Source organism: Cryptomeria japonica, chromosome 5 (assembly GCF_030272615.1).
Source record: "Cryptomeria japonica chromosome 5, Sugi_1.0, whole genome shotgun sequence".
NCBI classification, from domain to species: domain Eukaryota; kingdom Viridiplantae; phylum Streptophyta; class Pinopsida; order Cupressales; family Cupressaceae; genus Cryptomeria; species Cryptomeria japonica.
Window position 1 is genome coordinate 372,581,188 of NC_081409.1, and position 144,179 is coordinate 372,725,366.

The 144,179-nt window shown below is 36.9% G+C and overlaps 1 protein-coding gene across 2 annotated transcripts; it reads left to right on the forward strand.

Annotated features, from left to right (window-relative positions):
* Window positions 1-26,877: 26,877 nt before the first annotated feature.
* Window positions 26,878-106,208, forward strand: LOC131034917 (adenylyl-sulfate kinase 3). 2 transcript variants are annotated; one of them, XM_057966530.2, is made up of 7 exons: window positions 26,878-27,491; window positions 101,837-101,974; window positions 102,118-102,267; window positions 102,464-102,582; window positions 102,787-102,871; window positions 105,135-105,181; window positions 105,563-106,208. In XM_057966530.2, the coding sequence occupies exons 1-7, from the start codon at window positions 27,203-27,205 to the stop codon at window positions 105,659-105,661; spliced, it is 927 nt and encodes a 308-aa protein (XP_057822513.2). In that variant the 5' UTR covers window positions 26,878-27,202; the 3' UTR covers window positions 105,662-106,208. The 2 variants fall into 2 exon arrangements, with proteins under 2 accessions (XP_057822513.2, XP_057822521.2); XM_057966538.2 differs by having other exon boundaries at window positions 102,787-102,859.
* Window positions 106,209-144,179: the final 37,971 nt, after the last annotated feature.

Sequence of the window (144,179 nt, forward strand, 5' to 3'; positions counted from 1 at the left end):
TGGAGATGTCCTTGTAAACTTCTCATTTGACTGATATTATTTGGAGGTGGCATTTCCATTATAGCTTGGACCTTCTCAGGATCAACCTCAATTCCTTTCTTTGAAATAATGTAACCAAGTAATTTCCCTTATGTCACTCTGAATGCACACTTTTTTGGATTTAGCCGAAGCTTGAATTTTTCCATTCTATCTAGTATGAGGCCTAGCTCTTGAATATGTGTGGATCTCTTCATAGTTTTTACTAAGGTGTCATCAACATAATCTTCCATGATTTTATGCATCATATCATGAAAGATAGTAGTTACTGCTCTTTGGTAAGTTGCTCTTGCATTCTTTAGCCCAAATGGCATGACATTCCAGCAGAAGGTTCCCCATGCACAAGTAAAAGTTGTCTTTTCTTGATCCCCAGGAGCTATTTTGATCTGATTATAACTAGAGAATCCATCCATTAGTGAGTATATCTCATATCTAGCAGTCATATCCACTATCATATCAATATTTGGCAATGGAAAATTGTCTTTCGGACATGCTTTGTTGACATCCCTGAAGTCTGTGCAAACCCTAATAGATTTGTTTGCCTTTGATACAGTACTATGTTTGAAATCCATTATGCATAGTCTATAGCTCTGATAAATCTAGCTTTTAGCAATTTTTCTAGCTCAGCCTTGACTAGTAGTGCCACATGAGGGTGCATCTTACGGATTTTTTGCTTGACTGGTTTAACTCCTAGTGTGATAGAAAGATGGTGCATGATAAGATCAGGATCTAGGCTTGGCATATCAGAGTATGTCCATGAAAAGTTGATCTTCTTTTCTAAAAAGAGATTGCTAAAATCTTTTAACTCTTATGTCGGTAATGATTGAGCTAAGTGAATGATATGTGGTGTCTCTTGACTCCCAATATTTACTGGCTGAGTTGGTTCAATCAATATAGAAGACCTTTCCTGGAAGTGACTTGGTAGTATATCAAGTATCTCACCTTCAGGTGCCTTAGAGAAGTTTTCACCCTTAGGTACGTCCTTTATTTTTTCTATTTTTGATTCTGACACTGCCACAATGTGGTTTTTGCCATCAGATCTTTTATTTTATTTTATTTTATTTTTGCGACTAAGATACTTGATATCTATTTCAGTCATTTTCTCACTTTGTTCACTAGTGGAAGAGTCCATTGGTTCAACTGCATTAAGGTAGTAGGCTAATGTTAGGCATTGGCAAAGATAGGTACATTCATAGGTTGGTTTTGGAGACTAACATCAATTAGCTCAAGATGTACCAAAGATAAATTTTGAACAGGTTCAAGGGAGTTCACAGTATTATCATCATAACTTCGGACTGACAAGTCGAGTTCTAGAAGACTACCTTGTGTAAATGTCTCAAGACCAGGAATAGTTACAACATGATCATTGAAGTGCACGTTAATATTTAGTTGACCAAATTGAATAGACATACTTCTACTATCATTCTCTATTCTAGACTGGACTACATATCATGGTTCAACAGTAACAAGATCAATAGATAGATACCTGACATTCATGACAGAGGAGTCACAGTTGGATGTTGAATAGGTATTGTCATCAATAGTACTATTGTCAGAGCCATCGAAGTCATAGGATAAAGTTTCTGACTCTTCTTCAAGTGATTGAGTAAAAGTATGTATAGTGTCAACACCTACATCTTTGATGCTACAATTTCCTTCATGATTTGGTTCATTTATCACTTGTATCTGACATACCTATTGACATAACCTTGATGGTTTTGTGAATCTCTGTCTTCTACTCCATTCAGCTTCTTCTGGACTAATGACTGGTTCTATTTCTGTAGGTTCTAATTATTCTTGTGTAGTTCCATACCTGATTTGTTTTGTCCTATTAGAGGGAGGCATAGGAGGTGAAGAATTTTCTTGTTTTCTTCCTTCTTTCAGCTTTTGTTCATAGTCTGCTTGTCTTTCTAGTCTGATTTCTTCTATCTCTATTTGTAGTTTTAAGCGTATCAGCTCTTGTGTGTCATATGTAATATCATTGGAATCTTCTAGAGTTTCTGTACTAGATGTATCTGAGAGATGATCTGGACCCCATTCATACTCGTTCGAGTCAGTCTCTGAATCATCTACTTGTTGCCTACCAGTGTATGTAACTGGAATTTTTAGTGGTGTAAACAATTCTCTGATTCTTTCTACCTCTTCTCTCATACCCTCTAGGACTTCTACTCCTTGTAGTGTTGTAGCTGGTACCATTGGAACTTGAGTACCGGTTGTTTCCTCTCTCTTGATTGCTAGTTCTTCTTGTTCATTTTCGTACTCTTCTTGAGTCTATTGAGTGTTTACTTCCTATGATGTTGAAGGTAGTATCTTTTTCCTCCACTTAGACTGATGTTGGGAAGTATTTTTCTAGTCTGATGTCTTTTTTGGATTGTATCCCAGTCCAGCTTTATCATTTGTAGACTTACTTTGTAGATGAATATGTTCAATAATACCTTCTTGATTTTTGCCCAGAGGACTAGTACTTGAATATCCCATGCATTGAATCATTTTATATCCTAGACCATATTGTATCGGAGAAATCTCACAATGTCTCACTTCTTTGTTTTCACTATCTTCTTTGAAAAGCCATTTGAGAACACAATCCTCTTCTATTTCATCTGCAAGGGAAGTAGAGGATTCTACAAAGAGACCATCCTATATGACATTTGGAGTTGAAGTTTGTGGCTTCATAGCCTCTGATGGTTTTCCTGACTATCTTGGTGATGGAGGAAGAGAGATTAGTGAAAGTACTGGTTCTAGCTTGTATCCATCCATGTCAGTATCTGTGATTTTCAATTTCTTCTCTAATTCCTTCATCAAGGTTTCTGAACTTTCAGCTGTAGAGGCTTCTCTATTATGAGGCATGAAAGTATCAACACTCTTTGTCAATGCATTACAGAGGGAGTTTGTATCAGCAGGACTATTGACTTCAACTCCATTATACAAAAATTTTAAGCACTGATGATATGTAGATGGAACTGCCTTCATTTCATGAATCCATGGCCTTCCCAATAAGATGTTGTATGACAGAGGAAGATTGAGCACCTAGAAAATAACATCTCTTTCTACAGGTCCTACCCTGATTAGTAATAGTACTAGACCTTTAGAGGTTCTTTCTTCTTCATCATAAGCTTTGATTGTTATTTTCTTGGTTGGATCAATGACATTTTCAGAAAAGCCCAGTTGTGTAAGAAGATTATAGGTACAAATATTCAACCCAGCGCCTCCATCTATCAAAACACGTTTAACTCGGTGTTTATGGATCATAGCTTCAATATGCAATGGCTGGTTATGTGGGTGATTCAGTGAGTTGTCATCTTCTTCAAAGAAAGTAAGATAATGAGGTGAAGTCAGGTGACCTACCATAGATTGAAACCAATCGATATCTAAATCTTTTGGGACATTAGTAGTGAGAAAGACTTTGTCCAGGATCTCTTTATGAGCAGAAGAGATTTTGAGCAATTCAAAGATGGAGATTTGAGCGTTCGTTCTTTTGAATTGTTCGACAATGCTATAACCAGAAGAGAATGATGAAGCCATTTGTTTGGATGTAGCCATGGTTGTATCTATTTGTCTATTCAAAGAACTTGGTAAGTTTGATGTTGTTTGAGCAGGAGTTGAAGAACTAGCTCCTTGGAGAGTGAGTTTCTTTTGAGTGTGGGTCACAACATTTGCATTTTGTGATTTGTTTTATTTATCTTTGATTATGATCACATTGCAATATTCAGGTTGGGAAATCTCAATCATGTTGATCACATTGTCATTGCTGGTATAGGTGTAATTAACTTTGGCACCTCCTTTTGACTTTGAGGAATCACCTTGTTCATAAATAGGTAAGGGATCTTTAAAGCCTTTGTGATCAGCATTAGTCGTGTGATTTCCAACAACAATTTTGCCAACGTCGATGAGATCTTGAATCTCATGCTTGAGCTTCATGCAATTGTTGATGTTATGACCTTTGTTTTGATGGTATTCACAGTATTCATTCTCTCCACCATTTTGGTTTGACTTCGGGATCATATGGCCTAGAATTGTCTAGTGAGGTTATCAGATCATTTGCCAATAAAGTTTTGAAATCGGATTCGTATGATTCTTCCAGAGGAGTGAATTTGCGTTTAGGTTTCGAAAGCCAAGGTTTCTCTTTAAACCACTCTTTTACTTTCTTCTGAGGATTTTCTGCTGTAGTTTCAACTGTTTTGAGTGCTTGTGTGCCACTAGCCAGGTTAAATATCATGGATTTTGATTTTTCTTTAACAATGTCTACCACTCCATCATTAACAATGTTTCTGTTGTTATCTTTTCCATATTTACAATATTTGTTCTTTTCTTTGGAACTAGAGCCTTGCTATGTTTCTTTCCAACGTGAGATATCTCCTTTCTTTATAAGCACATCTTCCATTCTGAGGGCACTGTCTACCATTTTTTTGAATGAAGGGTATATTTGCATTTGGATATTGTATTTCAATTCAGGGATCAAGTTGTTGACGAAGATATCCATCTTCTCAGAATCTGGAATAGGTCGTGAATATCTAGAGAACATCTTTCTCCATCGTTGGAGGAAAGTGAGAAAGGGCTCTCTTATTTTCTGTTTGGTATTGCAAAGCTCTATCATAGTGATTGGATGATGAATTTTATAGGAGTATTGTTATAGAAACAATTAGATTAATTCTTCAAAAAAAATTATTCTCATAGGTAGGCTTGAGAACCATTCCATAGGTTGCCCTCCTAAACTTCTCGGAAAAAGGTGCATGAGATATGTTTGTTCGTGCATGAACTCCATACATAAAGCACAAAATTCTCTGATATGGTCTTGAGGATCTGAGTTGCCATCGTATTTATCAAATTTCAGAATCTCCACTCGTGAAGGAAATGAAGGCATGTAAAGGTTTTTATCAAATGGAAATGGGCATATCGTGTCTAGAGAATATTGTTTTGATGATTTATCCTTGTTTTTCAATTCGATGATCTCAATTCGGAAGGCTTATAATTGTTTGTTTACCATTACTAAGGGTGACTCTTCCTCTTTAGTGATGAGGGTCTCAACATTCTAACCAATAGGAAGTTTAGCGCCTTGCTTTGCTAGTTCTAGAAAATAGTCTTCTTTTTCTCTAGCCATGATAACCTTCATCATTTTTCGGAAATCTTTATCCTTTTGACATTTATGAATATCAATTTCTAGGGGTTCAGAGGCTTTAGATTCACTTGATGAGGAATCATTGTTGGTAGCATGGATACTGAGGTCGTCATTGTGTTTAGCAACTCGTCTTTCTTGTTCTTTTCCAGATATGGTGGGAGACAAAGGTTGATCATAAATTGGTATATTTGATGATGAAGGTTTATCAGTGAGCGGGTCCTTTATGTAAAATGGGTTATCTTGATATAAAAAGGATTGTCCTTTGCCTTTGTCAAATTTCTTACGAGAACTTCTAGTTTGAGTAGGCATTTTTGTTGACTAATGTGACCTAAAGTAGTTTGTAATGCAGAAGTCAAGATCAAATTTGGAGCTAGTTATTTGTTTAACGTATCGATTGAGAGAAGCAACTAAGATTTAGTCTGGTTTCAGGAAAGATCTATCCTATGTAAGACGTGATCTTAGTTACCTAGTTTGATTTAAGAGAAGTGACTAAGACTCAGTCTAGTTTCAGGAACGATCTATCCTGTGTAAGACGTTATCTAAGTAGCTTAAGTTTGATAAATGGTTGATTGAATTAGTTGAAAGATGATCGACAAAATCATGCAACACAATGATAGAAGTGCACTGTTTAGATTTGTTTATGCTCAGGATGATGATAACCAGTTTTATGCTCATTGTAGATTGTTTTTGGCAAGTTTGACTATTCTAGACTGACAAAATCAGAGATTCGTACGATAGGTTTTACAGGACCAGACGATAGTTTAATAGCTTCAGGACAATAAAAATAGAATTTTGTACGAGTTATTGCCTATATTCGCATGACAAATGGGAATACCTCAAACGAAAAATTGATGAATGTGATATTTTTTTCGTATGGCACAGGACTAGAGATCAGATGATAATTCAATAAGCAGGATGATAGTTTATCAGATTTCGTACAACATAGAATAAGGACCCAGACGACAAACTGTAAGACCTGATGAAATTTTGTACGACACAGTTATGTAGCAGGATGATAAATCCAAAGACTTGTACGACAGTTTACTGGATATAGACAAATTTCTATCAGACAATGACTGACAACAACCAGTTTTGAGATGGACTGAGTTTTTTACAGCTGATGTAGACTAGTTTGTGACACAAACAGAGTTTTGACTAAGATAGACTAGTTTTTGACACTAATAGAGTTTTGACTAAGATAGACTAGTTTTTGACACGGACAGTTTTGACTAAGATAGACTAGTTTTTGACACAGACAGAGTTTTGACCAGGATAGACTAGTTCTTGACACAGACATAATTTTGACTAGGATAGACTAGTTTTTGACACAGACAAAGTTTTGACCACTGAGTTGTTTATTATTTTCTCTAGGTTTTGGTATTTCAGTTGCAGTTTTAGGGATGAAAACACAGTAAACATGCAATATGTATAATGAATTCAATCACAACACACTAACCCTATGGAAATTAGTGGGAGAAGAAAACCTTTGCTTGCAGACTCAGGTACACACCCAATAGCTAATCAGAATACAGACGCTAAGTCTCACGTAATGGATTCTCAACACCGTATTAGCCGACTCCAAACACTAATGGGGGCACAAAATGGCAAGTATCTTGGGAGAGTTACTATCTCTCTTGCACAAAGATTATCCCCCCTTTTGGAGGTGAACCGGGTAGCTTCTAATCTTAATTGGAACTAGTAAGGGATCTGTTCGGTGCGTCGGGGTATAAACTCAATTAAGAGGTCTCCCAGCCTTGAAAACCAAGGTTTGATATACCCAAAGGTACGGAGGAGAGCTATTCTTGAGCATTATCGTTGACTTGATTTTCATCAAATCATGTTTATTTTATAGTGGGTTGGAGTACTTGGCGTCTAGCCATTCCCACTTGGGTCATTCCCCTCTCACCGACCTTAATGGCTTTGGCCTTATAGGCTCCTAGGGAGGGCAGACTCACTAAAGATACAAAAATCTCAAACTTAAAAAAAAAAAAAAGCCTCAAGGGTCTGGATTTCTGATTGTCTATGCAGACAAGAGCATACTCTCCTACCTCTCATAATTTTCTTAAAACATGAAAGACATATTTGTTCATTAACTAGATAGAAATTTAGGTGCCTAAAAATGAATTTAAAGAATATGCAATGTTTACTCAAATCTCCTCAAGGAACCTGCAAAGATAACGAATCAGTAATCATATTGTCTTTGTTTGACAAGCATATTCTTCAACAAGCGTTCTGCAAAAAAAACTGATTAGGCTGTAAAAATCCTCAGACAGACAAACAACAAACCAAAGTCAGCATTAGTATGATAAAAATTGAATAAGAAAACCTGGAAAAAGAAATCTTCTTTTAACCCAAAAACATAGAATACCGTACAACTATTCTCACCGAGTCATATGATAATTCGTATGAGGCCGTACGATACTTGCAGTTTGTCGTTCGACACTGTGGGAAAACTTGTATGATATTTCGTAGTAACTGTATGGACAAAAAATCTGAAAAATAAGAAAAAGTTAGTATTCGAGGCCGAAAAGATGTAGTCTTCTACCCCACATTGGACGCCAGAAATGTGTGCGTGAAAAGTGGAATAAGTATCTGCAAGTTGTAGGACACAACACTTCAATTAAGTCATTACATGTATGGTTAGACAGATATAAGTATGAATGATAAAATCATAACAAATCGACCAATTGCCTTATAAAAGATGCGAGTATAGACTTTCTCTCAGAATTGTATAAGCAATACCAGTGACTAGACTACACTAAGACGAAGGATTTAATCTATATGAGCATGATATTAAGCTAAATGGATGCAATATTATGCTAGATGGATGAATAATAATCTGTATGAATTCAAGCAATCATAATTAAACTAAATATGCAAAAAGATAAACTAAGATGCAATATCTCAAAATGCAAGCACAATATCTTCAATGACTCCAGAGCAAAAATTGCATAATAACAATAAATCTCCAGGGTGTTTTGAATGAGAGATGAAGGCGGAATTTATAGAGAAGCACAAGAGAGACCAACGGTCAAGATCAATTAGCAATGAGCGGTTGAGTTTTTTCAAGAAAAAGCACAATTTAGGATAATTGAAATAATTGAGAAATTGGATTCAGTTAACCTTGAAACAGATTACAATTATAGTTTGATTGAAATGCATTCAAATTATAAGTTCGAGTTTGCATTGGAGATAAAATTCAATTAATTCCATGCTCTTGAGATAAAAATAGGTGATTCCATGCGATTTCTTTGATTTATTCAAAAAAAAAGTCTTTTCAATGCAACTGAACTTCTTTTCTCAAAAGCTTTGAGTTCCAATTTTAGAGAATGATTAATAATTCATTTAATTACTTTTCTGATTTCAAGTTATCTCAATTTAGAAAAAGAAATAATATATCAAGTTTGATTTCTGTCTCAATTGAATTATTTTATTTTATTTTCAACTTAACTCTTGCTTTGCATATTGATTCCTCTTTTGTAATAAATTAATTCCTTTTTATGATTAAATGGTAAATTTATTAATTAATTAAATATGTTAGGATATTTAATAAATTAAATAGGATAATTGATCAAAATGATTTACTTGGGAATGATTTAATTAATTAAATAAATATTTAATTAATATAGAATAATTCACTTGCCATGTGACATTTAATGATTTAAGAATTAATTAATTGTGTGCTCAAAGTTGATTTCATTGCCTTTGGTTAGGACCTTGGTGATGTTTGTCGAGATTAGGGGCCCATGGTTTAGGTGACCATTTTTAGGGTATTACACACATAGATCATACCTTTTATCTTCCTTAAGAATTTGAGAAGCTACAAATATGGCAGTACCAGATACTAAATTATGCCTGATGGATTGATACACCTTGTATCATGTTACCATTCAAGCAAATATCACTTCATGCTCTATGATATCACTAATTTTCATTGACCGGTTGTCATATTGGGATCTAGTAACAGTTGTCACTGTGGTGTTCTGAACTTTTCTCTGACCGGGGATCTCATCAGTTGCATTCAAATAGGTTAACTCTTGAATGGATTGCTTCATGACCTTACGAGGTCATTCCATCCATATGAACTCATCGTGGATTCGACTCAGGATATATCAGACCCATTGAAGTTCATCGAACACCAAAAATTGACTAAATTGATTAAAATCCTTATCCCGCAATGACTTGAATTCGGGCTTCAGACTTCCCATTCCATCCATCATATTCTTAGTGTAAAGTGGTAAAATATCCACATTTCCAAGCTCCTCAATGTTGTAGTGAATGTATGCCCTAATATCTTTGTTATGTAGCACACCATACGGGACAGAGGAAAAAACTCCTTCTGGATCATCTTCAACAAATCTGAATGGATGCCTTTTGAACACGGGCCTTCCTCTCTCAGTAATCTCAACCACCAATAGATTTGCAACACCGGATGCAGATGCCATTTTGAAATTAGGGTATGAAAAGATATCTCACAAATGGATAAATACCTTTTCAATCTCAAATGGATGCAAGGAATCTCTGACTGATCATTTCAAGCTCGGTTGTCCCTACTCAATCTCATTTGCCTTTCTCTTTTGCTCTTACTCTTCATTCACAATGTGAGGAATGAAGGAGTGAAATGCCTTTTTATCTTCTGAAAACCTAACTTTAAGTTGTAATAAATACACAACCCTAAAGGCTTTCTAGATATCCTACATTCCTCAATAATTCATCGCCAGATACTCAGATAGGCATGAAATCTTTCAGATATCAATTGCACAGCTAATGTCCATCATCTGCAACCATTCTCGACTGGTTACAGATCTCTGAAAAGGGGGTTCTAAAGATTTGCATGAAAAAATTCCCCCTGAGGCCAAGGTGCCTTAGTTAGTGGATGAGGTTCTAGCACCAGAATCAGGTGTGGAGCCATTCTTCACATTTGAATCTTCCATCTCAACCCACATTTTCTTATGTTGATCTCTTATCTCTTCCACTTTTTCTTTTCCCTTTTCATCTAATTTATTCTTGTTTACCAAACCATTATTTTTCATGTTCTTGCTTTTGCAGTATTTTGCAATTTGACCAGATTTGTTGCATGCATGACAAATAACATTTCTTTGCATAGGCCTGTAGTTCATTTGATTTAGTCTCATCCTGTATTGGTTAGAAATGTGTCCAAACATTCCACAAGTATAACATCTCTTAATCTGAAAATTATTTTACTTATGACCAAAGTTGTTGCATATGAAACATTGACCGATAAAGGTAAGACCATTATTCATCATGTTATTCATCATCCCATTATTCATATTACTTTTGCATTGACTTGCCATATGACTGAATTTTCCACAAACAAAACATTTACCATTGAATTTATAGGCATTAGGTTGTCTTACCAGAGGTTTCTTGTTTTTCTGATGATTTCTTTGTCGAGAATGAGAGGATTCTGCTTACTCAAATCCAAGTCCTCACATATCTTTCCCATGTCTCTGACTTTCTAGCATCTCATCTAATGGGGCTCAGTTGGCTTTGAATTTTTCTTTGTACTCATTAGCAGTACAAATATCATCTCTCAGAATTATGATTTGCCTTTCAAGTTCTTGTCCATCATTCTTGCATTGCACCAATTCAAGCTTCAATTGATCATTCTCATAGTTCAATATGCAACATTCATTAGAGCTATCCTTTAATGATTGAGTCAGGATTTATTCATTCTTCTTATGTTCTTCAATATCCTTGGTCAACTTCATCACAATGGATTGCATCTCATTATTCAAGACTGCATCCTCTCTAGCAAGCTTCTCACATTCATCTATCTTGTCTTGTAGAGCTTGATTATCAACACTTTGTTTTTCTTTCTCCTTCAGTTTTTCCATTAGTTCCTTTCTCTTCTCTCTAGAAGTGCTCACTTGTTCTTTCAATGTCTCAATGAAATTTTCAGCTTCTTCCAGACTTCTCCTTAGGCTACTCTTCTCCTTCATAGCTGCATCAAGATCTTCAAATGCCATAGTAAGCTTATTTTGCAACTCGGAGTCCATAGATTCAATCTTCTGGATCTTCCTCAAGTTGTTAGACTTCTTCTGAGGAACTAAGATATGATACCAATTGTTAGAATCAATGAACACTAAGTGGGGGGGGGGGGGGGGTGAATCAGTGTTTTATAATTTACAAACTTATTAACCTGATTCTTAAACCACTGGATGCATAAGATTGAAAGTGAAATGCAGAAACATAAAGCAATTAACCACACAACCATAACACCAAGATTTTTACGTGGAAACCTAGAAAGGGAAAAACCACTGTGGGATTTGAACCCATAATATTATTATACTATGGCCAAAAGTATGATGATATTACATGAGGAGAATGCATATGCATTCAGACACACTTCCTAGGGCTCACTACTCAATTACAAAAGGGCTACAACCCGGAGGAAGGCTCACTGCCTTACAAGCTATTACAATTGATTAAAATAGTGAATGAATTGAAGTATAACATCTACATATACCAAAATATAGTTCTGGTTAGGCTCTTATTATCTTCTGCAACTAATCTAACTTTCTGCTCTATTTTCCTCCATTGACATACACTAGAGCACCAAAACCTTCAATCACATTCACCAAACTATGCAAATTATCTCTTACAGACTTTCCTCACTCATCACACATCAAAATGATCAACCAAATTGATCTTATATATCTGCACCAACAAAAAGAATCATTAACCAAGTTGGCTTCCAAAAACCGCATAACATGCAACATGAAACATGTATCATCAAGTCGACTCAATTCAACCTCAAATCCATATGCAGACCAAAACACAAAGATAATAAGCTTCCCATAAGTCAGTCCAATCACCTTGAGCACGAAACTGATCACCAAAATCATCCCAACAAATCCACAACACACATTACACCAAAATAGCTTTATTCTAACTTAATTATAGGATATCGGACCTTTGGTCTTGCTCATGATTCAACACCGGATATTGGAATCATGAAATAATCTGCCTTGAACTTTGAATCATCTGCCTTAATCACCATAACCAAAATTACATCACCAATATCAAGATATGCACAATGATCTCATGCTCTACCGGTTATTGTGTTCCACCTTCCAGACTTATGCCTTATGACTTCTAGTTAGTCAAATCTATATACACTGGATAGGATTTATTGACAGATTTTCCATCAATAACAACCCCTAATCAATCTCCATGCATGAATCTTCACCGGTATAGTGTCTCTTGCCAACAGTTTCTATGGGGTGGCATATTAACTATCACATCTCTTTTCTTTGTATCCACCTCAATATCGCAATGCGAGACTATGAACCCTAATATTTTTCCACTATCCACACCAAAAACACATTTTTGGGGGTTCAAGCACATGTTGTATTTATGAATTCTTTCAAAGACTTGGCAAAGGATCTTAACATGGTCTTGATGAAGTATAGACCTAGCTAAGATCTCATCAATGTAATCTTCTAAGGTTGTATTTATATAATAATGAAAGATGAGAGTCATAGCATGTTGATAGGTAGCACCTATGTTCTTCAACCCAAAAGGCATCATAACCCAACAAAATGTTCCCCAAGGAGCAGTGAAAGCAGTTTTGAATTGATCTTGAGGATTAATGAAATTTTGATTGTATCCCAAGAAATCATCCATAAAGGATAACAAAACATGACCAACAGTAGAATCCACTGTCATATCAATGTTTGGAAGCTAAAAAACATCTTTCAAAGAAGCCTTATTGAGATCTTGAAAGCCAGTGCACATCTTGATTTTATTATAAAGTTTGACAATAGTGACAATGTTTGACATCCAAGGGGAATAATCAATTGGGCAAATAAATCTTGCATCTAAGAGCTTTTCAATTTTAGCTTTGATAAGCAAGGCTATTTTGGGATTCATCTTCCTAATTTTCTGCTTCACAGGTTTAGCATCAGGAGTTAGAATAATGTTATGAGTGAAAATTTTAGGATTAATGCTAGGCATGTCAAAATAGATCCAAGCAAAGATCTCAGGAAATTCATGTAGTAATTTGGAGTATTCTTTTTGTTCTTCATTAGTTAAACATTTACCAATCTTTATGATCTTCTCTTCATTACAAGGATCCATTGTAACATCAATGATATCGCTTATAAGAAGGTTACTTTATTGGGGAACATCCATTGGTTGAGGGAGTTCCTTAATTGTCTCACCGTTATCTTTAGTTAATTCAACATCTTTCCCAAAGTATGCTTCCACATTCAAACAATAGGGAAATCCACGATTATGGTGATATCGAGGAAGACTATCATAGACTCCTAAGAACTCGGCCAATGAATCATCAGTAGAGAAGACATCCAAGGAAGGTGACTGACAATTAGAATCAATGTATTCGAGATGTTTTAATGAAAGATAATTAGGAGAAGAGAAAATGACATTGACACTAAGGAACGGTCTCTTAGAGTCTTTGATGGGCTTTAAGGGATTATATCCAAGTCCAAAAGATTCTTCACAGACATTGTTTTCTAAAGGAACCTTTATCCCTTGTTCTTGAGCACCACAACCATTGCCATTATATCCACTCTTAGCTAGGATGTGGAAACCAGGACCATAAAGGGTAGTCATTTTTGTAAGGGAAGGCGAAGCCTCACATGTCTGAATGTCATAATCAGCTGAAGTAGAAGAAAATGGAGGTGTAGTTTTTGAAGCAACCATGAAGTTGTTACTTAATTGTTTAGAAAAAGTGGGTTGCTTTTTAGATTCATCCATATATTTCTCCTTTTCAATATTAAGTTCTCTTGAAAGGGACCTTGTATTCTCCTACAAAAGTGGGGGTAAAGTCTAAAGACCCCCAATCATTACCTAAGAGTACCTCTTTAGGAGAAAAGGTCTCTTTGGGAGAAAATTTAGATTGAGAAGAATCCTTTTAAGGAGTATTGGAATCACTAGAAGAAATAGGAGTACTTGAGGAAGAAGGTATGTTTGAAGAAGCATCAGAGGTAGTTGAGGAAGAATCAGTTGAAGAAGATTTGGAAGAGGATGTTTGCAAACGATCTTGTAAATTTGTATCGTCAAACAAAGTATACATATTATTGTTGTAAATAAACTTAACTTGCCTATGCAAAGTAGAAGGAACAACTTGCATGTACAATTAATCCATGGTTGCCCTAATAATATATTATAAGTCAAAATTATCGAGCATGACATGAATAGGTGTGGGTAAAATAATAGGTCCTACCTTAACATGTAAGGTTATAATACCCAGCAAAGACCTAGCCACATTATCAAAGCCATAGATAGTAATAGAATCTGGTTTAATGAGTGAAGTATCTAGGTGCTTAATCTTACATGATAGGTTAATGATACAAACATTAAGGCCAAAGCCATTATCCACAAGGGTTCATCTTATAGCATTACCATTAATAAGGAAAACAATCATAAGAGACTCATATTAGTGTTGAACCTCATGCGAGGGTAGTTCATCTTGTGTGAATGTAATTTGAGCTTTAGGTGTCATCATGGAGTCAATCAAAGAAGCCATATTATTAAGTGTCACTATGGGTAATACATCTAAGGTCTTTAAAGCATATTGTAACATTCCATGATGCATGGATGAACTTGGAATTAGATCCCAAAGAGATATCTTGGTGGGAGTAGCTTTAAGTTGCTCAATGGGATCATAATCCTTACCAAGAGTTTATGAGATACGAGGTTCTGGTGGAAGAATAGGTTGAGAATTAGGAAGTGAAGAGGGAACAAGTGGAGGAGGATTAGGTTGCCTATTGTTTCTTGTCCTCTATGTATGAGAAACCGAATTATAACTCTCTCTGGTAATTTGTTTAGCATACTCATAAGGACTCTTAGTGGGATATTTTCCTTGCGCTATAATAATAGGTTTGTTGGGAGTACAAAATGCATCATTACTATAACCACCTTGAACCACAAAGAGAGGCTTTTGAAAGTTATGTTCATTCACATTTATCATGTTAATTAACCTCTTAGGTGTGTGATAATTGTTTGAAGAAGTTGTGATAATTATGAAATCATTAAGAGCATCATCCAATATAGCATGGTCATGTTTACTAAATGGTTTGTGTTTAGATTCAAAAGGACACAATTAATCATAAAGAGGATTGTTATAAACAACCATGTTACTAGATTTGGAGGATGACTTGGTAGGAATGACTTCATGGGAAGAATCATGCATAGTAACAAGGTTTATTAGTTTTTGGTAAAATGATGATTTAGAAGATTTTGGGTAAAGAAACTCATCGAGAGCCTCATCAAGTTCTTCCTGAATAGACACATAATCATCATAAGCAAATGCATCATCATAAGAATGAAAATCTTACAAATAAATATCCGACATATTTGAAATGAAAAAATGCATACAAAACCTAGAACACACAATGCATACAACAATATTTTGGGATTTTTATGTTTTTGAATGAAAAGAAACATGAAATAACTAGTTTTAATCAAGAAATCCATATCTATGAAAGTTGGATTTACATCAAGTTCACCAAAATATCTAGGATGAAAATGGAATTAAGTGAACTAAACCTAATCCCACTCTCATTCACACGTTGGAATATGAAAGCTCCTAAGGAGATAATTCACTTTGACTTCCTCTTATGAAAGAGAGCAAAGTAATATTTTTAGGGTTTATATTCCTTTGCTGCTATGAAGAGGAGATGTGCAAAATGTGATAGTGAGACAAACTAAGCTAAAGAGGACTAAAAATATAAATATATATTGAAATACAGGAAAATGCAGATCTGAAAATGAGGCACAAAGTACATAACTGGAAATGAAACTCAGATGTGCACCTATCACCATAAATTGAGCTTAATTGAGCCAGACCGGGGCATTGATCGCTTTGGTCTCTATCACTACACTGAGCTAACCTTCTGGAATCTGCACACTAAAGTCCTGAGATAATGAATTGCCACATAAATCACCAAAATGCAGAGGACTAGGGTGTTGGGCGGTCTGGTCCTAGGAATCTGGGACCTCCTTTTGGATCCAAACTCATGTCTACAAAATTTGGCTTTCTTAAAGATCGTGCATCTGTCGGATTCTTGTACCTACACCTAAAACTTGAAAAATGATGTTTGGGTGGCTATATAGGGTTTTGCCTTAGTCAAACCCCTTGTTTTGGTGATTTCCATCTCCACAAATAGCCAATAATGTATTGAAATGTGTGTGTTCTAGAACCTTATGTGTGTATAAGATCCTAAGTATGCTAAAAATGCAATAATTAGAGTTCTACCCTATGCTTTTGAATATAAACCCTTGAAAATAAGAATGCTTCAAATCACAAATGCAATAATGGATCTAAAACAATAATGTAGATCTGAAAAAATAAGTGTTGTGAAACTCATATGAAGACATGAAAATAACATGAAACCATACCAAACCCTAAGGGAGAGGTACAAGCCAATCAATAGTTGGTGATCTCCTATTATTCTTCAATATCTTCAAAGCTTCAATTGACGATGAAAATGGTTGATGTAGACTTGATGAATGCTTGATTTGTTGATTGAAGACTTCACATAACTTGTACTTTCACTTCATAAGAGGCTCCTTCAATTGCTAGAGAATGGATCCTTCAAATGAGGAAAGGAAAGGCTTTATATATGAAACCCTAACTTTGTTTTTTATCTAAGGCTGACCTAGAATTGATACATTTTCGCAAAAATCTAGATTTAAACATTATAATACCGCCAAAACATGATCTCAAAATTTGGGGAGAAAAAGTTAGGACCAATGTGATTCAAACCGGTCCTATCAACATTTTTCTAAATTTCTAAGGATGCAAGGTATCATGATTATAAGGTGATCCTACAGTGGGTGGGATGATTTAAGATGTTTAGATTTGTGAAATCGGGCCTTGAAGATCGAAATAGGACCTAATTAGGGCTTTAATGAATTAATTGATTAAAAGGATAAGTAAAAAGGGGCACACTTAGAGTTAAGGGCCCAATTTTATGATAAGTGGAGTGATAAAAGAGGACTTTAGATTTAATTAAATTAATTAATGAAATGCTTAAAGGTAATTTTTAAAATGAAAAATGCAATACATTAAAGCGAGTGCTAACCTAAGTGTAGAATTGTACCACCCAATTAAGAGTGTATGATTTACAACACTACAATATGGACACACACACACACACACATGTATATACGATTTAAGATGTTTAGATGTGTGAAATCGGGCCTTGAAGATCGAAATAGGACCTAACTAGGGCTTTAATGAATTAATTGATTAAAAGGATAAGTAAAAAGGGGCACACTTAGAGTTAAGGGACCAATTTTATGATAAGTGAAGTGATAAAAGAGGACTTTAGATTTAATTAAATTAATTAATTAAATACTTAAAGGGAATTTTTTAAAATGTAAAATGCAATACATTAAGGCGGGTGCTAACCTAAGTGTAGAATTGTACCACCCAATTAAGAGTGTATAATTTACAACACTACAATATGGACACACACACACACACACATACATAAATAAATATATACATACATACATATATACATACACACATATATATACATATACATATATGTATATATATATACACACACACACATGTGTATATACGATTTAAGATGTTTATATGTGTGAAATCGGGCCTTGAAGATCGAAATAGGACCTAATTAGGGCTTTAATGAATTAATTGATTAAAATGATAAGTAAAAAGGGGCACACTTAGAGTTAAGGGACCAATTTTATGATAAGTGAAGTGATAAAAGAGGACTTTAGATTTAATTCAATTAATTAATTAAATGCTTAAAGAGAATTTTTAAAATGCAAAATGCAATACATTAAGGCGGGTGCTAACCTAAGTGTAGAATTGTACCACCCAATTAAGAGTGTACAATTTACAACACTACAATATGAACACACACACACACATGCACATACAAATATACATAAATAAATATATACATACATACATATATACATAAACACATATATATACATATACACATATGTATATATATACATACATACATACACATATATACATATATACATACATATATATATGTAATATTTATATATACATATGTATATGTACATATATATATATATATATGTACATATACATATGTTTATATGTACATATATGTATATACATATGTATATATGTACATATATATATGTGTACATACATATACATATAGGTATATATGTATATATGTACATACACACACACATAATGTACATATGTATGTATATATGTACATATATATATATATATGTGTGTGTGTGTGTGTATATGTACATAAATATATGTGTATATATATGTGTGTGTGTGTATATATGTACATATATACATATGTATATATGTACATATATATGTGCACACACACACACACACACACACACACACACACACACACACATATATATATGTACATATATACATGTATATATATGTACATATATATACATGTATATATGTACATATATATATATGTGTGTGTGTGTGTGTGTGTACACACACGCACCATGTATATATGTACATATATATGTGTGTATATATGTACATATATATGTGTGTATATATGTACATATATATGTGTGTATATATGTACACACACACATATATGTACATATACACACACACAAATATATATGCATATGTATGTAAGTATGTATGTATGTCTCTTTGTGTGTGTGTGTGTGTACATACATATATGTATGTATGTATATATACATATACATATTTGTATACATACATGTATACATATGTATGCATACAAATGCATACATACACACACACATATATTATGTATATGTATGCATTATGTATCTATGCTTATGCAATACATATACATATGCATGTATGTTTCTATAACTTTTTTGTACCTGACAATTATGAGAAACATAGTACTTAGAGCTACAAATATGACTAGGCAAATGTATATGTATATATGTATATATATATGTATATATGTATATATATATGTATATATGTATATATATATGTATATATGTATATATATATGTATATATGTATATATATATGTATATATGTATATATATATATATGTATGTATGTATGTATGTATGTATGTATGTATATGTATATGTATACACATACACATACACACACATACATGTTTCTATAACATTTATGGATCTAACAATTAAGAAAAATGTAGTGCTCAAAGCTATAAATATGGTTAGGCAAAGTCAAGAAATATTGCACTCTTAAGAATCATCAACATACCCATAATCAAGAAAATATTTATTTAGACCAATGATACACAAAACAAGCATTTGAAGTTGAGAATACAATCTACTTGAGGATACAACTTTACAAACAAACTTCATTCAAAATGAAAGGAACAAAAAAGATGAAGCTAAGATTCCATGATCGTTATAAGATCATAATGAAGGTGGGAGAAGCAACTTATGAGCTAGAACTACCAGAAAATAGAGAATTTCACAATATATTCCACATGTTTCTTACCTAAAAAAGGAATTGGGATAACAATTTTGTAATGCCCGCCAAAATACCCTAGAGGAAATAAGCAACTAACACGCTAATGGAGATAAAAATAATAATTTAAATAACATTTAATGCAACACATAACATCATTAGTGATGTACATTCACTAGCATTTAATCTCTATGAACATAAATACATATCACATACATTCAGAAACTAATTATGCAAGCGGAAGTAAACATAGCATTACTAACATCTCCCTAGGGTATCTCAACGTCACTACTTACTACCAATCATAAGCTACACAACTACTCATAATCATTACACACACAAGATTTTCATTACCAACGCGAAAAACACTTTTACCTAACTTCCATGATATGCATCTCACTAACTTTTGTGCCAAAATGATATGCTATTCTTTCATTGCAACCCAACCAATGCTCTAGTCCATTTACCAGCCAAATCCAAAAGTTCCTAAACCCCATAACCAAATTTCCTAAACTACATAATCTCATTCCATCTTTCATGATTAACTACTTATAAGATATAAACTATAACTCATTTTCTAACCAACATAAGAAGCATATTTCCTTATTTCCTTACTTAAGCATGAATATGTACAACATCGCAATAATTCCTTCAATCATTGATTCATTTATTAATTTACAAAACATCTAACAACATAGATCCATTTCTTTCAATATAAGTACATGTCATACATCATATACAAGTCATTTGCTACCTGTCTAGCATGATATACATTCCATACTATGCAAATCAAACCATTTCCTATTAGCTTCACTCTAAAGCCTCAATACCTATTATTTCTAATTTTCTTTTACATTCAAATTCTCACATGGACATATATGTTTCCTCTATCATGGTTTACCTATTAGCAACATGATCTATTCACATTTATAATTCCTTCTTAACATCATAGCTTACACATAGAACCAAAAGAAAATCTATGAATCCAATAACAATAGTTTCCTTTTCTAATTCAACTACATGACACAATAAGATACATCCACAATTATTCACTTACGAGAGTCAAAGACTTATTCCATATCAACTAATGTGAGTTAGATTATTTTCTTAATGTTAATTATCCATTCTATCAATTACCTAGCCTACGCATGCATCCATTTTCCTAACATGATCATTTTATTTAACATTAACCCCAAATGCATAATGCAATAATCCTAATGTTTTCTTCTTAAGAACCCCTTTACATGATATGCATACTTTTCCCAATTTCCAATGTGTACACATTAATACATCATTATCTAAACCTTATCTATATTGTCCAACGTCCTCAATTCTTACATTAAGGTTAGTCCATTTCCTAAGGTTCTTGCACATATTAGATCACATCCTAATGGATAACCATAAAATTCCTTTTCAAACAATACAAATAAACCATACTATAAATCACATCTATTTCAATTACAACTCCATTACCAAGTTTAGGTACATGAAATCATTTCATTCACTTAACAAGAATATAACCATACATCTCATTGTTATATTTAGCATTCATGTCATATCCTAACTACCATCTATGAACTACTTACAATTACGATTACATAATAATACATCATGAGCATAGCTCCTTCCAATACATGATTTCATCTACTACATACAAGATACTACATACATGCATCCAAGATAATACGTAAATCTACTACATGGTACATCCATAATCCATCAAGAAGGAGAATCCACATCCACGCAAGAAGAAATCCAAGAGAACATCCCAATGGCTGAAAAGCACCAACCACCTGACCATGTGGAACCAAAGGAACCACCCCCCATGCTAGGAGATGACACAAGGTCCCAACACACACTCTAAACCTAAACTGACACCTATAAACAAAGAGACTAACCACACAAGGACCCTCATCCAAGAACCAATCCAACACAACAAGAATAAACTCCCAGAGGCGTACAACTCAATAAGATTAAATGCAATTAATGAGGCATAAATGCAAATCAAACAAGGAGACATGTAGGAGTGGAGTGTCATCACATGCTATCCTCCTCATAACATTGCCAACACAACTCTTCAAGGCATAACATAACCTCGATAGGCATGTAGAGCCATTTCTACCCATGAGAAAATCAAGGGAGATTTGACTTACCACCGCAGTGGTCTTCCCAAGGCTTATCCTAAAACATCCTCCCTAGGATCAAGACATGGGGCCCAATTATTAATTATCTTGATTAAATGAATCCTAATTACCCAACCAAACTAATTCATTATTAATGTTATCCCTTGATTACAACAAGGTGCCCTAGCAATCTAGACAAGAGGCTTATCAACTCATCGTCCATCTCTCATTATCCCAGTCACCACATGAAAGCCAACTCCCCCCTAACATGTTCCAAAAAAAACAAAAAAACAAGGAGGCTCAACAACATCCAAAGAAGTTCATAAGCAACATACATACAACCAAAGCCATCAATATAATAATCAAGAGCCTCAATACCAAAAGTGAATCAAAATCATCTCAAGGGAAATCAAAATCTATCATAAGCACAAAGTAAACTTCTACAAAAAGGCTCATCAACTTGCTGGGGCATCATAAGCATAAGTCCATGATCACAACATGTCAACAAGGTGAAAAAGCACAAAATTGCTACGACAAGGCTTATCAACTCGTCGAAGCACAAAACCATAATGAAACATCAAATCCAAGAGTACATCAAACTAGAAAATGTTTGAGATCCTCAACACAAGCCTCTGGTACAAAAACACATTCGAAAAGTTCATCACAAACTGATAAAAATGAGCAAAGCATAATAAACGGGCAGTTCATCACATTTAATACACAGTGCAATGCATACATCATTTTTTGTAGCACATTCACTGAACCTAACAATGCATATACAAATTAATACATCACTTTTACACCTCTATTCAATGCATACACATATTTTGGCAGTGCTCTTACTATTAAACAACACTTTTGTATGACAGTGCAACGCTTCCACCAAAAAAGACAACACATATGTAATAATAGATAACACATATACAATGGGGATTAGCACATTCATTCTTTTAGCGCTTCTACCCAAAACCAGACACAGAAAACAACAAATTTGTGGCTAAGTTTAAAAATCTAAGACTGAAAGAAAAGACCCAGATAAGGGCTCAAAAGAGACGCCCAGACAAGGCAAATAATTTGATATAAACATTAAGCAAAAACTCCAATCATAAAGAAAGATATCATGAAATGCACATTCATTGCACTACCACAAAAAAAACTTCAGAAAGCTCAACAAACTCAAAGTAAATGAAATTAACCAACTCCAACACTCTCACATTCCAAAGGAGACTCTCAAACACCACCCAAACATAATAACTTCACAAAGAGGGGAAAATTGCAGAGCTGTGAACGACATTTACAGACAAAAAGGCTTAAAATATTTAACCAAAAACTATAATAAAATCTATATAAGGTATAGTTTTCTCCGCAATATATTTTTTGAAACTATAAAAGCTATAGAATATAAATTTAATTCAAACCCGTCTCCATGAAGACAATGTACAGACATAGAGAAAACAAAATGCAGGAAACCCAAAATATAAAAGAATAGAACTCCAATCTCCAACCTGTGTTATGGACGAAAGCTGAAGAAGAGCTCCCTAAATCCATTCCAAAAGCCAATCAACCAAGCTCCAACAAAATCCAAATGCAAAGCCAAAACCAAGAGCTAGAAACTTGCAGAGAGAAAATTTCACAAAAAAGCTAACCCGAAAATCCTCACGAGAATGAAAATAAAAGTCAAACAATAACTAAAACCCTAGCCTCCATATCGACCAATCAAATTATTCGGTTATAGAATATATTTGACCAACCCCTCCATATAATATAATTTTACCTCCCATTTCAAATTCAACCAATGAGAGTAAAGGGTAGGTAAGCCAAATATAAAATATATTTATACAACCAGGTGGGAATGTATCATTATTTTATTTTTAAAGTATTTATACACCCCACTTAAGAATAAAAGTCAAACTAATAAATAAAACATGAGCCAAATATAAATAAGCCAAATGGGGAATTACAACCAAAAGCTCATAAATAAATTAAAGGGCTAAATAAATATTAATTATCAAATAAACAATTAAACCTTAGGAAATTAAATATATAATTAAATATTCAAATATCATTTTAGATTAAATCGCAAACACCAAATAAATATTAAACAACAACAAAGATTAAACAGTAAATATCAAATATAACATAAAATCAATAAGCATTAAATATTAAATAATTAAATACTCAAAGCCAATAAATTAAATATATTAAAATAAACATTATTAACTCTAAAATCACACAACAAGGATCAAATATTTAATCCAAGCATAAGTAATCACATAATTGAATAAATCAATGATTACCATGTACAATATTGAGAAAACCAAACTTACTAACTAATATGGCATATTATGCCAAGATGTTGATGACTCACAGTGAACAACTTAGACCTAGAGTATGTGAAGGGAACTCATGTCATCTCTAAACCACATAAGCCATTGGAATTAAAGACACACTCTGACTTGTGAAGCTAGGTGGAGTCGATGTCTGGTACCTGCAAAATCCCGCAACCACAAAACAATGATACAACATATACATACATATCATAACAGGCAAGTGATAGAGAGTCGCGACGACACATCCCACTCGCAATGAGTGATGTAGAATCATCTCTATCACGAAGATAGTCATACACTAGTCAAACACATCGTAATATCAACTCATCATATGAAATCATGAAATAGGGTTAGTGTAACTATAATCAACCTCATAATCATGATCAATCAAATCTATCAATAATCCATCACATAGTAAGCATATAGAATCCATCAAATCACATGATCAATAATCATAGAGTCATCATCATATAAATCGTCCAAATAGCATATGTCCAATAATGTCAAGCATCATAATAAGTATCTGATTCACAGGGCAAATCATAATCCATAACATCTTATATAGTCTAAGCAAGGTTTTTCATGAAATAAAAGTCAACTCTAGTCAAACAAGTCAAGTCAAGGGTGGACACTACAAATTTCACCTTCCAAAGACATCTCATTTTTTAATGACAAAGGAAAACTCATTTTGATACTAGAAGCTACCATGGATTCTCAAGAAAGAAAGTTGAAGGATTGAACCATTATTGAGTATTTGGGGTGATGGAAAGACTTGTCAACTAAAGGTGCTACATAAGAATGATTAAATATTTTTAAGTATCCAAACTTGAATTGTTTGAGAGAAAGCAATTTTAGGGAGGGTGAACTAGCATGGACCCCCTTTTCCAATAAGTTTCCATAATGTTTCAATGGTCCATTTCCCATTTCTCATGGGATTTAAGAAATAATAACAGAGAAATAATTTTATAACCTTTAAGTGAGTTATACTTTTTATATCATCATAAAGTTACTACTTAAAAGTGTTTTTAGAAAGTAGACTCCTAGATGAGAGTTTTTTGTAATAATATATTATGATAAAATGAATGCTTAGAGTAGGGATCTTTGTATTTAGAACACATATTTTATTTAATCCTCCTAAGTGGTATTGGAAAAGGAATTTTGAGAATTTGAATATAATTCTTTTTGTAGGGAAAATTCGGGTGCCAAAGGTCTAAATACGTAAGAGAAATGATCAAAATATGCATTCTTCGTATTAATCAAATTTGTTTCAAATAGATTAAGCACTTGTTCATCTATGGCTTTGGGGATAAAAAACCTATATGATAGATATTGGAGGACGGGGAACCTTTGATTTCTATAACTATATCGGTAGATGGAAACCCACTTAGAAATCACATTCAAGCTTCAAAGGCTTTAAATTTGGAATATAGTTCATTCAAGGCAAAAATTAATGTTTGTGAAATTCACATGGTGTCAATTTTTTAAGGTTTTGGGTGGCTTTCATGGCACCATATTTCTAGGTTTGAGGTAGCTTCCATGTTACAAACTTTACAAATTTTTGTTGACTATTACAACACTATATGTGCTAATTTTGAACGGCTAACTTAGCTCCATTCTTGTAGATTTTGGGTAGTTATTTTAATGCCATTTTGGGATTATTGGTAGCTAGGACAATGCCATTTATCACTACTATTTACTCTAAAGTTTTTTAATAAAGATTTGCAATTCTAGATTAGTTTCTCTTGACGATAATTTGTTAAATAAGAAATAAAATATATAAATCGTGTGTGGGTTGTGCAATTTGTTCATACTTCATGAGGGTTTATATTTTATTGCTACAATGCCTATGATCTTGAGACAAAAATCTATCTCAATAATTTTGATTTGTAACAAATGTTAATTATTGTACATGCTCTCACCTTGCCCTTTTCGAAACATAGTGATCAAAAGGTGTTGAGAATTTGTGAAGTGGGTTGAATTGTTAGCTATCATGTAATATTTCATTATAGGTTATTACAAAGGTCTAGAATCTTTATCAAATACATACATTCTTTGGTCAATGAGCTAAGTGCCCCCATCCATTGCATTTAATTTTTGTAGCTTAGAATTCAATTTTAGAATACATTACCCACAATTGTCACACATTTAATCTAGGCTAATTATTGTTCATGCGAGGACATTCACTCGACTAGCCAAAAACAACCTTAAGGACTTTACAAACATAAATTATTCTCAATTTTTTTCATATATTAATCCATTAAATATTGTCAATATCCAAGTCAATCATTTAGACAAGATGTTTAATAAATGAAAAATTCCATCCATCTTATATAAATACACTTTTATAAGATAATAATTAATTCAAACTAAAAAATTAACATATTAATTTTTATTTTTTTTAAAATGCACCCATTATATTGGATAGATGTTACCACAAATCTAAAAAATTATGATACTCTATAAAAATAATGAATTACTCACATGTCTAACAAATAGAAATCTATCAATCTAAGAAAATAACAATTAAAATAAAAAAACATATTAATAAATATAAAATATTAATTTTTTTAATATAAAAAGTACATCCATTACACTAGATAGATGTTGCCACCAGCAATTAAAAATTAGCCATATTGGAATCTAACTCTAAAAATAATAATAAAAACAGTATGGGGTTTATTTTTTATTTATATACCTATCAATAATGAATTAAATAAATAACAATATATCCATATCCATTAAGTACAAATAAATTCTTAAATAATTAATTAAAAGTAAACGAACACATTAAATGAATTTAACATGCTAGCTATTTTTAAAAAAATTACGTGTATCGTCCTGGATAGACGTTGCCTCGAATGGGGGTGCGGAACGGGAGCTCTAAAAGGAATTTGGTCCCACGATCTAGAATTTAATTTAGAGATCCACTGCCATGCTCCTTAGGATACGAATTTCTAATTGGCTGGGTTGATTGTATTTCGGAACATGGAATCTCGCACTTGCTATTTGGCGCAGTGAATCGCACTTTCATTGCTATGATGAGATGCACAGGCCTAGGTAACAGAATTGGACTCTCCAATACTTGATCGTATAGAATCAAATCTTCACTATTGGAGCCGTGGAGGCTCCAAATTGATTTGATATAGGATACAATACAATCAAGATGCTTGCATGTCACTCGCAATTAGCGGTGGTTCGGTCAACTACATTTGGATGCGGAGTCATCCCATGTTCTTCTTCCTCTAACCGCAAAAATTGTATAAAATTAAAGGTTGGGCGCAGAAAAAACGGAGTTAGTTTCAACAGATTTTCGAAACTCAATATCCATTATAGAATGACAGTTGAGGGATCTTCTGAACTGCGTGGAGATGGTCATGATGGAAGAGAAGAAAAGACCCTGACCCTAAATCCAAATGCTGTTGATGTAAATACAGCTCAGTCTTCCATACCAGGTACCCCCAATTTTTCATTTTTCAAGATGGTTTGGTGATTAAGAGCATTGAATTTCCATAATCCAATTTAGGAAATTTTGAAGAGAAAGCTGTATACTAATTTTTACATCAATATTTGTGATCACATTGCCTGACTCCAAATGGTTTGCATGCCTCCAAGGCCTTGTAAGAACATATTAATATGCAATGTACATACCCAAAATCCTCTTACCTGTACGAGACTCAAATGGGTTTTGACGTCGATTCTTGTGGATCTAATTAACTCATCGTTAAATTTACCTTCCTTCCAATAACCATGTAATGTTGTTAGTGCAGTGACTACCTACAAATAGATAGATTCAAATTCTTCCAATCTAATCTTGATTGGCATACTCGTACCTCTGTCACTAAGCTATGCCAGATGAATTTTGATAGGGTAGTTCAATGCCTCTCAATATATGTAGGGAACTTGGGAGATATGCCTTATGCTAGCTTGCAAACCAGTTCCTCTAAAATCAAATTTCTTCTGTCTGTTTGAGTTCTATGCTGCTGGCTTTTTATAAAGATTCTTATTGAATATTCATGCAAAGAAGAGTTTTCACTGTATGTTCATTTGAAAAGGTTCGATTTTATTTTTTTTAAACCCCCTGCATGCAGTGTCCTGCTTGAGAGCAAGTGGTTTCCATTCAAAACGATGAGTGGCACGGTACTTATGCTAGAAACAAACCATTAAACGGACCTAAGCAGAAGCAGAAATAGTTTTTCAACACCCCTGCATGCAGTATTCTACTTGAGGGCAAGTGGTTACCCTTCGATACTATTAGTGGCAAGGTACTCATATTCAAAACAAATCATAAAAGGCCCCTTAGCAAAAGCAGAAAGGAAATTTTTTCTTCAAGGAGGGGCAATATAGTTTGGCAGGGATCTCTCCTTGGCTAAGAAAAAAATACTCTTTGAAATAAGATATAGGATATAATCATTAACCTAATGCTAATCCCTCTGTTCTTGCATGGGCACATGCATAATTGGCTTATATATGCATATGGCTGGGGGTTGATCCCTACCCTTAAAAGGAAAAAAAAGCAAAAAATGCAGGCTACTCATATGTGGGGGCACATTGAGTTTATATTGTCTAGCAAGGGTTTCCCATGGATGCTTTGAATGTTTTTCCTAGATCAATTATGATGCCAAAGAATTCTTCTTATGTGAAATTCTTTTGAGGTATTGCATAGTCTGGCCTGTATTACTATCAAGGTTGAAGAAAATGTATTGAATATAATGAAATGATTTGCCAACACTTATGTTAGATGGCATTATAATATATGTTTAAAGGGCCATGCCACTTCCAGTCATGAAGAAATTGATGTGAAATGAAGAATAATTGCAATTGACTTGAAATTGTTCGCCCTCAATGTTCCTCAGTCAAGGCTGGAGATATACGTAACTTTCTCATATGGGTATTTTTTGTGGGGTCAAACCTCTGTACTCAAAAATATTACATAATCTGTCACTAGGGAGAGTTTATTTGATTTCTGAGCATTGTGGTGAGTTGCCATGTTTTTTGTTGATTGGATAAATTGTAAAACTGTTTTGAAATATTTGTGTGAAGGGTAGTTGATTGAAGGCTAACTCATTGAGATTAGGGTGTAGCAGGTCTGTGTCCTCTTACCTCAAGAATGTATGGCAATGCCTAATGCCAGATAGGCTCCATTGATGAGTATTGCCCAGGAATAACATGTCAAGCCTTATAAATTTCCACTAGCTGCCAAATAAATTATTGCGATTTTCTAGTCACAACTGATTACAGGAATGTGCATAATAGATTGTGACACCATGAATATGCAGTTGTTGCTCCAAACATAAAAGCAACTTGTCCAGAATATGCATCTTCCGTTTCAAAAATGAAAAGGATGCCACCAAGAAAAGAACAACAAAAAGCAGGAAAAAGAAAACTTGCAAAAGAAAATCAGGAGTGGGAATGCCTAGGTATGCTCTTGCTTCAACTTAATTCTATCAGCTGATGACATCACTCTAATGACCATGCAAGAGGGTAGGGTTACCTCTAACTGTGAGACTACTAACCACAGCTTTCACAAACAGGTGAGGATGGACCTCCATTTACTAGTCCAAGGAAAAGTGAGGATCGTTTCATCCATCCAAACACACCAAGACACAATTGGACATCCAAAACAATATGGAAATGACATTCTAACCACGAGGAATGTCAAACTCGGAAGGTCAAACAGCACAGTGAGTCACTATCTCTACCTAATCTCTCAAGAGACTGCCCGATTCCTCGAGGCAGGACTTACACCTCAAATTGAAGCATAGCTGACAAAGGACATAAAATACCATCAAATCAAGTTGGTAGGCCTTTGAGGCAAACACTAGGGAACAATTTTCATTTATGAAACTTCTTTGAAAAAGGTTGGGAAGCACTTCTCTCATGATCACACCTATTGAATAGGATTGCCCCTTTAGTCTAGAATTGTCTAGGCAATTCTAGGATTGCCCAAGCTATCTTAAGATTGCCCCTTTCATTAGTCAGACTCACCCCTGTGCAATATAGGCAATTCTAAAATATGCATAAAGCCTCTAATGTACAATGGGGTTCTTGGAGACTCCAAAAAAGACATCAAAGACATCGAAAGGCTCCTCTAGAAGCCTACTAACAAATTTTACTCTTTAACACAAATATTCAACCTCCCAAACAAGGACAAGGCTCACAAGGTAGAAGGTTAGTGCATGACAAGCTAATGCAAGCCAAAAGGGTTGAACACCAAACATGTTTTAGCGTTCACATTCAAAGTGCTGATTTAAAATAAATTGAATCAATGATTTTAACATTACTAAGCCTCAATGTAACATGTTTGAAATGCACAGACACCATAAATTCATATTTAACCAAATTATTACTTAAACATAAGCAAAATGTTCTTTATACTTCAAATGCAACAGAAGCTTACAAGAGCAATCTCAAGTCCAAATTCCATAGGGTTAAACCTACAACATCATACTAAATATTCTAGCTTAATCATCGCATCAAAAACAAATTATGACATTAGCAACAAGTATCATTTCAACTTCCAATACAAACTAAGTGTACACATCTTAGAATTAGGACTTGTTACATCATAATAAATACTGACAAGATGAGATACAAAATCAGCTCCAATAACAACATACACGTATTACAATGTAATGGTTCTCATCCCACATGTAGATCCTTTAAATGAACATTAAGATAATTATTTGAAAGTTGCAACACATTATAACATTTAACTTTAACTATTTTAGAAAGAGACAAATTGGTTATGGGTACATTACATAATATTAATTAATTTAATGTGAAATAATATTCAACATATAATATCAGCAAAGTTTCAATATTTAGTATTTATTATTTATAATTCGTATTATATTACACTTTGTTAATTTTTAATTTTAGTAGATTAATAATTATATATATATATATTAAAAAAGTATTTGGCATATGCAAGTACCTGTCTCCTACCTTTTCTAAAAAATAACGTATTGGTGTTGGTGCTTGTCTCTTGTACTTGTACCGGTTTCAATCTCTTGGCAACTATGTCACGAACCAACATTAAGCATATAATCCCAAACATGGCATGCTCAAACATTAGACACAAGCTGTCCTTGAAACGCTTGTCAACCGATTCAAAAATGTGCTTTGACCCAAGCAATACTATAGGATGAGGACAAGGTAAAAGAAAATGTTGATGGGGCCTTACATATTCTATTTCTTATATTGTGCTAGGGTAATTTAAAGAAGATTTCTAGAATTTTGAAAATCCAATGATTTTTTTTCAATATTAAATGATTAAATTATTTTCAATCTAAAAATATTCTTCTTTTTTTGTAAGATTTTATATTTTAGAAAAAAAAATGTGCAAATTATCAAAGAAAAAATAGTGTTTTATAGAAATTAAGGTGAATTGTTATTTTTAAGTGATTTCAAATTGCAATCTTTTTTGGGGGGAAATTTGATAAAATTAACTAGTTGGTGAAAAATAGCCACTAAAATCGTCCCTATGTCCTGTTGTGACCTAATCACACATCACCCCATTCCAAATGAGGACCCCCTACATTTTTGCCCACTTGGTCTTTTGGGTAGTCTGGCAGCAATTTCTTCAATCTCCTCAAGTCTGCAAGTGTTTTGGTGAAATTTGGCTGTTTGGAAGCATGCATTGCCTATTTTGGGGTTTTTATCCTTCACGACTTAGAAATGAGGTTAGTAGTGTTGACTTAGTGTCAGTACCTCCTTCGGGGTTCGCGACATGGCTTAATGACCTCCCGTGGTTTTGGGTAAGTCTGACGTTTGTAGTGGGCGTTGATAGCTCGAGCTTTTGGTGCAACAACAAACATACCAACAATTGGTTTCAGAGCCTTGGGTTCGAATCCCGGTAGGTCTCCTTCATTCCGTCGGTGCGGAACCCTCAGTTGGTGCTAAGGGGGAGATTGTTGACTTGGTGGTCAGCACCTCCTTTGGGGTTCGCGACATGGCTTAACCGCCTCCCGTGGATCTAGGTAAGCCTGACGTTTGTAGCGGGCGTTGATAGCTCGAGCTTTTGGTGCAATGGCAAACATATTAACAAGTAGCCTAGGGCATTGTGAAATTTGAGCGAAGCATTGAAAAGAGAACCCTTAAAGGAAGCTACCAATGAAATTTGAGCGAATTTTGAGGACTTACTATTTTTAGTTAGTTTCATTTCAGCCTGTATTGGCCTAATTTTGCATTTAAATAAACTTACTATTTTCAGCAGTGTCTATTTTTAGTAAGTTTCATTGTGTCTCGGTTTGCCCTAATTTGGTGTTCGGAAGAAATTACTATTTGTAGTAAGTCTTTTCTTTGGAAAGTCTATCTCTGGCAACTGGCAAAGCATTGATTGCAAAATGTTCTTGAATATCCAGTTTTAAATTTGGAAAAGTAGATAAGCAAGCAAGTGATCAAATTTTGTCTAAGTTTGGAAATCCTTCTTGAAATGAACAAGACAGGAAGAAATCCAACTTGGGCGAATTTCCCAAGGACAGGAGGATTTCTTCCAAATTTCCAAAATCCTTCACCAAGCCTCCAGAGCACTCAATCAACCTCCTTGGGTGCATTTCCCAAGGAGAGGAGGATTCTTCAAAATTTCAAAATTCCTCCCTCACACTCAAAGTGTGCCCAGATAGCCTCCTGGGGTGCAAATCCCAAGGAGAGAAGGATTTTTCCATTTTTTGAAACATCCTTCACCTCATTCCAAATGCGCCCAGGCAGGCTCTTGGGGTGCAAATTCCAAGAGTAGGAGGATCATTCCTCACAAGCAAATTTCCTCCTCCAGGGTTAGAATGTGCCCATATATGTAGACAGTCTTGGAAATCGTGAAAAATGGCTAAGTGTTTTAAATTTTTCTTCGTTGGAACCCAAACAAGGCAAAATTCTTGGAAAGTGGAAAAATGGTTAAGTATTAAGGAATTCTTCCTTCAAGTCTCATATGCGCCCAAGCACTCTCAAGGCATGAAATGATGGAATTTCACGAAGAAAGGAATTTTCCTTCCCCAATCTCAAAATGTGCCCACCTCGAAGAAAGAGAAAAAAGATCATAGAATATTTCTAAGTCAAGAAAATCCTCCAAGATTGGTATACGCTCATGGATTCCTCAGAAATAGAAATTCAAGAATTTTATTAAGGCAAGAGAAAATCCTTCATGATATATCATATGTGCCCGGGATAGAAAGAATTCTGTGAAAGGCAAGTCGATAACATGCAAAATGGAATATTCTGCATTAATGAAGCATAACTCAAGACTTTATGGAAGTTCCTATTTTTGAAGTCAAGTATGACAAGAGGGGTTTGCCAGAATGACAAGTTGTCTCCCTCTCGTTAAGGAAACATGAAGTGTGATTAATGCAGTTGCTAAATTTATCCTGATGCCAACTTACCAACTTGGTGGATGAATTCCTATTTAAACAAGGCTTAAGATTTCATTCTTCACAACACGTTTTGAGAATTGAAGCAAGAGCAGGGCGTGAAGAACAGCTAGGGCATGGTTTTTCATCATCTAGAAGTTACTTTTGCTTCAGAGGTTTTTATTTATTCAAAGTTAGGAATATGCTACATGGAATTCCTCCATTAAAGGGTTTTTTCTAATAATCCTTTATTCTGTTTTGCAAGAATGGTAGAGTCAAGCAAGGTGGCGAACACTTCTAGACAAACATAGATCAAGAATGAACAGAGAGGATTCCTCCCCGAAACAAAGATTATTTCAAAATGGAGAGAAGTTAGTGACACCAACTTGGGAACATTCAAGTTGGAAGAATTTAGAAAGAGAATATTTGGTTAGGATGGACATCCTCCATCAGCTATCGCCAAGAAGATAGTTAGAAGTGGAATTGTGGCAGCTATTGGCTTCCCTCTTCCCATCCAATGCCTGGAGCTGATCATGGAATGTGCAAAACATTATGACACTGAGAGAAGAGCAATTATGGCTCCTGATGGCAGACTCTTGGCAAATCTCACCGCTAAAGCAATTGGTGAAGCTTTTGGAATCCCCGCATTCCAATCCATGATGTTCAAGACCAAGGAAAAAGTGACTTTGATTTATGGTTTTGGCATAGAAAGATGAGCTGGAATTGTCAATAGAAAGTGGATGTAAAAGCCAAAGTCTCACCATTCAAAGATGCCCAAGTAGCTCACCAGCATGGACTTCAAACAAGAATATGGTGATCTTGTGCTAATGATGAGCTAGATTATGGGATGTCCACAAGCATACATCTTCGAGTCTTGGATGTTTTAGTTCATTGAAGAAGTGATGGATGCCATAAAGATGGTGGATTGAGTGAGAATAATTAGCAACAACTTGGATGAACAACTGAGGAATTTGAAGCAGTCCCAATCCTTCTACTTGAGCTCATATATTGTCTTCATATTGGCTATAATGGGCAAGTTAAATGGATTATCAGGCAAAGGACCCATGGGATGCGATCTAGGACACTTGAAAGTCTACAAGTGCAATCCGTAGTTGCACTTGTACAACACTACTTTCAAGAAAGCAAGTGACACCTTCACCATGCACATTGCCAGATCTTTACAAGGAGGTGTTCACACAAGGCTGTCACAAGAAGCGAGGAAGTTGGTAAAGAAGTATGGGGCCTGGTACATTCAGTTTCCAAGATTTACTTACATTTGGGTCCAAGGATTCTTTGCCTAGCCCTATAGGCTCCCAAGATATCCAATAGATAAAATGGTGTTGTTGGAAGTAACAAGATAGCTGACTGCCTATTACAGGAGATTTTGAAGAAGAAAAAGAAGGGTGGGCTCGAATTTCTAATTGTCATGGGAGATTATGATGAATTGTGCCCATCATTGGCAGCAACAGAGAAGTTAGTGGATGAACTACTATTCTACCACCTCACATCTCACACTGCAAGATTGGATTTCGTTCCGTATGATAAGATAAGAATGGTGGCTGGCATGAGGCACAAGCATAGGATGTAGCTGGAGGATTATTGGGCTAATGTCAAGGACAATTATGAGATCTAGAAAAAGAATGTTTTTCAAATTTCCTCTTAAGTTGATAAGAATATGTGAAATCATCCAAGTGCCTGATTAGATAGAAGAAGATGGGAACACAGTTCACCCAGATGATGAAAAAGAAAAAGATAAGCCAATCCAAGCTCCTAACTGGTCAGAACCAGAAATTGATGATCTGGATATCTTAAGCCGATCAATTATGAAATTTAGGAGGCACTAGGTTGAATGTCATATCAATAAATTGAAGGCAAAGAACACCTGCCTGACTTACAGTTTGATGGGAGACTTGGAATCCTAAGATGAGGCCACTGAAGGGTCATTAGGAGCTCAGGCCAGAGAGGAAGCAATGCCACAAGAAAGGACAAAATGTGGAAAAGAGAAAAGTGTTCCCAGGGATTTGCAAACAAGGAAAAGGCAAGAGGTTCCAAGGGAGGAACTGCAGCAAAAGAGGTGTAGGTTGGAAGAAGCACAATCCCTTCACAACTCAAGTGTACATGAAGTTGATATCTTCGCAGGGGAAGCTGCAGAAGTCAGCTCCAAGAAGAAGCCCAAGACATTTTGCAGGCATAGGATATACTTAGTGCCAATGCTTTTCGAAGCTATGTTCAACAAAGAAATGAAGAACAAGAACTTCCTTTGCATATTGAACAACATGCTCAAGATTGTTTCAGAGAAACAAAAATGGGAGATTTAGGACACTTTGAGGAAGTAACACAGGAACATGAATAGCTTGAGATACATGATCAACAGGTAGCCCCTCCAGATTGGCTGAAAGAAAGAATGAGGAAAGAGCCAAAGGAAGATATGGATCCTACACTTGAGATTGAAGAATTTCTGAACTGGATAAACAAGCCAGCAGAGAAGAAGGTGAAGAAATTTTCTAAGGTTACTATATGCAGGAAAAGGTGGCGATCAAAATGAATAAATCGAGATCAAATAACCTACATACCAATGAGACTCTTGGTGCAAGTATATAAACTAATTTGAACTAGTTTAACTTCCCAAGGGGTGTCCCATTGTTCTCTATCTCACAAGATCCCTAAAGCCAATGTTTTGCTCTCAGATCATTGAGCAAATGACTTAGGAATGACAACTCCAAGAACGAGTGATATTGTGATCTATATGCATGAATGCACTCTAAGATCTATATGATGTGTTAAAAGCTATAATGATTAAGCTAGTATGAAGATAGTGATATGATAAAGAGATTAACAAATTATCCTAACATGATATACTATGATATGAAATGAAATGCTTCTAAATGTTTATGATAATATTTTAACAAAGAGAGGCTAAAATGCTTAGTAAATTAGACTATAATGTAGATGCATGAAACTTGGATATTATGGATAATGAAAAATGAGAGCTCTATTTATAGAGAAAATAGGGCAATGGATGGTTAAGATTGAATAATCTTAACAAGGGCTAGGATTGAAAGTTACTCAATCCATGTTTACAATTTTTACCAATGAATTGGTGACAATTGTCAATGAGAGGTTGCTTGAGAGGAGATGCAAGAGGCATTAAATGCTTGAGAAGACATGAAGGTTACCTTAGGAGGTAAGGGTTAAGATTATGTTAGGGTTATCCATTGGATAAATCTTTTACCCAAGGGGTAAACTCTTGTGCAAGGGTTAAATGGATAACTATGGTCAAAGCCATAAGTGCTTGATGAGACCCTTGAGTCAAAAGGATGGTGAAGTTAGAGGAAAGTCTCTAACCAAAGGTCAAAGGTGAGTTAACCATAAATGGTTATGTAAGCTTTGATGGTTTGGAAGACTTTAGAGGTTAACCATTTGAAGACATAAAGCCTTTAATGGTTATTGAAGACTTTGGAGGTTTTTGAGAAGTGACTTCCTTTTACTTAGGAATGTGACAATGATTAGGATAGGATTAAGCTAAATTGGAAGTGATTAGAAGAATCTAGAAGGGGTTTAGGAAGCAAGTGGGAGATGTAGGAAAATGCAAATGGAGGAGGAAAATAATGTTAATTAAAAAAAATGTTCTATTTCAACTAAAATAGATGCAACTTGCATAAATACAAGGGGGGGGATTTAATTAAAAGGAAGAAAGGGGAAGTAATTAAATAAAGTGATTTATTTAATTAAAGGCTAGAAAAGGTTTAGGTGAATTTAATTATTTAATCAAATAGATGAAAATGAAGAAATTAATTAAATAAGATTTAATTAATAGGAGGATAGGGTTAAAATAAATATTAAATATTTATTTAAGAAAGTGGTCAGATTTATACATCTACATTTTGCCCCTCTTTGAAGTGACGTGTGTGCACATGCTGATTCAAAGAAAATCGCTGGATATACGCCAAAATTTTATCGATATAATGTTGTGTGCCAAAATGTTCAATATGATGCCCCGGATGTAGATTTGATGAACGATATTGATGATGCCCCCTCGGGAGATGAATCAAGGGTCTTGTGAAAATTTGCCAATTTTATGATCGTTTTTGAATTGATTGCGATATGAGAGGATTGACTGCGTTGGATACACATTATTGATTCATCTCTTGAAAAAAAGATGATGTGATAAGGTTAATAATGAAAAAGTGGGAGTAAACTACATGCCCCACTTATTAACCCTCTGATTTTACCCTATTAAAAGGTAAAAAGTGATTTTGAAAAATCATTTGCACACTTGTCTTCTTGTGGTTGTGACATTTGGAGCTCTGACCATGATGTCGATTCCATAATCTTCGCACCGATTTGAGCGCGTCGGGCGATACCGGAGACCCGTCGCATATGGCCCACCAGTAAGTGGCCGAAATCCCTCCCGTTTTTGATTAATTTCATTGATTTTTTGTCACGTTTTTCAATTTTTGGGTCGGAATTTGTCGTTTTAGTGCGTAGAGTACGATACGAAGTTTAGCGCATAGCAAACCCTAGGTAGGTTTAGCATCTAAGTGTCAAATTTTAGCGCGGTCAGGGGGTAGGTTAGCACGTAGGGTGTTCTTAGTGCATAGGGTACATAGAGCAACACTTCAGGCAAGATAGTTAGCGCATAGGATAACTTTAGCGCGTAGGGTAAATAGGGTAACATGACCGGTATGACAGTTAGCGCATAGGGTAAAACAGCGCGTCGGGTAAACAGGCTAGCGCATTGAAGTCGTGTTGTAGCGTGTGATAGAAAAATAGCGCATAAGGTATGTTTTATTGCGCATACGTGGAAAAGATTAGCGCCTAAGTGAGAACTTAGCGCTTTGGAGCTCTGATTTAGCGCGTAGGGCAAAAAGTTGAAAAAAAAGTGTTTTGAAAAATGCGTCGTGAGTCAAATGGATTGGATAGGTTGCGTAGATGTCGATATGGGTTCGTCGATTGTCTAATATGGAGCGTGATTCAGTGTGAGTCCTGTTTTGTTATGATGTGCGATTCTGATAGGCTGTTGGATTGCGATATGAGTCTATGGTTGATATGGATCTTGCTTGGATATGAGTTGCTTTTCAATATGAGTCAAGTTGTCGATATGAATCTGATTTTCGATATGGGTCAAGTTGTCGATATGGGTCCTGATTTCATTATGGGTCAAGGTGTGGATATGGGTCCTGATTTTCGATATGGGTCAAGTTGTCGATATGGGTCATTTTGTCGATATGGGTCAAGTTGTCGATATGGGTCTTGATTTCGATATGGGTCTTGATTTCGATATGAGTCTTGATATGATGCATTGATATGATTCACTGATTGATGCTGATATGTTTCTGATGTGGTTCTGATATGATTCGCATTTTAAGTTGATTTGTTTTTATTTTTGATAGATTTGATTGAATCAAGAACTGATGATGGATATGTGTTGATTTGCAGGCAGAGCTTGGTGTACTACAGTCTTGGGAGCGATTCCCGAAGTCGTGGACACTTATCTCGTGCTAGTCACAGGCTAATAGAGATGTGATTGAGAGATGTGGTTTATCATCCTTACAAGACATGCCCCGGTATATCATTAACCAAGGGTTATTGACAACATTGGCAGAGAGGTGGCACAGTGATACAAACACCTTTCATTTGGCGACCGGTGAGATGATAGTTACACCAGAGGACTGTTATCGGATCCTACGGATTCCTATGGTTGGGGATTTGCTACCCTATGAGCAGACTGAGGAGGGTGGCACAGAGGCTCTCCGCCGTGTTTTCTAGGATGATCACATTAGTGGCTACGAGATCCCGTGGCAGGAGTTTTTGGATTTGGGTTACGCTTTGCTGCCGTCAGTATTAGTAGGTTTTATTGGTGGTTTCCTGTGTCCCAACCGTAGGTCGAAGGGACTAGTCATTGGATGGGGATTGGTTCTGGAGGAGATGGTGACGCAGGGATGCAGGTTTGCATGGGGATCTTGTATGTTGGCCCACCTATACAGAGAGTTTCACCAGGTAGTGTATTTGGGATACACGAGTCTATCAGCTGGGGTGACGTTATTACAGGTGTGGGCCTGGGAGCATATACCAATGTCGAGATCGTTTGCAGATAGAGATAGACCAATTGGTCGTGCATATGCATATGGTTATACAGGTGTAGTTGTCCAGCGTAAGCTGGGCAAACTAGAGAACTGGCGCAAGGCTTTGGATGACATCAATACAATCGTCTGGAGACCATATATGGATTGTGAGGTGTGGATGAAGGATGGGCTAGAGATGCCTTATGTATATATGTCGAGGTACCTGATTGGGCGGACGCCTTTTATCATTGAGCGATTTTTGCACAGCCTCGTTCATCGGCAGTATGGTAGACAACAGGGGATATCACAGGGAGCCTGTTTGTATGCTCATCGGTGACAGGATGTGCTGGAGTGGGGGCCTACCCTAGATAGTGGAGTAGGCGTGGATGACCCTGGCAGGACAGATCTGGGATTATGGGGCCGGGGTAGTGGATGCTGGGATGACAGAGTAGTTCTCAGCTTACTTCGTGGCACATGCAGTGGCGCGCATATCCGATCCAACAGAGCTGTTGCCAGCTTTTGATGATGCTGAGGAGCAGCCACAGAGGTGAGGGGGTCCTAGACGGAGAGAGGAGGATGAGGGAGAGGAGGTAGGAGATGGAGATGGAGGGGGTGGTGGAGGTGGGGATGGTGGAGGTGGTCTCGTGCTTGGTGCAGGTGGGGGTGTGAGGATAGGTGTGGTGTTAGCTGCTATGAGAGGGATGGAGGATGATAGGCGACCTTCCCAGAGGAGGAGATACGACGTTCTACCTCTACTAGCACCTCAGACAGGGACAGGTGCAGCTAGGACCGCGACACAGGTACCTGTTCAGATCAGGGTGCTGGCCTACCAGCAGGATGCTCAAATTAGGGCACTACAGGTCTCGGTGTAGGAGCTGTAGGCACAGGTGCTAGCACAGCACCGACAGATTACGCAGCTATAGGTAGAGAGGGATACAACAATAGAGCGTCAGGGCCGAGCAGAGGCCCTTGCTGACAGGTTAGAGAGAGCTACCGCAGGTGCTCCGGTTTGGGACACACTGAGGGAGATACAGAACTCGGCCAAGGAGACCAAGTATTATAGGTGTTCGTACGAGGATATGGTCCCTCAAGATCATAGAGATCCTAGCTATGCTGTAGTGGTGTCCACTCGATCCGGACATAGTCATACGAGGAAAGAGAGCAGAGGTGTTACGGGGCCGGCACGACGTGATCCATCTGGTGGAGATCTAGGAGTTGGGACATCTGTTGCTAGACCTTCTGCCTCAGGAGATAGTCACACTTGAGAGTCCTGTCTTGTTGTATTGATCACTTTGTACCGATAGACATGATACTCATTGTACATTTTGACAGTTGTGCGAGATATATGATATATGGCATTGATTTTCTCTGATCCACATGTGATGTGTTATTCATGATGATTGATTTATGATGTGCATTATTTGATATGATGATACTATGAGGATGATTAGATGCTTAGATAATAATGATGTTCTTGATCTCTTAATGTTGATTATTATATGATGATGCGAATGCATGGTTCGTGATGAATAGGTGTTTGTGATATGCATTGCTATGTTTACTTTGATACAAGATGTGATGTTATCTGAATGTTATGATTGCGAGATGTATCTTGAAAATTAGATGTAAATGATAATGATAATGATATGAAATGTATCTTGAAAATGAGATGTAAATGATAATGATAATGATATGAGATTTATCTTGAAAATGAGATATAAATGATAATGATAATGATATGATACTAATGCAAGATTTAAGATGATATGCAACTACATGATCACTTTAATTCTGTTGTTGTCATTCCTGTTAGTCACTTGTTTGTGCTCTTTTTGTCATCATTGAGCTTTTGATATGTTGAAAGTTAATACAAGCATCAGGGTATAATTAAACCATAATGACCTGAGTGTAATTTTCATGGATTTTGATATTGCAAGATGACACAAGCGTCGAGGTATAATTGAACCAAGACGACCTGAGTGTTGCTTGCGTAAAACAAACAAGAGTTAACCATTTGTATGTGCAAAATGGAAAATGTCTTCAATGATATGTTTCTAATCATGTCTCGAGACAAATTTGCACCATATGAATGATCGCCTCACAAACAAATAACCAAAGAAAATATCAGATTCCTTCGTTGCTTCTCCAGCTCAGGGCATCCTTGAGTAGCTCAGGAGATCTAATGATTCAAAAATCAAGATACAAATAGTCAAAACTTCATGCCAAATGTAAACAAATCATAATTTAGAATAAATCATCCATCGTGTGTGTTGAAGTTGTAGTTGGACAATGATTTTGTTTTCTATTCCGATAAGCAGTTTTGACATTGGTTTCCTTAGTATGCTGTGATCTTTATTTGTTGTCTAAATGTTTAAAGTGAGATGAATGCTGCCCCCAGTTATGGACACTTGTCGATGTGGATATATACGCTGATCACCAAGCCATGGTGGGATATGATATGGATAACTGTTAGATAAACAAGGACAGTGACTACGCTAATTATGTCCTGGATAATGCTGCGTGTATAAGTGTTCTGCGATGGCTATGGGTTGAGATCAGATGGAGTAAAGATATGATGTGAGTGCCAATAGATAGAGGAGTCATTCTCTCACAAATAGTGCCTGTTACCAGGTTTTCACCACTTGTTTTTATTGCACTTTTTTATTTGTTTTTCATTTTTTTGTATTTTTTTGATTTTTTGATTTTTTTGTGTCACAAGGTGCTTGTTTGCCAGGTTTTCACCATAGTGACGATTTTTGATACTTTTTTTTTTTTGCTTGATCCATGCATTGGACGACTCAAGTTTAGAACTTCTTCAGATGGATGTTGTTGGTTGGTTCGTCGAGCACGTCCCCTTCTGAATTTGACAACTGATATGCTCCTGATCCGTAGGCCGATATGATGACGAAGGGGCCCAACCAGTTAGGTTCAAATTTCCCCTTCTTTTCTCGATCTTGCTAATTTCTGGGATTTTCCTTTAGAACTAGATCACCAACTTTGAAAGCCCTTGGGATGAGTTTGTGATTATAGCTTCTGCACATTCGTTGTTGATATGCCTTGAGATGGTCATAGGTACGTTGTCGTTTTTCATCAAGAAGCTCTATTTCCTGCAACCTGTTCACTCGATATTCCTCATCTAGAATGAGACCCTTCAAAGATACTCGAAGAGATGGGATTTCTTCCTCAAGAGGCAGAATTGCTTCTTAACCATACACCAATGAATATGGTGTAGCCCCTGTGGTTGTGCGGATACTCGTTCTGTAGGCCCAAAGTGCCGGATTGAGTTGTACATGCCAATCTTTGCCAACATCATTCACTGTTTTCTTGAGGATTTTCAGGATTGTTTTGTTTGATGTTTCTACATGGCCATTCCCTTGTGGGTAGTATGGTGTGGAAAAGCGATGTTGGATTTTGAATCATTCGCATAGCTCTTGCACATTTTGATTCTTGAAAAGACGTCCGTTATCTATGATGATGGAATTGGGAATGCCATATCTGCAAATGAGATAGTTGAGGATGAATGATGAGATCTGCTTTCCAGTCACAGTGGTCATTGGGACTGCTTCAATCCACTTGGTGAAGTACTCTGTGGCGGTGATAATGAACTTATGTCCGTTTGAAGTGGAGGGATGAATCTTTCCCATTAGATCAACTCCCCATTGACAAAAAGGCCAAGATGCGGTGAATGGTTGCAGCTCCTATGCTGGCGCATGTATGAGGTTACCATGAATTTGGCATTTAGGACACTTCCTAGCAAACTGATAGGACTCTTTCCATTGTCGGCCACTAATATCCCATTCTTAGAAGTTTCTTGGTGAGAGTAGGACCACTTGAATGTGTACCACAAATACCTTCATGAAGCTCATGTAAGGCGGAGTCAGATTCGTTACGATCGAGGCATCAAAGAAGAGTACCATCTAGACTTCGGCGGTAAAGTGTATCAGCAGTTAAGGTATAGCGGGCAGCTTGTCAGATGAAGCTTCGGTTTTGGTTGCGAGATAGGTTGGGTGGGAGGGTATTGTTTTTGAGATAGTCATATATCTTCCCGTATAGAGGGGAATCAGAACCGGCCAGGGCACAGATGACTTGGGATGCGAAATTGTCATAGGTTGGGGAAAACAATTGCTCCACCAGGAATTCGTAACGATTCTGTTTATCTGGAATTTGTAGAAGCGAGGCGATAGTGGCCATTGCATCAACAACTCTGTTGTCCAATCTTGGAATCTCCTCAAAAGTGATGTGCACAAAGTACTTTTTGAAGTCATCCACCATTCTCTTGTAAAGCATTAGCTTATCATCTTTCGTCTGATAGTCATCATTGATCTGATTGATAATTAATTGAGAATCCCCATAGACTATTAATTTTGTGATTCTCCATTCTACAACTACTTTGATTCCTGTCACCAGGGCTTCGTATTCAACAATGTTGTTGGTGCATGGAAACATTAGTCTATAAGATCTCGGAATTGTGTGCCCCTCTGGAGTGACGAACAGGATGCCGAAACCCGATCCATGTTGTGTATAGGATCCATCAAAGTATAGGGTCCATGCTTGGGTGTGAAAGTGAGCACATCCATATATGGAAATTCCACCTGTAGTGGGTGTTGGTCTGGTAGTGGTGCTTCTGCCAGTTGATCTGCAATTGCTTGTCCTTTGATAGCTCGTCGTTCTGTGTACTGAATATCAAACTCACTTAGGACTATGACCCATTTAGCTAATCTTCCTGTGAGAGCGACCTTGCTAAGATACCTGAGAGGATCAATCTTTGCTACCAGTTTGATTGTGTGGGCTAGCATATAGTGGCGGAACTTTTGAGAAGCAAACACCACTGCTAAGCAAGCCTTTTCGATGAATGTATAATTGAGTTCATATCCGTTCAAAGTCCTGTTGATGTAATAGATAGCCCTTTCTTTGCCTGCTAGATCTTCTTATGCTAGCAGTGCCCCCAATGATACTTATGTTGTTGATATATAGAGGATGAGTGGTTTGCTTGCTATTGGTGGTACCAAAACTGGTGGATTCATCAGATATTGTTTGAGCTGGTGGAACGATTCTGCACATTTGTTTTCCCATCTGAAAGGTATATTTTTATGAAGTAGATGATTGAATGGAAGACATTTATCTGCTAACTGAGCAATGAATCATCTAATGGATTGTAGCCTTCCCTGCAGAGATCGTAGTTAGTTGATGTTTTTAGGAGGTGGCATCTCCATGATAGCCTGAACCTTTGCTGGATCTACTTCGATGCCTTTTTCTGATACAATGTAGCCCAACAATTTGCCGGATTTGACCTCGAAGGCACACTTCTTAGGGTTTAATCTGACATTGAACTGCTCCAATCGTTGAAAGATTTTATCTAGGATGTCGAGGTGTTCAGCTCTTGTGAATGATTTAGCTAGCAAATCATCCACATAATCCTCCATGAAAGAATGCATCATGTCGTGGAAGATTGTTGTCATGGCTCTCTGATAAGTTGCACCAACATTTTTCAAGCCAAAAGGCATGACGTTCCAGCAATATGTTCCCCATGGACATGTGAATGCAGTTTTATCTTGATCCTCTGAAGCTATCTTGATTTGGTTATAGCCTGAAAAACCGTCCATGAGAGATAGCATTGCATGTCCTGTTGTTAGATCAACAATGGTGTCGATGCTTGGCAAAGGAAAGTCATCCTTCGGACATGCCTTATTAAGGTCTCTGAAGTCGGTACAAATCCTTATGCTTTTATCCGGTTTGGAAACTGGTACAATGTTTGAGATCCTTTCGGCATAGTCTATAGGTCGGATGAATCCGACATCTAATAACTTCTTCAGTTCTGCTTTGACTAATAATGCCACATGTGGATCCATCTTTCTTAATATTTGTTTGACAGGTTTAGCTCCAAGAGCGATGGACAAGCGATGCATGATTAGATTCGGATATACTCTTGGCATGTCAGCATAAGACCAATCAAAATTGATTTGCTTCTCCTTGAAGAATTTGACAAAATTTGGCTGTTCTTTTTCTGTGAGTGATTCTGCTAGATTTAGCTGCTGCTTCAGTGCCGATATTTATTGATTGAGTTGGCTCAATCAAGATTGGTGACCTCTCCTGGTAATGTTCAAGAAGAGTGTCAAGTCTCCCAACTTTAGGTGCCTAAAAAGGTTTTCACCTTCAGATACGTCCTTTATTTTTTCTTTTTTGTTTTTGCAATCTAATACTGCCATTAAATGGTTTTCACCATTAGATCCATCTTTTATTTCATTTTTGCGATTGAGAGACTTGGCACTCCCCTGATTGCAGATATCGTTATGCGATTCACTAGTGGAACATGTTTCCGGGTTGACTGAGCACAGGTATTGGACAATTGATTCATCGTTTGGGAATATTGGTATATCATGATGTTCGGGTTCTTCCCAGTCTATGAGGTCAGGATATATGAGCGGTAAGGAGTCATTTGGCAGGTTAAGATCAGTTGTTGTAAGTGTCATGATGGAGACATTGTCATAGTTGTTTGGGATATCGGTGAGGTCTATGATATTCTCGAGGTCTTCAATGGTATTCTCTTCGACATTGCCTTGTTCGTATTGTCACTGCTCGTTCTCACTAGCCTCATAGATATGTTGTGGTCCGAATTCAAACGGTCAAGACCTTGACCCTTGTCCCTTGTGAGAAATGGGTGTTTAAACATGGATTGTATCCACCTCAATATCTTCAGTAACATCAGAACAACTATCCCACTCATACTCATTGGAATCGGTTTCAGAATCACTGTCCCAGGTTACCTCACTGAATCTGACAGGTATGTTGTATGGTGAGAAAAGATCACTGATAATTGACACAAGTTTAGTAGCTTGTTCTGATTCGGGATCAGTGCTTGCTTGTACTCTTTGAATTTGTTCATACACCGTTTCCTTTCTTTGAGTAGCAACTTCCTTAGGTTGTGGCTCAGCCTTGGTTTGATTAGGTTCTTGTACATGATGTACTTTATTATAAGTAGCTTCCTCCTTTTGAATAGCGAGTTCTTCTTGTCGTTTCTCGTTTTCTTCATGTTTTTGCTCCTTGTCTTTTTTGCTGCTTGGTTTAGTGCTTCTTGCCATGAGTCTTCGCTATGTTTTTTCTTTTCTTTCCATTGAGGTTTTTGCTGGTGATTTTCTTTTGCACAGGCAGAACATGTTGGCTATACCCAAGTCCTGTTTTATCTCTTGCTAATTGGGAACGGGGTTGACTGGGTTCTATGATACCTTCTTGACCCTTGCCAATAGGTCCTTTTCCTTTGTATCCCATTCGTTGCATGATCCAGAACCCATTTCCATACTGTTCTGTTGGTACGGCTACTTCTAGGGTAGCAGCTCTGATTTCTTCCTCATCCTTGTATAGCCAGCTAAGGATGCCTTTATCTTTTGATTCTTCAGTTAGTGTGCCCATTTGGATAAATTTACCATCAAACTACGTGATGGGTTGTGCTGCCTGATGTCTTGATGTGGAAGGTTGTCCATAAGACCTTGGTGAAGTTGGCAACTTAGATAGACACAAGGGTTCAAAAGAGTACTCCCCCATGCCTTGTTCCTTGATTTTCATCTTTTGCTTGAAGTTCATGGATAGAGACTTGAGTTCTTCTTGATGGTTGGATGACGAGGAAGCTTGGGCCTCCCTGTTGTGTGGAACCAAGCTATCTTGAGCTGCCCCCATAGCATTGCAGTATTGAAAAGGGTTAGTATTTGCAGATATTGAAATTTCCTGTCCATTGTAGGGGAACTTGATACATTGATGGTACGTGGAAGGTACTGCTTGCATTTCATGGATCCATGGACGACCCAATAGTATATTGTACGTTAAGTCTATGTCCAAGACTTGGCACATTGTGTCTCTTTGTACAGGACCTATCTGAATGGGTAGTATCATAGTTCCTTCGGATGATCTTTCTTCATCATCATAGGCTTTGATAGTGATTTTCTTTTTGGGATCAATAGCCTGCTTAGAGAAGCCCAATGCACGGATAAGCTTTAGAGTACATATATTGAGACCAGCTCCTCCATCTATTAATACTCTTTTTACCCGATGTTTATAGACTAAGACCTCGATATGTAGTCGGGTGTTAATAGTTATGCGGATGACCCAAAAAGACATCATTGTGTTCAGAAAAAGATATGTTGTGTGGCACCGTCATATGGGCCACCATGGCCTGGAATCGATCAATATCCAAATCATTTGGAACAGTTGTTTCGACAAGAGCTTGCTCCAGGATATCCTTTTGTTTTGGTGAAAGTTTGAGCAACTCAAGTATAGATATCTGAGTGGGTGTTCTCCGTAGTTGGCCGACCAAGTTATATTGAGCCTTGGGGAGAGTTGTTTTTGTTGATGTGTTTCCCTTTAAGACATATTTCTGAGCTCTTGTTGTCACATTTATCGACACATGTTCTTGTTTGTCTTTGATTTTTATGACATTCACTTGATTGTCATATGCCGATATGTGATTGATGGTGTTTTCGTATATGTGATTGATACGAGCTCCTTTGGTGTTGTTTGACGTTGATGCTCCTCCCTTGTCGTAATTGGGAAGAGGATTTTTGAAAGCTTCATGGTCACCATTGGTTTTATGACCATCGACTGTTAAGTCCCCCTTGTCTATCATGTCTTGAACTATGTTCTTCAACCTCATGCAATCATTTGTGCTATGCCCCTTGTTTCGATGATAATCACAATAATGTGAGTCATTCCACCATGGTGGTTTGATTTGGGGTTCAAAGTTGCTTGTGGCTGGCAATGTGATGATCTTATTTGCCAATAGCTCTCGAAATGCCGAATCCAAGGTTTGTCCTAATGGTGTGTATATTCGTCGATATGGGAAAGTATTAGCGTTGCCTCTTTGATTTGTGTTGTTCCCTAGGTGGTTGTTGTTGCCTTGGTGATTTTTGTTGTTTGATGTTGAAGCTCCTTGGTTGGTATTTCGTTGATAAGTGTTAGTGCCTTGATTAGCACTTCTTTGATCATTATTGGATGGTGGGTTGCTTGATAAAGTCAACACTGGTTGTTTAGACTTTACATTGTTGGCATCGATTACCCCATCATTATCAACTTTTTTTTCCTTGTCCAAAATCTGGACTTGTCTAAGTTGTTGTTATTGTTTTGATTGTTAAAGGTGTTATAGTTTGACGAACCAGCACCTTCTTTAAAGAACTTCAAGGTTCCTTTCTTGATGGAAGCTTCCTCTACTTGGATACCATTCTCTATTAATTTTGCAAAAGATGGTATACATTGTAGTTTAAGATGATAACTCATTTCACTATTCAGATTGTCTATGAAGATTTCCATCTTTTCCTTTTCAGGCACGTCTCGTGGATATCTTGCGACCATGCGCCTCCATCGTTGTAGAAACACCATGAATGTTTCATTGTTCTTTTGTTTCGTATTGCATACATCAAGCATGGTGATCGCGTGTTGGATATTATAGGAGTATTGTGTTATGAATTTATTCACCAACTCATCAAATGATCTGATGGGAGGTGTGAGTTTTGACAACCACTCCATTGTTTGCCCTCCCAAACTTCTTGGGAATAATCTCATTAAGTATGTGTCGTTGTGAGCAAGCTCCAAGCTCATAGTACAAAATTCCCGAACATGATCTTGGGGATCACTCTTACCATCGTATTTGTCATACTTTGGTATATCTGAATTTGGGGGAAAAGATACCATGTTCAATCTCCTATCAAAAGGATAAGGACAAATTTCGTCTACTGAGTATCATATTGTGGTTCCTTGTTGCATGTTCTGCATTTGTCTTTGAAGTGTTTGGAGTTGTTGTGTAAGAACAGCTAGGGGTACGTTTGTCCTTTGATGGGGGGCTTCCCCTCGTTCATTAAGATTGTCCCGATTGCGGGTATTGTCTTGTTCGTGAGTGTTATCTTGTTCATGGGTGTGATCTCGGTTGCGTATGTTTTCTTGATCATGTGTTTCTTCTTCTCTTAGTTGTTCTTGATTGTAAGCATAGTTTCTCGCCCTTGTTCGTGAAATTCTCTCATCTGTATTCCTTAAGTTTTTTGTGTCAAAATCCTCAGGAATATTGACTCCTTTACTAGTTAGCATGAGTAGATATTTTTGCTTATCCACTTCTATAAGTTTTTCTACAAGTTTTTGGAAAGCTGCATTCTCTTGACATTCTTGGAGAAGCTTTTCGGTGATCTCTATTTCTCCCATATTTGCATATTCATCAAAATGATTGGACAATCTACGACTCATGCTTGATTCTGGTTGTGATTCCCTCTTTTTGTTTTTCTGAGATCGAGTGACAACGGGCATTAATATATCTCTACAGTAGTGAATTCTTCTTCTTCTATTGGGGTTCTTGGTGGAGTTGGTGGCTCAGGCTGAGCTTTGTTGTAAGTGATAAGAAACTTTGGAAACAAAGCGGGGTTAATCCTTCCTCCGCTATTAAGGCATTGGTTGAATGCTGCTTTCTGAATGTAAGCCCTACTTCTCAAAGGTTCTTTGTCAAATTCGTTGGTTTTTCCTTGGATATACAACCACATATGACGCAAGAATGTGCAATGTGATGTAAAGAGTTGATGGTTGATATAGAGAAATTTACTCCTCTTGATAAGTGCCTTAGAACTAGGTTGTCTCTTCTTCAACTTAGTCTTTTGATGAAGACTTCTTCTCAAAATATGGGGAGTGGTCATACACAAATGATCAATTGTTGATGTTGATGTTGGATATGGATACTTTGTTTTGGATACTCAAGTTTTACTTGTCAAGTAGAAGTTTAGTTTGATTCGCTTCTACGACAAAGTGTGTCAAATGATATGAGTCAAGTTTCACAATGTAGAAACTTAATTTGACAACTTGAGAACCTAACTAGGTATTGTTTTTATAGGATTCGTTAGATGGTGGAATCTTTGATCACTGTTGATACTCCTTAATCTTGTTGGATGAAATCTGATCTCAAGATAGTTGAAGATTTGATATCTCTTTCTAAGGGTGTTTAGTTGGATTTGGAAATTTCTCACTTATGATCCTTTTTTTACGATTTTGTTAAATTTTGTCAGAGGACCTAAAAAGGTATCCGAAACTGTTGATGAAAATCTCACAAGGTGACTGGTTTGCTCTCTGTCTTTTGCCAATTTTGATCATGCGCTAAAACAGAGACCTAATGCTCTAAAGGATGCCCCCAAAGCGCTATAGAATGATCTAGATGTGCTATGTGTTGTGCGAATCACACACCCATCCCGTCTTGGATAGGGACCCCCCGGTTTGTGCCTTTCTGTCTTTGCGGAAGAGGAAGGGGATATGAAGGGTCAAGTTGGTGAGTGATGGAGTCTGGAATGTCATCTTGATCTTCAAATGCCCTGAAATTTGGCTAAGTCTGGAATGTCCTGATCCTGAAATTTGACTGAGTCTGGAAAACTGAGGAATCCTCCAAAAACTAGAATTTGCAATATAACTCTTGGAGGTCCGAAACCACTCTCAAACATCCTGAAAGTATATATGGAATATAACTTATACTTAAATGTTATATTCCATAAAATTATCCTTCGGCGAGATCTTGACAAACCCACCCAAGTGCCCAAGCTCGCACTTCTTGAGGAAAACGTTTAAATTTGCTAAAATGCCCAATTTCGGACCCTGGGGCAAAAAGTTGAAAATGCGAAATGTTGCAAAAAGTGGATTTAGGTCCGAATTTCACTTAAAATGCCCAAATTCGGACCCTGGGGCGAAAACTGGAAAATGCGAAATGTTGCAAAAAGTGGGTTTAGGTCCGAATTTCACTTAAAATGCCCAATTTCGGACCTTGGGGCTAAAATGTGAAAAGGTTCAAAAGTTGCCAAAAGACCCTTTAGGTCCGAAAATCACTTAAGTTGCCCAATTTCGGACCCTGGGGCCGAAATTCGAAATTTTGATAAAGTTGCAAAAAGTCCAAACACTTCGAAATTTGCAAAAGGTGGGTTTAGGTCCGAAATGCACTTAAGTTGACAAAACTGGCTAAAGGTCCGAAAAGTGAAAAAGTTGTAAAAAACCCCAAATGGTTCGAAATTTACATTGAATTTGCAAGAATAGGCAAAAGGTCCAAAGTTTCTTCGATTTTCAAAAACGCCAGAGGTCCGAATTTACCCTTAAAAATTGCTAAACGCCTTAAAAACTCCGAAATTCCAAACATGCTAAACGTCCGAAACACTTCCAAATTTGCGAAAAGGGGGTTGAAGTCCGAAGTTTTCGTCGAAATTTGCAAAGGTGCTACGTGGTCCGAAAATGCCTTAGTCAACAAAAATGTCTAACACTCCGAATTTGGAAAATGGGCTTAAGGTCCGAAGTTTTTTTTCAAAGTTGCAAAACTCCCCAGGCTCCGAAAATTGGATAAATTCGCCAAAGACGTTAAAATCGCTAAATTCCAAAGTGTTAAATGGTCCGAAGTTTTTTCCAAGTTGCAAAAACCTCTCCAAAGTCCGAAATTCGCCATGGTGCCCAGAATCGCGACGCACAGGGCCAAATGTAAGGAATGCGAAATTGATAAATCCTCCATTCCACCAAAGTCGCGAGCTGGAGAAAGCTGCGAAGAAGCAAAGGCAATTCTGGCAAAAACCCCAAATGCTCCGAGATCCCCATTCATCCGAAGAACGCAGCACAGAAAGTTTATTAGACAAAACGCGAAAATGCAGAGTTCGTAATTTAGAAGATGGAGACATGAAGTTTAAAGTCCGCAAACCCCCCCCATTCTCCGAAGTTCGCCAGAAAATGCATGAGTGTTAGGATTTAAAATTTGCAGGAGCTCTTCAAACCTCCAGAATCGCGCTACAAGAAGTTTTCAAAACGCCGTAAACCCATTCAAAACGCCCAAGACTCCAAAGGTAAAATCACGCAAAAGTAACGCCCAAACACTATCAAAACCAAGGATCAGATTTCACATTTGAAGAGAAAGGAGATGCATTTTCAAGATACATCTCACAAAGAGCTTCTCAAGCGAGACGTCGTAATTAGATTTAATATTTGTTAAATTAATTAATTAATTTTTCAAATTGATTTAATGAAATGAAATTGGTTGATTGATCGCAGGACGTCATTGGAGAACCAGGAGAAAGACCTGAAACGCAAATCAAAGAAGGATCGCAATCAAGGCCGGGCGCTGAAGACTGGAAAAGAAAAAGATGTGCAAACACGCTGCAGGAGCGCGAGAGCAACCAAACATTGGGAACCGTGCCGCTGAACAAAGATGAAGTCCACCACCGAGACCAAAGACCAAAGAACACTCTAAATGCTGCAAAGTTTATGCCTTCTCGAGAAAAAGCACACAGCTGGATTTAAGTCCAGAAATTCAGTTTTAAAACTGAAACTGCTTTATTGTAAACTGCCTATGGGTCCCGCACAAGATATTTTTGTGGATAACTATTCCCAACCACCAATAATATTGGATAGACCTGAATTAAAGCCAAATAGTGGCAGGTAGTTGAGATAGTTGCTGGTTGGATAACTGAGAATTAATTCGGCATGGGTTAAAGCTGCCAGCTTCTGGAAGGCAGATCAGGACCCTTGGATGCAATCCATCCTAGCCTTCGATTCAAAATTGTAATATCTATAAAAGGCAGAGGCCTTTCTTTTGTAATGGGTTAGATAGTGAGATGGTTAGATAGTAAGATTGTTAGATAGTTAGATTTAAGAGTTAGAATAGGTTAGATTTTAAGCAGTAGCATAGAGATGTTGTAGAAATTGTTGTAATAGGCAGTTGAAATCAATATATAAACATTGATTTGGTGTTTATTGTCTTGTTTTCATCCTGTTTGCATGGTTTCTCTCAGCATTTTAGATAGATCTTTCTATTTTGGGTGTGCAAGTATTGGATAGATTTAGGCTCATACCACTGAGGATATACTGATTGTGTATCCTTTTGTGTGGTTAACCTGAGCCTTTAATTGTGCTTAGTTCAATTGGAGGTGTCCGTCTGAGCTGCGCCAGAATTGGGTGCTTAGCCGTGCGTCTCCAGTCTGAAAATCTTCCAAGTCCCTTTGAAGATTGCACCGTTCCTACAAGGTTGTGAGCTATTCTGGCCAAGCAGGAATTGGTTATGTTGAATCCGTCTACCCACATACCTGTGTTGTTAGTTTTAGATCTCCTAACCCTTTCCTTTTGCTCTTTATTGCGTAATTCGAGAATCACAGCAGACCAGTTTGTTGCAAATCGTAAGTCCCCTTGTGTTTCCAGCAAAAACACATCAAACCACTGAGTAGTCCCACAGTCAAGACCTGACAATCAAAACCTTGAGGTCGTCCCCTTTGATCAAACCAAAAACAGCATTAGGGACTTCCTTATCTCAAGAGAGGATAGGATACTCAGCTGGTTATTCTATTTTGCGTTGGCCATATGGAGTTTGCAGCAATGTGATTTCAGACACGTCAACACTATGCTGCCTCTCAAATGCGCTATTTTATACTATTTGATAACACCATTGATGAATTGGTTATGCACTAATATGTCCCTCTAAGGCGCTAATGTTTGGTCTGAATGCGCTATAATATTTTCAGATGCGCTAGGTTGATGCTCCTACGCGCTATAAATATGTTGGCAAGCATTATCTGAGTTTTTACCGGTATGATACTGATCATGCGCTAATGTGAGTGATGGAAGCGCTAATTGTTGGTTGGAATGCGCTATGTTGATGCTCCTACGCGCTAAGTGCCTTGATAACTTTGTTTTGATGATTTTGCTGAGATGTTGAGAAATGAATTTTGTGATTTGATGGATGATTTTCTAATAAAATGATTTGAAAACACAATAGACAAAGCAGTAACAATTTGCGTTATGCTAACAAATAGTGTATGTTCTTTTGAGGATATTTTCAAATCCTCGATGTTTTCACTAGTTTGGACTACAAATAAGATACATCAAGCAGACTCTTTATTCAAAAGGTCATTGACAATATCATAGCCCATTAGTCTCGATACTCCGTCAGCTCAAACAACCTTGTCACCCCCTAGGGGGCGCCCATTTTTTTGCCTTTGTCTAGAAATTAACCCAAAGTAAACTGCTTCACAATTGAGTAGTTATCTTGGGAGATATATGGTGAGTGATCTTGGGGGCGGATTCTTCCCCACCCTTGCACTATGATATTGCCAATGTTTGGTAACTGACTCAGCTCAAAGTTTCTACTTCTATGGTTTTTAATTAGGCTTCCGTTCGGTCTTGAGTGATAAACTCCCTCGGGAGGCTTCCCAACCTTTAGAACAAAGGATTTACGTATCTTAAAGATACTGGGGGAAGACTAATCGTTGAGAAAAACTGTTGGAAGGGATTTTCATCAGCCTCCACATTTGATTATAGTGGGTTGGAATACTTGGCAATAAATCCGTTTCCCACTTAGGTCGTTCCCCTCTCACAGGCCTTAATGGTGCCCTAAGGGCAACTCGAGAGGGCAGGCCTTCTAAAGGTGTTAATGCATATAATTGAAAGAAAGCATAAAAGAGATGGTTCTGGCATTTTGATCACCCTTGGAAGGTGAGAGCATATACCTATCACCACACAAACACAAAAGACAAGGATTCTTTTTAAACCTTCATTGCCAAAATTGTCTAAGCTAGATGGAGATGTTGCTCCAAGAAAACATGATGTTCTTTTTATCCGAATATATCAATGTGTGAAGATAGCAAGTTCTTTGAATTTAAAGAAATCCTGGTCAACCAAAGTAAATTCGTCAAATGAATAACAACAGTTCTGTAATCTTGAAAGCTCCTTTGAAATGAAGTGAAGTTTCTTTTTAAACTCCCAAATGAAAAATGAGGTTCAATTTAATCAACACCAAAAGAAAATTATGTTCAATTTAACCCCTTTGCAGAAACGGGAAATTTTGTTTTGTTCTTTTTAGAGCCTAAAGAAAGATGATCCTATCTTGCATAAAAGGAAAGATTTGATTTTTGTTGTTCTTTCTAATCATGCAAGAAAGAAATATGAAGTCTATTTTTCGGCACCGAAAAGAAACGATGTTCTTTTTAAGCATCCAAAAGAAAGGTGAAATTCATTTTAAGTCTTTGCAATAAAGAAGTGAGTTCTTTTTACCAACTTATAAAAGAAAGTAAATAAAACTAATTAACTCCTCCTTTTCCCGCACTAAAAAATGTTAGAACCTGCACACAGTTAGTCAAAAATTAAATCCTGATGGTGGGCTTCACAAGCCTAAATTTTCTGACTCTGTTACAAATTTTTCTTCTCTGTCAAAGCTACGCGCTAAACTTCCGCACAGATGCGCTACAGTATGGTGTAGAAGCACTAAAAGAGAGCACCTACGCACTATTTTGTTGCCTGAATGCACTAAAACAATGCTCCTATGCGTTTCGACAAACAAAAAAGGGTATGCGCTAGAAAGATAACAAGATGCGCTAAACAGTGCCATGTATGCGCTAAAGAAAGTCCCGGACGCACTAGTTTGCGATTCTAACGTGATTGTTGTCTTCTACCTGCACAGAAAACGATGTTATTTTTGGGGACGTGCCCCACGGTGGGCGCCACAAATGTACGCAGGAAAAGGTGGCGACCAAAACGAATAAATCGAGATCAAATAACCTATATACCAATGAGACTCTTGGTGCAAGTATATAAACTAATTTGAACTAGTTTAACTTCCCAAGGGGTGTCCCATTGTTCTCTCTCACAGGATCCCTAAAGCCAATGTTTTGCTCTCAGATCATTGAGCAAATGACTTAGGAATGACAACTCCAAGAATGAGTGATATTGTGATCTATATGCATGAATGCACTCTAAGATCTATATGATGTGTTAAAAGCTATGATGATTAAGCTAGTATGAAGATAGTGATATGATAAAGAGATTAACAAATTATCCTAACATGATATAATAACATGAATATTCTATGATATGAAATGAAATGCTTCTAAATGTTTATGATGATATTTTAACAAAGAGAGGCTAAGATGCTTAGTAAATTAGACTATAATGTAGATGCATGAAACTTGGATATTATGGATAATGAAGAATGAGAGCTCTATTTATAGGGAAAATAGGGCAATGGATGTGTCATAACCCCTCTTTGGACATAGGATTAAATAAAGATGATAATTAAAACATTTGTTAATTAACATTTAATAATATTGGAAAATCGTCTCATTTATGAGACTTCACGATTTTCCTTTAATATATAATTATTTGTTATGATTATTATTGTTTTTTTTTAATGTAACGTTCATATTTCAATTATTAATATTATATTAACTATTAAAGAAGTTTTACCATTAAAACATAAAAATTAAATTACATTAAATATCAATACACTTATTTAATACTGATTAACCATTCATTTATTTCTATCAGCAATCTATTATTGAATAATGAATAACCATTTATCTCTATAATAATAAATTATTAAATACCATTTACCTCCATAGTAATAAATTATTAAATAAAATATTGATTTCCAGTCAATATTAATTACTATTAAATAACTATTAAATAAACACCTAGTGGCAGACCAAATCTGACACATGTCAGATTTGTCTGCCTTTGCAAACATGTATAAAAGAAACAAGGAAAGCTACGTAGCAAAGATAGGGTGATATTCAACAAGAGTGGTGTCATAAGGCTACGATTTGTCTCCAAAAGAATGCTTTAACCGGGACCAAGTATAATGATTAAGCGATGTCGGTGTCCACCAAATCTTCTTTTCAACGCTTGTGAAGATAAAGATAACTAAGGCTTCGATTAGACGTGAATAAAAATAACAAATAATAATAATTACCGAAGGGTGCGGGTTGAGTAATAAACCAATTTGTTTAAGTTGAAGAGAGGTGTCTCTTAAATGATGTAACTATTCAACAAGATATAAGATGGCAATTAAGATCTCTTCCATCAGGGCATCGGGGATAGTTACAGATCGAGTAAAGAATTCTAACAGCGACTTCATATTAAATGTAGCAAATACCCCAGAAGATTCATGGTAATGTGACTACAACAGGAATAGTTTGTATATCATTGATAAGCAGTAATTAAAGACCACTGCACATTAAATAGGCAATCAGCATATGCAGCGAATCTTATAATGATTAAAAAATAATCACTGAGAAGGTGGTAATATCGTTAACAACAATTCATATTAAGGAGCAAGCCTGAAACAATAAAGAAGAGCATGACTTGATCAACCAAGTAATTCCATGAGCAGCGATTAAGATAATTAAGATTACCTTTGGCATCGGTTTATAAAAAAGGGTGCAAATGCTAAGGAGAGGCAAGTCAGTAATTAAAGGATAATAAACAGTAACAAAGATGTGTATGAGTTAACAATTATGTTTATTAATAAACAAAGAGATATGACTCCTCAAATGAAGTGAGGTGACCCTTATGGAAATTAAAGATATAAAATAGAATGAGAGACATGTGGAAAGGGGAAGGATGTATCTTTCTTATCCAAGTCTGAGTGCCCAAGTAGAGCAGGAGAAATACCAAGCTTGGATGCATGAGGAAAAATATATAAAAAAAAGGAATATATTTGGGAGAGTGGGTTGTAAGTGTATTAAAAGAAGATAGTTGGAGTACATTCATTACATAAAAGATTAATTGAAAAGTGTATATGATAAGCAGATTACAAGGAGGACATTGTGATCTCTATAAATCAGACTTGTGACCAGATCTGTAGTAGTCTCAAAGGTGATATAAAGAACATCTTTGTGAAGAGAATTGTGTGGGAGACTTATAGTCATTTCATAACATTGGAAGATCAAGTTGAAAGGGAGAACTATAGCATAAGTTGTTGAGAATCTATTTTATTATGACTCCAATCTGAGGGCTCAGTTGGGCAGCAGCAATGTCATATATCTCAAGGTTACAAATCAGAGAAAATTGTCAAGATAAGTTCCATCCTCCAAACTAATCTTAGAATTTTAAGTTAATTATTATAATGAAATGTATTCAGTTTAGTTAGAATTATTTTATTAATATATTTTAACAATCACTTTAAGTTAGAATTGTTGTCTTGGGACTAAATTAGGGTAAATCCCAAAAGGGGACATTACAGGATGGTTAAGATTGAATAATTTTAACAAGGGCTAGGATTGGAAGTTACTCAATTTATGTTTACAATTTTCACCAATGAAATGGTGACAATTGTCAACAAGAGGTTGCTTGAGAGGAGATGCAAGAGGCATTAAATGTCTGAGAAGACATGAAGGTTACCTTAGGAGGTAAGGGTTAAGGCTATGTTAGGGTTATCCATTGGATAAAGCTTTTACCCAAGGGGTAAACTCTTGTGCAAGGGTTAAATCGATAACTACGGTCAAAGCCATAAGTGCTTGATAAGACCCTTGAGTCAAAATGATGGTTAAGTTAGAGGAAAGTCTCTAACCAAAGGTCAAAGGTGAGTTAACCATAAATGGTTATGTAAGAGCCTTTAATGGTTTGGAAGACTTTAGAGGTTAACCATTTGAAGACATAAAACCTTTAATGGTTATTGAAGACTTTGGAGGTTTTTGAGAAGTGGCTTCCTTTTACTTAGGAATGTGACAATGATTAGGACAGAATTAGGCTAAATTGGAAGTGATTAAAAGAATCTAGAAGGGGTTTAGGAAGCAAGTGGGAGATGTAGGAAAATGCATGTGGAGGAAAAGAATTTTAAATAAAAATAAATTGTTCTATTGCAACTAAAATAGATGCAACTTGCATAAATACAAGTGGGGGGATTTAATTAAATGTAAATTTAATTAAAAGGAAGAAAGGGGAATTAATTAAATAAAGTGATTTATTTAATTAAAGGCTAGACAAGGTTTAGGTGAATTTAATTATTTAATCAAATAGATGAAAATGAAGAAATTAATTAAATAGGATTTAACTAATAGGAGGATAGGGTTAAAATAAATATTAAATATTTATTTAAGAAAGTGGTCAGATTCATACGTGTAAAGTTACTATAATGGTGAAAAATTAGGGTTTCACCCAATGATGAAGTAAAACCCTTGGATTTTGCTTAGATACCACTACATTAAAGAGGGGTGAACCCGCTAGATCTAGCCTCAAATTAGCAAGGATAGGGCTGGGAATTTTTACTGGATTCACTGGATTAGAAATTGATACCCTCTTTTTAAGTTAAATTGTGAAAATGCTGAAATTAGGGTGAATGTGCTGAAGTTGAAGTAAATATGCATGAATAGTGAGCTACGATCGTCAAAAGGAGCCACGAGCATGGATCTGAGTAATATTCGGATTTGTTCCCAAAAGGTCATCTTGAATTGTTGGGACCAAAATGCCTGTGGCTTTGGTCCTTTGCACTTTTTGTCGTCCAAAGAGGAATCTGTTCGTCTTTGTGAATAATGCCAATCCTGAGAACCACAACTTTGCCCCTGTTTCCTACACACAGAAAGAAGGGGGTAAATGTTGGGAATAAGGGTTTGTCTAAGTCAAACCCTGGTTTAAGAATTAACCTTGAATAAAATATTGCAAATACTAAAATAAATAATGGAAAGGTATACCTCAAACTTGCAATTGTTGATAATGATGTTTTGCTTCTTGAATGTAATCACATATGTTGTATGAAATGGCATGAACATGACAAAACCCTAATCACACAAACATGCTTGCATATGAATGATCTAATTTTGCTCCACAATGGTTGAATAAAGAACATGTAGCCATGGAGATCTTTGAAAATGCTTGATGATGAATGCTTCATGAATGCATGGATACTTGATTGCTAGCTTGAATGGATAAGATGAAATTAGGTTGATCAAATGTCTTTATATAGGGGTATCTAGGTCATTTATCGATTAAGCCGACTTCCAACAGTCATATAGAGCCACAAATTTCATTTCCTATCAGAGAGATAGGGTCCATCTCCCACTTCAAAATAGGGCCCAACTAAGGGGGACTAGGGTGCTAGTGCCTTGGTCCTCAGTCAAGGACCATGGTTTAACCCCAGGGAGAAGGATATCCCTCCAAGAAATTGATTTGGCAAGTGTACATGACACCAGAATTGGAGTTAAGGCACTGAGTAGACCCGGATAGGAGATGAAAGGGAGACACGTTAAAGTAGGGGCACAAACATGAGGTTTAAATTGGCCCAGTGACAATTTACGATGCTACATTTAGCCCCCACTTTAATGAGAGTATGAGCCTATGCAAATACTCACAGTAAAGTAGACAAAAGAGATGAAAGAGACGAGGAATGAGGAGCACAATCACGAGGAGTATAAGACATCACTAATTTCGTGGAACCAAGCCCCCAATCTTAGGATCTTAACTCACTCAAATGTATGCCAGGGCACACAAAACAAGACAAAAACAATAAGGCAAGCAAAGACAAAAGACACAAGACACAAAAGCTAAAGACCACAAACAAGACCTCAAGTCAATTAGCTGAAGATACCTCGTTATCAAAAGAGATATCTCGATATCTTGACATACGAAGAGATAGGATACTCCAACACATTCAAACTAAGATACCAAAGGTTGCTTGTGTATCATCACATCAATTGCACAAATTACATATGCATAAAAAGACTACCAATTTGACATACGAGAAATTGGTAACGATAACACATGAATACACTTAGAACGCACGAACTAAGATGCTTTCTTCATTATCCTTTTGGAAATATACAAGTCCAAAACAATTTCTATACATAGGATGAACATAAAACATCCTTTGAAATGTCTCTGAAATTTTCTCCAAAGTTTCCCCCCTTGTAAGAGTTCCCCTTTTACAATGCTTTGAGTCTCATATTTATAGCCCACGAGCTACGATCGTCAAATGTGCTGAAATTGAAGTTGAAGTAAATGTGCATGAACAACGAGCTACGATCGTCAAATGGAACCACGAAATTGGATCTGAGTAATATACAAGTATTCGGATCTTTTCTCAAAAGGTCGTCCTAAATTGTCGGGACCAGAATGCCCGTTGCTCTGGTCCTCCGCACTTTTCGCCATCCAAAGGGGAATCTGTTTGTCCCTATGAATAATGCTGATCCTGATTTTCGTAGCTTCACCCATGTTTCCTACGTAGAAAGAAAGGGCAAATTGTTGGGAATAGGGGTTTTCCTAAGTCAAACCTCGGGTTAGGAATTATCCTTGAATGAAATATTGCAAATATTGAAATAAATAATAGAAAAGTATACCTCAAATCTGTAATTGTTGATAATGATGCTTTGCTTCTTGAATGTAATCACATATGTTGTATGAAATGGCATGAACATGACAAAATCTTAATCACACACACATGCTTGCATGTGAATGATGTAATTTTGCTCCACAATGGTTGAATGAAGAATATGCAACCTTGAAGATCTTTGAAAATGCTTGATGATGAATGCCTCACGGATGCATGGATGCTTGATTGCTAGCTTGAATGGATAGGATGAAATTAGGTTGATCAAATGTCTTTATATAGGGGTATCTAGGTCATTTACCAATTAGGCCAACCTCCAATGGTCATATAGAACCACAAATTTCAATTCCCGCAGAGAAATATGGCCCATCTCCCACTTCAAAGTAGGGCCCAACTAAGGGGGACTAGGGCGCTGGGCGCTAGGTGCTAGGCGCTCTAGTCCTAGGACTAGGATGCTAGCGCCCTGGTCCTCTTTAGTCAGGGAACATGGTTTAGCCCCAAAGAGAAGGATACCCCTCCAGGAAATCAATTGGCAAGTGTACATGGCACCAAAATTGGAGTTAAGGCACTAAACATACCCAAATAGGATATGAGAGGGAGACACACTAAAGTAGGGGCACAAATATGAGGTGTAAATTAGCCCGATGACAATTTACGACACTATAGTTGCGAGAGATGAATCAGGATCTAGGACTTTGCATGTGGCTGTGCCCAGGGTTGACAAGGACAGAAACAAGATCACTCTAGATTAGTATGATTTTACAACAATTGACTTGGGGTGTGCTACTAGGGCACAAGTGAAAAGAATTCGATGAATCTTCCCTCGCACTGAAGAAGCAGATGGAGAAAGTGGAAGAAAAAAATAGGAAGTTGAAGAGTGAGAACAAAGCTTTATGTGAGTATGTATGACGCTTGATGTGCCCGTTGAGAGATGAAGATCAAACTTTTGTTCCTCCCTCTTCTCTTCCAAAGGAATCAGTGGATGCACTTGATGAAATAAGGAAAATTGCTCAATGTTCTAAGGAATGGGTAGAGAACGTCTTCACTACAACTTGCAAATTCATTGAAGATTTGGCTCAGTTCTACTGGAGGATCCTGGCTATCCTTGGCAGATTGGAAAGCATGGACAATTCATGGGAGAGTACGCACATCTATCAAGACTTGACTATTCCATGTCTTGAGGCACTAATGGAGATCCCCAGGCAGATGTTAATAGATGGAGAAGTCATCAGGGAAAATGAAGCATATGGCTTCCCTTGGTGGTTCTATGTAGTAAGTACTAGGAAGGAATTCTTCGAAAGATCTAATATGGAGTTAGCTATATTGAGGACAACGGTCAAGAAAGTTTAGGAATAAATGCTCAATACTGTCGAGGCATTGTTTGCAAAAAGACTAACTGACGAGGAGCTAACAGTGGACAATTGGAAGGACAAACTGCATGAATTCTTCTTTGTGGAGTCCTTCTCAAGGGAATATCTAGAAAATGTTTCCTTATTTTCAAGCATAATGTGCGAGGCCCAGGAGACTGTCCCAAGATGGGAGTAGTTTTTCTCCAAGTGTGAAAAGGATATTGCTATGTTGAAATACAAGTTGGAGACTGCGCCAAGTTAGATTGGAAAGCATAGACAATTCATGGGAGGATATGCACACTATTCCATGTTTTTAGGCACTAATGGAGATCCCCAGGTAGGCGTTAATAGATGGAGAAGTCATCGGGGAAAATGAACCATATGACTTCCCTCGATGGTTCTATGTAGTAAGTATTGGGAAGGGGTTCTTCAAAAGATCTAATATGGAGTCAGCTCTATTGAGGACAATGGTCAAGAAAGTTCAGGAAGGAATCCTCAATACTATCGAGGCATTCTTTGCAAAAGACTAACTGATGAGGAGCTGATAGTGGACAACCTGAAGGACAAACTACATGAATTCTTCTTCGTGTAATCCATCTCAAGGGAACATCTGGAGGATGCTTCCTTATTCTCAAGCATAATGTGTAAGGTCCAGGATACTGTGCCAAGATGGGAGAAGTTTTTCTCCAAGTGTGAAAAGGATACTGCTATGTCGGAATACAAGTTGGAGATTGCGCCAAGTGTCTTCGTAGGAGAGCTTGAGGCCATCATGACTAGATTCGTCACATTTGCCGTCAAGGAGATAGATAATGGTCATCCTATTTTGGACAAGAATCTATTAAATGCATGATGGAGTGATGGGTCATTTAATGCATAGTGAGCACTTTGATGGATTAGTGGGTCATTTAATGCAAAGTGGACATCTTATTTGGGAGTGATGGGTTATTAAATGCAAATGGGTGTGATTCCTCATTTATTGTCTGTTGGTAAATAGATTTGTCACTGCGATTGTTTCTTTGAAATTGACCCTATTCGCCCAAAGAGCAGTGTTAAATGTTCCAACAATTGGAGAGACTGTGGTGAAACCACAATCTTCCTCTGCGTTTGAGAGGGGCAGCTCCCTCGATTGATAGGGGTTTTTAGGATTTTTGTGTACTTTTAACCTGAAAGTACATAAAGGGGAAAGCATAAAGCTAAAGAGATATAAAAGATAGAAACCCCAACAATAGACGTACAAACATCAACTGAGATTTCTCAACTGGTAACAAATCACAAGAGGATTTTATAACATAATATGTTTAGCCATGAGATGACAATAAAGAACAATGACAAATCTCAACATACGAAGAGATAGGATACTCCAACACATTCAAACTGAGATACCAAAGGTTGCTTGTGTATCATCACATCAATTGCACAAATTACATATGCATAAAAAGACTACCAATTTGACATACGAGAAATTGGTAACGATAACACATGAATACACTTAGAACGCACGAACTAAGATGCTTTCTTCATTATCCTTTTGGAAATATACAAGTCCAAAAAAATTTCTATACATAGGATGAACATAAAACATCCTTTGAAATGTCTCTGAAATTTTCTCCAGAGTTTCCCCCCTTGTAAGAGTCCCCCTTTTACAATGCTTTGAGTCTCATATTTATAGACCTTTTGTCACATAACTGCCTTTTTCAGGTTTGTAACTAACAAAGTTTGAGTAAGGTAGTTATTCTTACACTTTGCAGCAGCATTCAAAATTATCTAACTTTCACATAAAAATGGTCAAAATTCTAAGCTCACAAGAACTTTGACCAAAAGTCACAATAATTATAACAAACAAATATTGAAAACCAAAATTGTGACTTTGATAGAAAAAGCACTTGTACAAATTCCTGCCTGTCCACCAATCCGGGTACCAAGATGTACCATACTCTCTGACACAAATGCCTTAGCCTTCCCAATGTCACCAACTACGCAAATCTCCTATTCATTTTTGCCACCCTCAGCAAACATAAAGTATTGTACAAGATCCATTGTCATATTCCACTATTACATATTTATTGTCGATGATATATGGGATCTTGTCATCATATTCTTCATCCTTATGATTAACATCGTGTGAACCAAAAGCCATCACTCGTACAAGATTTGCTGCCATAATCAGATTCATAAGGTTGAAGAAGTGGCAACACTTCTTTACCTAGGTGCCCATTGTATTTACATTGAACCTGTTCCAATTGCGAACCTTGATAGGAGAAGGAAATCGATGCCTATTGATCGCAACTATCCAAAATCTCCTAAGCACCCCACTTTGGACTTCCTTGATCAATATAGCTACAAGTAGCATGTGTTTGTATTCCCATCCAACTTGTACTAGTATATTTGGCCTTTCCATGACTGCTATTACAACGTTTTTGCAATGCTCCATCTTAACAACAAAGAGGCTTTTCTACAAAAATGTGATGAGACTTTGGGTGTCTTAGAATATCCATGAGTATTTCATAATGTGTCTTATTAAGTGTTGAGACAACTAGTATGTTGCATATAACTCACTGTCCAGGAGCTCATGGTGACTCGAAAATACCAATTTGTGCACAACCTGGAATCATTTCATTTTATTCCTCGGGATGACATCTCTTTGAGCACTCTGTCAAACAATTCGAATAGGTTGTCCATGATTCCACATTTTGTATCATTCAAAGCTTCCATTTTTGCACAGGCAGCTAAGGTTGTTGGATTCAGCTTTACACTTGCTCCTTGTATTTGATTGAATGATTTTAAAGCCTTTTCAACAAATCCATTCTGTGTATATCCCTCTAATCATTCATTCCATATAACGAAATATATTCGAGGCATATTTTCAAATAGTCTATTGCCTTCACATTTGCAAGTTATCTGTCTATGCAAAAACAATTAGAATGTTTGGCAAAGTTTATTTACTCCTTTGAAATAGTTTGCCAAGCATTTCAAATGCCTTGTCTCTGCTCTAATTAACATCAATGTGTAATTTCAAAGCTTCAATTTGGGCACGGGCAGGGAGGATGTTGACACAACATTGTGGAGATGAACCTTATATCTGCCACTTACATTAATTTAAAAGTTCCTATCACTTTTCCAACCTTCTATTTTGTGCATCTTTTGTAGTGATCGCAGACTATGAATCCACATTTCTTTGAGGCATTTTGTTAAAAATGTTATGTGCTTCGTCTACCCTTCCACACTTCGCATGTATGTCTACCACAGACAATTGTAAATACAAAATCAGCACTCTCCATGAGTTGACATCTCTTCGAGAAATCTTGTCAAAAAAATTCATTCGCCTTGTATATGATTCCGCATTTTGTATGCTTTCCTATAGGAGCAAATATGACTATAACATCTGACAAGAATCTCCATTCTTTATTATTTCGATGGATGTCTCCAACTTATTCCAAAGCTCTTGGAGCGGGAGAGATAATGGTGGAAAACATTGCACAATGCGGCTTTACATTTGCTTTGAAAGTTTCTCTAGTCTTATCAACATATCGGTTTGTGCTTCTGCTGCAATATTGGCATCCATGAGATATCATTATTTTGAGGCATTTTGTTCAAAATGGTTACTATGTCGTGTGTACACCATGCCATAGGCTGCACATTCATGTGCTTGTGTTGTGCCTAACTAGAACACAAACAAAGCTTACTTTGCTAGGATATGTTCAAGAGTACTTCATTAATCCAAGGTTTTAAGAGATTCCTTCTAAAATCTATTTTGCACACATCACTGAGTACAGGAGCATTTCCAACATTAATATCTGACAAAAATCCCCTTTTCATTGTCTTTTGATGGCATGTCCACTCCCTCTTGTAGTTTCTAATATTATCATAGACATAAAAGATGTGGGTGAAGGTCATAGGGATCGGCTTTACAGGCCTGCCAATCGCATGTTCTTTGAAAGTTCCTATTGCCTTTTCAACCAAATTCATTTTGTGTGGATTTTGTATTCAATGCTTTCCATGATACCGTATTTCTTTGAGGAATATGTCACACATCTTGGATGCACTGTCTATGTTTCGACATTTTGCATGCGTGTCTAGCAAAGCTATCGAACTATAGCATTTGACATATATCACCCTACAAATACATTTTGATGCATGTTCATTCCCTATCCTGAAGCCATGGAGGGTACTGGCAAAGGTCTGTGTCTGGCTTTAAGTCTGCAAATTGCATTCACTCAAAAAGCTTAGAAGTCCAATTAACTAGTTCAATTTGATTATGGCATTTTGCGAGACCACCTTTCTTTTTTAAGGCATTTGATGAAACAGTTCTCCGCCTGTGAGAGATTGTGTGGTGTCTTTATTGCTGCATTTTGTCAAACAATTGACATGCATTATCTCTATTTTCACATTTGGAGTTCATGTCAGCAGAGTTTTACAATATCTGATACATAAAGACTTAGACTTCACTGGTCTCGCAGCAGGTTGACACCATCAGTTGCATTTTATTTAATGTTTTTGAACCCCTCTTAACAAAGGTATTTTGTGCACATCGTGTTATTCATTGCAGTCAATGAAACCACAACTCTGTCAAAAAGATTGCGTGCTACTCCTCTGTAATTATTGCCTTCCAACATTTGCATGCATGACCCGAAAGCTCCATAGTCAAATGCATTAGCTTCAAAGTTTCTGAAGTTACTTCAACAAATGTAATATCTCTTCGTGACCCTCCAATTTGTGCATACCTTGCAAACACCGCATTCCATGCATCCATATTCCTTTGAGGCATTTTATCAAGCACATTACATGTTTATATTCCATTTTGGCATGAGCGGGGCATATATCAATAGCTTTACCTTAAAATCTTGAACAAACTTATATCATGAATTCTTCTTTCGAAATAATTCAGTCAAACATGATACAAACACCATCGACTATGCTCCCTTACATAGCATGGCTGCTAAAATAGCATTGCTCTAAAAACTTCATGAGATATCTCTTCGAGATACTTTGTCAAACAGTCCACGTGCCTTGTCTGTACTTGTATTTCCTATAGTGCCAAGATATATCCCAGGCATCTGTAGATTTTAGATGAATGCCAACAATTGAACCAAAGGAGTTTGAAAGACAAGGTTGAACTCTTGCCTTGCTGCCCTGAAATTTGAAGCTTTAGGGACCGGAAACATAAACCAGCACGTTGTACCATCTTTGATATGGTAATGTTACTAAATACAACAATATACAAGTTGTTGCAGCGTAATAGAGGGTTTTTGTTCCTGACAATGGAAAGATTGAATCAATTTGCTCAAGAGTTCCAGGATCTTTTGTTTTCAAAATATACATTTGACAAAACCTGTAATATTTCGAACCATGAGATGATACCTCTATGAGGTTTCTTTTACTGTCAAGCAGTTCACATGCTTCTTCTGAGCTTCCATCTCTTACAATGGTGCTACCGTTAATGGTTTCTTAAACTTTCAAAAGCCTCCTTAACAAATCTATTTTGTGTCTATCATGCAACCTAAAATCATTGCCAAGCTTCTTCTTCAACACGAGCATGAGTGTAATTACAAGCATTTGCAGAAGACTCGAGCTTTGCAACTCTTTGAAGATTCTTGAAAAACGGTTATGAGTTCTTGAAAAAGAAGTTCAAAAGTTAGATTCATGAAGCACAGAGCGTGAAAGTTAGAAATTTCAACTTTCAAGCACAAAAGCTAGGATTTTGGGTTTTCTTGCATGAAAGGATTTTGAGCCAAAAGATGTAAAAGTTAGGATTTTGGAGCATTGGACACGAAAGTGAGAATTTTCAACTTTCAAGCGGGAAAGTTGGAATTTTGGAACAATGATGAGTTTTAAAAGTTCAACTTTTCAAAATGCCCTAACTTTTGATTGATAGAAAATTTGACCTTAAAATTTAAAACAGTGACAAATGGGTATACAATGAACATAACCCAAAAGTCTTTTCTCATGACATAAACCCGAGAATGATATTTTGACATTTTTTGGACAAAGTGTGGCAAAAATTGAAGCATTAATATCTCAAACTATGAAGTGGGTTTTCACGAAACTTTGCCCATTGCTCAATAGGGTACCAAGAACATGCTCATTAAATGCTTTGCCTTGACGTTTAACAGTTTTTGAGATTTGATTGTTTTTGCCTCTAGGTCAATATGAAAAGGTCAACAATGCAAAAGTTTAAATTTTGGATGTTTAAAAACTAGGGCAACATTGTCATACCCACTACTTGATGCCACATATAGTCATTCTTGGTCAAACCCTAATCAGGGTTTTGCATGGGCAGATCTCAAACGTTGATCTCATTGTAATCTTGGCCATCCATTTTCATTTTGGGGCCTATAAAAGTGTTTCACCTCTTCATTTGTAAAAGAGGGAGAATTTGTAAGAAATTGTTGCTATAAGTTATCAAGATAATAAGAGTGATTCATTGATTTTGGTGATCACTTGAGTTATTTTGAAGTCGCATGGTTTCTCTTCCTTAAATAGATTAGATTTTCTTCCAAGTAATTAGATGAATGAGATAGATAGAATTGTTCCATGGTGAAATCATTCTCTCATACCTTTTGTAAGTAGATGATTTCTACTTGCAGTGCAAGGTTGGACTGAGCCTCTTGAATGTGTATGCCTAACTTCAATTATCAAATGAATATTGTTCGTCTTGATGGTATTCATTGGTGATATGAAAATCTTATGCACAACCTTTGAAGATTGCACTTCTCTTTGCATAGTTGTCTGAAGTTGGCGAAACAAAATGTGGTTGATTTCACCCGAGCCTTTGTTGTCTTTCGAGTTCTTTAGATTTGGATTAGAATCTCTTGAAACCTTTTTCTATTTACTTTCCGCATTTTATTGAGAAAACATTTCCAAAAGAGCTATCTATTGCTAAATCATTCGCAATAACTCCTTGAAATTTCAATTTGTTTAAATCTTCTTAAAGGATTGTCCCACTCTACGTAAGATCCCCCTTGGATTGCCAACAAACATCAAGTCCAACATAAAGTTGCAAGTACGTAGTAGGAACCTTGGAGTTGCCTATATGATCTTCGCAATCTTAGCATACGAGGGGTCTTTGCTCAAGAGAGGATAGAGTGATTGTTGGAAACTTTATTCTATGTCGGTGTGGTCATGAAAATCCAATGATTTTTTTTCAATATTAAATGATTAAATTAGCTTCAATCTAAAAATATTCTTTTTCTATAAGATTTTGTATTTTTGAAAATTAAAAAGTGCAAATTGTCAAGTGAAAAATACTATTTCGAAATTAGGGTGAATTGTTATTTTTAAGTGAATTCAAGTTGCAAACTTTTTTTGGGGGAAATTTGATAGAATTAACTGAAATTGTCCCTATGTCCCTATTATGATTCTTTTATATTAACTCCAATCCCATCTACTTATTACCTTAACACCTTATGATGGAGAAATTTTCCCTAACTTAAGAGTAGGTCATAGTTACATGAAATATTGTACCCTATCCACTAGTACTTGTCTCTCATATTGGAATTCCATTGTGTCTAAACCTTATTTTTCCTTGTGAACACTTTTTTCATGTGGAACATGTAGGCCATTAATCTCCCTTAGCTTTTGTTGAGATTGACTGGGATGGCTTGTAGTACATTGTGAGATGTGTCATCTACCATCACACCTTCATGCCATTTTCATATCTGCAGACTTGTCCTCTTAACTCCTAGATTATACCTCCAACCCTCTTTTTCCTTGATCTTTGCCTTTATCAAACATCATTGGTTTTTATTTGTAGCAACTTTGTTTATCTTGACATGATTGATTGAGGTGATGACAGTGGGTTAAAATGACAATTGGATTTAGGGTTTAGTTTCATATTTATAAGATGCCCCTTTTCTCATTTCTAGGAAGAGAACACATCATTTGCTTTGCTTGTGCAATATACTGACCTTATGAGGAAGGGTATTTAGGGCTAGAGGAGCTTACACCAAGGAAGACAAGTTAATATAAATAGTTGAAGTCTTGAAGATTTCAAGGATAGGAGTTGTATCGATTGGATTAATGAAGTATTTGGAGTCTCCAACTATGGCTTGCTTAGCTCTTCTTCTGTATGTCTTGACTTACTGTTGTGCGTATTGCACACACACCCCGTCAGTTGACAGGGGACCCCCCTAAATTTTGTCTGCCCGTGCGGGAGAAATAAGACCAAGTCTTGTGAAATTCGCCAGTAATGGGTAATTTGCAAAGTTTTTTTAAAGGTTTGCAAAAGGCCTAAAAGGTCCGAAATTGGCAAAACACCTAAAAGTCTGAAATTGGCAAAAGGCCTAAAAAGTCCGAAATTGGCAAAAGCCCTAAAAGGTCCGAAATTGGAAAAAGGCCTAAAAATCCCGAAGTTTGCATAACACTCCAAAAACCCGAAGTTTGCAAAAGTGCCCAAAATCCCTAAATTCACCATAAAGGGGTGAAAATGTCAAAGTTTTAAAAACCTTGCAATTGCTCTCAAATCCCCCGTAAATGTGAAAATAAAATAGTAAGGCGTTAACTTAAAGTTTGCGGAAGTGCCATTTAGGCCGAATTTCAAAAACGTCTAAGCATGAATTTTTTTAAAAAAACTTTTCGAACGCCCCTATTGCCCGAAATTACCAGGAACAACTAAATTCGCGGAAGGAGTAAAAGCGTTAAAACTTGGGAAATTTTCAAATGACCCTCCAGGCGTTAAATTTTAATATTTGTTAAATTAAATTAATTAATTTTTCAAATTGATTTATTGAAATGAAATTGATCGTTCGCAGGACGTCATTAGAGAACTAGGAGAAAGACCTGAAACGCAAATTGAAGAAGGATCGCAATCAAGGCCAGGCGCTGAAGACTAGAAAAGAAAACAGATTTGGGAATGCGTTGCAGGACCGCGAGAGCAGCCAAACATTGGGAACCGTGCCGCTGAACAAAGATGAAGTCCACCACCGGGACCAAAGACTAAAGAACACTCTGAATCCTGCAAGTTTATGCCTTCTCGAGAAAAAGCGCACAGCTAGATTTAATTCCAAGCATTCAATTTCTAAAAAGCTGAAATTGTTTTATTGTAAACTGCTTGTAGGTCCCACTCAGATATTTTGAAAGAAAGGGGAAACAAGTCAGTTGTGGACAGTTATGTCCAACTACCAGATAGACTCAAATTGAAGCCAAATAGTGGCAGGTAGTTGAAATTGTGGTTGAATGGATGAGTGAGAATTTAATGGGCATGGGTTAAGGCTGCTAGTTTCTGGAAGGCAGATCAGGACCCTTGGATGCAGTCCATCCTAGCCTTCGATTCAATATTGTAAATTCTATAAAAGGCAGAGGCCTTTCTTTTGTAAAGGGTTAGATGTTTAGATATTTTTGTTAGATAGTCAGATAGTTGGTTAGAATTTTGTAGTTAGATTTTAGAAGGTAGAATAGGTTAGATCTTAGCAGTAGCATAGAGATGCTGCAGAAATTGTTGTAATAGGCAGCTGAAACCAATATATAAACATTGATTTGGTGTTTATTGTCTTGTTTTCATCTTGTTTGCATGGTTTCTTTCAGCATTTTAGATAGATCTTTTTGTTTTGGGTGTGCAGGTATTTGATAGATTCAGGCTCATACCATTGAGGATATACTGATTGTGTATCCTTTTGTATGGTTAACTTGAGCCTTCGATTGTGCTTAGTTCAATTGCACGTGTCCGTCTAAGCTGCGCCAGAATTGGGTGCTTAGCCGTGCGTTTGAAGTCTGAAAATCTTCCAAGTCCCCTAGAAGATTGCACCGTTCCTGCAAGGTTGTAAGCTATTCTGGCCAAGCAGGAGTTGGTTATGTTGAACCTGTCTACCCGCATAACCGTGTTGTTAGTTTTAAATCTCCTGTCCCTTCCCTTTTGATTTTATTTCGTAGTCTTAGAATCACAGCAGACCAGCTTGTTGCAAATCGTAAGTCCCCTTGTGCTCCCAGCAAATCACATCAACCACTGAGTAATCCCGCAATCAAGACCTGACAATCAAAACCTTGAGGTCGTCCCCTTTGATCAAACAAAAAATAGCATTAGGGATTTCCTTATCTGAAGAGAGGATAGGATACTCAATGAGTACATTCTATTCTGTGTTGGTCGGATGGAGTCGTAGCAATGCGATTTTAGACAAGTCAATAGAATTGGCGCTAGAAGGAGGGCCGGTATGATGAAATGTGTAGATAGCTAATTCAAGATCATATCAATCCATATTTGTGAGGAGTAACCTTATAGCTTTTTTAACCTCCTCCGCGCGCAACAGAATTGGCGCTAGGAGGGCCTTTGTCAGGATCCAGGCAGCAAGTTGAGTTTATTGAGACCTTTTAAATGCTATACTTGGGATATGCAAGATCCCTGTTAAACCAGAAAAGCCAAAAAATCAGAAAACCTGAAAATACAAAAAAAAAAAATCTGAGTCAGTATGTTGAGTCAGTCATTTCATAAATACTGTATGTAGTCCGAAATTTTTCAAATCCAGCAAGAGCTAAGTTTGCAGTTCTATCCAAGGCAGCTATCCAAATTTCCATTTGCAACTCACTGCAGAATTCATGACACCAGAGCGCACGATGAACTAAATTGCTTGACATTTTTTTCAAGTGTCGAGCTCGCATTACAGGGGCAGATATTCTTTTGGGATGTCCCCAAACGAGAGGCGATCGTACAGCCGGATATCCCTAGTCTTCCATCCAGCAGCAAGGAGTTTACACGATTTAAGAATTTGATTGAGAAACAATTTGGTCTCGAAGAGGAATTACGCTTGGAGAGTGTGCTGTCACCTTGGTGGTGCAGAATTCACGCACCCCACATTTAGAGTTCACCTGCTCGCTATGCATAGAAGCAGTCAGTCAAGTCAAAGCCCAATTTGGACTGCCGGAAGAACCAAGGGAGAGCATCACCAGCAAAGTGTGGAGTGCCTACCTTGTTGCAAACGAGTATAGACGAATGCAAAATCAATGCAGCGCCGCACTCCCCGATGATGAAAGGATGGAGTTGCCAATTGCTAAGCAAGATGAACCGGTCAATCAGACCAAGGCAATAGATGAATTTATTATCCCTGCAACTGATGAAGACAGTGTTCAAAAGGACGATCAAGTGAGCTTTTTGGATCAGCCACAGGTTGAAGAGCAATTTGCAGCAGCCTCACCAATGGACGATGTAGTCCAAGAGTCCGTCAAGGATGTTTTTGAGGGCCAATTTATCGAACGATCCCTGTTGTTTAAAGACAGGCTGGCAGAGGTGCCTAAGGCTGCATTGTTCACACAATATGAAGATGCACCGGCAGATGATGCACCCCTCTTTCCTGAGTTCGAGTTTGGTTTTGACATCAACTGTCAACCTGGGCCAACCAATGAAAAATCTAATGCTGATTTGCACACTCTGACCACTAATAAGATGCTGCACCACCAATGGCGACCTCCTGCTACAACTGTTGAAGCCTTCCCGCTGCACAACCCACTGTACAAAACTCTGCATGACTCAGAACCCTGCCAGGTTGTTTCTTTCCCTCCTGCTGTTAATTCTGAAAATTTTCCGTTTAGTTTTGAATATTCTGGAAAAACAACCTGTAAATGGATTAACCGTGGACCTAATGAACTTCCCCAACTAATAATTTTGCCCAATGTCCTGGTTAAATTCGAGAGTGGCCAACTGAAAATTTTCTTTTCAGAGTACAAAGACAAACAAGCCAAACTGAGAACTATTCCCATTGCCCTGTTACTGCTGCATATACTCAAAAATCACCACGGGTCGGGAACACATGCATATAGTCCACCTTTTGTACAATCGGTCTCTTCTTGTACATAATTAGTTTAGGTTTTTGTTCGTTTTCTGTTTTAGTTTAGTTTCCCTGTTTTCTGCTTTTTCGTAGTCTAGATGTCCTTTCGGAAGAGGCTATCTCCCTGTCAATTTTTGAAGGGGTTTGTTTGCTTTTCCCAGCTTGGTGTACGAAGTTGGAATTTTTTTTTCTGGCTCATTTCTTGGATGCCAACTTTGGTAGAGCACCTAATTGACAGTTGCCCCCGTAGTCAGCTCATTTGGTTTAAGGCTTAGTCAGTCTAAAAATTTAGTTGCTTACTGCATCTTGTCGCCAACGTTGTGATCACTACACTTTAAAACGCTTAAGTTTGTCGTTGTATCAAAGGGAGGTCACTGCAAGTGAAAAAATATGAAGCTCTGCTTCAGCGACCACAGTAACGCTCAATCCCATGTAGGCTTCACTGCTTACCAGCCAAGGTGAAAAGGTGAAAAGTAAAGGAAAAATCAAAAGAAAAGAAATTGAAAAGCAAAGAAATATCAAGTTGCTTGGCTTTGGGAATGCAAACACCTCTGCCGATTCTCAATAAGAAAATTTATCGGAAACAGAGCAATCTCTGTGAGCTTACACGCGATAACTCCGTCGGGGCTATAGACGCTTGCTGGCAGCGGGGCTCTATCCAGGTTGCTTTTGGAGTTAGAGTCGCTCTACGTAACTTGCATTAACTAAACAATGATATCTCGACCTTCTTTAATGCCAGAATGAATTTCACTGCACACACTTGATTTCTCAAGGCGGGTGACTTGATTCAGTTTGCGACCTCATTTTTACTTTTAATTTGTCTTCTGTCATTTGGGTTGTTTTGTGGGGTATATACCAGAGATTCTGGGGTTCGATCCGGATAATCATCCTTGAAATGTTCAAGAACATTTCCCAGCCGAGTCGCCATTTATTGTGCGTATTGCACACACACCCCGTCAGTTGACAAGGGACCCCCCTTAAATTTTGTCTGCCCGTGCTAGAGAAATAAGACCAAGTCTTGTGAAATTCGCTAGTAATGGGTAATTTGCAACATATTTTTTAAAGGTTTGCAAAAGGCCTAAAAGGTCCAAAATTGGCAAAACACCTAAAAGTCTGAAATTGGCAAAAGGCCTAAAAAGTCTGAAATTGGCAAAAGGCCTAAAAGGTCCGAAATTGGCAAAAGGCCTAAAAATCCCGAAGTTTGCAAAACACTCCAAAATCCCGAAGTTTGCAAAAGTGCCCAAAATCCCGAAATTCAACATAAAGGGGTGAAAATGTCAAAGTTTTAAAAACCTTGCAATTGCTCTCAAACCCCCCATAAATGTGAAAATAAAATAGTAAGGCGTTAACTTAAAGTTTGCGGAAGTGCCATTTAGGCCGAATTTCGAAAATGTTATGAACTTTTTTTTAAAAAAACTTTTCGAACGTCCCTCTTGCCCAAAATTGCCAGGAACAACTAAATTCGCGGAAGGAGTAAAAGCGTTAAAACTTGGGAAATTTTCAAATGACCCTCCAGGCATTAAATTTTAATATTTGTTAAATTAAATTAATTAATTTTTCAAATTGATTTATTGAAATGAAATTGATCGTTTGCAGGTCGTAGGACGTCATTAGAGAACCAGGAGAAAGACCTGAAACGCAAATTGAAGAAGGATCGCAATCAAGGCCAGGCGCTGAAGACTGGAAAATAAAAAAGATGTGGGCACGCGCTGCAGGAGCGCGAGAGCAACCAAACATTGGGAACCATGCCGCTTAACAAAGATGAAGTCCACCACCGGGACCAAAGACCAAAGAACACTCTGAATGCTGAAAGTTTATGCCTTCTCGAGAAAAAGCACACAACTGGATTTAATTCCAAGAATTCAATTTCTAAAAAGCTGAAATTGTTTTATTGTAAAACTGCTTGTAGGTCCCACTCAGATATTTTGAAAGAAAGGGGAAACAAGTCAGTTGTGGACAATTATGTCCAACTACCGGATAGACTCAAATTGAAGCCAAATAGTGGCAGGTAGTTGAAATTGTGGTTGAATGAATGAGTGAGAATTTAATGGGCATGGGTTAAGGCTGCTAGTTTCTGGAAGGCAGATCAGGACCCTTGGATGCAGTCCATCCTAGCCTTCGGTTCAATATTGTAAATTCAATAAAAGGCAGAGGCCTTTCTTTTGTAAAGGGTTAGATGGTTAGAGATTTTTGTTAGATAGTCAGACAGTTGGTTAGAATTTTGTCGTTAGATTTTAGAAAGTAGAATAGGTTAGATCTTAGCAGTAGCATAGAGATGCTGCAAATTTTGTTGTAATAGGCAGCTGAAATCAATATATAAACATTGATTTGGTGTTTATTGTCTTGTTTTCATCCTGTTTGCATGGTTTCTTTTAGCATTTTAGATAGATCTTTATGTTTTGGGTGTGCAGGTATTTGATAGATTCAGGCTCATACCATTGAGGATATATTGATTGTGTATCCTTTTGTATGGTTAACCTGAGCCTTCGATTGTGCTTAGTTCAATTGCACGTGTCCGTCTGAGCTGCGCTAGAATTGGGTGCTTAGCCATGCGTTTGCAATCTGAAAATCTTCCAAGTCCCCTAGAAGATTGCACCGTTCCTGCAAGGTTGTGAGCTATTCTGGCCAAGCAGGAATTGGTTATGTTGAACCTGTCTACCCGCATAACCGTGTTGTTAGTTTTAGATCTCCTATCCCTTCCCTTTTGATTTTATTTCGTAGTCTGAGAATCACAGCAGACTAGCTTGTTGCAAATCGTAAGTCCCCTTGTGTTCCCAGCAAATCACATCGACCATTGAGTAATCCCACAGTCAAGACCTGACAATCAAAACCTTGAGGTCGTCCCCTTTGATCAAACAAAAAACAACATTAGGGATTTCCTTATCTGAAGAGAGGATAGGATACTCAGTGAGTACATTCTATTATGTGTTGGCCGGATGGACTCGTAGCAATGCGATTTTAGACACATCAACAGAATTGGCGCTAGGAGGGCCGGTATGATGAAATGTGTAGATAGCTAATTCAAGATCATATCAATCCATATTTGTGAGGAGTAACCTTATAGCTTTTTTAACCTCCTCCGCGCGCAACAGAATTGGCACTAGGAGGGCCTTTGTCAGGATCCAGGCAGCAAGTTGAGTTTATTGAGACCTTTTAAATGCTATACTTGGGATATGCAAGATCCCTGTTAAACCAGAAAAGCCAAAAAATCAGAAAACCTGAAAATACAAAAAATAAAATAAAATTCTGAGTTAGTATGTTGAGTCAGCCATTTCATAAAGACTGTCTGCAGTCCGAAATTTTTCAAATCCAGCAAGAGCTAAGTTTGCAGTTCTATCCAAGGCAGCTGTCTGAATTTGCATCTGCAACTCACTGCAGAATTCATGACACCACAACGCATGATGAACTGAATTGCTTGACATTTTTGTCAAGGGTCGAGCTCGCATTACAGGGGCAAATATTCTTTTGGGATGTCCCCAAACCAGAGGCGATCGTACAGCCAGATATTTCTAGTCCTCCATCCAGCAGCGAGGAGTTTACATGATTTAAAAATTTGATTGAGAAGCAATTTGGTCTCGAAGAGGAATTACACTTGGAGAGCGTGCTGTCACCTTGGTGGTGCAGAATTCACCGCACCCCACATTTAGAGTTCACCTGCTCGCTATGCATAGAAGCAGTCAGTCAAGTCAAAGCCCAATTTGGACTACCGGAAGAACCAAGGGAGAGCATCACCAGCAAAGTGTGGAGTGCCTACCTTGCTGCAAACAAGTATAGACGAACGCAAAATCAATGCAGCGCCGCACTCCCCGATGATGAAAGGATGGAGTTGCCAATTGCTAAACAAGATGAACCGGTCAATCAGACCAAGGCAGCAGATGACTTTATTATCCCTGCAACTGATGAAGATAGTGTTCAGAAGGACGATCAAGTGAGCTTTGTGGATCAGCCACAGGTTGAAGAGCAATTTGCAGCAGCCTCACCAATGGACGATGCAGTCCAAGAGTCCGTCGAGGATGTTTTTTAGGGCCAATTAATCGAACGATCCCTGCTGTTTAAAGACAGGCTGGCAGGTGCCTAAGGCTGCATTGTTCACACAATATGAAGATGCACCGGCAGATGATGCACCCCTCTTTCCTGAGTTTGAGTTCGATTTTGAGATCAACTGTCAACCTGGGCCACCCGATGAAAAATCTGATGCTGATTTGCACACTCTGTCCGCTGATAAGATGTTGCACCACCAATGGCAACCTCTTGATACAACTGCTGAAGCCTTCCTGCCGCACAACCCACCATACAAAACTCTGCATGACTCAGAAACCTGCCAAGTTGTTTCTTTCCCTCCTGCTGTTAATTCTAAAAAATTTTCGTTTAATTTTGAATATTCTGGAAAAACAACCTGTAAATGGATTAACCATGGACCTAATGAACTTCCCCAACTAATAATTTTGCCCAATGTCCTAGTTAAATTCGAGAGTGGCCAACTCAAAATTTTCTTTTCAGAATACAAAGACAAACAGGTCAAACTGAGAACTATTCCCACTGCCCTGTTACTGCTGCATATACTGAAAAATCATCCCGGGTCGGGAATGCATGCATATAGTCCACCTTTTGTACAATCGGTCTCTTCTTGTACATAGTTAGTTTAGGTTTTTGTTCGATTTTTGTTTTAGTTTAGTTTCCTTGTTTTCTGCTTTTCCGTAGTGTAGATGTCCTTTCGGAAGAGGCTATCTCCCTGTCAATTTTTGAAGGGGTTTGTTTGCTTTTCCCAGCTTTGGTGTACGAAGTCGGAATTTTTTTTTCCAGCTCATTTCTTGGATGCCAACTTTGGTAGAGCACCTAATTGATGGTTGCCCCCGTATTAGCTCATTTGGTTTAAGGCTTAGTCAGTCTAAATATTTAGTTGCTTACTGCGTCTTGTCGCCAACGTTGTGATCACTGCACTTTTAAACGCTTAAAACGCTTAAGTTTGTCGTTTTATCAAAGGGAGATCACTGCAAGTGAAAAAATCTGAAGCTCTGCTTCAACGACCTTTGTAACGCTCAATCCCACGTAGGCTTCACTGCTTACTAGCCAAAGTGAAAAGGTGAAAAGTAAAGGAAAAATCAAAAGAAAAGAAATTGAAAAGCAAAGAAATATCAAGTTGCTTGGCTTTGGGAATGCAGACACCTCTGCCAATTTTCAATAAGAAAATTTATCAGAAATAGAGCAATCTCTGTGAGCTTATAGGCAATAACTCCGTCGGGGCTATAGACGCTTGCTGGCAGCGGGGCTCTATTCAGGTTGCTTTTGGAGTTAGAGTCGCTCTACGTAACTTGCATTAACTAAACAATGATATCTCGACCTTCTTTAATGCCAGAATGAATTTCACTGCACACACTTGATTTCTCAAGGCGGGTGACTTGATTCAGTTTGCGACCTCATTTTTACTTTTAATTTGTCTTCTGTCATTTGGGTTGTTTTGTGGGGTATATACCAGAGATTTTGGGGTTCGATCCGAATAGTCATCCTTGAAATGTTTAGGAAGATTTCCGAGCCGAGTCGCTATTTGTTGTGCGTATTGCACACACACCCCGTCAGTTGACAAGGGACCCCCCCTAAATTTTGTTTGTCCGTGCGGGAGAAATAAGACCAAGTCTTGTGAAATTCGCCAGTAATGTGTAATTTGCAAAGTTTTTTTTAAAGGTTTGCAAAAGGCCTAAAAGTTCGAAATTGGCAAAAGGCCTAAAAAGTCCGAAATTGGCAAAAGGCCTAAAAGGTCCGAAATTGGCAAAAGGCCTAAAAATCCCGAAGTTTGCAAAACACTCAAAAATCCCGAAGTTCGCAAAAGTGCCCAAAATCCCAAAATTCACCATAAAGGGGTGAAAATTTCAAAGTTTTAAAAACCTTGCAATTGCTCTCAAACCCCCCGAAAATGTGAAAATAAAATAGTAAGGCGTTAACTTAAAGTTTGCGGAAGTGCCATTTAGGCCGAATTTTGAAAACGTCTAAGTATGAACTTTTTTTTAAAAAAACTTTTTGAACGCCCCTCTTGCCCGAAATTGCCAGGAACAACTAAATTCGCGAAAGGAGTAAAAGCATTAAAACTTGGGAAATTTTCAAATGACCCTCCAGGCGTTAAATTTTAATATTTGTTAAATTAAATTAATTAATTTTTCAAATTGATTTATTGAAATGAAATTGATCGTTCGCAGGTCGCAAGACTTCATTAGAGAACCGAGAGAAAGACCTGAAACGCAAATCAAAGAAGGATCGCAATCAAGGCTAGGCACTGAAGACTGGAAAATAAAAAAGATGTGGGAACGCGCTGCAGGAGCGCGAGAGCAACCAAACATTGGGAACCGTGCCGCTGAACAAAGATGAAGTCCACCACCAGGACCAAAGACCAAAGAACACTCTGAATGCTGCAAGTTTATGCCTTCTCAAGAAAAAGCACACAGCTGGATTTAATTCTAGGAATTCAATTTCTAAAAAGCTGAAATTGTTTTATTGTAAAACTGCTTGTAGGTCCCACTCAGATATTTTGAAAGAAACGGAAAACAAGTCAGTTGTGGACAGTTATGTCCAACTACTGGATAGACTCAAATTGAAACCAAATAGTGGTAGGTAGTTGAAATTGTGGTTGAATGGATGAGTGAGAATTTAATGGGCATGGGTTAAGGTTGCTAGTTTTTGGAAGGCAGATCAGGACCCTTGGATGCAGTCCATCCTAGCCTTCGATTCAATATTGTAGATTCTATAAAAGGCAGAGGCCTTTTTTTTGTAAAGGGTTAGATGGTTAGAGATTTTTGTTAGATAGTCAGACAGTTGGTTAGAATTTTGTAGTTAGGTTTTAGAAGGTAGAATAGGTTAGATCTTAGCAGTAGCATAGAGATGTTGCAGAAATTGTTGTAATAGGCAGCTGAAATCAATATATAAACATTGATTTGGTGTTTATTGTTTTGTTTTCATCTTGTTTGCATGGTTTCTTTCAGCATTTTAGATAGATCTTTTTGTTTTGGGTGTGCAGGTATTTGATAGATTCAGGCTCATACCATTGAGGATATACTGATTGTGTATCCTTTTGTATGGTTAACTTGAGCCTTCGATTGTGCTTAGTTCAATTGCAGGTGTCCCTCTGAGCTGCGCCAGAATTGGGTGCTTAGCCGTGCGTTTGAAGTCTAAAAATCTTCCAAGTCCCCTAGAAGATTGCACCGTTCCTGCAAGGTTGTGAGCTATTCTGGCCAAGCAGGAATTGGTTATGTTGAACCTGTCTACCCGCATACCCGTGTTGTTAGTTTTAGATCTCCTATCCCTTCCCTTTTGATTTTATTTCGTAGTCTAAGAATTACAGCAGACCAGCTTGTTGCAAATCGTAAGTCCCCTTGTGCTCCCAGCAAATCACATCAACCACTGAGTAATCCCGCAGTCAAGACCTGACAATCAAAACCTTGAGGTCGTCCCCTTTGATCAAACAAAAAACAGCATTAGGGATTTCCTTATCTGAAGAGAGGATAGGATACTCAGTGAGTACATTCTATTCTGCTTTGGTCGGATGGAGTCGTAGCAATGTGATTTTAGACATGTCAACACTTACCTACAATCATCTCCCCTAAAAGTGCCATAAGCCAAGGGGGAGATAATTGGCCAATAGGTTAACCAAAGGCAAGTATCTCTAACCCTAATTATTTGTATTGGTACTCTTATTTGTATTGTGAATGATTGTGTGTTTTATCACTCATGTATTATATAGCATGGTATTGACAATTACTTTACTTCTATCTTCAACATTTTTGGTACCTATAGCCCTAATTGCATTGCAGTTGCCACAACCCTTTCTTACCATCTAGTGGCACCTTTCTTCTTATGAGCAACACTTGCTTATAGCCCTAGACAACATTGTGGACTAACATTCTTGATTTGTAATGGATCTAACTGGTATTCTACCTTTTTCTTATTTAGGTGATCATCATGTTAGAGACTTGTTTTAGGCCCAACACATTTTGGTGAATCTGACCCAAATCTTATACCACTTTATGTTGCCTTTAGGTTCTCTGTTATACATCCTTGGCCTAGGAATATTTAGCTCGGTTCCTATAACGTCCTCACTACTAGAACTAGTTTAATAAATATAATTAATTTCCCATTTCCATGTTTACACAAATGTAATTTAAAAATATTTAAGCTTTCTCATATTTCATCCAAATGGCAAATACATAAAAATTTACATGTGCATATTCCAGGTATAACACAAAATGAATACATACAAGTTGGCTCATCATGCCAATTTACATCAAAAAACATTTTATTGCTCATTCATAACTGAAAAGATAAACATCAATCTTTGCCACTGGACACCTCCATGATGCCGAGGGACGAGAGCATGGTTGAGGCGCTTCACCGCCCAACCATGAAGCAACTTGCTTCTCCACAGTCCTTTCTAACTTGAAGAATTGCTGACCCTACTCGGAAAGCCTAGCAACCTGGAAAACAAAGTAGGGGTGAACACTCAGTGCAACCTGATATAACATGTGCATATCTAACATGAAAATGCAGCTTGATATCAGGATGCGGCACACACACACACAAATATTTTATCTACACACATAAAATTTGCTAGGCAGAAAACACCTATTTCAATGTCATGGCTTTGGCCAAAGCACTTATAAAGTCTGATTTTCTTGTAAATAGGATCATCCATCTCTATAATTCTATATTCGGCACCCCATCCCGGAAACAAGGCTAATCAATCATTCAAGAAGCAGACAATCACAATGCTGATGCGCCTTCTATATGACTGATTTAGTTCCCTACATGGCTGTTCAATGCATATTTCTACATGTTACTTAATACAATATGCATTTAAATGATATGTTCATTTATAGGGCTGTTTCATAAATGCATTAATTAATGCTTCATTTTGTTTATATGCAAATTAACTACTTTTTTATATGGTTGTTTCAAGATGCAACATACAAAATTAACACAATCAGATTTAAGAGAAAGCAGAAACATATATAAAAGAAGCTATAATGCATGATATGCATATTATAATTATATACATATTATGCACACACATTCTTTAAAAGAAACAGTAATACAACAATTTTTTAAAAGAAGTTATGACGCATGATATAATACATGCATATTATATATATATTATATGCATATCATGTGCATACATTCTTTAAGATTCTAAGACAGTCATTCAGAGAATACAGAATATAGATTCGGTATCATAAGATAAAGGAATGTAACCTACAGTTTTGAAATCATTACAATGTTTCATGTAAGGGTTAACCGTACTGATGTTTGGATTCCATTTCATCTAACTATGAAAGAATCTCAAGTTTTCTTGTTATATAACTAACTAGTTTTCATGTTACAAAGACATGTGAATATGTTTTTTGAGTTTTTTTAACAGTAAGATGTAAATTATCAGGTTTCTAAATATTGGTTCTAATTTCTTCTCTATAATTTCTAGATATAGGCTAATTCTATGTCGGGGTTTTCAGTTATGCTCTCCAATTCAAAGGTTTTCCTTACAGGCCTGCATATACATATGTTTTACTATCTTTCTATGTTTTCTATTTGAAAAGAAATCTGCATTGTCTTTAAATAATTTAAGCTTTGTAAAGAAAATAATAATGAGAAAGAGGGAAATATCTACTATGAAATATATTTGCAGATTGATGAAGATATTGCAGCAGATCGATTTCTGATTGTGAGATCCAACAGAGCTTCCTAAATGCACAAGATGCTGCTTCTAACAATGCAATCTTCTTTAACCCAAATTTCATGCTCGTAAATTAACTGTATCATCATGCCTTGTCCTTCAAATGAGGGTCTGAATAATGCTAAACTTCAGAGTACTGATCATTAATGATAACCTATTTGTTTTCATCAGCGATGGTCTCCTAATTCCCTCACTGTATGTTTCAATATATACTGGAAAATACATGTATTGTACTCCCAATGCCCTGTCTTGAGCGTTTCTCTGCAAGACCTTTCATTTCAAATGGGGTTTACAGAAAAAAATGACATGTTTCAGCTTGAAAGGCGCGTATTTTTACCCATTAAGAAACAGCAATATGCTTTTGGCAACTTTCTCTTATTGATTGATGACTTTGCATCGCTTTTACTGTGTAAGAAATATTGACTATTTTTTTCTTATGCTGGAAAAGAATCAGTTTTTTACCATCGGGCTGGCTGGTTGCCCCCTTACCATTGAAAAGACAGTTACAAAATATGCTATATTATTGCTAGCCAATGACTTAAGGCTCAATGGAATGGTTAGGATATTATTTGAAAGACACCAAGATGAATAGCTCAGCCATCGTGCCATAAAATATGCCGTGGCTATAATCATTAATACTTCATAATGCACTTGTATATGGTTACAATGTATCGGTATACATGATATCCTTTGATTGTCTTAAGGATGATAGCATACAGTATCTATAATCACTTGCATTCGTATGGTCTATACGTATGTATGTGTGTGTATAATATAATATACATATACATATATACGTATATAATTATATGCAACAATGCAATTATATATATATGCATTTCAAATATGCATGAAGAAACATTACATGATATGCATCATAATTCTTGGTGATCATGAGTGTATGTGTGTTCATGTCGCCATACATATACATAATACATGTTCATATGGGTATATGTGATTAGGCATATGCTCATATGTTCATATATAATATATGTCTATGACAATATGGATACATTTTTATGTATTTGTTACAAGTGCTTTATTCATTTTTCTGGATTATGTACATAAAATGAGAAGACAATATCCAGGAGTAGAAAGTTGGCATATACCTGTCATTGCAGCAGAACATACAGATATGAATACAATGATCAAAAACATGGTAAGCAAGTCTTATTCGTTTAGATATCTTTAAGTAATGAAATATCAATGATATATAAACTTTATCAGTCACTCTGAAAACACTTGTTGTCGTTCAAATGCATCTACTATATGACCTATGTGGTGCACACGAGTGTCCCTTCCTCACTATATTTTACCTGTTGCCAGGTATTCCTACCTCAGTCATACTCTCGTCCTTGCAAATATCTACACAAATTCTCTTTCGTTCTGTATCCTGTCACACTTACCATCAGTAGCTTAATCATGATGTAAAATGAAATCAAAAATACTATATGTAATCATCTAACATCATGATATACTAACATCTGATTAAATTCAAATCATAATACTCACTATCATGTAACCATCATCATCCACGTAATCATCATTAAATATTTAATGTATCTAAAATTCAATTAATTAAGGAAAATAACTATTATTGCATTATTTTAAATAATCCAAAAATAATGGAATGTTACATTTCCTTTAATCACTAATTCTTCTTCATTCAATAACTCTTAAATGTGTCAAAGGTTACTTTCATATGCTTCTATTAATGAATCTTTAGATTCTATCTCCCATTCTTCCTTGTATAATGGTGGTTGTACTGATTTTTCTACTTGGTCCAAAAGATCGACCCATGCTTTTTAGGTGTAGTAAGATCCTTTCTATCTCCTCTCACTCTCCCCTTGTATGCTTCTTTGTAGTGGAAATATTTTTGTTTTCCTTACTATGGCATTGACTTCAATTTACACTCCAACATCAACTTTGTTCTTGAGATGGGCTCTAACTTTGGATGTATGGCTATGGTTTCTTTGGTTTCTTCCTATTGTTTCTTCTGTTCTCTTTGTTCTACAAGATTGTCTAATCTGTTGATCTTGACCATATATTGTCTCTTCTTACCTTTAATAGGGTCTATGTAATATCCCCATTTTATGCGATATTTTTTAGTGAGCTTTTGGCCTGTTTCCATGTTTTTACATAAGCTTCTATGTGGGTTGGGGAGAACTCTAAACTTCTTGTTCAGTCTTTTTTGGCTTTTGTTGATGGCTTTGAGCTCAGATGGCATTATGGGTTTCAGTGACGCTTTTAGAAGCATTTTTGGACTCCTAGGGTGTTCTCAAAACTTCTTGGAGAACATGTCTCTAGTTGGCACCAATCTTCATCCCACGACCTCAATTTCATCTCGTTGTGCTCAAATTTGATTTCCAATGCATCAACAATGCTTTCAACAACTTGGATGAGAGTATATGAATACACTTAGGTTATAATGTTTGATGTTATATTACTTCACTTAAGTGTTATGTTTTTTATAATAGACACTTTATTTCCCCCTAAAATGGATTCCTGAAGTCATTTTAATATTTCAAAATGTCCTTTTGGTGGGAAATGTATTATTTTTATTTGAAATTGGCTAATTTTCCCTGCAAAGCTATAAAAGGATGTTTGGGTTCTCATTTTGCATATGCTGAAGATTACACATACTGTTGTGTTGTTGGATTGAACCTACAAGTTCTTCCAACTTCCAAGCATTGTTTGAGGGCGGAAACCCTCATCTGATTGCTAGTTTCGGTTTTAAAAGACAATTCCTTACTGGTTGGAGTGGTTCTACACAGGAATCAGCATTGCTATTCATAGAATTTACAATTTTGGGGGTTCAAAAATGAAGATTTTTGCATTTTTCTGAGTTGCGAGTGTTTTGGGTTTTCATGTTTGACATTTGCAGTGATTGTAGAATATCTTCGAGGTGGTTTGGAGTTTCCTTTTGCTAGCCGTACAGTTTGGGGTTTGGGTGCTTGCCCTAACTGGCCACACCACTCTTTTTGCACGAAAAACTTGTGATTGAGCTTCGAAATTGTTAGACTGATTTGGTTGTGTTCGTCTTTGCTGGGTGATTTATTCAAGGTGGAATTGAGATTGATTGCAGCTTGTTTGAATTTTTTTATTAGAGGCCATATCATTTGCAGAGTCTCCTAGATGCTTGGCATGAGGCCTCTAAGCTGGAACTCCTAGGGTTTGAAGGCAATTTCAGCCATATGTGTGGTGCCTAACTCTTAGGCATCATTTGCAATCATTTTCAGGCTGAACAAATGAGTGTGTGGAGAGATTTGGATTTTTATGTGCTGGCGGACCCTGTTCCAGCAGCCCTGTCAATGCTGGGTATGACAGAAAATTAGTAGAAGACCTGTATACTTCTTATTTCTTGATTTTTTGAAGGTGTTTAAAGTGTATGTTGCTATTTGCTATCATCGACCTGCATTATATGGTGGTTGGAAGGAGTGTTTAATGACTTTCCTAGCAACCAGGACCTGCAATTTTCAGTACAGCAGATCTGCAATTTTCTGCTCTCTAGCTATTGCTTTCATTCTGATGATGGATCATGTAGTATGATCCGAAACGCTGATGATTAAAAATTTGACACAGTGCAATCCAAAAATCAATATTGTTAACATTATGGACTGTGGAAATCACATGACTTTAATCATCTATAACAGTTTAGACTCAGCTTCTAGTACCATGTTGGTGATGGGTATGACTGGAAACTACTTACAGACCTACAAGTTGATGCATTCCTTGTATTTTGGAGCTGTTTAGTGGTGCTGAGTATGCTTAAGGTTGATGATCACCCTTATGAGGTGCTTCTTATCTATTAACAGGTGTTTGGAGGTGTTTTCAGCATAGTTGGAATACTCGGACTTGGAGAGTACTCGGCAAGCCCAAATTTTTTGACTTGGCAAAAACTCAACAAAAAACTCGGCAATTTAAAAAGTACTAGAATTTCTTATAAAAACACTTTTTTTCTATGTTCCATGGTGTTTTGGGGATGGGGACGGGGGGACGGCAGGGGACATGTTTCCGAGACGTTCCCTAGAAGGCCATTTTTTAGGGGACATTAGGGAACGAGGATATATATATGAATTTTGTAAAATATATTAATATATCATAGAGAGAGAGAGAGAGGGAAAGAGATATGTCAATAACTGATAACAACAATATCATTTGTAAATAAATCTTGAGAGTAATAGTATAACAGCGTAATAAATTTCAATAAAGCATTATAACAGCAGTCTCAAACATCAAACCATGGTCTATCAATATCCAAAAGTCTCAAACATGTATCCAAAAGTCTCGAACATCAAAATATAACAGTCTATGAAACTAAGCCTCATTCAAGCCATCAATATGCAAAGACTTAGAACCATTTAAGTCATTATCACACTCTAGCAAAAGTGAATCATCCAATGGTAGCTTGATCAATCCTAGTTGTTGGGTTAGTGTTTTGTTTGGTTTTAACTTTTTATGTCATTTTAGGGTTCCTCTATGGTTTAGAAGTCCTTGTGCACACCCCACCCCCCCCAATGGACCAATAAAAGCAAAGAAAATTAAAAAAAATTGTTTTTGTAAGCTTGGAATCATTCCCAGCCGCAAGGGGCGACTAGCCATTTTGGGGACGGGGCGACACCAAGGAGACGTCCCCTTTCTATCTCGAGGACAGCGAAATGTCCCCAAATGGAGGGGGACATTTCCTAGTGTTTCCTAGGATTTTTGGTCAAGTGGGGACAGCAAGGGGATGTCCCCTTGGTGTCCCCCCGTCCTTGAAATGACAAGGGACGAGATGTCACGTTCTGGGGCAGGGGACACGCCCCCATGTAATAGCTTTTTTTTTGCAAAATCTAATTACAAAATGTATCAAATGAGTCTAAAAACCATGAGGAAATATTTTCTATTAAATTTGATTGTTCAATACATATGCACAAAATATAATTTCAGACATTTATATATTTTTAACTTTATAAGTTTATCTATATGCAAAAATGTTTTAAAAAAATGTCTTAATTTATATAAAGTTAGAAACAATATGAATATGAATATAAGTTTATATATATGAAATAAGTTTAAAGTTTATATAAATTTCTGAAAAATGTGTAATGTCCCCTAATAAATGTTGTCAAACGTTAAACGATATTAATTATTTTATATTAATATCCCATTCATTAATATAAATAATTAATATTACATGTTCTATTGTTAAAGCATTTTATTAAACACCGTAACTATCTACTTAATAGTTCTTAACTATTACGGGAAATAAAAACCAACTTTTGGTAAATAAAAGGATGGCGTCAGAAGATGGAAGGGTATGCTTGGAAGAGAAGATTGGATTCCTGTGAGTGTTATTACACATCACGTGATTAACCAGCCTTTCGTCAATCACTGAACTGATCTATTGGTTGCTCAAGTATGGAAAAGAATCAACGTTGAATACGCAGAGTGTAGTACTGTCGGCAGATCCTTAGTGTGTGTTGCGGGGAGCGCATTCCTACACGCAAGTCTGCAAATGCGTGCGATATGGGTATGGCATAGCAACAACTTTCACCACATATTCCATGTTATTAAAACCTGAAACACGGCGACATGCGTGTATTACCCATCGTGGCCCAGTGACCCGATATCAGGTTGGAGAGTAAGGTCCGTTACTGCCGTAACGGAAGTTCGTAGTGCCCCGAAGCGGAAAAGGAAGGAATAATGAATGTGTAGCACGCCAAGAGATATCGTAACACAAACCAGTATGTGTAAATCAATTTCCGGTGGTATTTAGTTCGGGTGAATCGTTGTTGTTGTGGACATCTCTTTCTACATTGCCTTCGGTGAATATATGAAGACTCCACGAGTTTGGCATCAACAAACATCGCTTAATTATCAGGTGCACTATGAAATACACTTCTTGAATAATGAATGCCCTGTTCTCTGTTAATAAATGATATGTTTACTAGCAAGTTGGAAGTAAAACTGAGACTGTGGGAATGAATAATAATACTGTTTAACGTTATTCCTTGGTATGCCAATAATTCACTGGCTGTGTTGAAAAATATGTTTCTGTATAACCTGGACATATATCTAATTGTAATCAGTTCTTAGTTAAGGAATTTTACAAAATGTCTAAATTTTTATATTATGCATATGAAAGTTGTGTAAAACAATATAAAACTATATAACTTGTTTTTTTAAGTTCATATAATTCTTAACCTTATTTTGCATACGTGTGATGAAAAAAAGGTCTGAAATTTCAACTTTACAAAACAATATGGAAATTAAAAAATAAATCTACTCACACAATCTACTTTAAAAACTCACACAATCAAATCCAGAAGCACATTCAGACAGTCTGATGGATTGTGGAAATCTACTTTAAAAAATAAATTTCAGACATTTGTATTGGTGCATACTTGCGATGAAAAAAAATGCAGAGTAGAGGAAAAAATGCGAAAAAAAAAATAATGATTTTCGAAAAATTCCTAATGCTGGTAGCCTGCTTGAACGCCTTCAAACTCCCCCAATCGCTTTCAAACGCCTTTGAACAATTCACTGTGACATCATTTAGGGTTTGAAAGGGAAAAAACATTTCGAAAATGAGCGTTTACCACGTCAAAATCACATGTAAAATCGCGTCCAACCTGGCATTGACCGCATCCAAGAGTTTTCAGAGAGTTTTCACAAGTTTAATGGCGATTTTACACGGTTTTTTTGTGAGCAGTGATTTTTTTAGTGGCTAATATTCAGCAATTGGCTATTTTTTGAAATTTAGGAATAAAAATTTGGCTAATAAGTTCAACTTTTAAGGTGACCCAAATCGCCACATTTTTACAAATTTTTATTTTAGTGTTATTTAAATTGCTAGAGAATTTATTTTATTAATATTTTTAACTCAAATTCGCCACAATATTCGATACATGATTAGATTAGATTTGCCAACATTTTATAATTTATTATAAAAATCTAAATTATTTCGCCAATAATATATCATATTTATTAGTTTCTTTGGGGTTATATCAACAATATTTAATTGCTACCATTGATTTAAAATATAATGTAATGACCTCCATTCTATTCCATGAGGTAAATAGTACCTACAAGTTGTAACGTTCACGGGGGTTGAAATTGCTTTTGAATTGTTGACCTCAATAAAAATCAATGGTCTAAAAGCAATTTTTGGCCCATGAGTATTACAAATTGTTGGTACATTTTATCTCACAAAATACAAACGGGGCTATTAGATTATTTTAAATTAATGGTAGAAACTAAATAGAGTCTACTCCTTAAGCTTATTAATGATTTCCACGTTCAGACCTCTAATTTTCTATAAAAAACTAGATTTTTTAAAATGAAAGGATTTGCAATAGTAATTAATGCATACTCTTATTATTCTTCAAGATTCGCCAATATTTTCTAACAAAAAAATTGATATAAAAAAAATCGCCAATAAAATTAATATTTTTCTTTTAAAAAAGGAAAGATTTGCCAATAAAAATTATTATTAAAAACAAAAAAAAAATATACGCCAAGATTTTATACAATTTTTTGAGGGGTTTTTTTAAAGTTATCACTATTTGTGAGTTTTTGTTAGAGCAACAAGTCGTGAGCAAACTCACGAGTTGCTTGCGGCGGCCAAAAACGAGCGACTAGTCACCAACTTGTTGAGTACTCACTGAGTATTCCAACTATGGTTTTTAGGAACCTTAAAATGACTGAACAGCCCCATATGCCTATTGTATGAACTCCTGTTGCCTTTTCTCAGACTTTTAAACTCTTTATTGGAGTGATGATGTGTTTGGAGGGCTTGTAGGAGTGCTTACAGGTGCTATCTATGCCCTGGCTTGTATTTGGAGTGATTATGAACGTTTTCCAGGCTGGTTGGTGCATTTCCAGATCTGCAATAAGTAACAGACCTGCACAGTAAATTGTTATCAGCAGAAATCTACTTCAAAGCCTATACCAGCATATTACCATCATTTCCTACAAGGTATTCAATAGTTGGTCTCAGTATTCATCCCTTTTAGTTGGCGTTGATTGAATGTTGCATGTGTCTTCATTGTTACCAATACTTTGTATCAGCATTGTAAACTTATATAGTACTTAATGACAACTATACTCAATGTTGGCAAGTTCATGTTGATGTTTTATATTGGCAAAAATAAAAAAATTAGGAGTGATTATTACAGTACAAGGGCACAAATATTTCATTTCAGACACAACTTCTTTTAAGGCAACAATACCAAATGTTTGCTCTTCTATCTAATAAAACTAATACTTGAATTAATAACAAAAATAACAAAGCATACCAGAGATAGAGAAGTAAAATTATATTTTTATTTGCACATAACATTATTACAAAAGTAGACCAAATAGTCAGAAGGGATAGGACTGCTTTCCTTGACTAGGCAAAGGTTATGTAAAAAACCCAATGGTTGCCATGAGAACACAATCATCTATTAACTAACTCCCATAACCATAATTTGAAGACTTGGACTTGATAGCCCAAAATTTTGTTTCAGACTCTAGACTTAGCACAGACTCAACAAAAATCAAAACCTTATAATTACACAAAATAAAGAAATTAATGCATTTGGAGAAAATAAAAGTCTAATTTGACTATCAATTTGTCATAATTCAAACATTAATGTCATATTATCCTCAAATTCTCAAAATTTGAAATTTCGTATTTTCAAATGTATGACAACATTGTAATTTAAAATTGTTTACATATGATGACATGTCAAAATGAAAAAACAACCTAAATACAATCTACATCGTCCTCTTTCCCCTCCTAATGTAACTTATTTTTTCAAGCCTCAAACTAGAAGGTAAGTCAATATCAAAATGATGATAGATTGTTTCTTCAAAAATGTCTTCATTTTCCTCCATTGTATCCAATTTTGTTGCCCCTCTCCAATTTTGCAAGATCTTCATTAGTAAGGATAAGGAGGGGACATAATCTTGTTCATTGATAATCTGTTCACCATAAGAATCAATCTCATCCAAGTCGATGGAATCATGTGAAATTCTCTCCCACCTTTTTACTTCAAAGGCAAATGTTATAACAAACAAAGACAAGATCATTGAGGCACTCCTGGGTCAACCTATTTCTTTTCTTCATGTGAATGGTATCAAATAGTCTCCAAATTGTGTTCACACCCAAAAGCACTGCGTGGCTAGGACAAAGCCATCCTTTGAAGATTTGACATGTCAACATCGAAATTCTCCCACCATAAATCTACAAAATAATATTTAAATAATATAAGAATCAAATTTCCAATGTTTACTTGTAGTATTGAGCTACAAAATAAAAATATATATTTTTTTACTTGGTTGTTTTTCTCTCCTTTAAATTGCTTGAGCTGAAGAAAAGAGTATCCCTGTTGCACCCTTGTAGAACTTAGATAGATGAGATATAGAAAGTTAATTGTTATGTAAAATGGATGTTTCTAGAGATTTGATATTGCCAAATTCATAAATAAGATATACTAAATCTCACTTTCAACTCATCAAGAACTTTGTCTCATGTCTTAGCATCTTGCACCATCTTTTCAATGCATGAAGTAACACCTGCCATGACCTCTTGATCGACCTTAAATGTATCAAAGAAGTAGAACTTTGGGTTTATATAGTAGGCCAAGGCATGTATCAACTAGTGGAACTGGTTTGTACATCTGCAATCAATGATGCACCAAATGTTTTCATATTTTTCTTTGTTTCTACCATAGTAATGCAAAATGGTCTCTTTGGCCTTATCCATGACCTCATAAAGGAAACTCATTAGCATGTTGTCTCCAACCACCAAAGGTTGTATCACCTAAAAAATTGAAATTATTACAAAATTAACCCCTAAAAAGACAACAAATAGATAATTATGTGTAAAGTTTATGCATGTATTTGTTACTTACCTTGATTAGCTCCTCTACGTTTTTTCATGATTAAGTCGTCAAAAATTGTTGCTGCAGTCTTCTCCCCTTCAACTTTTTTGGAAAATGGAAACTCTAACAAAGCATTAAACCCAAACACTTGCTTGAGACGAGGAACTATGGAAAGAATGCTTTGCAAAGTGAGGAATTGGCTAGCAAATTGTGTCACTTTTGGTCGCACAAGATTCTTTCCATTTGTGTGTTTTCTCATCAAAGAAAGGACTCAAGTATGGTTATAAATAAAATTGGTAACTTGTTTAGCATCTTCAACCACACTTTTGACCCATCCAATCTTCCTTGTGCCCTCTAACAAAAAATCCAAGCAATGTGTAGCACAAGGAGTCCAAGAAATGGTAGGATGCCTCTTCGTAATGAGTCTCCCTATGGCTACATGTGTTGCTGCATTGTCCGTGATAAGTTGGATAACGTTCTCAATTCCAATCTCTTGTATCACCCTGTCCAATAGATTGTACAAAGTTACAACATTTCTTACTTCATGTGAGACATACATAGACTTCAAGAATACCATTGTGCCTTTAGAAGCCACTAAAAAGTTAAGGAGTGTCCTATTCTATTGATCTGTCTATTCATCTGATAAGATGCCACAACCTTTTTCTGTTGTACTTCCTTTTGATCATCAATCACAAGCCGTGTATTTTTTATGACTTCCTCTAGCAATAACTCACTCAATTCTTTAGTTGTTGGAGTCTTAAACCTCTTACCAACAACTATTAATGTATTCACCAACCCTTCCTAATATGGGATGTTTGCCACATTGCAAGGTAAATTATGATAGTACCAAAAGTTTGTTGCTACCATCCTAGCTTCATACTATTTTTTGATATTTCAAGTGATACCTTCAAGTGAGGGTTGTGCTCTTGGAACATTGTGTGGAATAAAGAAATTTGGTGATGCTGAAGGAATATGGCTAGAAGTAGAAATAGAACCTTTGGGACTCTCACCAATAGAGGAATGTGGATGACGAATGCTTGAAGTTGGGATATCAAAGGAATCTGTAGATACATTTTGATTCATCATTGCTACTATTGCTTCCTTTTTCTTTTTCTTTTCCTCTTTTTTCATTTTGTACTAAAAAAGTAGGGTATTCATCTCTCTTGTAACCTCTTCAGACACCATAGGGCATGCCTTCACATTTTGTCGAGGTATTTTAGCAAGGTGATAGTTCAATCTATTAATTCCTCTTGTAATAGGCTGCTTGATGTATTACAAGTGACTTGGCCCTTGATAGCTTCTTGTGTCCCATACTTCCATGTAAGATCTTTTTTACCACTCACTTGTGTTGAACTTGACATTGTTGTTTTACATGGAAAAAAATCAGTAGGGCTTTGCAAAAAATCAGCAGCATGCAAAATAATAAGTATTTATCTTTAAAAAATAGAATGCAAATAGAATCGAAAAATGTTAGGAAATAAGGGGGGCGAGAGGAAATGGAAATTATTTTGATAGCATTTCCCCTCATTTTTCAAGTTTTTTTTAATTTCCAAACCAAGAATGTAAGTTCTGATACTAAAAGTAAAGTACAGATGCCAATAGCTAACAAGATGAGGAGGGGGGGGGTGAATCATACAAACTTAATCTTCCATAAAATCAACAGATTCAACCTCGGTAACTTATACTTTAGCAATATAACCAAAACTGCTAAACATGCAAACTTATAAACACATAATCATCATAACACTCATAACACCAGATTTAACGTGGAAACCCAAATAGGGAAAAAACCACTGTGGGATTCGGACCCACTAAGAAATATACTCTTCTAGAGTATGCTCGGTTAAAAGCAAATCATGTTAAAGATTACAAACACATTGCTAGATGTGACCTGGTTAAGGGATTTCCCTCAGATCTGTTAGGATCTTCACTTTGTTAGAAGTGACCTTGTCAAAGGATTTCAAACACTCATTTAGAATGTTACCTTGCTAGAGGGTTTACAAATAAGACTGTTAAGTCCACTCAGTTAAGAGATTTCCTGTCACTTACAAAATAACAGTAATAAAAATATATCTGCAACTTCACATCTAAAATGCTAAAGCAGATTCTTATTTGCTCAAAACAATCTAGTCATAGGACTTATCTTGTCCCTCTGCTGGGCTCTCTACTCTGTTATTCAAACAGCTCTTCAAGCTTCTGTGCTCGGTAATCACTATGTAGCATCCCTGTGCTTACACTTGCCCACATACATTGTTTATCAACAATTCCTTATTTATAAACAATTGCTAACCGCTAAATCTTCCTTGATCACATTTCCCATGATCAATCTTAGCCATCAGATCTTCAAACTTGACCAGGTTCAATGTATCCTTTTGATCTGAAAACGTTTTACCTTACCTCGGGACTTGCATTCCTTTCTTGGAACTTGCACAAGGTTATTGCGGTTCAATCTACGCAGTAGATCTTCCTGCCGATTTTCCTTTGCCATAGATCCTTAACAAACTTCATGCACGGCATACCAATCATTTATACATTTCCAGCTAATCATTGTCCTTCATTAAATAATGCTTTTATCCATCCAATGTGCACTATCATAACTCAGTTGCAACTCGGTAAATACTAAACTTTACTCGGTAGACATTCCGCCTTCATTAACCGATATCGATAACCTTAGGGTTTACTGACTAGGTTCTTTGCTTGGTGACATAGTATAGTATTAACCTTACAATCAACAACATATGTAGGATATCAAAACAATCTAAACATCATAATCTCATCATTGTCTAACTCGGTAATAGTTGCCCTTTGAATATTTTATTTCTCCCCTTATTCATCACATTCTTTCTGTGTCTTTTACCGACATCTTAATTCTCTTCAAATCAATCTTCTCAAGATATGGCAACATCATACTGAATCAAAAAATCAATTTCTTGACATCAATGACAAAATAATGTTATAAAGATAGTTATCATCCTTCTTCAGTTATATCAATAATCTTCAACAACCTTCTCAATATCCTTAATGAATATCAACAATCTTTCTTACTGCAATGCCAACAAAGAAGACAAAAAAAAGAAAATAATAGTTAGTTTTTTGATGATTTGATCAACTTTCAATCCTTAAAAATTCTCTTCTCAAATTGTCTTCCTGCTAGGCTGATGTTTTGCTAGGTGAAATGGGTGAATAAGAGCAAAAAAAGAAAAAGAAAAATCATTTTCCACTTAAAAATCGTGGCTGGGTGTTATGGCATAGTTTAGGAGTGTTATGGCATAGTTTAGGAGTCCAAGATTAGGTCTTGGGAACCCAAGCTTGAGATTGGGCAAGTCCTACCCAATACTTGGCATGACTTGGCTCACAAGCCTAGTCAACTTGGCACGACCTTGAAAAAGACTAGCAAGTTTGAAAGGTCCTACAAAGTACTCGGCTAGTCTTCAAACTATGCCTATAACTATCCAAAAGCCAACGAACAATCTAGATATAGTTAGATGCAACCATATGAACAAAATATAATAAGGGCATTTAATGTTGGCTATAGTGGCAAGTGCTATAGATATGGCAAAACTGCAAGTTCACATTTGATTTAGTAGTTTTTTTGTAATCTATAGTTGCAAGAAGACAAAGTGCCATGTGTGTGTGTGCGTGGCCACAGAGATTTGAGGTGGTTGAAGAAGTGAGGAGGTTGAAGAGCAGTTTAGAGTGGTGACTAAGTTCCATGTGGAGGTGACTAATCCTTGACAGCTGCAATAATTCCCTTTAGGCTCATGGCTGTCCATTTTTTGACAGGTGGTATATCCTCTCCTTTATGATGAGCTCCATTGCAATGGCTCAATGAAAATCTTCGAAGATTTCAGATAACTAATTTGATGCCATGTTAATTTTCAGACCATGGTAAGCAGAATCTGGACTCAAAAAATTCATTCCTAAAACTAGATAGCTTAAAGTCAAAACCTAAGTTACCGATTTGGGTACGGGTAAGAATACGGATACAGGTACAAATTTGTGGGTATGGCAATTTTTTTTCCTTGGTTATGGGTACGTCCGTACATACATACATGTATGTATGTATGTATGTATGTTCAAACATTATAGACTATATCATTGTATAACTACAAGAAGAGTGATACTCATAAATCCATAATTGCCAATAAATATCAAAAAATAGAATATTTTGATATCTCATTCATAATTTGCAAAAGTGGAAATACTCAAGTTTCAAAATGTCATTACACAATGAAAATTCAAATTATAATTGATTTGAATATCATGTTCTTCATCAGAAGAGTCAAGGTCAATATCAACATTTGGTTCAATTTCATTTGAACCACAATTAATTGGATTGCCACTAACACTAGCTGTGTCAAGTGTAGAAGCTGGTTCAATTTCATTTTTCAAACATTTGACAGAATGCCAAATCATTAACAATACAAGGAAAGTGATTTCACAAAACATAAGCAAACAGCTGCTACGTATGCATAATGTAATTCAACTGAAATCAATCTCAGTTTTGCTTATAAAATGTTTACTAACCTTGTGTTCATTTGTATAGCTCGCAAAAGGAATTGAAATGATATTTAATTGCTTGCCTGCTGGCATATTTTGATAAGAAATGCTGTCACAAAGTTGTGGGAGTGAAACTGAGGTTTTAATTTATGAAACTATGCTTGGGTACGGCCCTTGGTACTTCCTGGATGATTGGGTTCTCTGTGGGTTCTTTACAGAAGGACCCATAGAGAACCCAAATACCCGGGAAGAATCCAAGACGTACCTAGGAAGAACCCGAATAGTACCAGTACCAGGACTCGAGCTAAACTATTGGTGTGACACTTAGATTGATTGATCAATCAACTAATCTGATAAGCCAATTGATCTAGTCTAACAACTAATAACTTCTAATCAAAGTAGTTGAGACTAAGTTACATCCACATATCACTCAATTCTCAAATGGTTTACCAGGCACTTATCTCAAAGAAGACTTCCTACATAGCTGGCACTTAGGGCAAGTTCCCATGCGGCTGCTTAGCTTATTTTGGCTAGCAGTTGCTGCTCAATTTTTTTAGCAGCAATTTGTGGAGCTGGTGGCCCCATGAATGTTAAATTTTGCTGCTTAAAAAATATGCAGTCATCTTAAATTACATCATAAAAAAAAATCTTTAAGAATAATTTGTCATATAAATTTTGGAGTAAAAATTTGAAGCAAATAGAAAAAGAGGGAAAAAATTTGTGGAGCCACATGTCAATTTTCCAATTAGCAGTTGCTTATTTCCAGCCCCCCTTTTTTTTCAAAGCTTATTTTTAAATTTTAGGCAGCTGCTTTTCCACTAAAATAGGAGAAGATTTCAATTTATCCTTTCCCCTTAATAAAAAATTTGGTTGGGAACACCCTAGCTGCTTAATTTTAAGCAGAAATTGCACTTAAGCAGCAGCATGGGGACATGAGGTTATTCTCCTATAGAATTCTGTCCTCCGTGCTGATTTCCCTGCTGCACACAATTCTGGTTATGCTGCTATCAATCTTGTGCCATCATTGTGAGAACAGTAACTGAGCAACAGGAAAAAGCTCTGACAGCCTCTGCTCTTATGACAGTCCCCAAACTCAGAGAACTAAGCAACTCAAGGTAAAATTATAACAGCCACTGCTCTTATGACAATCCCAAAACTCAGAGAATTGCAAACAAAATCTCTTATTACAGCTCTTCGCTAGGCATGAAGTGCATCCTAGATGATCCATTCAATCTTTACAACATATATATATAGTTTTACATGCTATAGAAATACTTTGGAAGTCAAAAAAACTCGGAAAATGAAATGGAAATGGATCCTTTTAGAGTCCACAATACCGGACAATCTGTTTTTGGGTCTATAGATGGCTTATAGTAATATGGGACTACCCCATACTCCATGCAGAACACACCTAACTATGCTACAAACGAGGCATACATACTCTACACCCTATAGGTTTCGAACTTGTGACCTCTCTTTCAAGAGTACAAGTTCTCCACCATTAGGGCAACTCAGGTATACTATCATGACAAAATCTCCTGTTTGACAGGTGGAGATTTCATTACCCCCCTAACAATTTCATAATCACCTTGGTGATAGCATAATCTCCCCAGTGACTGCATAATCTCTTTGGTGAATTTGTAAGTAGAGATTTTGAAATTGCTGCTTTGACAGCCTTTTTTGAGTTCCTTCTAGATGTCATAACTCTTTCATATAGAGTTGACACGGGTCACTATTTCTTTGAAATTGAATAATTTTTTGATAGCAATTCAAACATGCATTATTATTTCAAGTTTGATGCCAATGAAAACCTGTTTTTGGGCCTACAACATAACTCCTTTCTTTGCCATGAAATACAAAACTGGACCCTTTATGGATCACCATATCATCCGTATTGGTATCTTTTGAAATGAGATTGGTCCTTTGAATCAATGTTGTGATCCACTCACTTATTAGCAAAAATGAACTCACAAAAAAACCGAAAGAGCAAAGCATAAGGACAGACTGTACCCTAAGTTGGCTCTCCCATGGTACGTAAAAACTGAAATGAAGCATGGTATGCAGAAATGCTTCCTTAATCAATCTTGAGGAAGAGAGTGTTGTCCAATTTTTTAGATATTTACAATTAAGAAAGGAGAAGCACATAAAACATAAACTAAATCTTTTAAAACACGAATATATGTGGGGAAAATCCTTTCAGGAGAAAAACTGCATACTCCAAAGCAACTGGATGTACTATTTAGTAATCTAAACATAATTCCAATACATTTGCAGAGCAAGCCTTTGTAGAAGTATTACCAAGTAGAGATCTGGAGTAATTTGAACAGCATAATAGTACCTGCAAACTCACTATCAATATCTCCATCTCAAGCATCTTATAAATAGGGGAGAAGTAGTTCAGAAAACTATCAAATGGTAATGAAAAACCATGATCTCAAACCACCCAAAAAAGTGGCATCCAAATACCTAATTAGAAAACCAACACCTGAATCCTAAGATGAGTTAATAGATGTGTCATATGTTTTCACATTTCCAATTCAAAGAAGCCTTATGATGTGTCATGTTTTTACATTTCCAATGCAGGGGCCAAACTTTTGGAGGCCATAACTTTTGATCTGGAAGGCTGTTGCCCCTTGCCTTCCCCCCTCCCTCCCTTTTTTAATAAATTTAGAGATTGAAAATATCTGAACAGTGGGCATCCTTGGTACCAATGCTGAACAACTTAGAATTTTTAATTTTTCCATAAACAAAGTCTATAGCCCAGAAATTGAGTTTTTGTGCCTTATAGTCCGAAAACTGCTTTCTTTACATAATTAACATTAGGAGCAAGGTTGAGACACCTTTCCTAACAAAAATACACCTCCCACATATGGGTTTTATTCCTTTATATCGAGAGGAAAATGATTTTAGGCATATAAGTGATTTTGGAGAGAAGATTCCTTAAGTCATGTCATTGATCCACGACTATCCAATTACATTATATCTGGTTCATTTATCATCTTTTATCTTGTATTGTATCTTAACTTATACTGACTTTTTGATGTAATTAATCAAGTCCGCGTTCACTTCGTCAGGAATCTAATAAATCAAACAATAAACATTATGCATGCCAACACTCCCCAGGAGGCTGGTATGACATGCACATCTCTAACGTTGTTCTCTCATGCAGGTGCAACTTGTTCCCCTGGAACTGTGGGAAAAGCAACAAATATTGTATGGCAAGAATGCCCAGTGAACAAAGAAAGTAGGCAAAAACTGCTTGGGCAAAAGAGCTGCGTCATTTGGATTACTGGTCTTAGTGGCTCAGGTTTGCCCCTACGATAGGATTTTCATGGTTTTGTATAGATAATTCACTTTCTAAAACATGTTTTTGTTTTTTCTATTTCATTTACTTATTGATAGTGCAATGCTTTTTGTTTCTAAATTTGATTCACAATGGAAATAATGTAGGAAAGAGTACTCTGGCCTGTGCGGTGAGTCAAATTCTGCACTCCAGAGGAAAGCTCAGCTACCTCCTTGATGGCGATAATGTAAGACATGGATTAAACAAGAATCTTGGATTTAGTGCAGAAGACCGTGCAGAGAACATTCGTCGTATTGGTAAGATCATGTAAAATTTAGTTTTTTTTTTCCTTCCATTTAAAGAAATCTGGGCACAGCAAATATTTTTGAAGATAGCTTAAATCAAAATGTAGCTTATGTCACACAAATAAACTATCTTATGACTTGACATCTTTGGTAGTGCTTAGCTATCTGATGTGTCAAAATGTCATATTCTAGTGATTTATATCCATAGGTGAGGTGGCAAAGCTCTTTGTCGATGCTGGTATCATATGTATTGCCAGCTTTATATCTCCTTACCGGAAGGATCGAGATACCTGCCGTGCTCTTTTGCCTGCTGGAGAATTTATTGAGGTTATACTCGTCTCTCTCTCTATTTAACACAGCAACATGTAAAAACTGTCTTAGAAATACAAACATTTATACATAACTACATTCTCTTTTAAGTCTATGTTGTGCAATTTATATGCAAATTAATGTTTTCTAGAAACTGATGGAATCAAGCGGAATGAAGCATTAATGCATGTATCCATGTCTCATTCTTTCCTCACTTCACAGATCTTTATGAACTTTCCGTTGCATATCTGCGAGGAGAGAGATGTGAAAGGTCTATACAAGCTTGCACGTGCAGGCAAGATCAAAGGTGATTTAATTAGCATCAGTGATGTTTATTATGTCTTGTTTTAGGAAGAGTTTATAGCATGTCTCATAAAAAAATCTTTTTTAGTTAATACTGTTTTCTCTCTCTTTGGTTCTAAATTCTAACAGTTGCTATCAAAATGCTAAAAGTGTGTATTCACAAAAAACAGTGGAAGTTTGTATCTAGTTGGTGATATGAATATCCTTCAGAAAAATATCATAATCTAGCAGAAGAGACCTTATACTTGTAATGTACGCTCTTGAAAGCAAACAATTTTCTTGAATTTGATGCACTTCTATGAAGTATTATTTGAAACAAATACTAAATAACATTACCTTTATCATACAGAATTATGTAAATTCTCCAGACTATTCAGGTTTGTCTCTTGCAAAAATGGGGAGGCAGTAAAAGACATCTTTTCTGGCTCCTTTTTATTGTTATATGAAGATAATTTTTCTGTTTCAGGATGCATCTCATGAGAATATGGAGCAAGGCATATCAGCGTGCTGCTAATGTGCTTTAGCATTCGACTTGTCTTCATCCAATCAAAGAGCTGCATGAAAATGATTATTTCATAGCACACATTCTGAGCCATTGACCTTTCGCGCTGGAATTAGGTTGACACGTCTATAATGTTATTCTGCTGCGAACTGTTTGGTTTTCATTTAAGCAGACAAACTCACTCCAATAGTGACTTAACTGTTGTTGCCCTATATCCCCCTATATCCCTTTTAGTCTTAGCAAATTATCCTATTTGTGGCATTACAACCTTGAGAAATGTTAACCTTCGAGTATACTTTAACTGTAAAGATGTTGTATGACTTGTAACCATTCAGATTTGTCTAGGAATGCAACTGAAAAGATAATAGATATATAATATATATATCTATTATCTTTTCAGTTGCATTCCTAGACAAATCTGAATGGTTATAAGTCTGCCCTGGGTTTGGCCAGGGTTCAGCCTGAACCTGGCCATTTGGCTTCTGAACATCTCAGATGTACCTGGGCTGAATGGGCAGGCCTAAGTCACACCTTGGTTTAACTCAGAGATTTCCAAAAAAGACTGCAAATAAAAGAAAAAACCAAACCTAAATAACCCTAAAGTGCATTTTTTGAAGAATTTGGTGCTTTATTAAAAGCAGCAAAATTTTTGAAAAAACAGCATGCACCACAAAACTATGGCTTCAAAGGCCTTAATTTGGTCTCTCGTTTTATTACAAGATATACAAATTGTTTTTGGCTGTGCTGGATGGTGAAAGCAGCATTTTTTTATTAAATAGCAAGTAATTGAATTCCATTTATAATACTTTTGGTTTGCCAAGTTAATCCCAATTCCAATAATGCTACTAAGATATAAACCGTTTTGATTTATCGTCAACACTGAAGAATGATCTCAGTTGTGTTCTTTAATTTGTACCTATCATGCAATGTATATGACAGAACCCAGCTGTACCAAACCTGGAATAAAAACCAATGGACTGCCGAACCCAAACCTGAACACAAACTGGCAACATAGGTTATGGCATAGCAGCCAGCCATTACTGTTCTAGGGCAGTTGTCCTTTGTGGAATCAAAGGGTCTATAATCAATATCAAGCTTATTTTGGACATGAGTTAGCAAGACCTTCACTGAGAATCTCGTATAATAGTCAACTCATGTAGTTTGCATAGTGTCGTAGTCTTATTCACTAGTCTCCATTGGATTGCCATAGCTGCTTTTGGAAATGGAACTAGCAGCTTGTACATCTTGCGATGTAAATTAAAAGCCATAGAGGCTTTATAGCAATTTTTTCATTTAAAAAGCCATGCTTTTTTAACTTGTGTTGTCTTTTGAGTTCTCTTCCAAGAAGGTGATGTAGACCATCATATTTAGATGTGTCAGCAAGATGAGAATTATTTTTGTATTAATTCTAGGAGTGGAATTCGAATATATGATGGCCATAATAGAAGCTCCATTTTGTGAATAATGGATGGATGATTTCCACTTTAAAAAATTCGAGGTACATTCACATTCATAAATTAGCAATTATGAAGGGAATTTCACAGTAAAGATGACATTGTCTTATCGTGATAGTTAATATCTGTCTTACTCTTTGGTGAAACAGATTCCACCTTTGTATATTGATAATATCTGCTTCAATCTATTGATCGAATGATTGTACAAATTCCAAAATGCTTGTTTTATCTTTTATATTTGCACTCTTTCTTTTCCTTTTCATTTATTTGCCTGAGCTTTATTATTAGCAAATATTTGGTTATGGTTGCAGGCTTTACTGGCATTGATGATCCTTATGAGCCACCAGAAAATTGTGAGGTATAGATCCATTTTTGAAAAATGCCCATCATTTGCCTTTTGTCCCAGTTTCCTGTCTTTTCTGGTTTGTCCAGCATGCCTGCATTGAAAGGAAAAACTGCAGTAAAATATTCAATGACAATGTATTTTCACCCAAAGCACTGGCATTTGCTTGTATTGAAAGCTGTAGCTATATATGATTAACAAGTTTCCTTTGGTGGGTAACAACACACTCGTGCCCATGGTTTTTGTTTTAATAAGGAAGTTGGACGTCATGAAGTCATTGGTATTATTTATAGATGCAGAAAAATAAAATGCATGAATAGTTAATTGAAAATTCTAATATTAGTAAACTTCATCTTCAATCTTTTGCTTATAATCTCTTGGAATTATGCCTTGCAGATAGTGATGGAATCAATTAATGGAGTGTGTCCTGCCCCAAAAGATATGGCAGAAAAGGTTGTTGCATATTTGGAAGAAAATGATTTCCTACAAGCCTAATAACGTACCTTGCTATGCTTACACCTATTAGCTCTTGTGGCAATTATTTAATATGCTAATGCAGGGAGGCCGTATGTTATGGTTATTAACTTACAGTCATAAGCCAAAATTTCTTCCCAAGGTAGAGATGAGACAGACGCCAGGGAATAACTGTCTAATATATTTGATATTTGAAGTGTTAGAAAAGTGTGGTTTGTTCTGTTTTCTTGTGATTATGCAACTGTGTTCATTGCCAACATCTCAAATGGCCTAGTGGTGTGTACCTCAGCATTTAATTCTTAGGCTATCCAGCTGCTGTGTTTTCAATCATGATAGGTGGCTGAAAGATTATTCTGTCATAAGGTTGTTCGTGTCCTAGGATTTTCAAAGCGTTTAGGCAGTTTCAAACTATAGCAAGCATGCCATTAGAACATGCTTCCTATTTCCTTGTGGTAGTTATACGAGGATATTATAAGAGGCTTGGACATTAAATATGTCCATTGCACTGTATCCACTCTCCAGCTATCTTGAATGTCATGTATTGAATAAAAAGGACATCTTATTTATATTTTATAGGTCAATTTTCTGTTTCTTCTGTGGTAGGACATGATCTTATCGATGAAATTAATCACTCTATTTTCTTTTTAGTGTGGTACATATTGTGTTCATTTGTTTGATAGCAAAATGACAATGACGATTATTTGATCAGTCACAATAAGGTTACACGGAGGCTTGAAGAATGAGAGCAAAATAATGCTATGCTACTGGATACAGAAGTTGGGCAGATGCAAAGGTAAAATCTGCATTAAACATTGGTTCAAATAAGTTGGTCATGCCATTTGAAAGTGGAATATATGTTTTTCAGTTGCATTAAACAATGAACCAAGCAAACTTAAAATGTTGTGGATAAAAAGAAAACAAAAACAAAAGCAAGAGAGTAATGAACAAGAAACCTCTTCTTTTTACGTGCGTGTATTATGAGATAGCAACCCTTGAAGAGTAGAGAATTTCCTTGCAAGCACAATTGAGCATGGTGACAGATTATTTTAGGTGTAAAATTAGTTTTAGATAAGAGGAAAATAGATTATATGATTAAGGTTGTCACATCCCATGTGCTATGTAGGCAGGAAATTAGGGCTAGGTATACAATTGGTGTTATGAGTATAACTACGCTGAGAGGCGTATTACACTCACAGACGGATGTAAAAACTTCCATCAATAAAATTCAAAAGTCATTCAAGTTGATGTGCATTTCGACCTCAACAAATTTGTCAACAAGAGGGGTATTACATTCACTGTATTTTCTTTTAAGTGTGGTACATATTGTGTTCATTTGTTTGATAGCAAAATGACAATGACGATTATTTGATCAGTCACAATAAGGTTACACGGAGGCTTGAAGAATGAGAGCAAAATAATGATATGCTACTGGATACAGAAGTTGGGCAGATGCAAAGGTAAAATCTGCATTAAACATTGGTTCAAATAAGTTGGTCATGCCATTTGGAAGTGGAATATATGTTTTTCAGTTGCATTAAACAATGAACCAAGCAAACTTAAAATGTTGTGGATGAAAAGAAAACAAAAACAAAAGCAAGAGAGTAATGAACAAGAAACCTCTTCTTTTTATGTGTGTGTATTATGAGATAGCAACCCTTGAAGAGTAGAGAATTTCCTTGCAAGCACAATTGAGCATGGTGACAGATTATTTTAGGTGTAAAATTAGTTTTAGATAAGAGGAAAATAGATTATATGATTAAGGTTGTCACATCCCATGTGCTATGTAGGCAGGAAATTAGGGCTAGGTATACAATTGGTGTTATGAATGTAACTACGCTGAGAGGCGTATTACACTCACAGACGGATGTAAAAACTTCCATCAATAAAATTCAAAAGTCATTCAAGTCAATAAATACAAAAGTCATTCAAGTTTATGTGCATTTCGACCTCAACAAATTTGTCAACGAGAGGGGTATTACGTTCACAAACCGATGTAAAAAACTTCATCAATAAAAACAAAAGTCATTTAAGGTAACGTGCATGTCAACAAATTTGTTAATTAAAAAAAAAAGTCATTTTTTTTATTATTATTAGATTTAATAATTTTTCAATTTTAAGTTTTTTGTTTAAAAAAAAAGCATTTCTTTTATTATTGTCAATTTAATAACTTTCAAATGTAAAGTTTTTTTTGTTTTTAAACCTAAAAAAAAATATTTCTAGTTTTCTTTATTGTTATTAGCTATAAGAATAGTGCAAAAAAATACATTTTTAAAAAAATATTAAATAATAAATTGTCATGATAAGGCTATCCTTCCTAAAAATTGGCTTAGTTAAAGTAAATTTCTAATTTCATATTTAAAATATTTATGATAATTTTGATTTTGTAAATTTTGTAGATATAATTGATGATAATGTTGATTTTGTAAATTTTGTAGATATAATTGATGATAATATTGATTTTGTAAATCTTTAATCAAGAAACATATTAGCACAATAAATAATACAACTTTTTTAGAAGTAAAACAAGAAAAAACTTTTTTTTTTTTGGTAAAATTGTGCTAAAATATTCATTAGTGCTCCTACTTAAAAAAAATGTTCATTCTTTTAAACAAAAAATTAAATTGTTTTAATTGGAAAGTTACTATCATCATACCAATTTTAAAAACTAATTGAGGGTTTTCAATTCTCAATTTCATGATGTTTCTAAAATTTAATTACTTAGAAGATTAATTATTTAAAATAAATTAAGATTATATCAAAAATATCTTTTTATAGTTATAAATATGAAATAGTAATAAAATTAATAAATGAGAATAAAGATGGTTTTATATTTTCAATTTTATGATGTTTCCAAAAATTAATTACTTAAAAAAAATTAAAAGTATGAATGTGGATGCAGAGACAAGGCATGTTGACCACTTTAAATCTGCAAGGAAAAACAAAAAGAAATGTGAGAATATATAACACAAAACCATTATCAACTTCGCACTAAGGTGAATCCTAAATGTATTGATTGGAGAGGTAAAGGGTTGTGTGGAGATCTAAAAATTTGGGAGTGCAAGTCATAAATTAGATCTAAAAAAGGAAACGTATTGCAGTAAATGCAACTCATCTAAGTTTGAACATTGTCATTAAATGCATTTTTTGTTGCACATACAAGCATTTAAAATCAGCATCGTGTTAAAACCTTCATATATGCTACTCATACGTTTTAAAATCTGCATCATTTGTCCTTGTATCTACACTAATACATTTGGCCTAAAATTCTGATGGAGGTTTTCAATGGAGAAGATATATTGTGACCAAATTTGATTTTTTTTTGAAAAAATACCCGAATTCGTCGGAATTCCAACGATAATTCCACATTTGGTTTCGACGGAGAAGGAATTGGCAATGAAATTTGTGTTATTTGAGAAAAAGTGCCCGCGTTCGTCAAAATTCCGACGACCGCGAGCATTACTTAAAAAAAAAAGAGCAAGTCATTTGATAAATCATTAATCCCACCTAGACTTCGTCCCGTCGACCTTTGGCATCCACAAAGACATTGGGCATTACAAGGAGGGAAACAGAATGTTCTGGATTGAGGTCACCCAAGATAGGTAGATAGGGCCTCCATAGTTGGGGGTGGGGGGTGCCACCAAGATCCGGTTGAAGAAAAAAGGTAGGGTAATCAACCAATTCATTCACAGGATGTTTTCTCAACTAAAAATCTTCTATTAAGTTGGCAATCCACTTTTAGAGTGAATAATAAAATTTTAATGAATTGCTTACAAATCTGATGCCCAAAATTTGTTGTTCACTGATCAAAATTCTAATGCCCAAAAATCATTATGTTTGTGACAATGTGTCGAATTTTCTTGATGTAGCGATGAAATTGTTTGAATTTTACATAGGAGGCTGCATTTGTCTTGGTTGATGATCAAGTTGTATCCTTCTTATAATGAATTTTACTGCTCATAATTTTTTTTTCCCTAGCTCATATTCATTGTCTAGTAGAAAAAGAGATAAATAAGATTGAATTGGATGGTTTATCAAATGAAATGATCAATTATCCTCTTTATAGGCATGACCTCTTTCTTGTCTTCCTTTCTCCTTGAGCGGTGTACCCTTATGATAGCCGACTTGCTTTAACAAACAAAATATTTTATCCCTTCTCCTTGAGTGGTGTACCCTTATGATAGCCAACTTAGCTTTTGATATGTTTATTATTTTAAAAAAAATGGAATTTTCAACAGCTGTGCTTGAATACGATTCTCCTTTTAGATCCATGTCAACCTTCATTTACTTTTAGCTGGCGCTGAGTTCTTTCAATGGTCATCATTTTTAAGATCCACATATCATGAGCAAAAGGATCATATTCAAGAGTTACTTCATCTCCAATCCTCTACATTTTTAAGATCCACAAATGGGGTTGAGGCTAAGTGTTGGTTACGTAGCTTGGACTTATGCTTTGGGTTGCATCTATATGTGAGCAACCTAAAGGCATAATTTCCAATGCAATTTTTGAGAGGACTTGCTTCCACCTTGTGGTACTGGGAGGATAAAATGCACCAACTCACATTGGAAACCCTCTCATGGGATACCATTTTGGAGTGCTTCAAAGTGTGTTTTATTTCAAAATATTTTTGATAGAGATGCATAGATGAGTTTCACAATTTACATAATGAGGTTTCGTAGTGGCTCAACATGAGAGTTAGTTTTTGGAGTTCTTGTAGTTTGTAGATTACATTCAAGACAAGTTACTTGTCAATTATTTCATTAGGGGTGGAAAGCCCAAAATTTCAGTTTTCCTACACATGCCCAATCCAAATGACTTTAGGGTTGCTATGGCAAAGTCTCTTATGAAAAAGAAGGTACATGGGAGGACACAAGAGGCATGAGAGAATTTTGTAACCTTGATCAAGGGACTAAAGTGTCCATAGGCCTCCCCATCCTTCAAAGGAGAATTTAGACTTACTATAGGATTTCAAAGAAAAACCCAATAGTATCAATATTAGGGACAAAGGTCTAGAGCATAGTAGGGGCCATAGGGTAGTCACATGTGACCATCATCGACACAAGGATATTTTAGGTATGAGAGACTATAGGGCTATCAAGCTAGGCCTTCTATGACTCAACAACCTTTTAGGGGAGAATCTAGCGTTTTTAGTAGTTAGGATCTTCTAATTATGGCGGGGCCTAGCCAACATAGGGTTATATGAGAGGCACATGTTATGTATATGTTAGTATCAGACAAAGAGTGCCCACAAGGTTTTAGAGTAGGTGGACACCATCCTAGGATGTCAAAGTAGATAGTTGATATGTGGGTCTTTACCCTCCCAACCACTCAACATATACTAACATGGGTCTTTACCCTCCCAACCACCCAAAGGTCAAAGGAAGATTCACTGCTGCAACACTCACTTTTTGTGACAGTCTCAAGCACTTAGGATAGTCACTCCTTTCATGGCCATTCTTCTTCACAACACTCTCTAACAATAATTATGATGATAGTGTACCTCCTTAAACCTTCCACCAACACCAAACTCAATACCAAACTCTTTCCCAATCTCGCTAATGGACTAGAACGCATGAACAGAGGATCAACCAAACTCTTTCCCAATCTTGACTCATCTAGACTTGTAGCAGACCTTATCAATTTTCTACTTTTTCATAAAGATCTTGAAGATGATGCTCACTATTTTATAACATTGACGATGCTCTGAATTTGACTGCATCCTACATTGTTCACAATAGCCATAGATCATCATCTTCACGCAACAATGACATTTTATCAAATAGACTATCATTATTCATCTTGTATGCTCTCTAAGCTTGGGCATTAAGGTTGTCCTGTGCATTATCACATGACTATTTTTTCTTGTTCTTAGGGTTGCCTATTACTCTAAACGTGATTAGGCTTTTTCACTATGTTGACTACCACCTTTAATGGACTTCCATCATGAAGACTTATTACTATTTCCCTCTTTGACTGTCACAAGATGACTAAAATGTTTGCATAGGTGACTAGATCTATTCATGTGAGTTATCTTCATAATATTGGTAATTGTCATACTTTGATCGTAAGGATACCACCTTACCTCTTTATGTCTTGACATGATTCTTTGTTCACATAGTTATATTTTTGTCATAAAACCTTGTTGCCTCATACCATTTGGATGATAAAAAACTTCTACAAGTTCCAATGCCTTTGTCCTTGAATTGTCTTGGACTACATAACTACCAACTTGGCATTGTTCCCATATGCTTGTGGTGAATTTCTTTGTTATCCTTGGACATACTTGCTATGATTTGTATTATTGATCTTTGTTTTTCATTTATATTAAACTTCTTTTGATTGGCTCCACTTTCTCCTAAATCTCAACTATCACCCTTTGATAATTTCTTTGCCAAAAAGAGATCTCAAAATCTATTTTTGGATTGTCTTTTGATGTTGTGACTACTCTGAGATTCATGCTTATATTCTTATGTTTCTAAGAATATCATATTCTCCATTATTGGTTCTTTATACAAACCTATATCTTTTATCATTGGCAATGGTTGGCATGCATTCATAGGAATTCAAGGCCAAGAACAAATCTCTACTCCTTGGTGTCAATGAAGTCCCCCTAAGCATGTGTTTTCTTCATCTCTAAAACTTTTCTTTTCACCCTTGTTGTCTGTAGCACTTCAGACCTATCCATTAGGCATGAGCTTTTAATCTCTATGTTTGGATGCTATAAAACTTCTATTTGGATTGTAACATTTGCTGCTCCATCTATTTTTTATCATATTCCCATTGTTCTACTCACTGTCTTCTACCTAATGGCTGACATCTATGTGGTTTCTATGACTATTAACCCTTGGCGGTTGTCATCATATCTCTGCAAACATCTTATTTTGGACCTCCTTATGTAATATTCACAAATTACGATCTCTCCTAAATAATTAATAATGATTATATATTTATCAATAAACAATCTAAATTGAATGCAAATACTTTTTCCTTTGCAATGTAAGGTGTTGGCTTTGGGTTGAAATCCTACCTCAATCTCTGATCTTGGTTGAAAACTCTTCTTAACTCACTCTTTGACTGCTCGTTGAATCTTTGGGACTGCCCTTCATATGCATGATTCTTCACATGGTTCATATTATTGTCATTTCTGTGGCTTCTTTGGTGGTGCAGTAGGCGTATAAGGCTTTACACGCAACTTTTTTTAGTAGTTAAACTCATTTTCACAATGAAGGAGCCCAAACAGGAAGAAAAGTTGACATGAACACAAAGATACCCTAAATGCCACGTGAAATGATGATGATGATGGATTTTAATAACGTCCACGAGGCCAAAGAAGCCCATGGGACCCACAGACAACACACACCCTATAAAATCAGGGCATTGTGACTTTAAACAACATGTAACCTCTTCTCAAGATCTGCTCTTCTTCAATGAATTTTAATTAGCAAACTTATCATTTTTTTGAGTTTTGTTTCCTCAAAAAGCGTGTTTAAATTATTTATTTTCAAAATATCTTTGTAAATGGCACAAATGTCACTATATGTCAAGCATTTCATGACAAAATGTTGCTCTGTCTCTACTGCTCCAGTGTTACAGAATAGGCACATTCTTTTATCCCATTATTTTATATGTAGGTTATAATGGGAGTTATAAGGGAAAAGGAAAAAGGGTAAGGGAGTAGGGTGGTAGGTTAGGATAGGGATAGGATATGGGTAGGCTAGGTTGGGGGTAGGTGATAAGATGGAAAGGGTAGGTTAATAGGTGTGTGGTAGAGGTAAGCTTAGGGAAATAAAGGAAGTAAGACTTATGGGATGTGGGTTAGAATAGGTGATTTTAGGGGAATAAAGGGGTAAAGGGGTAGGTATTGTGGAGGGGAGTGTGAGATATAAGGTATGAGGGGAAGGAAGATGCTAGGATAGAATAGGGGTAGGGGTAAGGTGGAAAGGAAGTTAAAGGAGGGAGGTGAGGGTGTAAGATGGAAGAGTAGGTTTAAGGTAAGGTTTGAAGGAGATTAAGGCATGAGCTATGAAAGGTGGTTAAAGAATAGAGGATAGGAAGGTAGGTGAGTTAGAAGGTATGGTAAATAGAAGTGAAGAGTATTAAGAGAGGTGGAAATGGGAGGAAATGGAAATGGGAGTGATTGGGTTTGGGCACCCACTAACGAGATCGACAGAAGTGGAAGGGATTATGCCTTGGTTGGGCAAAGGGAATGTTAAACCTCACTTCATTTCAAAGAGAAATATTTGGCCAACTCTTGAGCAACTACGAACAAAAGGTTAACAGCAAAGGCTCGACAACAACCAACTAAGCTAAGACAACTAACCTAGAAAGCAAAAAAGTGTGTTTTGGTGAAGGTTGGGAATAGTGTGTTTTGGTGAAGAAACATGATGTGAGAAGTTTGATACAGAGGCAAGGGTAGAACTCAGTATTTCATAATAGGATAGCAACCACATTGATTAGGCAAGTCAAATAAGGTATCTCCAATGTTTAGGATACACAAGGGCAGCATTAGTCATGTAGGTATGCATGAGCATGGGAATGGATAGTTACTTTCCTTTTAGACTATCTTGGGTCTATGACTCTCTATAACTTGGATCTATGACTCTCAATGGGCATATCACCTGCTCTAAATCACCACAAATCCATTAGATATGTTTTGAGATGAAAAAGAAGAGTTAAATGGTTTTGGTTCAATTTGTATAATTTTTATGTTCAAGTAATTTAATTTGGTATATTATACTGAAACGTGATTTCATAACTAACATTTCAACTTCTATATAACTAGTTTTATAGCCCGATTTTTTTGCCTGTAAAGAAAGACCATGTCAGACAATATCAACGAACAACAAAATAAGGAGACAATTGCTAGATTGTGGTCTAACTTGAAAAGAAAAGGTGATGGAAAATGTTATTGTCCCTACAAAATTTGTAAGGGGTTAAAGACTAGAAGACTTCTAATCAAAACAACTAAGAAACATTGTAGGCTACATAGTCACATTGAAGGTGGGCATGATTATCATCCTTTGGTAAGTTTTTCATTATATCAATTTAACAATTTATATACATAAGAAATCACTTGATGATGAGATCATGATCATGGTTTATTTATGTTTATCAATTTTATATAGGTCAAGCACCTCGGAGCACATGATACGGGTCAACACAACTCGGAGAATATGGTATTCAAAGTGGAGGAACATGGAGGTGTGAATATTGAAGCTGAAGATAATGATCCCATGAAAGATGACGATCATGAGCCACAAAACACAATTGAAGATGATGGTACAAATACATTGATCCATGACACATTTAGTACTAGCGCAACTGATCATGATGATTGTTGGGTGAATATTTTGTCACCAGTGTACCAATGACAAAATATATAATTCACACAAAACTATGCTGAGAAATTAATCTCTCCTCTCATCAAGGGGAGGTTCCCTATGAAATTTCTCCTCTAATTAATAAGAAATTAAATTTGTGGGTTGGTGTTGGGCATATAACTCTCTTTTTTTAGAGTTTATGTATTCTCCCTTCACCTAGTTACAATTTCTCTATCTCTTCAGATACTTAAAGAAAAGAACTATTAATCTAACAAACTACACCAAGAGTTACTATTAAGCAACACAAAGTCTCCTTTAAGGTAACACTAATTCAAACTGATCGTTACAAATTAAACAATTAGAAACTTAGCTTATAGCTCAAAGTCTTCAAGTATAGATTTCTAATCCATTAAACTACAAATAACCGCAGCAATACAAAGCTTACCACAAGTTACTTAATTTATCAGCAGATTTCTCAAATATGCTAAGAGCACAAAGTCTACTTGCAAGATTTGAGAGCTCTTTAACCACATAACAACATCTTAAAGATCAAAGAAGTAAAGATAATATATATTCAATGGACATAGGAACATTAAATTATATAAACGATTTTCTTGATACAACACAAATTTTGTGATCAACAAAACTGTTTTCTTTATTTGTTTGATAGAATTTTCACCACAAAAGCCCAAAGTCTTAGTTGGGATAAAAATTCTATAGAGTTTTGCTAAGCATGAAAAAGATAAAATATTTACAAAAGAGGTCCTCTTTATATAGAAAAAGAAGTTCAGAAAAAGGTGGGCACAGTTGACTTATTCAACTGCACAGTCCCATTTTACTACAACTACAATATAAAGAAAATGTGCAGCTGCATAAAAATTGACAGCATCTATCGGTGCAGCTGTATGAAGAAAAGGTGCCAAAAGGGGGTACTTCAATCTTGATTCTCTTCTTCATTGGATTTCTGGAAATCTTCGAATTTAGCAAGGATGGCTTTCATCTCTGCTTCGTTCGGCATCGAGGTAGAACTTGTGATGACTTGGATGCGGGAAATTGCATCTTGAATCTTCACCTGTTTCTTTTTAACATCCTTCAACATGGATGTCGGGACTTCAAACCTGACCTAGATTTCTAATAGTTTATCAAATGTATCAAGTGAGAAATCTTGTCTCGTGCATTGATCCATCAAGGAAAGGAATTCATGTATGACAACTTCAGTAGTGATGAGATTTTGATCGCCATCATATAAATAGAAAGGGAGATCACCAACTTTGGCAAAAATGAGGTCAACCTCGTCATCACCTTCTTTCTTCTCCCAGTCCAGCTCCACAACCATTAACTTTATTGTCTCTTTCTTATGAGATAATAAAGACAAGATCTGGATGTACCTATCCCTTGTGGGAATTACCTTATTCTCAACTAGGACATCTATCCTGAAGTCCTCCATTTTGCTCCACAAGGCAGTACTTTTCGCAACTTCCTCAATCTCCTATGATAAAGAGGTTTTGAGTCCTTGCATCTGACTCTGGATTACTTCATAATCTGACAATAGTCCCACTGTTGAACTCAGAAGATGAGAGCCTTCTGATCTTAGCCGTGAAATCCACTCATCCATCACTCGGCTTTTAGCTCCCACCTGTTCAATCTTCTTGAGGGCTTCGGTGTCTATTGAGGATCCTATGGGTTCAACCTCTTGAGAAGATTGTGTTACCTTTAGAAGAACATTGGTTAGCTATTCACACTTCTGCTTTAAGATATTTTTCTCATCCCTCTCTTGATCCAATCTTCTCAACAAAGAATTAAAGGTTGTCTGTGAATCCAATTTCACACTCTGATGTGTTTCCACCCTGAGCTCTATGACCTTCATGGTATAATCTTCAGATCGTATGTTGCCTTTGTCCTTGTCTGACTCAGCATATTTTCTCTTATAAGTTGAGTCTACTACCACCCGAGATACCGTCTTTGGTTTTTTTGTTCCCTTTGGTTTGGAGGAACCAAAAGTTCAAATTCAAACTCGTCTGGAGAGATCACCTATTTTTTCCTTTTAGGGGCCACTACTTCCATCCAAGGGGGTAGTTCTAGATTGGCTGATGGAGTAGTAGCTCCTTGTTGATTTTGAGTTGAAGCTTCGGGAGCAAGTTGACTAGAGCTTGGAGCAGTTGTGAGTGTTACTGATGGTGTTGATACTAAGGTATATTGTGGAACATTTTTTGTTGCTACCTTTTCAGTTACAGATGGGAGAGTTGAGGGTGCCATGAATGTAACTTCAGCACTTACCAATGGAGGAATTGTTGTGGTGGTGGAGGTAGTGACGGGTAAGTCTACTGAAACCTGTTCTTCAAGTGCATCTTCCAAGGTTTCATTAAAACCCATCATTGTGGAATTAAAAGTAGATGAAGGGATATCATCTAAATTAGAGAAGTTGGTTATTGTGAAAAACTAATCAACGGTCTCTGATTGCGTCATTCCCATACTTAGATCTCCATCTTGAAAATCCTCATCCTCTTGGTCAGAGTCAGAGTCAATAGACTCGACAATTACCTGTGAGGTAATCGGGGCATCAACTTCAGCTGGGTGTGATACTTCTTCTGCCTGTACTTCCTCTTGTTGAGGAATTTCACCTTCTTCAACCTCCTTTCCTTTTCCAACTTCACTAGCAGGCGGTTGTTCCGGCTCTTTCGCCACTGCTTCATGTGATGCGGATGATGATTCACCCTTCTTCGATCCTTTAACTGTAAATTTGATTTTGGGTCATTTACCCTTCGATTGTACCACAGGAGCTGAGGATAGTACTTGCGGGTCTGCCCTGCTCTTTGTTCTTGTTTCAGCTGTAGCTGTCTTGCCCAATGGGCCATCACTGTTGTCATCATCTCTTGAACTAGCAGGAAGTTGTTTCATCCTGAGATTCTTTTTTAGCAACCAAGCATTGGTGTTTGCTAAGATAGGAGAGATCCTTTGAGTAATAGATTTGCTTTCTTTCTTTGACCATTGCACAAGTGGAAGTGGGGAGTCAGCAATCTTCTTCTCATAATAAACAGGGTCCACTATGTCATCTGTGTCTTCCATGGTCATTGGGATCTTAGCTAAATCCAAATTTTCAATTTGTTCCAAAGTAAGACGGTTGAAATCCATTCTTCTTATATCCTCCTCATTCTAACAATCTGCCCAAACATCCTCAAACCTATAGAAATGAGTATAACTCCTCTTGAGTTTTCTCTTTATGCCACGAAAGTCAAAATTGTTTCGTTCCTTGAACCTTCTCATGGTATTCCACTACATTTCTTCCTCCATATTTTTGGCCTTGGGATTGGTTAGCACTGAGTACCTGTCGATTGATTCTAGGAATTTCAGCCCAGTCTTATGTGCTTGTGATTGTTTTTCATGCACATTAATCAGTTGTCTCCACAACTCCATGAGGATGATTTTGTCTGAAGGGAACCTTGGAAGAATGAAGGGCTCACTTGAAAAACATCTGATTCGGATGTAGGTGAATGTAGGAAATTGAATAAAAACACAACCTTAATGAGATACCCTGTTGTAAGCGGCCTCTGACAATCTCTGCTTTTGAAGGCTCTTATAAATAATACATTTCCACACAACAAAGAAAGCATCGTTAACTCTTCTATAGTGGTTACCTTGATTCTTGATGGTAAGCTGATCATAATACTCCCAGACGGGCACCAAACTTTTGTCACCCTTGGTAGACAAGCCTGGATATTGCCTCATTGAAGCAGTTGTGTAAACCAGGTACGAGGTCATGTAAAACTTCAGTGTCACCTTGACCTCCTTCAAGTGCGCACAAAGCGCATCACTGATCTGCTCTCCCCAATCAATTCTTGCGGCCCCCTTTCTGATTATATATATGTAATAAGACATCCAGTTTTGAAAATAATGAGTCTTTTAACCCCCTCACTTTGGATAACATGGTGACCATGTCGTTATATTCATCGTTAAAATCACTCCTATGGAAGGACTTAGGCCATCGTGAGGTGAGGGAACTTCTTGCAGTAGAGAGATAAACAGTATTGATCACCTTTTTGCATTTATCCTCATGTTTCTCGTAGTACTCTTGAGCACTCTCTTGAGAAATATCAGCCACTTCCTCAACTGGTGAACCTTTGAAAACATTGTTAAAGAACACACTATCCAGGGTCATGATGACGTTCTGATCAGCATCCTTTACTTGCCTTGTATTTGGATCAAAGTGATCCACTATTACCAGTACAAATTCAAGATCATGAGCCGCAACTGGGAAAGATGCATACTTATGCAGCTCATATTTGATTAGAATGGTTAGACGAGCAAGAGCCTTCTGAACCCGGTCAACAAATTCTTGCATATCAACATGCCCAAGTTCAGTGTCTCTGATATCCTTAATATTCAAGTCTACTAAACTCTCTGGGTAGAGATTCAAGTACTTGTCGTACTTGTACTTCATCTTTCTTGATGATTCTTTACTTGGAGAAGATTCCAACTGACCCAAGGAAGACTTAGGCCTGTTGTGAGGGAGCTTTGACATTCATGATGACTGCATTCAATACTGATGGTTAGCTATTATCAAAATCAATTTTTCTCAGACGGATCGAAAAACGGGACTCAAAACAGGCTTGGGAGTAAAACTACCCAAAAACAACAGGTCTGGGAAAAAAGTCTGACATGCTCTTTTGAAAACAAAAATTGCACATCGAACTTTAAAGTCCGAAGTACAATTAAAAATACCTTGATCAACACATTGGACTTTAAAGTTCGATGTGCAAATCCGAGATGGGTCATCAACACATCGGACTTTAAAGTCTGATGTGTCAATCCGGGGAAAATCAATAACACATCGGACTTTAAAGTTCGATGTGTAGGGGTGAAAACTTGAAACAAGCACATCGGACTTTAAAGTCCCATGTGCAACCTGGGAAATATTAAAGGCACATCGGACTTTAACTTACAAAGGGAAAAACAATTGGTTGACATGTCGGGTTTTAAAACCCGACATGTCAACCTACTCCTCTCCGCATATCAGACTTTAAAGTCCAATATGTGAAGGTTATGATCCCGCATATTGGACTTTAAAATCCGATATGTGGAGATTCTTCTATCTAGCGACACATCGGATTTTAAAGTCTGGTATGCAGCTGGAGAAGGGGGACTTCGGAGGGCAATCGGATTTTGAAGTCCGATTATCCTCTGAAACAAGGGAGACAATCGGACTTCAAAATCCGATTGCTCTTCAAAACACAGAACAAAAACCCCAAAAGAAACCAAAACAAGGAAGAAAGAAATGCAAAACAAAAAGGAAAAACTCGGAAAGAACATAAAATACAAACCCTACCTCTTCCGCTTCACTTGATCAAAAAATTTGATAGCAAAGATCGAAAACCAAGTTGGGGCGAGTGACAACGAAGGAGGATGTGCATAGGAGAAAGAAGAAACAAATGATAATGAAGAAATGAAACCAAAATAAATAAACCCTTAAAAAAGATCAATTAATGAAGCATTAATGACAACACGAAGTTGCATGTCGGATGTCCAACATGCAGGTTAGAAGCTCTTGCATGTCGGACTTTAAAGTCCAACATGCATTGTCCAAACAAGCAGTCTGCAAGTCAGACTTTAAAGTCTGAACTGCAGGCAAAGACCACCTGTAGGTCGGATTTTAAAGTCTGAACTGCAGGCTTTAAACTAAGCAAACACACATCGGACTTTAAAGTCCGATGTGCACACAACAAAAGACCCTGTAGTTCGGACTTTAAAGTCTGAACTGCAGGTAAAACTACAAACTTAAGAAAAACAAGAAAAATACTAAAACAAAAAGCAAGGAGCAAAACAAACTAACCGACTAAGTCGATTAAGCTCTCTTAGAGACCATAAGGTACGAAACAGACCAGTTTTGTAGGGTTGCCTCATGATTTTGGCCGCACTGAAATCGAGGACAACAGCTGGCTCTAACTAGGGAACAAGCTACACCACTTGAAGCTTGTAGAATCCAAAACTCCGAGTGCCTATATCCATTGGGCTATAGAGTCAGACAACAAAAAGACTAAAAAGAAATGACTGTACATATTTTACAAAAAGTACAACTTCCTTTACATTGCTCTTTATTGAGTAAAGAGCTTCAAATGTTCTCCACTATGGGGTAGCGAGAATGGGGTACCATCTGCATATGCAAGTAAGTGATAACTCAATGATGAACGGATAGTACCAAATCGGTACTGAGACGAGGGGGTGAATCAGTACAAACAAAAACACAATCTTAAACCAGTTTGTCTACAGACACTGTGCATTGACAGACAAACAGTAACACCGGTCTTTAAACAAAGTACAACTGGCAAAACCCAGAATAATTGAGACAAGCATAAACCGGTTGACACTTATCTTCTCATACAATCTAACACTTCATTTCCATTTCACCCTAGTGCATGAACAGGTAATCTACCATCAAAGATATATATATATATATATATATATATATATATATATATACAACTAGATCAACATGATTCACCACTTGACAGAAAACAACATAGCATCACATGAAGAAGACATCACATATGACACATATTTTTCACGGGGAAACCCAACTGGGAAAAACCACGGTAGGGATGAATACCCACAAGCTTGTTTTTGAACTCTTTAGAAGTCCGCTCTATTAGGAGCCTTGTCCGGTTAAAGACTGATACAATAGGTTCTGTTAGGAACCGATCCTGTTAGGGATCACCCGATTAAGGGATGGCTAGAATACTCGGTTAAGGGTTAAACCCTGTTAAAGGTTACCTTGTTAGAGGATTTCAAGAACTCAATGGTTTTGAGTCGCCCTGTTAAAGGATTTACAGCAATCCGATTAAAGCTACCCTGTTAAGGGATTTCCAAACTGTTGAGGTGGTTAGAGATCAACAGGTATTACAATGATCTGGTAACAACACTCAATGCTAATGCAGATCCGCTTTAGCTCCTCTTCACCTTCTGCACTTACACTCTGCAGGTATCACTTCTCTCCTTTGGTCTGGCAAGAATCACGTATCTCTTCTCTTGGATACACACACACAACTTTTGCCAACAACCTCAGAAAGAATCACAACATCGACCTTATAGGAAAACAGATAGGTCGGTAGCATAAACCCTAAACCCTAAATCTATTAGGTTAAGGAATTCAAACAGTTCAATCCTGGCCGTTGAGAACACTGCATTAAATACAACAGTCTTGATCCAATCTCAAGACATTCTCCATCGTTGGTTTTCCACCGATTTCATGGCGGCTGATAACCCATCACACGTTATCACCATTTACAGACTTCGCACATTCCCGAGGTAGATAGGAATAATATCCTTCATGCAAGATCCTTCACGCACACAAGGCTTACGTGGCACCACGATCTGTTCTTTGTTACCATGCTAACTCATCACACAAAGTCACCGGTTAAGCCACACAAGCTTGAAGAACTTCAACCGGAAACCCTGAGGTTGAGACTACCAACCGGTAGTCATACAAAGCTTCCATGTGTCGGTTCCCATAACCATATGTCGGTTCACCTTGAACAAACACACTGCTTTACTTTGGCACAAATGTCGGTTCACAGTGTTATACTGGTTCTCTTCTCTTCATCATATTGACATCAATGACAACACACAATGCCATTATGTCCTCATACCAATTCACATAATGCCAACAATCTCCCCCTTTGGCATTGATGGCAATATACAAAGATATCTCTCCACTTCACATCTTCTCCCCCAATTTCTGCAGATATCTTCTCCACTTCACATCTTCTCCCCCTTTGACAACAATGCCAAAGTGGAGGCACAAGCTTCCCTGTTCCATTATGTTGCTCCCCCTGAGGAGTAGCATCCTTCAACACATCAATCCAAAAAAAATTTGACTATGCAATACCTGACTGATGTGGAGCATATGCTTTTAGTTTACCTCTTGAAGGGGCAACACCCCTAATTCACCTCTTAAGTACATAAATGTAGCCTTTGGGAGAGGCTTGGTGAATATGTCTGCTAACTGCTCCTTACTGGAAACATGTTCCAGTGCAATCTCTTTGTTCTGAACCTTTTCCCTCAAAAAATGATACTTAAGCTCAAAGTGCTTGGTTCTAGAATGTAAAACCGGATTCTTGGAGATGTTAATTGCACTAGTATTGTCACAAAATATACTTATCGGTTCAGATACAGGAACTTTGAAGCCATTTAATAAATGCTTCATCCAAATTGTCTTAGTGCAATTCATGAAAGCTGCAATATACTCTGCTTCCGTTGTAGACTGAGAGATACAACTCTGATTCTTACTCATCCATGAGACCAGTCTACCACTGAGAAAGAATGCACCACTGGTTGTGCTTTTCTAGTCATCTACATTACCTGCCCAATCAGCATCTGTGTATACTTTCAAGTTGAAATCCTTGCTATATGGATACCACAATCCATAATCAACAGTTCCCTTCAGATACCTAAGAATCCACTTGACTGCAACCAAGTGGGATTCTCTTGGGCTTTTCTGGAACCTTGCAGTAATGCCAACTGCGTGTGCAATATCTGGTCTGTTATGCACTACATAATGCAACTTACCAATCATTGATCATTATTCCTTCTCATCAACCAATGTTGAGTCATCCTCTTTGGATAGTTTACCGATCACCATCGGTGTACCAACCGGTTTTCTATCTTCCATGCCAAAGGTCTTCAACACCTCTTTGACATACTTGGACTGAGTGATAAAGATTCCATCTTTCATCTACTGGATCTACAGTCCAATGAAGAACTTAATCTCCCCTATGAGTGACATCTCAAACTCTTTCTTCATCTCATTTGCAAACTCATGACTCATCTTGTCATCTCCACCAAAGATAATGTCATCAACAAATACCTCATAGATCAAGATCTAATCTCCTTCAGACTTCAAGTAGATATTGCTATCTTCACTTGTTCTCTCAAATCCAATCTTCACAAGATGGGAATGCAGGCGTTCATACCATGCTCTAGGTGCCTGCTTTAGACCATATAAGGCTTTATGTAGCCTACATGCCATGTCACTGTCTTCAGATAGGGCAAACCCATCTGGTTTCTCTATATACACCTCCTCTTCAAATACACCATTTAGGAATGCAGATTTTACATCCATTTGATATACTTTGAATCCTTTAAAAGCTACATATGCAAGAAGCATACGAACTCCTTCCAATCCGGCTACAGGAGCAAAGGTTTCTCCATAGTCTTCTCCTTCTTCTTGGGCATATCCTTTGCACACCAATCTGGCTTTGTTCCTAATCATTGTGCCATCCTCATTCAGCTTATTTCTGAAAACCCATTTGGTACCAATGCCTTTTTTATGCTCCAGTCTGGGTACTAAAGACCATGTACCATTTTTCTCTATCTGGTCAAGTTCCTCTTCCATTGCCTTGATCTAGTCTTCATCTTTATGAGCCTCTTTGAATGATTTAGGCTCAAATTCAAAGATCATACATGATTTTTCTCTGACCTTTCTTCTTGTAAGGATTCATGCATCCTTATCTCCTATTATCTGCTTAGGATCATGATTCGGCTTGACATACCAAGGAATGGTCTTGATAGATTCCTCTTGCTTTTCTTCTTCATCCTCATCTCCATTAGTATCAGCATCTACATCTACCAGTGTAGGAACACTATTACTGGTACTCGGTTGACTGACAACCGGTTCTCAGAAGGTTACAACTGGTTCATTTACCGCTTGCTCACTGCCGGTTTCCTCAGTTTTCTTAGAGGTTTCATCAACTCTTACATTGATGCTTTCCATAATTCTCTGAGTCCTATTATTGAAACACTTGAGAGCTTTGCTCTTGGTGGAATACCCTAGGAATATTCCCTCATCACATTTCGCATCAAATTTGCTCCGGTGTTCGCTCCTCTTGATGTAACATTTTCTACCAAACACTCTAAAGTAGTTAACAATAGGTGTCTTACTGGTCCAATACTCATAAGGAGTTTTATCCTTACCTTTCTTGATGAGTACCCGGTTCATTGTGTAGACTGCAGTGCTCACCGCTTCTCTCCAAAAGGTGTGGGCTACCTTTCCTTGAATCAACATAGTTCTAGCTGCTTCAACCACAGTCCGGTTATTCCTCTCTGCTAGGCCATTCTGCTATGGAGTCCGGGGGGCAGACAGTTGTCTCTTGATGCCATGTTCATCACGGTACTTGTTGAATTCACCGGAAGTGAATTCCCCTCCTTGATCAGTTCTCAGGCACTTGATCCTTTTACCGCTTTCCTTCTCCACTAATGCTCTGAAAGCTTTGAACTTTACAAAAGCTTCAGACTTATCTTTCAAGAATGTGACCCACATCATTCTTGAGTAGTCATCAGTGAGAATCATGAAGTACCTGTCACCCTGCACAGTCCTAGTTTTCATAGGACCACACAAATCAGTATGCACAAGATCAAGCAAATTGTCAGTAGTGAAAGATTTACCTTTAAAGGTTGAGGAAGACATTTTCCCCAATTGACACTCTCTGCACAAGGTATTATCCGGTTTTCTTAGCATCGGCAACCCTCTAATTACCTTGATCTTACTAGCCTTCACAATATTATCAAAGTTTACATGATAGAGTCTCCTATGCCATATCCAGCTATCATCAAATTTAGCCATAAGACATGTACTTATATTTGCATTTAGCTGAAATAGGTTACCTTTGGTCTACATGTTAGTGCCCACCAATTCACCATTCTTGAATTCCAAAGTGACACCACTGTCATTCAGCTGGGCAACACTCAGAAGGTTGTGTCTAAGACCATCAACCCAATACACATTGTCAGCACTACTCTTTCCATTCAGAGAGATGGACCCTCTACCTTTGACCATGCTTGGTGCATCATTACCAAAGCGAACCACACCACCATCATACTCTTCCAAGGATAGAAACTTGCTTCAGTCACCAGTCATATGGTGGGAACAACCACTGTCAATAATCCACTCATTGGAATTATCAAACCGAGAGAAAAGATCCTTCTTGTCTGACACATCTTCCTTGACATCAACAAACACAATATCTTCATTTTCTTCATCTTCTGATTCTTCATCTGTGACACCTTCATCAACTGCCACAAAACAGTTTCTCTGGTTTCCTCCTTTGAATTTCTTGAACCTTTCTGGTTTGTCCTTGTTGTCGCCATTAGGACGGTTTACAGCAATATGTCCTATCCGGTTACAAGAAAAGCATTTCAAAGGGATCTTACCTCTGTATTTGTTGGTTCCCTTAGGAAGTTTCCTGGCAAGAAGAGCTTCAAATGCCTTCAGAATCTCCTCATCATCCATTTCTCTGCTCTCTCTTGGTTCACCACTAGTGCTAGCTTCTTTTCCTTTTCTGGATGGTACAGCAGAGGCTTTAAAAGTTGATTCAGTCTTTTGAACACTGCCATCAAAACTATTTAGCTCATAGGTTGTCAACTTTGCAATGATGGAGTCCAGGGATACCTTAGTCTTGTCTATTGATCTCAGCTCCTGAATAGCAACAACCCTTATTGCATAGACCAGTAATAAGGATCTTAGGACTTTGCTTACCACAGTGGAATCTTCCATTTTACCACCTGCACTCTTGATATCTCCAACAACGGTTTTGATTCTTATTCCATACTATTGAATGGTCTCACCTTCAACCGTCTGCTTGTCTTCAAACTTCCCTCTAAGGCTTTCTTCCTTAGCTTGTTTTACATGCTCATCATCGCCATAGATATTTTCAAGAGTATCCCATACCTCTTTGGGATTTACCTTATCTTGGACATCAATAAACTCAATGTCAGATAAACTACTAATTAGGGCTTCCATGACTTGCTCGTTCTCCTATATTTCTCTCTTTTGGTCATCGGTGAGAGTACCGATAGGGGCAACATAGGCATTCTCAACATAGCTCCAGTGTTGAGCACCCATGCTTCTGATGTATATCTTCATTCTGTCTTTCCATATACTGAAGTTTTCTCTATTAAAATTTGGACCTTCCCTCTTCATCATTAGACTGGGATCTTTACCTCAAGCGGTTAAGCTTATAACATAGACGACCTGGAGGATGCTCTGATACCAATTGATAACTCAATGATGAACGGATAATACCAAACTGGTACTGAGAGGGGGGGTGAATCAATACAAACAAAAACACAATCTTAAATCTGTTTGTCAGTAGACACTATGCATTGACAGACAAACAGTAACACCAGTCTTTAAACAGAGGACAACCGGCAAAACCCAAAATAAATGAGACAAGCATAAACCGGTTGACACTTATCTTCTCATACAATCTAACACTTCATTTCCATTTCACCCTAATGCATGAACAGGTAATCTACCATCAAAGATATATATATATATATATATAAACAACTAGATCAACATAGTTCACCGCTTGACAGAAAACAACATGGCATCACATGAAGAAGACATCACATATGACACACATATTTTTCACGTGGAAACCCAACTAGGAAAAACCACGGTAGGGATGAATACCCACAAGCTTGTTTTTGAACTCTTTAGAAGTCCGCTCTATTAGGAGCCTTGTCCAGTTAAAGACTGATACAATAGGTTCTGTTAGGAACCGATCTTGTTAGGGATCACCCGATTAAGGGATGGCTAGAATACTCGGTTAAGGGTTAAACCCTATTAAAGGTTACCTTGTTAAAGGATTTCAAGAACTCAATGGTTTTGAGTCGCCCTGTTAAAGGATTTACAGCAAGCCGATTAAAGCTACCCTGTTAAGGGTTTCCCAACTGTTGAGGTGGTTAGAGATCAACAGGTATTACAATGATCTGGTAACAACACTCAATGCCAATGCAGATCCGCTTTAGCTCCTCTTCACCTTCTGCACTTACACTCTGCAGGTATCACTTCTCTCCTTTGGTCTGGCAAGAATCACGTATCTCTTCTCTTGGATACACACACACAACTTTTGCCAACAACCTCAGAAAGAATCACAACATCAACCTTATAGGAAAACAAATAGGTCAGTAGCATAAACCCTAAACCCTAAATCTATTAGGTTAAGGAATTCAAACAGTTCAATCCTGGCCGTTGAGAACACTGCATTAAATGCAACGGTCTTGATCCAATCTCAAGACATTCTCCATCGTTGGTTTTCCACCGATTTCATGGCGGCTGATAACCCATCACATGTTATCACCGTTTACAGACTTCGCACATTCTCGAGGTAGATAGGAATAATATCCTTCATGCAAGATCCTTCACGCACACAAGGCTTACATGGCACCACGATCTGTTCTTCGTTACCATGCTAACTCATCACACAAAGTCACCGGTTAAGCCACACAGGCTTGAAGCACTTCAACCAGAAACCCTGAGATTGAGACTACCAACAGGTAGTCATACAAAGCTTCCATGTGCCGGTTCCCATAACCATATGCCGGTTCACCTTGAACAAACACACTGCTTCACTTTGGCACAAATGTCGGTTCACAATGTTATATCGGTTCTCTTCTCTTCATCATATTGACATCAATGACAACACACAATGTCATTATGTCCTCATACTGGTTCACATAATGCCAACAGTAAGTAGCTATGTTCGCCACATACTTCATGAATAGTGAAGCGACCTCTCCATAAAGAGTCAAATTTTCCATGTAACCCTTTGGTTCCCTCCTCTTGTCCCATAACAAAACTTGATCACCAACTGAGAACTCGCGGGAATTTGTTTTCTTATCAAACAATGCCTTCACTTGGTTTTGGTGCACAGCAATCCTATCTACCACTTCAGCTCTTGTTTCTTCCAGATGAGAAAGAAACATAATCCGCTTATACAAAAAATCTTGATATGTTTCATCTTCAATGGCCTTGGCGAGCTTTAGTGCTTGAAGTTCCACAGTAATTGGAATCTCGGCATTCAACCCATACAGAAGTTGAAAAGGTGATGTAGCGTCCTAAAATTGCGACACTTGCAATTTCGACTGCATTTCGGTCTTCACGATGGCGACGCAACACGCAACCTGAATGGAGACCCCAAAACTTGCTCACGACACTGAAAATTGCATTTTTCAAGCACCGTGGCCTGAACCTCCTTGCACCCTGCTGTCCCGGGAGGTGGGACCAGAGCGCCCAGCGCCTTGGTACTTCAAGACCAGGGCGCCCAGCGCCCTGGTCCCTGGGTCCTATTTTGGGCCCGGTCTCCTAAGGGGTCTCGGGTCTTTTTGTTTGCAATTTGGAAATTAACTTTCCTGGTCGGCCTAAGGTCGGGAAAATCAGTCTATCAGCCCTAAATGACAAGTATATAAACTACATTTTTCTCTCTCATTTGGATAGAACAGATAGATGATGAAAAAGGCGTGGAAATTATACTCAAGCATTCAAGCATTCAAGCATTCCTTCAAGCAATTGATCATTTCAAGTCTCCATTCAAGGCTAAGTGTTGCATTCAAGACAAGGATTCAACCATTGAAGAGGAGATCACTTACTACATGCTACATACAACATACAACATACAACAAACAACAACATCTATACCTTCGCACATAAGGATGCAAACATCCTTACAACAAGGTATTAGTACTTGTTTTACAGTCATTTACATTTACAGCTCTTGCTCATTTCTTGGTTAATTCCAAAACCGAGGTTTGACCTAAAGGCAAACCCCTAATCCCTAACCCCCCAATCGTCTTCGCTTTTCTGTGTGTAGGTTGTAGGTACGCGGCTGAAATTGAAGATCTGGAATCCTTGTGCAGAGACGAACCGATCCCCCTTCGTTTGACGGATTTTTCGGAGGACCGTGGCGCCGGGCGCCATCGTCCCGACAACTTTTGCTCAAATTTGCAGGATAGCGCCGTATCGACATTTTACTGCTAATTCCAGGTCCGCAGCTTCATACTATGTTCCTATCTCAGTTTATAAGTGAATCTTTGTCACTTTCTATGTATTCTTAGCTTAATTCTTCTATGCACATTCTTTACAAAAGAGGGTAGCCTTGCTTTCTTAACCCTTGAAACACATTTAGCATCCAATCTTGCATTGCGTGGGATTGGATCTTGTGGGTTTCAACCCCTCTTTTGAATGTAAAGTCTCTCCCCTAAGTGAAAGCCATCGAATCCTAGCGAACCTCCCTTCTCTCTCCTCGGAGTTGGAAGAGGGGAGAACAACTAGGGTTCGATCGCGATTTTCCGCTTTACATTTTGGTGAACCCGACGTGAACATCCTTTCTGATTTTTCATGCTTAGATCTGAAAAAAATTGATTACATTTCCATGTTTGATCTTTTGCAAAATTTTAGAGGTGATTGCATAAAAACCCTAAAATTTCTTTTTAGTAATTAAACTTGTGAAATGCTTAGTTGTTAATGCTTGTTTCAGATATGCCCTTCTATTACAAATTATCAATTCATATCTATGCTTTAATTTTGAAAATTAAGTGGTTAAGTGTCAAAACCCTAATTTTTGAAACCCTCTTAATTCAACCTTTGTCCGACAATTTGACCAATCAAAACATCTCCAAATCAGCTGTAACTTTGGATTCTGCAATAAAATCACAATATCCTTCATCCCGGAAAATTTGGAAAAAAGTTGCGAGGACCGTGTTGCACTCCGAGCGCCATCGTCCCCGACATTTTTTTCCAAAATTTCGAGAGCGAGATCTTGCTGTATTTTCCTGCTAAAATCCAGAATTTTGGCTGATTTTGTCAATTATAACACTTTCAAAATTACAGTCAAAGTTGGTCTTGCGATTGCTTGGTCTAAGGCTTCTAATCATTCAAAAATTGTTGAAATTGAAATTTTGTGTCAAAATTGTGTTCTTACTGTCCTAAATCTGAAAATTGTGATTGCATTCATTTGAAATTTCAGTGCTTTATTCAAATTCTTGCATTTTGTGACTTTTGAAATTAAGTGCTTAATTACAACAACTTTGATTTCCGCTTTCAAAATTGAATTTTGCGTGAAATTGAGTCAATTTTCAAATTTCAAAATTTGCATTGCTCTTGACATTCCCTCTAAAATCATAAAATTCAAAATTTCAGTTTCCCTCTCTTTTTCAAAATTCAAAATTTTGCATTTTTCGACAATCTTGATAGGGTTCAATTTTGAGATTGCAACTTTAATTTGGCCTATCTACAGATCGTAAAATCGCTCAATTTTTTCAGATTAGCTTTAAAATCATCATACCTTTCATCCCTGCAAATTTCGAAAAAAGTTGCAAGAACCGTGTTGCACTCCGGGCGCCACGGTCCTGGACATTTTTTTCGAAATTTCGGGAGACTGTTGTGATTGCATTTAACAGCTTAAATCCAGAAGATTGGCTGATTTTACTGAAAATTGCTACCTCTAAATTCAAAATCTTCTCTCTCTTTCTAGTGCATGAGTTTTACAACAATAAGCCCTACTTACACTATTCCAGTTAGACGAAGCCGTAGAATTAAGTCTTTCCGAGGTTTAACTACCGAGGAGATGGAACCTAATTTGAATAGCCTTTTTAACGAGGACATGGGTAATTCCTCTAATCCTCCTAATGATGAAGAAGCTCTCCATGAGGTTTCTGTAGAACAACTTTCGAAATTGGATAACCAATTTGACGATTTTCGACAATGGATGTCTCAAGAATACCCTGATAGTCAAGCTCTTCCTTTAATTGAGAGTCTAAAACATATGCTTCAAAGTGATAAGAATGGAATTGATATTTTGCGTGGTATTGCACACATTGTGGATTCGAATGTAATGCCTATGAAAAGTTGTGCCGAAACCTTAGGTTATACACAACCTCCTACTCAAGACAATCATTCTATTCCTTTGATGACTTCTATTGCTAGCATACCAACCTTTACATCAAACATAATGACTACTTCAACACAAGACATTCCTCCTGTGATTACCAGTCATGGGGGCAATCCTCCTTCTTCAATTAACCCTCTTCCTTCATTCAATCCGACTTCTTCATTCATTCCTCCAATGAGTGTTCCTATTACATCTCCACAAATGAACATGACGCAAGGGGGCAATTCATTTAACCATTCCATTCCTCCTTGTAGTGTCCCTCTTGTCCAATCATCCCCTATGGTTGACTATCATAGGGTCCCACCACCTTACTCTTTACCTTCTTTCAATAACATAACACCTCCATCTCAATCTAACACACCTAATATGAATTCTTCGACTAAAGCGACCATTAATAATCTTGCACAAACTGTCTCTTCTTTACAGCAACAAATTGCCTCCATGAATCAATCTAAGTTTAGTGTGCCCACATTTGATGTTGCGAGCCCACTTTCTCTTGACATTGTTCGAGCTATCCCTCCTAAACATGTTGAAATCCCGCATTTGGAGCTTTATAATGGTAAAGGAGATCCTCTAACACATGTTAAGACTTTTCAAACAATTTGTACTGATTTTGCTTATGACCAAAGGTTGCTTGCAAAACTGTTTACTAGAACATTAAGAGACAAAGCCCTACAATGGTATTGCTCGTTGCCTTCTTATTCTATTACTTCTTTCGAACAACTTGCAAATGCTTTCATTCAACAATTTCAAAACAATATAAGTCCTAAAGTTACTTTGATTGATTTAATGCATTGTAAACAAGGTGTTAAAGAAAAAGTGACTGATTTGATTGGTAGATATAAGCATTTGTATGCTCAAATTTCTTTTCCAATGCCTGACAATGATATTCAAAGAATCTTTATTTCTAATTTACAAAAAGATATTCGAGACAAACTTCTGTTTTCTGAGTTTACTTCTTTCCAATAGTTGTGTGCAACTCTTCACAATTATCAACTGACTGTGAGTCAAATGGAACAATCACATCCTATGGCTCCGAGTGATAAGGGTGATAGCAGTCAACAACCATTTGGGAAGTTTAAACCGAACAGAGATTCCATCAAATTCAATGAAAACATCATCAACAACAATGTGAATGCAGCATCAGGTGTGCCTCCTATTTCTAAATTTTTCAAGAAAGAAAGAAAGTATTCTCCTTTGAATGAATCATTGCATAGTATTATGAATAAGTTATTGGAACAAAATGTGCTTACTCTTCCTCCTATAAGACAAATTGATCCTGCAAAGATTACTTCACCTTATTTTGATAACAAAGCCTTTTGTCAATTTCATCGTCAGCCTGGTCATGATACTGAAAAATGTTTTTCTTTAAAGGGTAAAATTCAAGATTTGATTGATAATAATACTATTTCTGTTTCTGGAGTGAATGATAAAGGCAACACATCTGTAGCTCCTCCTAACCAAAATCTTCAGATTTTCACTAATCCATTACCTTCTCATACCTCTAATGCAATTGAGGCTAATGATTCCTCTCTTTCATCTGATGGTCTTGTGTCTATGACCCCGAATGTGATTAACTTTGTAGAGCAGCAAGAAATCCCTGAAGAACCTTCCATCACATTTGATTCTAGTGAAACCATTAGGGCACCTGATGGTCCTTTATACATAGTTGCAAAAGTCAAGAATATGCCTTGCCGTGGAGTGCTTATTGATCCTTCGTGCATGATTAATGTTATTACTAAAGAATTTCTTTTTACTTTGCAATTGAATCAAGTGATCTATGACAAAACAGATGTGATTGTGAAATTATTTGATGCATTTTCTTCTCCCGCAATTGGTTCTATTACATTGCCTATTGAGGTCCATAACAAATCCCTTGATGTGAACTTTGCTATTATTCCTTCATCTGAACAATTTCGTGTGAAGCTTGGCTATCCTTGGCTATCTTCCATGAAAGCTATTGCTTCTCCTATTCACAAGTGTTTGAAATTTCCCTATAATGGTGAAGTTGTTACTGTCAATCATAGTCTCTTTAAACCAGCTGAAAGAACTTCTAGCGTTCCTATTGATTACTTTTGGCCTAAACAATTCCAATCTCTTCCCCCGCGAAGTGATCATCTTTTCAAATCTTATCAAAAGTGGAAAACAGATATGATCTTATCTCTAAGTGAACCTAGAACACCTAAGCTTGACATTCCTATCATTCTTGAGAAGGAAGTTCTTCCTTTGAAAGATAAAACTAATATCTTTCCTCAAGAAGATTCCCAACCCATCCCTATGGATGTGACTATGTCTATGCCTAATAAACCTTCTAAAAGTAGACGTATACCTCCTCGTCATGATGGACTTGGTCTTCTCCCTAAACCAAATATTCTTCCCTTATATGGAGCAGTTCCTCCTCCTTCTTTTTATAGAGAGAAGAGACCTTCTCCTTCTCCTATTATCCAGCCTAAGAGACCACAACCTAAACACCCAAGTGCTAAGGATGAGAACATTCCTCCTCCTCAGTCTTCTCCACTTCCTACTAAGACTAGACGTAATCGTTCTGCACGTGAACGCGGACGAAAACGTCGTCTTAGGGCTCAAGCAGCTGCTTCTCCAAATTTACAATCTCCAAAAACACCTTCAACAAGCATTATTCCATTTTCTCCTCAGCCGGACATTGAGCCTAAATCTCCTAAACATAAGATGCATGATGATCTTGATCCTGTGCGAGTTAAAGATCCTATTTTTTTAAATCTTGATGACGATATAGATGAAAATGTTATGCATGATGAAAATGTTACTCCTCTTGCTTCTGATAGTGAATATGAACTTGTTGATGTTGATAACCATTTATCTAATGAATTTTCTAAAGCACTTATCCTAGCTCCTAGACAAGAACAATGTGGCTCGGAACATGAACATAGCCCTTGTTTGGATCTTGTGACAGCTCCATCTGCTGTGTTGGATGTTCCTCCTCTAGCGTGTTCCCTACCTTCCCGAAACATTGATCAGCAAGATCGGGGGGTAGATGACGTGCTAGACTAGTTTCATTAGCATAGCAGATTCTCTCCTCCTCTCTTTTGTTACTTCTTCTATATGTTATTCTCATTCTTCTATTTGTTGTCCTTAGTATTGTCTACTTGAGGACGATGCAAAGCATTGAGATCTCTTTTGGTTCTCGATCTCTCTCATGTTGACTCAAAAGACACATGTGTTCCCTTCTTCTAGGTGACCTTCCTTGATTGGGGAATGAAGAACAATTATGCATACATACATATGATATATATACATGAATTATCATACAGCATACTGACCCCGAGGAAAGTGAAGTCACCTCGTGCTTTATGTTTTGTGTCTATTATCCTTGGGTTTATCTCACACTTGGGGGCTAAATCCTTGCAATAACGTGCTCCTTTCTCATTTCTTATGTGTATCACTACGTTAAAACAATCACCCCCGGTGAGGCGTGTGCGATCGCTTTAACGTAGGGGGGCATACATCCCGTTCATATCTTTTCAAGATACTTGAAAATTTCTTGGTAAATTTAGCCTTGCCTTGAAAATTTTTGATATCTTTCTTGCATGACTCATAGTGAGGGAACCTTACTACTGACAGTCATGGTTCTCCCTCGTGATCTTCCCTTTTACTTTGTCAATCGAAGTCGTAAGATCCTTAGTCCACTGGGGGCTTGGTGTATCTTGCCTCCTTGACGTGGTGAAAGTCTTTCAATGTTGTTTCCTTGTACTTTACCGGAAGTATGAGCATACATACTCCCGCTAAAGTGGGGGCTAAATGTAGCGTCCTAAAATTGCGACACTTGCAATTTCGACTGCATTTCGGTCTTCACGATGGCGACGCAACACACAACCTGAATGGAGACCCCAAAACTTGCTCACGACACTGAAAACTGCATTTTTCAAGCACCCTGGCCTGAACCTCCTTGCACCCTGCTGTCCCGGGAGGTGGGACCAGAGCGCCCAGCGCCCTGGTCCCTGGGTCCTATTTTGGGCCCAGTCTCCTAAGGGGTCTCGGGTCTTTTTGTTTGCAATTTGGAAATTAACTTTCCTGGTCGGCCTAAGGTCAGGAAAATCAGTCTATCAGCCCTAAATGACAAGTATATAAACTACATTTTTCTCTCTCATTTGGATAGAACAGATAGATGATGAAAAAGGCGTGGAAATTATACTCAAGCATTCAAGCATTCAAGCATTCCTTCAAGCAATTGATCATTTCAAGTCTCCATTCAAGGCTATGTGTTGCATTCAAGACAAGGATTCAACCATTGAAGAGGAGATCACTTACTACATGCTACATACAACATACAACATACAACAAACAACAACATCTATACCTTCGCACATAAGGATACAAACATCCTTACAACAAGGTATTAGTACTTGTTTTACAGTCATTTACATATACAGCTCTTGCTCATTTCTTGGTTAATTCCAAAACCGGGGTTTGACCTAAAGGCAAACCCCTAATCCCTAACCCCCCAATCGTCTTCGCTTTTCTGTGTGTAGGTTGCAGGTACGCGACTGAAATTGAAGATCTGGAATCCTTGTGCAGAGACGAACCGATCCCCCTTCGTTTGATGGATTTTTCGGAGGACCGTGGCGCCGGGCGCCATCGTCCTGACAACTTTTGCTCAAATTTGCAGGACAGCGCCGTATCGACATTTTACTGCTAATTCCAGGTCCGCAGCTTCATACTATGTTCCTATCTCAGTTTATAAGTGAATCTTTGTCACTTTCTATGTATTCTTAGCTTAATTCTTCTATGCACATTCTTTACAAAAGAGGGTAGCCTTGCTTTCTTAACCCTTGAAACACATTTAGCATCCAATCTTGCATTGTGTGGGATTGGATCTTGTGGGTTTCAACCCCTCTTTTGAATGTAAAGTCTCTCCCCTAAGTGAAAACCATCGAATCCTAGCGAACCTCCCTTCTCTCTCCTCGGAGTTGGAAGAGGGGAGAACAACTAGGGTTCGATCGCGATTTTCCGCTTTACAGGTGACATACCAATTGCTCTTTTTGGATTTATACGATCCGCCCATAGTGCATCATAAAGAGCTTTACGCCAAGTCTGTTGTCTCTCATCAACAAGCTTCCTCATTGTAGTAGCCAAATTCTTGTTGCTTGAGTTGGCCTGACCATTTCCTTGTGAATAATAGTCAGATGAGTGTGAAAGAGTAATACCATGATCAAAGCAAAATTCAATTATCTCATAAGATGAAAAACATGAAGCGTTATCAGCTACTATCTTATGAGGAACGCCAAACCTTGAGACGATGTTTTCCTTTAGAAATTGACAAACCACCGCCGAGGTAGATTGCTTAGTTGGGATTGCCTCCACCCCTTTGGTCAAGTAATCTGTCGTTGTGAGGATATACATGTGACCTGTACTTGATGTTGGATTGACAGGTCCAATGAAGTCCAACCCCCACTATTGGAAAGGCTCCTTAATTATTACTGGCTTTAGAGGGAGCGCAGCTAATTTAGGCTTACCAACAAATTGCTAACATTGCTCACACTTGCGAACCCAACTGTATGTATCTTTAAACAATGTTAGCCAGTAATATCTAGCATACAAAATTTTGTGTGCAGTAACATGGGCAGAAAAATGTCCTCCACAAGCAAGATCATGAAAAGCTTGAAGTAATCTTACTTGTTGTTGTTGGTCCACGCAGCGCAGGAAATTGTCCTCCAAATCCTTCTTGTACAAACCATTGTCCCATAGGACAAAATTCACGGCTTTAAGCTTTAAGGTTGGCTTTTCTTTCCTTGATAGGTGTGCAGGACAATCTTCATATGTTAAGAGATATGCCAGGTCAGAATACCACTCATCAGTAGTGCTAACAAATAAAACATGAGGAAGATCTTGATTAATACCTTCGTTTTCAAGCACCACTTCATTAATTGATTTGTTGTCAGCTATCAACTGACATAGACCTTTTCCATGAACCAACTTAGTGGGCTTAATTTCCATATTGTATTCTTGAATCTTAACAACCCAGTTGCCCCTTTTAGTTCCAAACTCTTGTTGCGTCAGAATTGACTTGAAAACAGCATCAGGAACAAGAGCAATGACATGCAAATTCAAAATATAAAACCTGAAATGTTTAACCGCTTTCACCATGGCAAAAGCATGCTTCTCCATTTCCTGAGTATTTCAACTCATGAGCCTTCAGCGGATAACTCATGAATGCAATAGGTGATTCCACACCTTCATTATTTCTCTGCATTAGTATAGCCGAACAAGTATGATCGGATGCATAGCTATACATAATGAACTCTTTGGTATAATCTGGGCATACTAAGACTGGAGCATTTTCCATGGCTTCCTTGATCTGATGGAAAGCTTTCTTTCCTTTGGGAGTCCATTTGAAGAGAGAATTACCTTTCATCATATTAACTATATGACGAGTCTGTTCAGCAATTTTGGAATGAATCTTCGCAGGAAATTTACTTTACCAAAGAATGAATGAATAGCAGTCTTACTTGTTGGCAAGGAAAGGTCACGAATAGCTTTTATCCTTTCCGCATCAATTTTTATACCTTCCTTCAAAACAATATGCCCAAGCAGCTTGCCTTCAGTGACACCAAAAACAGATTTCTTGGGATTGAGGGAAATTCCATGCTGATGACATTTTTCTAAGACTCGTTGCAAATGAGAAAAATGATCTTGACGTTCCTTAGAATAAACTGTCAAATCATCCAAATAGACCATAATGAACTTACCAAGAAAACTTCGGAAGGCCAAGTCCATTGCACGTTGGAAAGTTGCTCCCATATTTATTAATCCAAAAGGCATCCTGCGATATGCAAAGGTACCCCAAGGTGTGGTAAATGAGGTCTTATGCTGATCTTGCTCCAGAACTTCTACTTGATTATAACCTGAAAATCCATCCAACATGGACATCATCTTAGCTCCAGTAACAGCTTGTAAGACATGATCCATGAAAGGTAAAGGATAATTATCCTTCAAGGATGTCTGATTCAAGTTTTGGAAATCAACACATATCCGAATCTCACCATTCTTCTTACGTACAGGTACAATATTGGCTATCCAAGAAGAGTGGTGAATGGGGAAGATTATCTTTGCTTTCAACATCTTTTGTACTTCAGCAAAGATAGTATCAGAGATCTTTGGGTTGTATTGCCTTTGCTTCTAACGGAAAGGCGCAATACCTGGTTTCAATGGAATGTCATGGCAGAGCTCTTCGGGACGAAAAGACTTTAGATCTTCATAGGAGTATGCCAAGATGTCAACATGCTGCTGCAATAATGCAACAAATTTCTGTCTTTCTCCTTGTGAACAACACTTTCCAATGTTGATCATTTTTGGATTGTCTTCAGTCCCAATGTTTACTTGTTCATATTCCATTGACCCTGTAGCTGATCTTTGTTGCTTCTTAACATAGTGATCATGCCTGTCAAAAAGCTTTTCTAGCGAAACTAGACCCTTGGGGATCTTTTTTCCTTTTAATTGCAAAAAATTTTCTTTCGTTTCTGCATCAATACTTTCAATTGCATCCTTTGAAGGGCAGTGACTACCTTCAAAGTACAGATCATCAAAATTGTTAGTGGTCTACAAAAAATTTATTACATGATGATCATCATTAAATACTTGCCAATGATCAGAGTTGTCAGGAACACTTGGCCGGAAAACTAACTCAACAACATAAGTTGATCCTGAAAAATCTTTTTGAGGAACCAAAGAAGTTGTTGATACTACTAATGAGTCAGCCATGTCATTGAATTCATGGGAAACCATAGATATATCAAAAGCGTCAGAAGCCTCTATTAGATCCCATACAAGGTTGTGATAGTGTCGCAGCCTTTCACTCCTTGTTTGATATATGTTCCTAACTTGACAGACTATTAACTCAGCATCTCCTTGAGCATGCAAGTTCTTGATTCCCTTCTTCTGAGCAACATTCATTCCCAGGAGGAGTGATTCGTACTCAGCAGTGTTATTTGTGTTATCGAACTACAATTTGAAAGAGAAAGGGAAAAGATTACCCTCAGGGGAAACCAAAACAATACCGTCTCCTAATCCGGTACAAGAACAGCTGCCATCAAACTCTAGTGTCCAAACATCATCTGGACTACCAATGTTGACGGTATCAAAATTGAGAATTTCTTGTTGTGAAGTTGAAGATCTTTCTGATTCCATAACACTACTTTCACAACTACTTTCAAAATCAACTAGGAAATTATTGAGTGGAATGGCACCTTCACTCTCATGAGTCACCTCTAAAACATCATCAGCATGCATAAAATAATTACCCATACCTGATGATTCGAAGAGAATCTGGGCCCGCTGATCGTCAGACTTGACAACGGTATATTTTGATTCTTTTTCTGGAAGTAACCTTTGGACAACTCCTTTAACAGGAATACGAGCCTCAGTCATATCCATGTTTAACTCACCCCCAACATCTCTAAAGAAATTTCTTCCCAACAATAGACCACAGGAGGCCGGTACATCAGCTACCAGTACTGTCATCTTAATTTTCTTTTCTGGGAATGAAGCAAAGGCAAACTGTGCATCCTTGATTTGACCAATCAAGGGAACTTGCTTGTTATCCATATAGAAAAACCTTCCAAATGTTTTGGTCAAAGTTAAGTCAAGGGCATTGGCAACCTTTGAAGGCATAACATTATCAGATGCCCCAGAATCAATTACACAGTTACTAAGCTTATAACCATTTATCAACAAAGAGATGTAGAATGGTTCTATCTTCTCTACAGGAGAAGGGGAAGTTACTAAGTTGTTTTGAAGTGAGTTTGACTTAGGAAGATTACTAGGGGTAGTATCTTTTTCTTTAACAAACTTGACCAAATGGTCAAATTGATCTGGATTAGATCTCAAAAATTCAACTTCAGACATTTGTATTTTGGTTTTCTTAGCATGATCTAAAATATCAAATGACTAAAAAGAATCCATCATCAAAGACGGATTTGGATTCTCATTTTGAGAATTTAAAATATTTGGTACACTAGTCTTCGATGCATGTGTAGAAGAATTGACAGGTGCAAAAAAATTGACAGCAGTCAAAGAATCACTTACAATTTTATCCTTCGCGACGTCCATTGAGATAGTGTTGTCCTTTGCAGGATTTGGTATGGGAGTCCCATGCTTCACAATAGAAATTGGCAAATGTTGAGAGTCCTTAATTTGAATAGAATCATCATTCTTCACAATGACAGGTGGCTGAGCTACCTATGCTTGCGAACAGGTGAATACTGCAAAGATGTCCCCATCATGTGTATCTGGCATATCATCTTTTTGATATTGCATAAACTTGATATTAGAGTCGCCAGCCAACTCTGCATCACCTTCTTGATGTGTATTGGCATCTTCTTCACCAAAAGGAGGAAGATCATTATGTTCAACTTCATAATCACCTGTAGCTGAACTTTGGGGTGGTGCTTCCAATGCAAGCCTTTCTGGAGCAGGAGGTAATTTATTCTGATTATGCATGGCATAATTGGAAGCATTGTTTGGATAAGTCCTTCTTGGAACATCACAATAAGAAGTATTTCCTTGTGAGGAAATTTGCTTCTTAAGTGCCAACAACTCATTTGCTAGCTTCTGTATCATAGGATCAGCAGAACTAGTTGAAGAGAAAGATGCATCGACAACTTGATTACTGCTAACCTTGTTAGCGTCTCTCCTTATCTTACCCGCAAGGATAAGATCATCTTCAACCTATATAACCATTTGTTGAGCAGCGGCCAAATCTATAGGATTGTTCCTTCGTAAAAGAAAACTCACTTCTGGTAATTGGGCGTTGATGAAAAAGCATTTCAGGTTCCCAGTAGTGGGTCGTGAAGCAACTGGGATACGATTATGTAACTTATCAAAAATTTGCTACAAACTCATGCATGGGTTCTTGAGGCTCTTTCTTCAACTGAGTTAATTGCGCCAATAAAGCATGATCATCTTTGGCGGACTTGAATCTCGCCTCAAACAACATTCTGAGAGTTGCCCAATTTGTGATACAAGCATTAGTAAGATTATAGAACCAATCAGCAGTAGCTCCATGCAAAGTCTCAATTAATAATCTCACCGAAACATCTTCATGCTCAATAAGACTCCACAAGTGATGTAGAAGGCAGCAATGTGTTCGTCTAGGTGCTGAGAACCATCCCCAAAAAATTTGGGTAAATTTTTTTCGCGTACCTTTGGGAAGTTCATGTAAAGGTGCGGTCAAGTTCAAAGGACCAAAAGCAGTGCCCCAAGGGCCAGCAGCGGCCATCCTTAATGGATTATAGGGTGGTATTATAAAATGATTTGCAAGTGGAACATCTGAAACTTGCAAACTTGACACCTCACTTGGTACGAGAGATCGTCGTGCAGATGGAGGAAAACTTCATGTACGCTGCAAAGGAGAAAGCGTCCGTGGAGGTGTCAAAAAGGGAAAATTAAATTGTTGCAATACTTAAAAAGTAGGATCAACAATTCCTGCTAATCACTGCCCACGAGTGTAACTTTGATCAGCTAGATTATGATTTGAAGAAAAACAACAATATGGAAATTACAATGAAAGCGCACTGCAACCCAAAAGACAAACCGGTAGCACGTCGCTCCCCAGCAGAGTCGCCAAAAAACTGTTGGGTGAATATTTTGTCACCAGCGTACCAATGACAAAATATATAATTCACACAAATCTATGCTAAGAAATTAATCTCTCCTCTCATCAAGGGGAGGTTCCCTATGAAATTTCTCCTCTAATTAATAAGAAATTAAATTTGTGGGTTGGTGTTGGGCATATAACTCTCTTTTTTCAGAGTTTATGTATTCTCCCTTCACCTAGTTACAATTTCTCTATCTCTTCAGATACTTAAAGAAAAGAACTATTAATCTAACAAACTATACCAAGAGTTACTATTAAGCAGCACAAAGTCTCCTTTAAGGTAACACTAATTCAAACTGATCATTACAAATTAAACAATTAGAAACTTAGCTTATAGCTCAAAGTCTTCAAGTATAGATTTCTAATCCATTAAACTACAAATAACCGGAGCAATACAAAGCTTACCACAAGTTACTTAATTTATCAGCAGATTTCTCAAATATGCTAAGAGCACAAAGTCTACTTCCAAGATTTGAGAGCTCTTTAACCACATAACAATATCTTAAAGATCAAAGAATTAAAGATAAGATATATTCAATGGACGTAGGAACATTAAATTATATAAACAATTTTCTTGATACAACACAAAGTTTGTGATCAACAAAATTGTTTTCTTTATTTGTTTGATAGAATTTTCACCACAAAAGCCCAAAGTCTTAGTTGGGATAAAAATTCTATAGAGTTTTGCTAAGCATGAAAAAGATAAAATATTTTTAAAAGAGGTCCTCTTTATATAGGAAAAGAAGTTGAGAAAAAGGTGGGCACAGTTGACTTATTCAACTGCACAGTCCCATTTTACTACAACTAAAATATAAAGAAAACGTGCAGCTGCATAAAAATTGACAACATCTATCAGTGCACCTGCATGAAGAAAAGGTGCCAAAAGGGGGTAATTCATTCTTGATTCTCTTCTTCATTGGATTTTTGGAAATCTTCGAATTTAGCAAGGATGGCTTTCATCTCTACTTCGTTCGGCATCGAGGTAGAACTTGTGATGACTTGGACGCGGGAAATTGCATCTTGAATCTTCACCTGTTTCTTTTTAACATCCATCAGCATGGATGCGAGGACTTCAAAACTGACTTGGATTTCTAACAGTTTATCAAATGTATCAAGTGATAAATCTTGTCCCATGCATTGATCCATCACGGAAAGGAATTCCTACGTGACAACTTCAGCAGTGATGAGATTTTGATCGCCATCATATAAATAGAAAGGGAGATCACCAACTTTGGCAAATATGAGGTCAACCTCGTCATCACCTTCTTTCTTCTCCCGGTCTAGCTCTGCAATCATTAACTTTATTGTCTCTTGCTTATGAGACAATATAGACAAGATCTAGATGTACCTCTCCCTTGTGGGAATTACCTTATTCTCAATCAGGACATCTATCCTGAAGTCCTCCATTTTGCTCCACAAGGCAGTACTTTTCACAACTTCCTCAATCTCCTATGATAAAGAGGTTTTGAGTCCTTGAATCTGACTCTAGATTACTTCATAATCTAACAATAGTCCCACTGTTGAACTCAGAAGATGAGAGCCTTATGATCTTAGCCGTGAAATCCACTCATCCATCACTCGTCTTTTAGCTCCCACCTGTTCAATCTTCTTGAGGGCTTTGATGTCTATTGAGGATCCTATGGGTTCAACCTCTTAAGAAGATTGTGTTACCTTTAGAAGAACATTGGTCAGTTGTTCACACTTCTGCTTTAAGATATTTTATCATCCCTCTCCTGATCCAATCTTCTCAACAAAGAATTAAAGGTTGCCTGTGAATCCAATTTCACACTCTCGTGTGTTTCCAACCCGAGCTCTATGACCTACATGGTATAATCTTCAGATCGTATGTTGCCTTTGTCCTTGTCTGATG

Excerpts from the sequence above, each read along its gene's own strand:
- LOC131034917 (XM_057966530.2), top strand. The coding sequence starts at position 27,203 with ATGCTTGCATGTCACTCGCAATTAGCGGTGGTTCGGTCAACTACATTT. Across the intron at positions 102,268-102,463 it reads AGAGAACATTCGTCGTATTG|GTGAGGTGGCAAAGCTCTTT; the intron begins GTAAGATCATGT and ends TTATATCCATAG. Across the intron at positions 102,583-102,786 it reads CTGCTGGAGAATTTATTGAG|ATCTTTATGAACTTTCCGTT; the intron begins GTTATACTCGTC and ends CTCACTTCACAG.